This window comes from Nilaparvata lugens, chromosome 4 (assembly GCF_014356525.2).
Source record: "Nilaparvata lugens isolate BPH chromosome 4, ASM1435652v1, whole genome shotgun sequence".
Classification (NCBI taxonomy): domain Eukaryota; kingdom Metazoa; phylum Arthropoda; class Insecta; order Hemiptera; family Delphacidae; genus Nilaparvata; species Nilaparvata lugens.
Genome location: NC_052507.1, coordinates 58,961,483 through 59,082,556, shown reverse-complemented (window position 1 = coordinate 59,082,556; position 121,074 = coordinate 58,961,483). Strand labels below are relative to the sequence as shown.

Below are 121,074 nucleotides of genomic sequence, written 5' to 3'. Positions count from 1 at the left end.
TGTGTCAGCATGAGGTGAATACGAAACATTTACTTAATATTTATTTAATTGTTAATACAATGTGGTGAGATTCACTTTATACTATCAACATTTTCTGAATGAGAAGCATTGATACTATTCACAAGGAATGCCGATAGTTTGAAGTAGTGATTTGCACTAACTAAACTTAACTTATAGTTGTAACTTATCCTGGTAAGGTAACTTATTCTAGTGTACTTGTACGGACGTACTCAAACACGCTTCAGTTACCTCTCAAACAAGCGTAGACCACGTGTTACCATGCTTCCTTCTCCTCCCCCTCCCATTACATATAATTCACTCATCCCCCCTCCTACTTCATCGGACAGTCTACCGTCATTGCTGGAATATCCGGTATGCTGAGCCTATATAGAACTACTGTGTGTCTGTACTTCTATACAATGTAAAATACAAGGTGATTACAATGTGGAGCGCAATGCAACATGTATATAAACATAATATAGTTTGATGACTTTACCTGCAGTGCGACTCACTGTCAGCATTCCTTACAAATATCTTATTGTGCTTCACATTTAGTCAATGCTGACAACTCAAAGTGACTCTTACTATGTAAGTTTGAAATTTCAAACGTTGGTCTGATCTCAGAATCTTCTTCCTATTGAATCAATGGTGACAGTGTGAAGTGAATCTCAATAGGACAGTTGTAATGATGGGAAGTATCTCACTGTTGTTAACTAACCGCTCTAACTAGACCATTGTTCTGTGCTTTCCATAGACAGAGCTTGGTCCGCGTAAAAACCCACACTCGTTGTATATGGGTGTGATGGTACCTGTTTTATGGAAATGGGAAAGAAAACTAATATGATGTTGTGTGTTTGTGGAAAAATGGGAGAGCGTGGAAAAACATTGAAGAGCATAAGAATTAACATGGGAGAGGAAAACATACTGAAAGAATGATTGATTGATTGATTAGCTGCCTTTATTAAAAACCTAGGAGGGCGGACTCGAATGAGTGCTATTATATCAAGAAATAAAAAAATATATGATTTGAAGATGAAAGAAGGAATTGATAATTGGATGGTATACTAAAATGATGTATTGGAATGGGGTTGTAACTTCAAGTTATAAGGTTGGTTGAAGTAAGTGAAATGATAGACAAACAAGGGGTATTTGAGTAGAGTCTGCGAGAGGGGAAGAAGAGAGGGGTTGAACGATCACAGAGGAATAATAAAAAAAACAGAGAATGAGATATAAGAGGAGAGTAAGTGAGTATCAAGAGGAAAAAGTGAGATAAAATGAAAGCAACTTATAAACATCAGTTGAAACAGAGTGGAAAGATGAACGAGGAGAGAAATTAAAAAAATCTGATGTGGCGCACTCACACAACTTTCCTTGCCGTTATGAAAATTTATCACCTGACGCTAGTGTACACGCGCATCTCATGTCTTCTATTCAAAGATCTGCCAGCTGGTGACAGGACAATAACGCTGGAGACACACAAAGTCTGCTATCTCTTCATAGTGAATGATTTAATAGAATCAACAGTTGCCAACCGTTTTGCATTATTGAATAAACACATTTTCTCGAATTTCGAGATTATTTCCAATTTTAGGTGAAAATGTCACTGAACATTAATTGTAAATATTTTTATGCTCAATCTTTTCCACTTGAATTTTTTTGTTCAAATTGTATCTGAAGCCTGATAATTGAGAATCTAAAATCACACTTTGCATTGATGGGGCGGAGCTCTTGAAATTTTTACAGATATGGGACATGTGGCAGTTGATAGAGCTTATCAATGACTATTTTAGGTGAAGATTCAATCAAAATTGTTGGAGCCGTTTTCGAGAAAATCGCGAAAAAACCTGTTTTTGACAACATTTTCGCTATTTCAGCCACCATCTTGAATTGGATTTGATCGAAATTGTTCGTGTCGGATCCTTATACGGGAAGGACCTTAAGTTCCAAATTGCAAGTCATAACGTTGATTGGGAGATGAGATATCGTGTACACAGACGCACATACACTCATATATAACACACACACAACACACACACCCACAACACACACACACACACACCACACACACACACACCACACACCACACACACACACACACACCACACACACACACAACACACACACACACCACACACACCACACACACACACACACACAACAACACACACCACCACACACACACACACACACACACCACACACACACAACACACACACACACCACACACCACACACACACACCACACACACACACACACACACACACACACACAACACACACACACACACACACATACAGACCAATACCCAAAAACCACTTTTTTGGACTCAGGGGACCTTGAAACGTATAAAAATTTAGAAATTGGGGTAACTTAATTTTCTTCGGAAAGCAATACTTTCCTTAATAGGGCAAGGAAAGTAAAAATTGAATAGAAGAACGGAGTAATGAGAATAATAGAAGAATAGAGTAATAAGAGAAATGCCAATGTGTATCAAGATAAGGGAAAAATATCAAGAAGGAATAGATGATTAAGAGTAGAGAAGGAGAATTATAGAGAAAGTTAATGAAGAGAATAATGTACAATAAAAAGGAGGATAGCACGTGGAATAAGATGTGGAAAAATGGATAATCGTGAAGAAGTGAGTGGAGGAACGAACAGAAGGAATAAGATAAAACAAACTGAAAAAGGAATACTGAATCCTGGAAAAACACTGAAATTATAATAACAGCTGCCGATTTTTTAGAGAGATAAGTCGTCGTTTTGTTTTTATATTTAAATAATAACCCAATTTTAATGTTATTCGTTGTGTAAGTGGTCTATGATATGAACAAGTTCCGTAATATCCAGTATTGAATGTAAATAGAAATTACAGGAAACTTCTTATTAGAGGAAGGTATGGGAGAGTTCCAGATTGAACTATGCGTTGCTCAGATCTTATCTTGCATCAGGTATTTCCACTCGTGATAGTTATTATTCGAAGAGTACCAGGATATGGAATAACAATGTGTAAGTCTAATAATATTAATTTAAACAGCTTTGATCCATAATTGAGTATGTTTTATATAGAAATTGTTTGGAAAAACACAAGCATTTGAAAACATGCAACATTAAGGTTTGCTTGAGTGAGCTATATAATTGTTCCTTCTCAATTCACTCGTAGAAATTTCTTCTTCAATCAATATACCTTCAATCACGGAAGCATATTTTTCCTCTCCCTATCATTTCAATAGTGTACTTATGTAAGTATAAATGAATAGAGAATATCATCTCTAAAACGTATCATATAGATTTACTATTCTAATCTATTCTCTATCATGAATTCTGTATATCACGAGTAGCCTATATTCTTTATCCTCTTCAAAACTTGCAGAACAATTTAATCCCAATAGATAAATGAGCTCTATTGACATTCTTTACAGAACAAAAGCCTCTCATACGAGGTGAATAATAATTGGCAAAATTATAGAATACAAAATTTTATCTACATACAGCGTCTTATAGCTTGTCGATTATCTTCTTCCATCTTTCTCTCTATTCCAATAACTATCCTATATCTACTTTTTTACTATTATGATTCATTATTATAATAAATTCTTTATTGTTCATCCTATACCATGCCATTTTATCTCATCGAACACAGATTCAACTATTATATCCAAGTCTCCCTGTAACTCTCGCCATATTAGGCATTATGAACCGGGCCTCTAAATGCAACATTGTGAAGCTCTACGACTATAATGTACATGAATGTTTACATTTAAATGCATTTCAGACATAAATGATAATGATAAAATCAATTCTAATGTATGCCTATTAAATCACTTATCTCATTAACTAATCGTAATTGATAATAATTCAACAACAATGTTTAATGTACCAATAGGCTTCAATATACAGCAGTTGATTATTGATTGTGTCAATTAGATTCAATTAATGAGGAATCAGGTTCATGAGACTCAATTTATATTGTCAGTATTGTTTGAATGAGAAGCATCGATGTTATTGCCAAGGATTAGTGACAGATTGAAATGAATTTCACCAAAGTATCGGCATGTTAAATTAGAGACTGCCGTCAGTGCTGAATGCTATCAACATCAGCCTGAAGCTATCGCACATCCATGATAATCTATTCAATCTATTCATTGATTCTATGCTAAATTAACTGCTAATGAACTGTTCATCTCTATTTCAGTCACTGGAAGATTACTACGTTATCAAAATGATAAGTTACCGTACTTCAAAAATGAAAAATAAACATAATTCATAATAATTATAATCTAGTCATATTATTAATACTTTGATGAATGATGATTTATTTGGTATGATTGGTCATGATGATTACAAATGACGTGCTAGTCAACTTGAAACTAGAAGGTTCTAGTTTGAGGCAAGATTCGGATGCATACCTTGAACCGTGTAGACCTATTTGATCAATATGACATAGAAAGATGTGTACTATTTCTTTAACAAATTCAAGAATATAATATTATTTCTTTTTTACGTTCTTCTCATCGCTTATCCTACTTGCTTCAACAGAAAAAACTATTGAATATGAAATAAAAATATTAGTCCATTTTATAGTTGAAGATGGAATTATTATAGCACAATAATTTTACTGTATATCATTTATGATATACAGAACACATAAGTCGTTAAAATTGCTAGGTTTTAAAATTTGAATACGAGATGTTACACGAGAATGATTAATAATACAGTCATATGGTAGAAGTACTTATTCTTTCCATAATTGTTGAAAAAAACTTGAATACATAGCTCACCTTATACGTCAGGTGATTCTCCAATGGACTTCAAACTTCCTGAAAAATAATCACGTTCAATTGAGTATTGGGCTACTTTAAGCGATGAAGCGATTTATTATCTGTAAATTATACCTAATCATGTAAAATGTCCTGAAAAAATATTATTTAATTCATTATATTTTGACAGGTGCGATTAAACAAGTAATTTGTATTTGAAAAAATCAGGTGACAAATCCAAGATTGTCAGTTTTCTCAACAGTAAAAAGTACAGGTAACAAATTACACAGTCATTATTCTAATTCATTGGAATCTGATGAAGTTATCACAAACCGGTCACGTTATCAATCATCACCAACTTTAGTCATCACATCGATTGCTCTGATTGTGAAAAAATATAATTATTCAAAACCAGGTTGACAACCTTCATAACTTATTTGTCACAATTATCTTAAATTTTTTCATGTAGAGTAATTGAAACAAATCAACTCAATTACACTATTTTCCATCAAGGCGGATATATCAACTATCACAGCCAAGCGCTCTTTGTATGACGAGGAATATCAGTTGAAAAGTTTAATTGACAATTTCAACTATAGTTAATTCAACATTTTTCTACAATGATTTGGATTGAATCATACAGTCAGATTCTGTAGTGACAGAGAGTTGTAGAGTAATTCAGTTGATTCAGTCAGATTCTGTAGTGACAGAGAGTTGTAGAGTAATTCCAACTGATTCCTACTTCCTCAGAGTTGAACCACTTGCAATTATCTTAATTCAATTGGTCATTGGACTGCACTCAATTTGTACCGATCTGAATTAAAATGAATTGAACTAAGTAGAGGGAAGGCCATAGCGATACTTAAATTCGGCCTTGAGCGTACTTCAAGTGGAGAAAGAACAGAAGGTCTGCTTCAAACCCATATTATGCCTTCCAATTTTACGCATTCATCTTTCATGATTGATCTGCTCTGAGGTCCAATTCACACAGAAATGGCATATGGTACGGACAACTTCAGTTTTTTATCCATCTAGTTCCAACATATTCAGTTCATAATAATATTTTTGTACTAAAACTTGGACTAACATTACAATGACCCTATTTCTGAAACAAATTACTTAATTTGTGAGAATTCAAGAGAAAACCTGTTCATTCCAGAACTTTGTTCACATTACTGGTATATGAATGAATTAAATGCTTCTTATAGCCCACTTCATCAAATGAAAAAGTCATTCCATTCTAGTATATTTTACGCTATGTACAATACAAACTATTTCAAGTCCCACTTTCAAATAGAGAATCAATAATAACCATCATTATCGACTAGGAAACAATAAAGTAGACTTAACTATTGGTGATTAGTCAGACTCGATTGGTGTGTAATTATGATACAGTTACCAGTTGGAATCGTCAGTAACATTTGAAAGGAAACAGTTACCGCTATATAGTTAGATTCATTCCAAACTGCCAGCATGAGTTCAATGGGAAGCTCCAAGCTATTTAGAAGGAATGATGATGTTTTGAAGTGGATCTCACTGTACCTGAAGTCACAAAATCTAGGTCTGACTCAGTCTCTCAGTTGTAGCTTCCTGTGATTATTTCAATTGCAGCCGATTTTACATTGAATAACGTCTATCAGATTGTCACAGTTATTAGATCAGAAGTCACAGTTATCAGATCTCAGAAGCTACATATTTATGAATGGAGAGTTCTATGATTTCGTGGTGAAATGAGAGGTTTTCATGGAATTGGGTCTTATGATGTGAATTTGAGATCTTTGAGACCGAACAGTCAGAATTTTTAGTTGTTGTAAACTGATACAGTGGAAAGTCAGCTTCTTGTTTTCTTGTTGTTGTATTAACCCCTCATCTTAACACGGAGGAGTTCTATAATAGAGGAGTAATTTTCAGGGGGATGTATGGTAAAATGTACACTTTATGAAAATAAAATGAATTCGTATAGAATTTAATTGAAAAATTGGGCGAAGAGAGGTGGCATTACATTTTTAGATGTTAAAATTTTTATATTCATCAGAATTATACGAGTACATGACCATTCATCATAATAGTCAAATGATAATGCAATTGGCATAAACATGATTAGAAACTGTTGATAAAAATATGGAGAATACCACTAAATTTATATTTCAACCTTCAAAATAATAAGTGAACAGAAAAAGTAAGTAGTTCGACGATAAGCAGATAACAACCTATCTCTAACCACCTTCTTGAAGAGATGAATGTTTAGATATTTGCAAGAAATAACCTGATTGAAGAATGTTGATCGTGGATTACATGTTACAGACGTGAAACACAACATATGTTCATGACATAATTTGAGGATTCTCATCCTCAATTATTTCAACATATTGTCGGGAGTTTAACAATGTAGGAAGACGTATCTCAATCATATCGCGTGTTTCACTTTTTTACTCTTCATTGTACGCGTCATTCTATATGTCTTTCTTCTATCCTTCTGATTTGAAATTTCCATTGTTTTGAATAAATTGATGTTTCTTATTTCTTCCTCCCAGCTACCAACTTACAACTGTTGGGTTGAGTTTTAGGTCCTCTGGTCTCCATTTATTCATTTATATTCCTTCTTCTTCATCAATTCGGTCATCATTGAGAAAATTATACCTATCCTTCTTTTGCATTCTTTTTCAATCTTCCTCCTCCTTCTCCATCATTAACCTTCTTCTTTCTCCTTCTTTCATATTCTTCCTCCTCCACCCTCCTCCTTGTTCCTCCTCCTTCGTCCTTCTTCCTCTTTCAGACCTCGAAATCCCACTTCCATCCTTCGTTCCATGAAGTTTCACTCAATCTTTCTTTTTTAACGCTCTTCTTCATTTTTATACAACTTTATCCTCTCTACTCCTTTCTTCTGCTTCTCTTCCTCATCTTTCTCCTTTTTCTCCCACTCCATCCCTTTGTCCTACACCTCTTCCTTCTTCTCCTTCTCGTCCTCCTCCTCACTCCTCCCCACTCCTCCCCACTCCTCCTCTTCCTAATTACTCTCAACACACTTCCTCCATATCATCCTTCTTCTCATTCTTCACCCTTCAATCCCTCTCCTCCTACTACCACTCCTCCCCTCATTCTCATCACTCACATCCTTCTCCTTCTTCTCTTTCTTCTGCTTCTTATTCTCCTTCTCCTCTCTCACTTTCTTCTCCTTTCCTGCTCCCACTACTACTCCTTCTCCACCCCCTGCTCTTACACGTTCTTCTCCTCCACTTCTCCAACCATTCTCCTCCTATTCCAGCCCTCCATTGTTCACTTTTGACGTTCATTTGCACACGATAATCATGAAGGCAGAGTATAGTGAATCCGTTCAACTGCACGCATGCAAGCAGCATTGTCTCGCCGTCACTCACTGCCACACTGCCACCGCTCCGCCGCTGCTGCTCAACCCGACAATAAAACCGATCTGCACTGAAAGTTGCTACACAGAACACAGAGAACACGACGACATAATGCAAAAAGAGCCTCCTATACTCCCGCCAAAACCCCCATCAAGCATCAAGTCACCGTCAAACTCCCCCCTCTCGCTCTCACCTAACTTTATTACTCATACTCTGTAACTCTCTTATCCCTTTACTCCTTATTTTCTCACTTTACTACTCTTTAATTTATCCATTATAACAAATATATTGAAGCAGATAGGTGAAAACGCAAAAATCCTCCTTAACGCAAGTTACAAAATGAAGAATATGATTACTCTTAACTTCTTACTCCCTTAATTGCACCTTACTCCCTTACTCCTCACTGCACTACCGTTATATACCCTTACATCTTCACCTCAATTATCTTCAACTGGAATCTGCTCCTGAGATAATATCTTATGTCAAACTTAGCACACTCTAGCCAAAACCTTCAACCTCTCAATTCCGTGCCCTTTCTTCAACCTCCTTCTTCATCCTTTCAGAATCTCTACTTCCATTATTGCATACCTTGCTTTGAGAAATCCTTTCTCAACTCGTCCTTTCCTACATCAATGTAGAGTATGTGATAAAGTTGAATGTGATTAAACACAATTATAACTACAATAATACCTACATAATGTTGAACGTGATTATACGATGATCAATGATTCACGTCGAATTTATTTAATTATACAGTAATAATGACTTTCAACGTATCTTACACACGTGCCTATCATTGTTCTAAATACATCAAGATTTTTGATTGAGTGAAGAGGAAAGCTTATCCATCCTTTCCTCTTATTCTTGAATAATCTATTAATTAAAAAATCATATCAAATATGAGAAGTAATAATAAGAATTAATTTATGGGAATGGTATCTACTTTTCCTCCCTTGAACCATTCTAGTTGGATATGGAACACTGGATGATTCGATAATGTACATTTTTAAACATTCACGTTTATTATAGGTCATCTGTTTTTTAGAGATTAGTGTGGATCTCCTTCATTAGCAATGAATCATGTCATAGATAAGATGAAAACGTGGCAGATGGTACTCAACTTTTCCAAATACGAGGCAATGACTAACAAGAGAAGAATAACCTTATTATTGAAGACATGTTAAGCATTTCGAATTTTAAATTTAAAGGAATATAGTCACGTTTTCAAACGTTGTGAATAGACAATATTAGACAAGCATGTTGATAATGATGAAGATAGAATTTGATGATATCAAGTTCATTGATTTCCAAGAAATCAAAAAATGATGAGGCACTCCAAGACTTTCTATGATATTATCTTTCTTTTCAAATTAAGGAGATGACATTCTATCGTCTGCAAAGCATAACTTTGGAGCATGGCTCTCTCCCACATCAGACATCGTACGTCATCGCAGAATGTGACATCAATTACTGACTGATGACAAATGATAGCCAACCATACACTTGGCACCGTTCGAGACTGAAATGAGGGAAAAACCTGAAAGATTCAGACATCATTTTGTGCTAGTTGAACGAACTCTACATTCCACAGTTCATACAGAACTATAATAATTGTAGAACGGTAGTTCGGAACTAGATTTGTGAGTCTATTATGATTATGACATCAATATGATTGTAACTTAATCAATCTATTGCTTGAATTTCACCCTCTTTCTTGTACTTATAGTTCCTTCAGGTAATCATACTTCCATCTTTCCTGTTGTTATCCGATTCTAAATCTTAAAAAATTGCTCTTTCTTTCTCTTTTCACATTCTCTGCACCCTTTATCAACATCATCTCCTTTTCATAACTTACTCATCTTCATTATCCTCATGAAAATAATAAAAACCAAGATCATCATCCAAGTAAGAGTCTCAGATTCATTCAGGAATCCAAAAAAATGTTTCGATATTTTGATAACCGCATGAAAAACGGATCTACAGTATAACTTTCTTGAAAACCTTAAGTTTAAATCTGTGATCTATCAATAATACACCCGTTCTCGCTATGATTGCTTGAAATAGGTGTGAAATAATAAGTTGTTCTTGTAGTATCAGATGGCCGATAATAAGTATATTAGAGGGAATATTAATTGAGTTTTCAAGTGTCCATGTAATTAGTAATCATTGCTGATAGCAGAGATTAGTATTATTTTCTCTACGCCGATAGTGATACGATAATTAAAGTTGAAAATAGATTCCTCAAAACTCATTGTAGAATGTCAATCATTTACATAATTCATTGTAACTCAATTTATACATTTATTTCAATTGATTATCAATAAACTTCAATCACACTTATCCATCATTATAGTCGTTTGCTCTCAACATTGACATATTGCACACTATCAAGGTAAGTTATTGATGACAGTTAGCTTAACAATCACTGATGAGAAGTAGCTTCAATAGTCAGCATGATTTCAATCTCATTGAATGTTTAATAAATCTCAATCATGATCTTTGTTCGAGATCAATGGTTTGGCACCAACTACTTAAAAATGATATTTTGTTCTGAATTACAAATTTAAACTCTTAGTGAAGTCTTGAATGAATTCTTCTTCTACTATGGCACGTGATTCTAAAATATGCAGTAAGGTAATTGAAAATTTAGTACAGTTTAAATCACAACTTCATTAATGCACATAACGTTCTAGTGAAGTTTACTTCCAAACGTTGGCATCCCTCAAGAATTACATCAATGCTCTGCACTCAAACAATGCTGACAGTATTAATCGAATCTGATTATAGAAGATTGTGTTTCTCAATACAACTTGCTCATTAAAGGTTTCGTCTCTATATAGGCCCATAATATGAACTGTATGGATTAGATTTGTGCTGAGATTCTAAACTTTCTATAGCATTGCATCTGTACATACCTAAATGCTCTATATCTATAACATATTCCGTGATCGATAGTAATCATTGATTAGATGATTTGCGATAGAATACAGTTTACTTCTTTGAAGAACAAGAGAAAATGAAGTGAGTAATAAAATTACAGTTTCAAAGTGGAGGAACTGCAAATCGATTGTGTTCAAACAAATATGAAGACATTCCATTCCATCATTATTACTGTTTCAATGACAATAGGTAAGTCCTTCTGGAACTATAATTCAATGCAGCGAAATTTTCAATAAAAAATGAAAGATGAAAGAAATGATAAAAAGGAACAATATGATGATTGGGATGAATAAAACTTTTGTCTGTTGTTGAAAAAAAATTTATAGATTAAAATAGTTCGACTCAACAATGTGGAACATTACATTCAAACAGTAACAGCTGAGCAGCTTGCTGTTCAACAAGATGAAATGAAATTTCACCTAATTGACGAGCTCTAAAATTTCATTTTTAAATAGGTTGAAGTTTTCATCCACGTGTAGAATTCTCTCTAGTTTTACTGTTAAAGAATGTCAATAAATTAATATTGCAATTAAGTTCAGTCTCTCATTCCGACAGACAAATGAGTGGATAAGGAAACTCATTACTTTTAGGAATAGGAGCGTAAAAATTACATCATTCACGTAAATAGTAGCTGTCTGACATGATAATAATATTTTAGGTGTACTTTTGAAACGCTCCTGACAGAACTTTGACATTACTGTCATTGCAGTCTTTGTTGCAATCGTAATGATTTCTGAAATTGATGTGACTTTTGGACTGGATTTCTGTTTTTCATGCAAAATTCGTTTGTTTTTCAACTGAAATCTTTTCTAACCATAGTTAAAACAGGCTTATTATCATAGAGGAAGAATTTTTAGCAGAATGTTTTGGAGTAGGAAAATAAAAATTGGCTACTATACACATACACATAGAAAAATACCAGGTAGGCTTTTGTTTTCGGGAAAATAGAATTTGGAAAAGTTAGTACAGTTCTACAAATAATAATGATCTTTGTATGAGTTGGAGAATCAAACTGACGTTCCCGTGTAGGCTACTGAAGCATCTTATTTATGAGAATCCAACTATATCTATATCTATCTCGATATTATTTCATTTTCATGGTTTTAGTTCTACGTATGGTTGATGAACCAAATTATGTGTTTCAAGCTACCAATTCAATGTATTGTATGAGTGCTGTTGAAGGAACAAGTAATGTATTATTGTATCCAGAGGGTGCGGTATCTTACATTCTATGTATACTCTGTAGTTCTTTCCCGTTCTAAAACTTAGTTTCAGTATTGTTTCAATAAATCAGTAGTTTTGACAATATAAAGTTGTTTTCATTGAAAATCAACTTTTTTATTGAGAGCCTCGACATTTTTTTCATGGAGAACAGGTAGTGAAATAGATATTGGACGATTCCAACTCTCTCCCTCCATGAAAGACGGCAGAATGCTTCTATGAGGATTTCAAATCAACGTATTCACTTCTGCTGGAGGATATTTTTGTAATTTTAATCATTATTGTATTGTATTATCATGTATCATATTATTCCATGAAGCCTTCGACATTATATTTGATTAATTGGTTGTGATAAGCTAATTAGTCGGATCCAGAGCCCAATCAAAGTACCCTAGTTGGGCCATGCATAGTGAGCCTCACGTTGATATGTCAGCATTCCTCTTAGTAAGGAAGTAGTCGCTGCTGCATCATTGATTGACACGTGTACTGAAATAAATTTAATGCGGAGATTCACTACAAACTGACAGCGTTGTTCGAATGGGAAGTGTTTAATTTAGTGCTATAAGGAATGCTGACAGTCTAATGGAATGTGATGGTTGGCTCGGCTGCCAGAGATAGTGTGTTGATTTCAGAGTGGCTTGAATCACTCACGAAGGAAAATAAAGAGAGATATAGAATGAAAGGGTACGAGTTAAGGTATAGGAAGGAAGGAGTGAGAGAAAGAGAATTTGAGAGAGTGAGAGACAGTGGGAGAGAGAGAGAGTGTGTGTGAGAAGGGCAGAGTGAGAGGGAATGAGTGAGGGACAAAGTTCTGTAGTTGGGAGAGAAGCTGGCCAATCACCCAATCACTCTACCACGTGGAGCAATCTATCGCTATTTGATGATAAAGTGATTGAAATCACTGGAATCTCGGATATGATGGATTACATCCAATACAGTACTAGCAAAATGAGCTGGACAGTTCGTGGAATCTCCTCTATATTATAGTATTTGTTGGACTCCACTATATATCGAGTGGAGCGTGCATTTTCATAGAGATGGAAGTGCCAAACTTATAAGAGTTCCAAACTGGGAAAATTTAAATCCAACGAATTGATAATAATGTATCATGTCCAACCATATTCAATTTTGCTTTTTGTGTTATATTCACACTTTAGCTATTTTCTTCATGTTTATTCATAATCAGTAACCATTTCTCATTCTCATTATTTTTTACACTACGAGTATTATAATAAAGTTCGTTTTCTCAGCTCACTGGAATGAATATAAATGTTTATCAGTAGTGTGTTCCAAACCCCGTACTATAATAATATCATTCTCACTAGAAAAATGATAATCAACCAATCATTCCATTCTAAAAAAGGTTATCCAGTGTTCTTACATCATTTTCAACAATATTATTATATTGTAGATTTATGATTCCGATTTAGAGTGAGATCTGAAAATGAATAATGTGAGCCTACAACCTTCAATAACTTTTTCAAATTTTTTTGAGTTCTTAGAACAGTACTAGATTCACTTCAAAGTGACAGCATTCCTTATAAATAACAACAGCATTTCTCATTCAACCAATTTTGACAGTTTAAATTTTATTTTAGTAGCACCAATCGAGGGAGATTGGAACTACCTACGATCACAATATGGAAGATAGCAATGTGAGAATCAAGAAAAAGGTCTAAATCCTACTTTTTGTCTTGAGTATAATTTTCTATCTCTATTAAAAAACTATAAATTAAAACTGTCCGCTCTTGTATCACAGTAGAATTTTGGAAATAAGCCTCTCCCAGTCAACAAAAATCACAAATGAAAGAGGGCTTTTCGATTTGAATTAGTTGTGGACTAAGTAGCCTTCAAATGTGGTATACAATTTATTGCTATCACGATTTTATATCACGAACTCTTCGTACAACTTGAAAATAAATATGAAATGTTAATGCACAGTTTCCTTCAAGCTTAAGCACATAACCAGTAATCATCTCACTCCATGAAAACAAGATCAATCCAAAGATGAGATTCACTTCAAACTGTCATTATTCCTCATAAGTCGCACCAACGTTACTCATTCAATTATTACTGACACTGACAGTTTAAAGTAAATCTGTGTGTACTATACAATGAATAATAACTAGAACGAAGAGCATTGATTTTGTAATAAGGCGTCAACTACCCAGCGTGAATTCACTTCTAACTCGATAACAACATTGAAAATCGATATCAATTTTATTATCATTATGCAAATCACCCAGCTTGACTCAGTGATGAGTAGATGCTGAAAACTGCTAAGCCGCTTATAGGGGATTCTGTGTGCTTTGTATATAGAACAATCACTACACAGAGTGTCTCATTAATCAACTTCAACAGAGTGATTATTTTTATATCGAACGCTGTGTTTTGATGCAGGCAGCCTGCTCAAGAGAGAGACTTGGAGAGAATTCTAGCACAAATTTTGTGAGGGGAGCGCCCAAATTTTCTCGTTTCAAGATTTTCGATGACTGTGTAAATATTAATTAATCAATCTGATTCTTTTGGTGAGAAGTATTCATGAGTGTAATCATTTCTCAGTTATCGTGAATTTCAAGTATGGCATCAGAGAAGAGTGTTTCGATTCTGCTTATAGATTCTGAGAGTCGTTTCAGGTCGAGGAATATTGTAGAAACGTATTGTTAGTTATTTGACATTGAAAGTGGTAAGGGAGTATCGTAATATAATAATGAATGAGATAACAGTTTTGAGACTGAAAAATATCGACATTTTACATTAATTCAATATATATTACCGTACATAGATGAATCTATATGAAAATTCATGAATCTGGAATAAATAAACACGTACACTGAAATAACAATTAGAACACGTAACTGAAGAAACCACGAGCAGAATGTATTGCGAGTGAATTATAACTATAATTTTTAGCATATACAATTTAGCATATATTTTCAATTTTCAGCCTCCCTGGGTGAGGCTAACGACTTTACTGTAGCCAGTCCCCAGGCAATACAGTGCATTTCAAGTTTTCAACACTTGACGTGCGCTTATAACAGTGTGAAATTTTCTTAATTTTGACAAAAATGCCATACGCTAAATAATAAAATAATAAGCATATACAGCTGGAAAAATATGTAGACAACTGGAAACCTAACGGGAAGGAGTGTTATCTCCGAATAAATTGTCGATGTGAACGATGTTTTTTGAGCATTGTATGCGATTGAATTGAAGACGGAAATTGCTTACCTAGTTATTTGTATCAATTTTTTCACATCATACATTATTTGATCAACATTTTATAATCATCCATAAATTAGTCAATGAGTCAAAACTATATTTACGTAGGTAATCCAGGTAACAGAATTTCAAAATTATACTCAAATTTAAGGAAAATTATCCTACCTATGGGAAAGAAAGATAAGAGCATCAGCAATTAGGATTTTCAGTACAAAAAGCAATTAGTTAAATTGGTATCTGTCTCAATTAGAACCTCAATTCTAGAAGCTTCTTAGTGATAAATAAACAACCAATGGTAGCCAAGCTTCGATAATGAAACGCTCAAATAATATAATATCACTGCAAAAGCGAGAAAATTCAAATGACAGTGTATAATTTATATATAGTGAGATTCACGTTGAATTGTCAGCATGGATGGAATACTTCCCATTCAATAATTGCTATTAGTTCAAAGTGAATAAACTTCTCAAACGACAGCAATTAGTACCTGTCATACAGTTTTGTTTTGTTTGCCTGCCATTCAATTCATATTCAAATTCACAAACACATCATTAATTGAGGTGCGCCTGTTCAGATTTGCCTCAAACGTAGGAAGCGATATGTTGTTCGACTTGGAAGCCATAAATCATATTTGAAATTTAGACAACTCAATGCTCAAATATATTGAGGGAAATCAAGATAACAAAGTCGGGCTATAATAGCGATTTTTAAATGATTATGGATGATTTGTAATGATTATTATTATGAATTACTGTTAGAGAGTGAATTTGCTTGAGAGTCCATACATTTTGATAGAAATGTACAAAATATGAAGAAGTCAACTTCAATTCAGAATATGGTATTTCCTATTTTCTTCAACGAAACTCTAGCGCTAGCCTCTATATACTCGAAACTCCTGTTCATTTTCTTTGTCAATTCAAAATGTAAGTGAACGAATACTGTTACTTACCAAAGAATACGTTATTCAAGACAAAAACAGAAAGCCTACTCTGTGTCCACTAGGCTATATCGGTGCTAAGTCAATTAAATTGCAACGAGAAGCAAAAGAATGAATCAGGGAACACCCTCCACAATGCTATTGGTGGAAACGTTGGCTGAGACATCGTCCATGTCAAACAACGTCGACCAATCACGTTCGAGTACACTTTGAGGTGTCTAGTACAAGTCAACACCCACAAGCACTCTGATTGGTTGTTATAACATCATTAGGGAATCCAGTTCGTTAAACAGTATAATTTTGCGAAAAATTTGAAAACATGGGTGTGATAGTGACCAGCATTTTCATAATAACTGTATCGATGAATAATGTTTTTTGAATGAACAAATGAATAAGAGAATCTTCTCAACATTATACATTCATTCATTATCGTGGATTTCACGTAAAATCTGCAGACCTTATTATGTACTACAGATTCTGAGCTTATCTATTGTTATTGTGATCAAGAATTTCTCAGTTATATTCGTTGTTGGTTATCCATCTTGTTTTCACTATTATTATTACTAATGTATTTTATATAACTTTAAAGTGGAAAAAAGACTCACATTCTTTGGTGTGGCGACGACCGTTTCTGTTTGGCTTGAAAATGTGCAACACCAGCACGAAACGGTCGCCACACCAAAGAATGTGAGTGTTTTTCAGTTATATTGATTCAACTTTATTTCTAAAAATTAACCTTCAATATTTCTTACATATTCCAAATACTACTGTTAGTTTATTTGAATTTCAACTTCAAAGTAGAAATAATATTGTTCATAATATATTATCGTGTGTAGATGATTTTGATCTTATTTTTTTAAACTTGTTTCCTCCAATTTCCATTTTTCTTCCACGTATACACATCGAGGTTTGAAAGTTGGCGTGTTTACCTACAATTATTAGTCAATTCTTATAAATCACCCTTGATTCCAAATTTGAAACTAACATTGAACTTCATTTCTCTCTATGACATCAAGAGTAAAGCCACACTTATCTATTCCAATAATCGATTTGTGAGATCATACTGTATTGGAAAGGATTATTAAGATCGCGAAATCCCAAATGAAATACTTCATCACTGATCACATTGGATTACATGGCATTTTCTGGGATCAAACTCAATGCCATTTTTTCCAAACATTGTATGATGGTTTCAGTATAGCTGTACAAGAGTATGTTACATATATGTAGATAATACTGTGCCATTTATGGAATCGGCACAAGCAAAAAATCCACATCGGATTTGGCAGATCACTGTTGATTTAAGAGATTAACAACAGAACAGCAGCTTGCTGTAAAAATTAAGTCGTTGACTTTCGCCCTTGGTAGCATAGAAACATGAGTGAAAGTAATTTTTCGAATTGAAATTGAGTTCGAGTTTTGAATCGGGGTCCTTAATTGAATAAGATTTATTGAAAGTGTTAGTTTTTGCAAGCTTAGTAGGATTTCTGAAACCTGCATTGAACAATACAATTCAATACAATACATTCTATTCCTTTCTATATAATAAGTATGTAGATATGAATAATTATTGTTGGTAAAACATAATCTTCTTTCAAGTAGTCAATACGTTCAAAATGCACAATTTCTTGGACGTTTTTGGCATCTTGAATGATTGAATTTTGTCGTATTGAGAATTTGATCGAAGAGAATTTTCAAACCATCATACTATACGTGCAAATCCAATTAAGCTATCAGCAGTCACGTGCGATAACTAATCCAAATTTCTGCGCATGAAATTTATATGCAAATTGAAAATTGCTATTCAACTACCAAATGAGTGCCTATGAAGAGATGCGTCCTATTTATGAGGGAATGTAGGATTTGCCAGTCAATCAAAACCCAATGATTCAACATGCTACATGGAACTGAAACCCAATGATTCAACATGCTACATGGAACTGATTCCGATACGAGCTGATTAATATAGAATAGAATAGAATATCAAGTTGATATTCGTGAATTCGATGAATATTATTTTTAAAACTCAGAAATCAACCCTGTATACATTCATTTTATTCATTCACACATACACATTATTCCAATAACATAATATTTGAACAAATCTATAGGATAACCTCGATTGAAATCGGAGTGTCGAGGAACCATTACATGATGGGCCTCTGGGATTTTAAAGGACTAATTTACACTTTTAAATCCTTATAATTTTTTCGACTGTTATTCTAGAGTCAACACAGGAGATTTAGATGTACCTTTCTAATTAATTTAATCAATTCCATCACGTTTCCAACCATGTCTTCAAATAGATGAATACAAACTGATCTGTGATTAAGCGTTTGATTTTGTGTGCGTATTCATCATTATTCATATTAGTCCACTCATCATCATTAGTTCAGATTCATATAAATGATTCACTTGAATCATTAATAACTATTTCACTTGAATAACTAATTTACTCTTCCATGCTTTATCAATTGATTCTCATGAATAGATCCGTTGTTGATTAATAACTTTTTGTGCCAACTCGCCTTTCTAAATCAATATTTATATTGTAATATATAATATATAAATCATCATATTTTTTCATAGAGGAACACATTTGAATGATATTATTTACGTTATTTGCAAATCTGATAGCTCCTTGTGTTGTTTCTGCCTATAATGATATTCAAGCTATAAAGTAAGCATCTGATAAACAGTAGTTCGCTATCTGTCATTCGACAAATCAGATAGCACAATCCTTTTGTAGCTCCTTACCGAAGTCAAATTGCTTGTAGACTATGTAGAAATGTGATGTACTACCAAAATACTTATCTCAATTATAAACATAATCAATTAAATGATGAAAAGATTATATTTTCTTAGTGTATACGAGTGAATTCATTCCACAAATAATAATGGCTATATCTAAGATATAATTGATTATTATTAAAAATAATCAACAATTAATATCAGATCAGATTCACCGTTCTAACTTGGTTAACAACTATCTACTTATATGGTATGGTGGACGTGATTTTTTCGAGCTCAAAATTTATGTGTTTATTATTCTATATTGGTGAATTTAAAGTTTGTTTCATGTTTTTACGAAAGTGTTATCATCAATTTTAGTAAATTTGAAATTGTTTGTTCTATTCTGATTCATAGTTTCAGATTTGGAGTAGAAATTGAAATGGACATAACCTACATAATATTTGGACGATTTGAGACAGAATTAGGAAATAGAAGAAGTTTTGGGCAATAGCCTGTTTTTTCTCCTCCGACTATTGTATTGTTTGCTCTATTCAATAAATAAATGAATAAATATATGAGGCGATGGGGAAGTAAAAGAGCAGCAGCAATGCCTTTCTATCATTCCAAATGACTTGATAACGTGAATATCTATATTCACAAAACCCTTACCTAACAATTATTTTAATTTTCAGGATAAAACTACTACCAGCGTATTAATTCACAGCGAAAAATGAACAGAATGAATGAATGAAATTTGTTTGAGTGATCAACAACAAATAACACTGGAGAACAAACTTACCGGCAAAACTGAAGCACAGATCAGACTGACACAAAGAGAGAGAAAGAGAAGAGACGCACTGAGTTACTTTCCAGAGCAGAGTTCGCACACCGACTGAACACTGAATCTGTCTGACTGACAGACGCAAAACGGAGACTTGCGCTCTTCCCCCCTCCTTCGCACAACCACATGGGGGCAATTCCCCCTGAACCCCTTCACAGGGAATCCCCACCAGCCACCAATTTACTTCTCAATCATCGTCTACTCACTCATTCAGAAACTTCTCTTCTTCCGTACATCTTATCAACAAACACTCTTTGATAACATCTTCTTTCTCTCGTGAGTTTGGTTGAGAAAAATATCTTCCAACTCATTCATGATGAAGCCGGGAAGATAGTAGTTACTTGACTCTCTTCTTTATGGTGTTGTTTTCTTACGGTAGCTGAAAACATCATAATAAAGTATATGGGTTGGTTTTCTGCAGTTGAATGTGAGGGCTATTTAGTGAATTCGTAGACAAATAGAATCATTTGTGTAATTTCTTCAAATTGATATTGTATGAGATCTAAAGGTGCGTACAGATTCACGCGCCGCGAACATGAGTAATTCACTTTTAATCAGCTGATGCCAAGCTTTTTATATCTGTATCTTACCGTTTCTGTAAAAATACAGATATAGTCAGCTAATTAAATTGCTCATGTTCGCGGCGCGTATATCTGTACGCACCTTAATGGATCGATATTCATTTATTTATTCCATTGACAATCACAAACTGAATGAAAAAGACTAAGAAAGTATGAATAATTACCACAATATCAACTTCTCAACTACACAAAAAGACAATCACAAACCATTATCACAATATAATATGGTAGGGAGAAGACAACAGGCATAGCCCAAAACTGTCTTTTCCCAAATTTTTATCAATAAAAGTTTCGAATAAAATTAGGTTATGATTGTTCTGTTGATATCTATTGATATTGTTCTGTTTATTGATTTTTTATAGAATAGGAAGATTGATTTTATTGGAGCAGCTTTCACATTGAGAATGGAATAAGATTACTGGAAATAATTTAATAATTTGCTTGTTATATAATCAAGATATAGAGTTTGCAAAAATGGGAAGCATATTATAAGTTTCCATCCATAGATTCAAATGAACGATTATAATAGATTGGATATTCATGTGAAGGAAAAGGAAATCAAAAGTGTGAGTTCTAGTTTTACAGTATTGATGTGGAAACACTCAGTTGAAGAAGTTAAGATTCAATAATCAATGCTCGTCGAAGTCACACCTTATCAACCTTAGTACAATGTAAGCAAAATTTACTTGTAAGGTACCAATCATAAAAGAAAAGTGTACCATCATGTGGTCTAATTCTCCTTCTAATCTCTTCTTCTCACCTCACACTCACTGATAGAATGTTAAACCGATATTGTTGAAGCAGATTGATATTCACTTTATACTTTCAGCATTCCTAGAAGATAACTTCAATGACTTTCATTCAACAAATCATGACAGTTCAAGTTTAAAGAGAATCTTAGTGTAGAACAATGCGACCTAGATAGGGGTACTGGTCCAGGAAATTGGATTCAATAGACATTAATTTATCAGTTCGCTTCCATCGATTGAAGCTCTTGGGTTTGGGTACCATGATACAGGTATACTAGATAGATATTGAGGGCCGTTATAGGGACGTATTATTGGTAAGTTTGGTATAGGATGAGGTGGGATAAGACTGTAGGGGTTAGCTCGGTTATTGTATAATATATGGATAACGTAATACCGTATATATTTGAACTGGACCGTTTGAGTCGAGTAATAAATAGGATATAGGTATTACAAGTAAATCAGAATATTGATAATCAATTATTGAGGTGTATTATATATCTACTGCAGCCTAGAGGAGTAGAGAGTACTCTATTCTCTACACCCCTACCATAGAGAAATAGAGTAACTATTGTACTTCTCTATACCAAATCTCATCAACCAATAGCATCATAGAGTATTTGACATTGACAATATTGAGCTCACATTCCCATATTACTCTAAGCACTTCCTGAGAGCAACGAGAGTACTATTAAAATAAAGTGTATTTTTTATAATAATCTAATTTCTCTTCAATTAGAGTACTATTAATTTTCTGACTAGCATACCCCCAGTTGTTGGCTCTCCGTTCAACCAACAGTATTGGTGTACTTACAACTGAGCTAAAAATAACATATGATTATCTCTCAATGGAATTCAAATCCCAATAACTCATTGATTGAGCGTGATACGAACGCATGCATCAATGGAGCCCATCAAAGTGATATAATCAATGTGATTGACTGATTGCAGAAACGTGTAAAGGCTTTCAATATTATCAATAGCAGATATCTCACGCGAGTTTTGTTGATTGGTACAAATGTTTTCGAAAGTTATTTTAGGAAGGTGGAATTCTATAACATAGAGATTGGTAGTACATATAGTATATATAGTATATATAGTATGTATATAGAGAGATTCAATTCTGTCATTATAGGTGTATGTGGGTTTATTTTTCCAATTTCACTCCCAAACCATTGATAGCTTCTCCTGACGTAATTTGAAACTTACAGAAAAATCAGCACTGGAAATGAAAAAATATCTCCTATATACGAAAAAAGTAACAGAATATGACTATGGGAGTTCAGGCCTCTATTTCTGGAGAACTCTATAGAAAATACATCAATAAATAGCTAAATAATTATGAGCAGATTTCATTTCATAAAAGACTCAAGAATAATACTCTTTGATTCAATTTTCGTCTCCATTTTAATGACCATACTGCCATTCTGAAATATACATTCTAGTTCAATCTATTTTATTCAGTAATTCCTCTTAACTATACAAAATAAATCAATAATAGATATTTTATTGCAACAGTAATATATCAGTAATACAAATCGCAATAATGAGACCAATCAAGGAATAAAACATCAGGTACCTACTTCCTAAACTTCCTCAAATGCTAGCTTGAGCTTGGGAAGGAAGATGGGAAAATATATAGTTTAGAAATACAACCAATCTTTCCATGATAATGAAAAGAGTAGGCTTTATGGTTGGATGGTTATTGGTTATTGGCTATAACTTATTCATGGCTTTGAAAAGTGTATGGTTTTTATTCCATTGCAACCAGCTCTACTTAAGACAACCAGCCGCCTTCCTCAACTATTCCATATACCATAATATATAATAGATTATATACCATATACTTCCTTACCACTCTACATTTACATCTCACAACACTGATGGAATTCCATTCATGAGATAACGTTCATTGATTGGATATTGGTTGGATGTATTGGAGCCGCTCGGGACGCCGTTCAGAATTGATTAGCCTCAACTCATCAGTGGTTTACAAGTGGTGGAGGGGTAGAGAACGGGGTGGTTTATCACCTAAGCCCTTAATGAATCACTGGTATCAGACGGGTGGAATTTGAGTGTCACAACACTTCCATGGTCTCATCTTTCAGAGAAATATAATATAAGAACATATCCCTTGGTATATATAGGACATTTGTGTTCCAAATTCTACTGTTTGTTCAAGTTGATTACTGTGGATTATTACTGACTTGGACGGATGAGAGTGTAGCCTACTTGAACGGCAAAGTATCGGAGACTACCAGCATCATATTTATATTAGCTTCAAGAAAAAGAACTACATGGACTATCGGCTTGAGCAGACAATGAAATTTGGAACATAAACGGCCTATACAATAGGATATCTTCTTATGTTATCTCTTCTCTATAATACAATCGAGCTAAAAAACTAAATGAATCAGAGCTGAGATCCAGCTAACAATCAACATGAAAAAATCTGGTGTGGCTCACTCACACAACTTTCCTTGCCGTTATGAAAATTGATCACCTGACGCTAGTGTTCCCGCGCATCTAAAGTCTACTATTAAAAGATCTGAGCCAGCTGGTGACAGGACAATAACGCTGGATACACACGAGATCTGCTATCTCTCCATAGTGAATGATTTAATAGAATCAACAGTTACCAACAGTTTGCAATTGAATAATCACATTTTCTCAAATTTCAAGCTTATTTTCAATTTTAGGTGAAAATGTTACTAAACATTAATTGTAGAGATTTTCATGTTCAATTTTTTCCACTCGATTTTTTTTCGTTTAAATTATATCTGAGACCTGATAAATGGAAATCTGTAATCAAACTTTGCATAGATGGGGTGAAGATCCTGAAATTTTTACAGATATGGGACTTGTGTCAGTTGATATAGCTTATCAATGACTATTCTAGGTATGAATTTGATCAAAATCGTTGGAGCCATTTTCGTGAAAATCGCGAAAAACCCTGTTTTTGACAACATTTTCGCCATTTTAGCCGCCATCTTGAATTGAATTTGATCGAAATCGTGTCGGATCTCTATAGTGTAAGGACCTTAAGTTCCAAATTTCAAGTCATTCCGTCAATTGGGAGATGAGATATCGTGTACACAGACGCACATACACTCATACACACACACACACACACACACACACACACACACACACACACACACACACACACACACACACACACACACACACACACACACACACACACACACACACACACACACACACACACACACACACACACACACACACACAAACCACTCTTTTGGACTCAGGGGACTTTGAAACGTATAGAAATTTAGAAATTGGGGTACCTTAATTTTTTTCGGAAAGCAATACTAATAGTAATAGTATTGGTAATAGGGCAAGGAAAGTAAAAATAAGAGCTGAATTGAGCTAACAAGAGAGCATGATATTGGTTATATTTTACTTTTTTTCTCTCTATGATTAGAGAAACAGTATCTCACATTATCTTGAAGGGCCCGTCAATATTTGGAAAAATCAACTAGTACTTTTTTATAATGTCTTTCATAAAATCTTTATTTATTTTTTGTAATCAATGTGGTTATATTTAATTTACGAGAAGATTGACTCGTTTCTTGTTCTTTATGGTAATTTTTATTCATTTATTTATTTAGCGTATTGCAGATAAAAAACGAATATAAAGTTCATGAGTCTCAAATGACTGTATATTTCTAATTTATTTGATATGTTGTGTAGTTTTCGGTCAGGAGAACATAAGTTTGTCTGACCGCCATAATTTGCTAGTCCATTGAGCGTTAAAAATCAATTAAGTTAAAAATCTGATTGCTGTATATTAGATAAGAGTACCGTTCTGTACTGAATATTTTCTAGAAAATTATTCAATAAAATTATAATTATTCTGCAAATAAAGCACGAATTACTTATGAATTGCTCATTGAATTTGAGGTTACACTTTGTTTACTACTCGATCAGATGTTTTGAAACAGCTCGAACACAGCTGACTGATTCAACGTATTGTAAAATATCATGTCAGATTCATGCAAGCTATAATACTATTTCTAAAAAGTAAAAAACTATCAATAAAGGACCAAGAATTTCGAATAAAAAATAAAAATGTATGTATTATTGTTGAAATTATTTATTACTTGAGAAATTATATTATAATGTCAGGTCTTATTGTAACTAACTAGGTCATAGCATGAACAGTATATTATTGATAAAGACAGCAAAAATTAATTATAACAATCTCAGACATAATAAAAATTGTATAAGAATATTAAATTATTAATTATTATTTCAACTGAACCACATGGTGATCGAATCTCTTTGGCAAGCCTAAGCCAATCATAGTGCATAGAAATAGCACCAAAAAGGTGATCGTTTGAAAACAACATATGTTAATCTACTATCAGACAACAAACCTGCCTTATCATATACGCTAGCACATGTACATTGTATAAGAGGAACTATGTCTAGAAGATTAAGCAGTTTTAAGAATTATATAAACTGAGTTATTATTGTAATAAAGGAATTATATTCTACTGCCTGCCACTGACGTCACATCTACGTCACAATCGTTCTACCAATGGCAAATTTTTATGCAAATTTACTACACCGAGATTCTCAGAAGAAAGGTCTAGCCAAGAAGCTTAGAGAAAAAGACTTCACTTCCCTTTTGAAATCCTCACCGTTCAGATCTCTTTATAGTTACCTATTTGTAAAAAATTCTTGTTCGATTTTATATGTTTTATTTGTGAGCCAATATTTTAGGCTAATCTATTGGTTATTTGTAAATTTATTTTCATCAATCGATAAATTAAAAGTTTAAAGTTGAATCATCCCTTAATTAATTTGGTGAAGGAAATATTAAATTAAAATTCCCCACGTGCTGAAATCGAAGCCTGGACCTGCTGCCGATCAAACGATTTTCATCTAAAGAAGAAAACCACGACCGTCAAGGAATTTCACGTGAGTTATAAGTTTAAAGGGGCCCCAATCTGCGCTTCGAAAATATTACAGTGCAGAAAACATAAATTTTTTCTTCGTTAAATTATTGGCCACGCCGACAAGCGCTTATTAGTTATTAAGAGCCTAGAATTTATTCAATATTGAATTTATAAGAACTTGTAGTTGATATACTATCCTCCGCTGCCAGAACCACGATCCCCGAGCATTTTAAAAATATTTTATAATTCATTTTTCACTATTTTTTCAAAACTGTTAAATTTTGTCAATTGTAAAATTCTGTCGAATCATGCATGGTGTCATGCAAGCACAAGAACATTTTTAACTCTTTTGTCAATGCTAAATTATTATCAATCTGTTATCAAATTCTGAATCTGCACTGTGTGATCACATATTTTATTATAATATATTTCAATTTTGTTAATTCATTTTCTGAGTTCGATTATTTCTTAAGCCTGTCAATTATTGTGTCTGATACGCTCTATATCATCAAGAACCGATCGAATATGATCATCGAAATAATTGAATTAAGCTGGATATTGGAACAGGTCTAAGTGGATGTAGCGAGTGGGGTCAGATCGAGATATTTATTCTTTGTCCTTACCTGCTCATATATCAGCTTTTATCTGTTACCAACCTCGACTTAGGAGCGAACAGATCAACTGTACAGCAGATGCAGCCAGAGATCATATAATTTCCTACAATAGAGCTTAAAACCCGACAAGACTCTGTTCTCGAAATATATTCCGAACGATATCTGGTCCCTGTACCCTATCCTTATCTTCGGAACTTATTAGAGACGCAGTCCCGTAAATTATCTACATCGGGATTTTTGCTCGACCTGTATGATTTTGTATGCTCATTCTTCACAGGTAATAATTTTAAGATATCCTTTTTCAGTGTTTAGCGATCGCTACACTGCTTATAAAAATTTCATCACCATACAATCTGTCATAAGAGGAATCAAGGGTGAGCGAGCGTTTAGGCCTCCTGCGATTCCGACAATTGTATTGAATCTTGTAGTGAACCAATCAGTCTGGTGTACACTTAGCGTCCACACACGCTGTTTCAAAATTTATAAAATCAACACCGTTGATTTAGTACAAGATTCACTCTATATGTGTGAAGCCTTCAAAAAAAAAAACGCTCCACACGATTTGGCGCCCAACAGTGATAGGCATTGAAGAGGTGGATAATCGACTACGAGGATTATTTAGTTGCTCAGTATACTATAGCGCTGACAACGGGAAAATTTTTGAAAAATTCATGGTTGTGAATTTCTTCAAATTTAATAACTGTTCACTGTTATATAAAATAGCAAGACGTGCCATACTCAATTTTTGAATGGAAAAGAAGTTTATCGATTGATGAATTTTTTTTTTAGAGAAAAAATTGAACTCAGAATTTTATTATTATGTTATTTGAAAATTGGTCATATTATAAGTCACAGGTATAAGAAATACCATAAGAGAAGTCATACTATTTAAGAGTATTAGGTTTACACCAAAATAATTTATAGAAAATTTATGGAAAAGAGGATTGAAGTTATTTTACATTTTTAAAATTTTTAAAGCATAAAGAGGGAAGTAAAATTAAATCACGGATATATTGCGGAATAATTCAAGCAGAGCATCACTGCTTTTATATAAAATTTTGCGAAGAATACTAGCCCTATATAGAATTGCGGCGAGAACTTATAAGAGTAAAATATTTATAATAGTAATAGTAATAAATTATAAGTGACGTACCTTCGTTATCACATAATTATCCATTGTGTATCCTTTATGTTATTTTTGTTTTATGTTAACGATATTGCTAATTTGATTCACTTCATCACTGAGCACATTGTTAAATCACTTTTTCTGCATTTCATTCACTACGAAGCTATAACAATTTCTATTGGATTTCTTATTAATTATTTTATATATCACATCCACATTTCCACGTTTATTCACCGCACACATTCGTCGCATTATTTTTTCGCAAACCATGGCAGGAAACGACCAGGTCAATCCAAGTCTGTCGGACACCGAAGACATCTCACCCGATTGTTCACCGCCACCCACATCTGGCACCGCATCTGCCGATTTCCATCCCAATGTACTGGATGATTTATCTTCGACGCAGGTGGAGGAGAGCTGCATTCTAGTGGAAGATCCGTTGGCAGCCCAAGAGCCGGAGGACGAAACATCGGGAGAGCATACGGACGACGACGCCCCAGAAACAGGAACTCCCATTTCTCGCACCATTGCCCGGATGAAGAACCAGCAGATGACCATTAGCTATGCACCCACTCCCGCAATGGATTGGAACACCCTCCTGGAAGCAGTGAACAGTATGATTAAAGGACAAGAACAAATGAAGGAAGACAACAAACAAATAAAAGAAGCATCAAAGAAAACAAGTGAAGCAATAAATGATTTGAAGAAAGACAATAAACAAACAAAGGAAGAATTAAAAGAAGACAATAAACAAGCAAAGGAAGAATTAAAGAAGGAAATTCAAGAGGTAAAGAAAGACAACAAGCAAACCAATGAAGCAATAAACAAGCTGAATAAGGAAGTTCAAGAAGCAAAGAAGACAAATGAACAGGGTTTGGAGAAGTTGAGTCAGCGAATGGACAAAGCATTCCATGACACAGATAATACCATCAAAAAATTAACTGAGCGTCTGGATAAATCAATTTTGGAAACCAATAATCGATTAGATAGGATATCCCAAGATATGCACAAAAAACAATTAACATCAAAGTCAGCCTAAAGGAACATGTACATGTGGAGAAGGATACAATGAAGGAGGTGAAAGTCAAACAAGCAAGCGAACATGACACATGTATGGGAGACCAACCTACCGAGAATGTCAGGACTGAAGTCGCGCCGCACCCCGCAGAACGCCGAGAGGGACCAGCCGACATCACCCGCCAGGCCGAGGACGACATCCATCAAGTAGAGGGACAGCCCGTACCGCCGCGCGCCGACTACCAGGAGTCCAAGGATGCTGCCCACCGAGTGGAAGAGCAGCCCGGACCGCCGACCGCCCACATCATCGTCCATCCACCACGAACAGCACCTGAAACATGTGAAACCAATACTCGTGAAGATCGCCCACTAAACAATAGAAATGAAACGGATACCCACAACAAATCGAAATCACAATTGAAAGTGAAAACCTACAAAACAAAACAACATACAAGCAAAATAGTAGTTCAACAGAAAAGAAGAAGCATTAATAGAGTTCATTTACACCGCCGTCATATAAGGCTGAAATCCCACATCAAACATTGTACCAACATGCAAGAAAAAAGGAAAATAGTCTCAAGAAGGACCTACAATCACCGCAGTCATGTCCGGTTAAAATCAAGCAGACTGTACACCAACATGCAGGAAAGAAAAATATCATTTGGAAAAACCTACAGACACCACCGGCATGTCAGGTTTAAAAAGATCAAACTGCATGTTACCGGCAGACAAAGAGGAAACACGTTTGTAAGAAATGAATTACACCACCGGCACATTCGTTTTAAGCCAAGTTGATAAAACGGATAGTTGCAAATTGGAATTGGACCTTGGATGACACCAAACCAAATTTAGATGGGGGCTTGAGGAAAAACCATTGTTTTAATTAACTGGAAACTACATTCGTGAATTACATCAATTATCAAACACTTCATAATCACAGCCTACCCATTGAATCACATCTTTGCAGACTGACATCTTTTACTGCAGCCTAATCAATCAACATAACCTAAACTTCGCCGCATCTCAGCTAATAAGGAAATATCAACAATCTACTTCAAATGAAGAAATTATTATCAACTCTAGATCAAGAAAATTAAAACTGAAAACAACTTTAAAAAATTACCAACCTGATCAAGACATCTGCCTCATGTCACAGTTATCACAGAAACAATCGCCTAGTACCATCCGCACAACTGAAAAACAGAAACAAGAGTTATATTATCAACAGAAAATATTTGTAAATTAGAAATCAGATGAAGTTAGTAGTGAATAGGAGGAAAGAAAATGAACAAAGTTTATTTGAAAAAATGTGTAAATCTAACCTCGAAATACAGAATCGATAGAAAAATCTATTCAGAGCCAAAGCCTGTTCGATAATTTTCTTCGTCACACCAACCAATGTGTGCGAGATCATAGAGTCAATTTTAATGGAATCAAAGCAATATCGTTATTAATTATTGTAACCTATTATTTAATGTGAAATTATAAGTAAAAAACGCAACCAAAAATATATATTTATGTTGAATTGCACGAAATGCGCATGTTCTATGTCATATAAATGTATCTCTAAAAAGCTCAAAAGAAAATGAAATTCTTACCTTCAAATGTGAAATTTATTATTGTTGCATCAAAAGATCATGAATTGTAATTCAAATTGATAAATATAATCTTGAAAGCATAATATTTGTAACCAGCATTGATAAAAATCAAAAATCACTTCAAGTGTAACCCTGTTTGTACACAACGTACTAAGCGTAAAAAAGGAATTGCTCGAATCAAACGGTAGACAATTGTCAAGTCACCGAAGTTAAATCACACTCTCACCCAATTTATGTAAAAGCCAGAACAAAGAGTCGAAACTTGTAATAACCATGAAAAATGATGGAAATCTATATTTGTTGCAAATACTGTTTGAATCCTAAGAGGATAATATGTTGAATTTTGTATATTTGTTATAGTTATGGCTCATAAGCCACCCGTGAATGGAAGTTGTGGAGTTGTTTTAATGAAGGATCCAAAGAGACCTCATTAATTATTGTATTTCGATTGCATCCAATGGAAGGAACAATCAATTATTTATTTTCTCGTAGCCAAAAGTGCACAATATATCGTTTTTAGTGTTAAGTGTGGAGTTTTCGTAGAAGTAAGGAGATGAAATGGTGTATTCATCACAATATCGGATTTTTCAAATAGTCATTGTTTTGACTCGTCTCCCAATTACCTATTTAAAATATCCTGGGGGCTTTTGTGTGATGAATTTTCTAAATAGACCTCATGAGGAGAGAGAAAAATTGTGATTACCTTTTAAAATGAAAGAATTTGCTAAAGGAATGGTTAGCGACCGAGCGATAACGCTTACTTATCAGTAACTGTATATTAGATAAGAGTACCGTTCTGTACTGAATATTTTCTAGAAAATTATTCAATAAAATTATAATTATTCTGCAAATAAAGCACGAATTACTTATGAATTGCTCATTGAATTTGAGGTTACACTTTGTTTACTACTCGATCAGATGTTTTGAAACAGCTCGAACACAGCTGACTGATTCAACGTATTGTAAAATATCATGTCAGATTCATGCAAGCTATAATACTATTTCTAAAAAGTAAAAAACTATCAATAAAGGACCAAGAATTTCGAATAAAAAATAAAAATGTATGTATTATTGTTGAAATTATTTATTACTTAAGAAATTATATTATAATGTCAGGTCTTATTGTAACTAACTAGGTCATAGCATGAACAGTATATTATTGATAAAGACAGCAAAAATTAATTATAACAATCTCAGACATAATAAAAATTGTATAAGAATATTAATTATTAATTATTATTTCAACTGAACCACATGGTGATCGAATCTCTTTGGCAAGCCTAAGCCAATCATAGTGCATAGAAATAGCACCAAAAAGGTGATCGTTTGAAAACAACATATGTTAATCTACTATCAGACAACAAACCTGCCTTATCATATACGCTAGCACATGTACATTGTATAAGAGGAACTATGTCTAGAAGATTAAGCAGTTTTAAGAATTATATAAACTGAGTTATTATTGTAATTAAAGGAATTATATTCTACTGCCTGCCACTGACGTCACATCTACGTCACAATCGTTCTACCAATGGCAAATTTTTATGCAAATTTACTACACCGAGATTCTCAGAAGAAAGGTCTAGCCAAGAAGCTTAGAGAAAAAGACTTCACTTCCCTTTTGAAATCCTCACCGTTCAGATCTCTTTATAGTTACCTATTTGTAAAAAATTCTTGTTCGATTTTATATGTTTTATTTGTGAGCCAATATTTTAGGCTAATCTATTGGTTATTTGTAAATTTATTTTCATCAATCGATAAATTAAAAGTTTAAAGTTGAATCATCCCTTAATTAATTTGGTGAAGGAAATATTAAATTAAAATTCCCCACATGCTGAAATCGAAGCCTGGACCTGCTGCCGATCAAACGATTTTGATCTAAAGAAGAAAACCACGACCGTCAAGGAATTTCACGTGAGTTATAAGTTTAAAGGGGCCCCAATCTGCGCTTCGAAAATATTACAGTGCAGAAAACATAAATTTTTTCTTCGTTAAATTATTGGCCATGCCGACAAGCGCTTATTAGTTATTAAGAGCCTAGAATTTATTCAATATTGAATTTATAAGAACTTGTAGTTGATTAACTATCCTCCGCTGCCAGAATCACGATCCCCGAGCATTTTAAAAATATTTTATAATTCATTTTTCACTATTTTTTCAAAACTGTTAAATTTTATCAATTGTAAAATTCTGTCGAATCATGCATGGTGTCATGCAAGCACAAGAACATTTTTAACTCTTTTGTCAATGCTAAATTATTATCAATCTGTAAATCAAATTCTGAATCTGCACTGTGTGATCACATATTTTATTATAATATATTTCAATTTTGTTAATTCGTTTTCTGAGTTCGATTATTTCTTAAGCCTGTCAATTATTGTGTCTGATACGTTCTATATCATCAAGAACCGATCGAATACGATCATCGAAATAATTGAATTAAGCTGGATATTGGAACAGGTCTAAGTGGATGTAGCGAGTGGGGTCAGATCGAGATATTTATTCTTTGTCCTTACCTGCTCATATATCAGCTTTTATCTGTTACCAACCTCGACTTAGGAGCGAACAGATCAACTGTACAGCAGATGCAGCCAGAGATCATATAATTTCCTACAATAGAGCTTAAAACCCGACAAGACTCTGTTCTCGAAATATATTCCGAACGATATCTGGTCCCTGTACCCTATCTTAATCTTCGGAACTTATTAGAGACGCAGTCCCGTAAATTATCTACATCGGGATTTTTGCTCGACCTGTATGATTTTGTATGCTCATTCTTCACAGGTAATAATTTTAAGATATCCGTCTTCAGTGTTTAGCGATCGCTACACTGCTTATAAAAATTTCATCACCATACAATCTGTCATAAGAAGAATCAAGGGTGAGCGAGCGTTTAGGCCTCCTGCGATTCCGACAATTGTATTGAATCTTGTAGTGAACCAATCAGTCTGGTGTACACTTAGCGTCCACACACGCTGTTTCAAAATTTATAACATCAACACCGTTGATTCAGTGCAAGATTCACCCTACGTGTATTGTCCTATCCTTGGAGGTGAGAGTGACTCCCCCAGGAAAAGCATTACATCACTCTACATGTGTGAAGCCTTCAAATCACGCTTCACAGTATGTAACGCATTTACAGACAAACGCATTGATAGAATTCGATAGGATTTGGCAGGAATATTCCTTTTTCAACTGCGCGTCGATGTATACACAAGGTTCTTTTGAAATTTGCATTTTAAGGATAATATGAAAAGAAAAGGAATTCCTCCATACTCCGATATCACTATAAATATCATCTGAAGATATCATAAAATTTTTTATTGGAAAAATTAATTTTCAAATTTTTGAGAAATATTTCTATCAGATGGAAAGATTATCACGGAACCGGATGAATTATCTTATGGAATAAAGATTCAAACGTGAACTGCGTTTGTTAGCATTTCAAATAGGTGAAATCAGGTAATTTTGGATGAGTATACTGTGTGAGGTCTACTTTTCACAGAACTACTAGTATATTTTGTCGTTCTGAATATAGTCAATAATCAGCAGAAGATCCATAGAACATTTCTTTTGGTTACTAAATGAAATAGATGATTTTTGCATACAGAATTTCTAAAGAATAAATTGTTATTAAAATAGAAAAAAACATAAGCTTGAGTAGCACTAATAATATTTTATCAGAATCATGGAACGTCAATGTTGAAGTCTTCCAGCACTGTGGTGAAACATTTTATTGTCATTCTGTCCACAAGCGAAAGATGTACCAGAAAACAGGAGTCGATGAGAAACTATTTTTCAGGCCTAGAATAACGTCAAACAGCGGCAACAGCCTCAGTCGAAAATAAATTTGGAGACATTCAAATTTCCTGAAACAATAAATTATGATTACTATATACCTCTGCTAATAAACATCCCAGCCACAAAAAAAATCTATTATTAATCTCTTCGCTAGCAATAATATCAGTCTGTAGTTGAGCTGAAAAAACCAAGCTCAATTTTTTAAATTACTAATCCAGAATATTATTATAGTTAGTTTTATTCCAGTTCTCTTACAGTTTCATAAGTTTCACTAACACAAATGTATACATACACTTCAAGTTTTATATTTAGATTCCCGTTCACTATCACACTATGGCTTTTGACTTGATTGACTCTTTTCTATTAGATTTTTACCATTTTTACTTAGCTATCAGAGTCCGCAAAAGTTCATGAGCGGACTAACTGATCGATTAGAGTGCGCCAAAGAATCATAAATATTATTTTGCTGAGATTCATCAAACAGCTATCAGTAACCAAACACCTCGCCAAATACTTATATCAATACTGTATTAAATGGATGAAATATGATGGATATCGATGTAGATAAGTACAGAATGAAATTCGATAGATATTCCAGGCAAATAAAACGTGCTGAATATCAAATGGAATGCAATTTTCTTTGTTATTTAATCAATTGAGCTCCAGAAATTAATATATTATCTTTCAGGCTAAAGTCTCTTAACTGTAAATAAGTCCTTAAAAATGCTGAATGTTTTCATTTTCCATATCTTTTGTTATTGATTTGATACTTTTGTATTATTTACATTCGATATTTTAATATTCTTATATTTTATTTTTATTTTTGCATGTCTTCTCATTTTTTTCTTTGTATCGTTAGAATTTGATAAATGAATAAATATGTTCGTGTATATGAGCAATCAATTTCGTTGTAATCTCCTTCCTGATGAATTTGAAACTGTGACAGAAACGTTTCTAGTCAGAAAGTTTCAAAAGTTCTATTTTCAACAAAAGAAACTTTTCGTGAAATCGAGTTTTCTTCAACAGAGTATTTTGGATTGTTATTTATTCTTCTGTATAGTGAGTGATAGAAGCTCTACATGAGTCATAAGAAAATATCACGCTCATGGCACCTCCAGAATGTCATTAATTAATTCATGACAAGATCGTGCAACGCGTTTCACGCTCGAGGAAGCCACTAAACTTTTCATAAATTAAAACTTCAGGTTTCCTAGTAATAAGACAATTACTATCACGCTACCTCGTACACAATCTTCCATTACTCATTTCTGAAGCAATAATAATTTTGAGACAAGGATGTCATCACAACCACAACACACAACTACAAGAAATGTTTGTAGAAAATGAGATATTACACCATGCACTGAACTTTTGGAGAAACTGAAAGTTGTGTGTTAATATTTTTCAAGTTGCGTACTCTTAGTTTTGGTTAAGTGATAGAGTGGATAGGTATTGCAGTCCGAAATTCGCAACATCAAATAAATAAAAAAGTCGAAAAGGATGACTCGAGTGGATCCTTATATTGATTGCAAGCAATTATGATACTTTGTGTGTTTTAATAATGTTGGATTATATGGTGTAAACACATGATTAGTTTCTTGATTCAATAAAGTAGTACTAACAAGAGTTTTAAATTTAAAACTATGGAAAAACTGAAGAATAAGAAATACAATAATGGAAGACTCAAGGTAACTCACACAGCCACAGACAAACATAAGCAGACTGACGGAGATAGAACCAAACGTCTGCATGCAGTCATTACCAGGCAAATAATTTAGGTATCTTCACTCTATGGTATTGTATATTATAGTAGCAACTATATTTTATATAATAACGTCTATAATGTATGTAATATAGGTATCTTTACTTCATGTTATAACCCAGACAGTCTGTGTGCGTTGCAACATTCGAACAACTGGGGAACAGCCTATTTTTATCCTCCGTCTGTCAGCATACGCCGTCTGTTGCTGTATGCATTTAAAGTACATAGCCTACTCCATCATCTATGTTCACCGTGAGATTTTTACCTGTATTGCAGGACCTTTCAATTTGTACACCATTGAAAAAGTATTCAGTGAAGGCCTTATATGACAAGTTTTGAATGAAAGTGGAAGGATACTTATCAGCCTATTGATAGCTCATCCATTGGCTGAGACTTCAATTGTTGGAAATAAAAATAGGTTTTAGCCTTAAAATTCGTCATTCCATGGTTGAGTGATAGGGTGCATACTACTGCTCAAAATTACCCACATCATCAAATAAAAAAGTGATTCATATCTATTCTATATTTGGAATCATTTAAAATAAAATCCGACAAGTCAAATCAATCAGCAACAAGTTAAATTGTCAGATCAGTTCAAAATCGACCAGACAGTCTAAATCGACAAGAGTTCAGTGTAATGGCTTGTTACGTGAGCCCTATTTTCTAAAGCAAGACCGATGATAAAGCAAGCCCAAAACAGTCGTTTCGAATGCCTCCTTGATTTATGAATTCAGGCAGTCAACCAATCATGCATTGAACTATCGGAAACCATCCTTGAAACGAGAAGGCTATTCCATACTTGAAAATACTTCTTGCCATGGCTATTCAATTATCCTAAAGGAGGCTATTCCATCCTCCATCCTTCTCAAGAAGGCTATTCAATTCTTCTAGAGGGGACTATTTCATCTTTGTTTCTTTGTAAATACAGTGCCAATAGATTAGCAAACTCTTGTAGTCTTGGATTCTCTGTTCCTTGATGAGATACAGGCGAACAAAGAAATCCAGAACTCAACTGAATTGTTTAAATAATTGACTGACATGAAGCCTCAAGCTGTCACTCGAGGTGAGGTTACTTAATGGTGTTAAAGCTGTAAAATGTAAGCTCGAAGACAATTTGACAAGTGGAATCGATGTAATTTGTTACATGCAATGGCTGAGTAATCGCGCAAAGTGAATTTGGTTGCAATTGAATGCATCTGAAAGTCTTATTTTCTAATAGATTAACTTATTTATACGTGGATTCAGGCTATTTTCAGAGTTTCATTTTTTAAGTGAGGTAGTAGACCTACTAGATCAGGAGAACATATTAATTATTATTACTATCAGGTGAACTCTTTCGTAGCATACTTGAAATAAGTTTTCGAAGTATAAAATCGTAAAAATGTTTTGCTGGGAATAAAACATTCATTATTCTCGGCTTTAGCATATTCTAGAAAGTGTATTCTCTTAAAAAATTGAATAGTTGATTTGACTCAATATTTTTTTGAAAAATAGAGTAATAAAGCAAACTATATTGATATATAGTAACAAAGCTGAGATCAAAATTGTATTGAGTATTGCTAAGCATGTATGATAAATGACGGTCCAACAATGTTTATGAAAATTGCTCCGATATTCCATTAAAATTTATTGTATTGTTTCAGTGTGTATGTATAATGAGATTTTTGTATTTCTCAATAATCTCGTAAAAGTATTGAATTGCCAAGTACGAGTATGCTCTGCTGTTGGGCTACTATTTATACATTGTATAAGATATATTGAACTATTAACAGGTTAGTTTACAGGACTATGCTAATACAAACCTACTAAACAGGGAGTTTAGCAGGATAAGTCCTGCTATTAGATAGGCTACAAAGGGTACTAGCAGATGGAAAATACGCTGTGTTAAAATCTGTGTATTCAATTTACATCAGTGTTGATGAGATGCATTGCGAGTAAACAATGTAACTTAATAAGCTGTTGTAGTTTCATTGGCACATGTTCACAATGAAATGTATTGACTAGAGTTTCTATAATTTGGACTCAATTTGAATACTGACGGTCGTTTGTAAATGTGAGTTCAAAAATATAAATCTGTAACTCACAATCGGTTCAGCTCTATAACTACATATCAGCCTCAACTCGTAAAGTCCACCACAAGCCTTGCGAAATGATCACTTATTCATGTACTCAGTGAATCACCATCACTTGTTTCAAAGTCAAGTGCAATTGTGGCACAATTTGTTGATTCAGCACTCATTTCTGGTTGAATGGGATGTGTTGCTGTTATGCACAAGGCCTCCTGACAGTATAAAGTGAATTCGCTATAGCTTTGCGACCAGGAGCCAGGAATAAACCAATCTTTGATATTGTCTAATCTATGTAGAGTGGTCCGCTCTGACGTCAGAGAAGGTATTTCTCACCCCTCTCAACCACTGTTTTTAGGTGGTTGGGTGGAGTGGGAAGCTGTGGGGTTGATGTCAGGTTGGCTAAAAAGTCGACAAGAGAAAGATGACCGAGGTATCAATCCACTTCAACTTTACAAACTTTGCTTCTCACTCCTACACACGCACACTCACACACAACAATGGTATCGATCACCGCTGAGCGCTCAGATTAATGCTGATATATTATTTAGAAATGACGTAATCGTTTCAGGGGGGTTGTCCCACGGTAGACCCTGTCAAACCCCCTCTTGCTCCACTTACACCTGCCCTGACCACAGCAATGACCCATCATATTGACCTTTTTCTGTGGCACAACATGCGATAGTGGTAAAGGTAGGACATGATGACGTCACTTGATGGGAAATTAATAGAATTTGTTGTCTGCTGGTAATGTGACTCTCACTTTAAACTGCCATAATTCCCTATTAATAACATTAATGCTCTCCATTAATCCAATATTGAGGGAATCTCAATATAGGTAGATATGCCGATAACTGAGACACGAGACAATAAAGTAATAGCGGTGGTCTTTATAATTCTGCAGAAAATTGATAATGATGCAAGCTAATCTCTTTTCCTGATTTTTCTGCTGATGATCCAAAACTGCAACTTAGTTATGCGATATAAGGAAAGGTACGAATCTAATAAAATTAATGCCACAAGGAATTGCAGTGATTACAGACTTACTGAAACTACAAGAATTCTTCCAAAAATAATCGTGAAATGATCATAGGTTATAACAGTTTACCAATATAGATACAGAATACTGACACGTCAGGAATACTTTCACATAGAGTATGATCTTGGAAAATAGTCATGAGCAAACCATTTTTATTCCAAATGCCATATATACAGTTATTAATCGAATCACTCATCCGATTATTATGTACTCAATGATAATTGGGTCGGAATGTCTCCCTCTCAATTAGAACAATCTAGACTAATCGATTTTGACGAGTCAAGAACCAAAACGGGTCTGGAGTTTGGTCTAGACTTTGGAGACTCTATATCTCCATCTCTGTACAAATCTCAGTCTCTATATCCTGAGTTTTAAAGAGAATTAAACTGATGCTTCGTTGATAGCTTGAAGCCAACAAATATATTTATTTCAAAGTCCAACATGTCAAATATCGAGTCTCTTCTTCTATGGAGAGATTCACTCTCAACTGTCAGCATTAATTGATTGGGAGGAATCGAGGAAATAAGTAATTCATAAGAATGTATTCAATGAGAAATACTGACAGTTGAAAACGTATCAGAAGTGAATCAATAAAGAGACTCTTCATCTGTGGAGACAGTCGAATTATGTCTAAAGTCTGACAAGCTGCAATATCGAATCACTAGATATAGAGTCCAACGAGTCATGGTACAGAACGGATCTTTCACCAAACCGATACGTGCATTAATTAAATTACCCTTTTCATCGATGATTTCCACTTCTATATCTGTGGAGTGTTTCGAGTCCATACGGTACCGTACGGTTTAGTCCGTGTTCTAATACGCACACCGTAAGGTTTTGGGTTGGAGGCTTAGAACCTATAGGTGGACGATGATGAAACTCAATTACTGTCTTCAATTAAAAGCTTCAGGACAGTTATCGATAGCCAACCACTGACTTCAGTCTCCAATTTTCAGCATTTCATTTCAGCGGTGGATGGTTGATGGTGAGCATCGAGGAGTTGACAGGTATGATCAGAGAGGAACTTTTGAGAGAGTGAGAGAATGATTGAATGAATGATCGCTTCATTTTTCATATACAGTAGCATTCATTAGAAAGAGAGAGAATGAGAGATAAAATGAGGTGAGAGAGACAGTGAGAGAGAGATAGGGAGTGAGAGAGTGAGAGAGAGTGAGAGAGTGAGGTGGGTGGAAAGAGTGTGAGAGAGTAAGGAAGCAGAGTGATCGACTTAAATTTTCTCCAAATTTCAAGTTCAAGTTGTTAAAACTCTTGAAAGCTTTTGAGTTTTATAAACTTCTCTACTTGGAACTCATGTCATATTATGAAGAGTAAATGAAGCTGAATTCCCTTCTCATAGGTTTATTAGGAGTTGTCGAAAACCTTCTACATAGCTGGGCTCGCAACTCAAGAATATAAATAAAGTGTCACACAAGGTGGGCTTAGTTCGCTATAGGCTTACTGTGCGTAAATGCATTTTGACCTCCTTCATTTGCCTACTAGCAAAATTCTAGGAGAGAATATATTGGATTGTATAGTGGTTACAAATAGGATTGTTCACCTCAATTATTTATACTTCCCGGAAAGTTTCTCAACAATATTATACATTTTATAATTCCTTCCAATTTTACCAATTATACTAAATACTATATTTGAATCAAACTTGCCTGAATAGTAATATGCCGGTACATATTACAATAGATGGGAGTGACTCAGATCAGCGAGATCTCAGATCTGCCAGTACCTATTGCAGTCAAAACTGGAACAAGTGGGACGTTGTGCCGTTTACTTGGTACATTATCACATCATCGTGTTGCGGGCTGATATACAGAGAGTCAGCTAAACCGTTTTAAATTGGAATGTTCAGTTGGGCTCTGTTTAATAAGGTTTTTATGGTGGGAGAAGGTTGAGGAGGTTAGGTTTTAGCTTTTAAATTGAAATTAATATGTTCATATTATTTGAAATGTTTTGTTAAAGATACAGTATCAATCCAGAATATGATACGGTATCTTTCAATATAATATACTAGGAGTGCCTCAATACTGTGGGATTTTAATTCGTCTAGTGTATTAACATAATCTAGGAGGTTGGGTTTTGTCTTTTAAATGGCAATATGTTAATATTATTTGAAATGTGTTGATAATTGTAGATAATAAACACAAATATTCGCACATTTAAGATATCGAACTTACGAATGATACTGATGTTCTGCATCCACAATGCAACGGGAACAAGTAGACAAATTGAAATTTCGTACACTTAAGATCCTTCCTATTACTAGATTCTCGTGAATTTGAGTTATCGCGCATATGAATGACTTCCTAATAAATACTGTTCCATCTCAATTCTGACTTTCCTGGAAGTTTAAACAATAATTCATCTAGAATCTTACTTGAGCTAAATACTGCACCTCTAATGATTATTAAGCTGCCCTAATTTCAAATACCATTTCAACTTTTACACATTCATGGAAGTTGAAACAGTTCACGCTCTACAAACAAAATTCGTTTCGATAGAGCAATTCCTAAACTCTAGGAAACTCAAACTCAGGATTCTAAATTTATTTAACTCGGGAGCATGAATTTCCAAGAACCGTGAGAATTTCAAACTCGACTGCTCGAGAAATATGTGTGAGTTTCTGAGAATTCGGTGAAACACGTGTTGTTTCTTCCTGTTCACTAAATTTAATTAATCTACTTGGAGACAAGTTGAATATTATAGTCTAATAATTGAGTTCCATCTTCATACAATCATCCCCTTCAAACACGGTAGTGAACTATATGAATTCAATTGAAGAAGTCCTCATACCGATTATCATCTATAGCTGAAGTAGTTCTTGTTAACATAGTTGATATATTGCATCTTCTCATACCTCTCTCTGTAACTATATTCGTCTTCTGTCGGTGTTTCTCCATACCTTGCGTGTTTATTATTGCATTGCTTGCATAACGCATCACTTGAATTTAATTAGTTGAGAAATGAAATTTGGTACAAACTCATGAATGAATTTCAGTTGACTGTTTACTGTTCAGTTTATTATCAATATGAGTGAACAAGATGTTCTCAAACTTAATAATTAATTCGTCCACTGCAACGAGAAATTCAACTTACCTATACTCGGAGCTGATCAACACATGAAACCACTGATGTTCTAGTTTTATATTTTTCACTCCTATAATATCGAAACAGTACAGCCTAACTTCAAGGTACCGCGAACCCTTATCTGGACATTAAGGCTCAACTCACACTACCTCGACTCGAATCGTACGACTCCAGTCGAGGATACTCCAGTCTCTCGACCTTACTACTTCAGTTCCATGTTAATCTATTTTCTAAACATAAAATCTATAGAAATATAAGATCTACTTCATCACTAATTTGCATGTAACAATTTTTTATAATAATGATTACGACTATTATTGTCTTATCTAATTCGTATTATTGTCTTATCTAATTCGTATTATTGTCTTATCTAATTCGTATTATTGTCTTATCTAATTCGTATTATTGTCTTATCTAATTCGTATTATTGTCTTATCTAATTCGTATTATTGTCTTATCTAATTCGTATTATTGTCTTATCTAATTCGTATTATTGTCTTATCTAATTCGTATTATTGTCTTATCTAATTCGTATTATTGTCTTATCTAATTCGTATTATTGTCTTATCTAATTCGTATTATTGTCTTATCTAATTCGTATTATTGTCTTATCTAATTCGTATTATTGTCTTATCTAATTCGTATTATTGTCTTATCTAATTCGTATTATTGTCTTATCTAATTCGTATTATTGTCTTATCTAATTCGTATTATTGTCTTATCTAATTCGTATTATTGTCTTATCTAATTCGTATTATTGTCTTATCTAATTCGTATTATTGTCTTATCTAATTCGTATTATTGTCTTATCTAATTCGTATTATTGTCTTATCTAATTCGTATTATTGTCTTATCTAATTCGTATTATTGTCTTATCTAATTCGTATTATTGTCTTATCTAATTCGTATTATTGTCTTATCTAATTCGTATTATTGTCTTATCTAATTCGTATTATTGTCTTATCTAATTCGTATTATTGTCTTATCTAATTCGTATTATTGTCTTATCTAATTCGTATTATTGTCTTATCTAATTCGTATTATTGTCTTATCTAATTCGTATTATTGTCTTATCTAATTCGTATTATTGTCTTATCTAATTCGTATTATTGTCTTATCTAATTCGTATTATTGTCTTATCTAATTCGTATTATTGTCTTATCTAATTCGTATTATTGTCTTATCTAATTCGTATTATTGTCTTATCTAATTCGTATTATTGTCTTATCTAATTCGTATTATTGTCTTATCTAATTCGTATTATTGTCTTATCTAATTCGTATTATTGTCTTATCTAATTCGTATTATTGTCTTATCTAATTCGTATTATTGTCTTATCTAATTCGTATTATTGTCTTATCTAATTCGTATTATTGTCTTATCTAATTCGTATTATTGTCTTATCTAATTCGTATTATTGTCTTATCTAATTCGTATTATTGTCTTATCTAATTCGTATTATTGTCTTATCTAATTCGTATTATTGTCTTATCTAATTCGTATTATTGTCTTATCTAATTCGTATTATTGTCTTATCTAATTCGTATTATTGTCTTATCTAATTCGTATTATTGTCTTATCTAATTCGTATTATTGTCTTATCTAATTCGTATTATTGTCTTATCTAATTCGTATTATTGTCTTATCTAATTCGTATTATTGTCTTATCTAATTCGTATTATTGTCTTATCTAATTCGTATTATTGTCTTATCTAATTCGTATTATTGTCTTATCTAATTCGTATTATTGTCTTATCTAATTCGTATTATTGTCTTATCTAATTCGTATTATTGTCTTATCTAATTCGTATTATTGTCTTATCTAATTCGTATTATTGTCTTATCTAATTCGTATTATTGTCTTATCTAATTCGTATTATTGTCTTATCTAATTCGTATTATTGTCTTATCTAATTCGTATTATTGTCTTATCTAATTCGTATTATTGTCTTATCTAATTCGTATTATTGTCTTATCTAATTCGTATTATTGTCTTATCTAATTCGTATTATTGTCTTATCTAATTCGTATTATTGTCTTATCTAATTCGTATTATTGTCTTATCTAATTCGTATTATTGTCTTATCTAATTCGTATTATTGTCTTATCTAATTCGTATTATTGTCTTATCTAATTTATATTGATGCAACATGAATAAGAACATTACATTGAAGCGGTTGCATGAAAGCCTGTTGAATTTCAATCACGCCACAAGAACCAATCAGAGAAGACTTTTTGAAGAGAGCGCTCCTCTAATTGGTTCCTGTGGCATCTTATCACGGTTGAAATGTAACAGGCTTTTGTGCTACTAGGCAATTGTTTTATATTGTCTTGATACAAAGAAGTGATAATATTATGTGAAAATTTCATGAAGATTCTGTCATAGGAAAAGCATTCTCAAGCATTCTTTGTCATGTTCCATATTGCGTATCCTCACGTTCTCTATGACAAATATGACACTATTCAACCCGAATTTTCAACTCATGAAAATGTTTATCACTACTATTATCATAGCCACCTGTAATACAAAGCCGCGGCCTACGATGTTGCAACGTCGCAGTGTAGGCCTACAGCAGTGTAGGTGAAAAAGATCAGCTGTAATTTTTTAAAATCTTCATCACCAATCATGTACATACATATTAGATTCTAGGCCTACACTGCGACGTTGCAATATCGTAGGCCTCGGCCTTTCATTAGAGGTGGCTATGCTATTATCCACTGATCGTCTTAAGAATTATAGAGCACAGTATCATGCTTCACGCTCCTAAACCTTATTGCAGAGTTTTATTCTGAGAATTGAAACTCAGAAGGCCTGCCAATATAGATTTATCCTGGATTCACTGTACCGTAAACAGGAAAAATCCCTCATGTTTGCAGTAATAAATGAAATTCTCACTTGTTGTCGCTTCTTACAAATCTCGTACATTGAAATTGATAACCTATTGATACACTTGTTGTTAATTACTCTGTGGATGTAGGAATTGGATAAACTTGACAGGAATCAAAAGTAATACAACATTATTTTACCACCTATGGTATCTCTAGATTTATTCTTGGTTACATTTTACGAGAAAAAAACATTTAATAAGAATATAGTTCATTGTTGATAAGGATATCTGAGACAATGTCTTCCTTTTCTAGTCGATATGTTATTAATTTATTCGATAAATAAATAAAATAATATCTTCATGCTCTTTGGACCTCATTGAAGTTTACATCAAGAATTTCTTAAATGGTTGGGTGAACTACACATTTCTTCATCATATTTTGATGAGTTACAATGAAATGAAGGCCTACTGTATTGTCGACCTTTGTTAAGTTATATTATTCACATTTACATTGCTCTGTGTTATCTAGGAACGCCTACGATATAGTATTATTATAGGCTACATCTTTATATATTCAAGTTGACACCACTGTTTCAAAATTACAATCAGAATTTTTACAATCACAATATTTTTTTTGTTTTTGTTCATACATTCATGAACTCCCGATTCTCTCAGTGAGGGATTCGATGACCTTCAGAGTCAAAGACTCATATGATTAGTTATCCAATTTTGTTTCGATACTGTACATCTTCCTCTATTCCTCTTCTTCCTCCTCCTCCTCCTCCTCTTCTTCCTCCTCCTCTTCCTCTTCGGATGTAGCGTTAGCACCCTGGACATCTTCGGCGATCGCTGTAGTTGTTTCGTCGTCATCCTCTGTGTCAGGTTGTTCAACGGATGGTTCCTTACCTCCATCCTCATCAATTCCTTCCTCTCCACCGTTGTGATGGTAGCTTCCATCCACTGTGCTGTCAGTGAGAGGAGAAACGTAATCCTCAGCCAGAGCCAACGCCTCCGCCTCCAACCTAGCCAGCTCCTCCTCTGCTTGTTGTCTGGCCAACTCCTCCAATTCCTTCAACATCTTCTCTTTACGGATTCTCTCCTCTTCGGCCCGTTTCGCTTCTTCCACTATCCTCCGCTCCTCTGCAATTCTAGCTTCCTCAGCTAATCTTGCCTCCTCTGCGATTCTCGTTTCCTCTGCTAGTCGTTCTTCCTCTGCTTTCCTCGCCTCCTCAGCTAGCCTATCCTCCTCAGAAATCTTCTCCTCTTGTTCCGGTTCTTCCTCCTCCACTGCATTCTCTCCTTCTGCTGAAATTATATCGATCACCTTCTCATCAACATCGGGCAACAGTTTTGCTTCTTGAGCTGCTAGTTTCTCTTCTTCTGCTTTCTTTGCTTCTTCTGCTAGTCTCACCAGTTCTGCTTTCTTCGCTTCTTCGGCTAACCGTGCCTCTTCAGCCTTTTTCGCCTCTTCAGCTAGCTTTTCTTCCTCTGCTTTCTTCAATTCTTCTGCTATTCTAGCTTCTTCTGCTATCCTAGCTTCTTCTGCTAATTTTTCCTCCTCTGCTTTCCTAGCCGCCTCCTCTTCTATTCTTTTCTCCTCAGCTATTCTGGCTTCTTCTGCTTTTTTAGCTTCTTCTGCTTTCTTGGCTTCTTCTGCTAACCGAACCTCCTCAGCGATTCTTGCTTCTTCAGCTTGCCTCGCTCTCTCCTCTTCCGCTGCTTTCTTAGCTTCTTCCGCTTGTTTCGCCTTCTCTTCAGCTCTCCTCTTCTCTTCTGCCTCCTCCTCCGCTTGTCTCTCCAACTCCGCCTTCATCCTAGCTTCCACCTGTCTCTCCATCTCCAACATCCTCTCCATCTCTCTCTTATCCTCCTCCGTTTCCTCCTCCTCCTGATCCTTCTCAGCTTCTCTTGCCAACAACGCTTTTCTGTCTTCTTCTGCTTTCTTCTTTCGATCATCCTCCGCTTGTCGTTCCTCTTCGGCTAGCTTTTCCGCTCTTAGTTTCGCCTCTTCCAGTTTTCGCGCCAGTTCCTCTTGACGTGCTAATTCTTCTCGTCTTTCTCTTTCCTCTTCTTCTCGTTGTCGTTTCTTTTTTAATTTGGCTACCATTTCTTTTGGGCTCTCTTCGACTGCTTCCTCCTGTATTCCGTTCACTGGTTTCGGATCGAAGATGTCCCTTGTGTGAGTCAGAGTCCTGGGGATACCAATCTGAAAACACATACATTGAATATTCATAATTGATTTAATAAATATATCATATTTTGAAAAATACACTCATACTATTTGTATATCATTTTCATAATTTGTTTATTATCATTCGAATGAGCTAATTGATAAATGGACTTCAAAATACTATGCCATTCAAATATATATTCAAAGATTTAAATATTGTTGATCAAGGAGCATCAAACACTGATCACCAATGTCCTTATCACAATCAAATCGATACAACATTCATGATAGTTGATAAGATATTATTCGATAATAGATAGATATTCAAGGAAACGATTATGAGTAGTGTTTCAATTTTGAAATAATCTTAAATCAGAGAGAAACAATGATCATAAGATTCAAGGATTCATTCATATGATTGAGCTAATTCAACCTTGCTCAGATCTATTAATAAGTTGGTTCAACTATAGTTTGTTATAATATTATAAATCCATATTCATTGTTCGAATTCTATAAATTGAAGAATGATTTGAGAAATAACAGACTTTTCAGGAGTCTGCTATCGATTCTTGATTTTAATGGAATTACTCAAAGTCTAAACTGAGTTACAGGAACAGTCAACAACATAATTAAAATTTGAATGAGCATCCTCTCATGTACATAAATAGAATAACTACATTGGATGTTATTGATTTGTCAATGTTGATGGAACATGCGTCAGTTTTTAATGAACGCATAACTTCTCTGTGTCATCGATTCATCAACTTGTGGAGCAGAGCACATTGAACGTTCGTAAACATTTAATTGAAAACCAGTTGAAACTGCAGTTGATTAAAATCTAGTTGAATCTGATCTGTGTCCGTTTCACGACATATCTGTGCCATCGATCAATGAACAGATAAATAAACGATAAACGTAAAAAGAGAGTGATCAACGTTCCCCAACAGTAGTTAATTCAATTGAAAACCAGTTGAAACTGCAGTTAGTTGGAATCCAGTTAAAACTGACCCGTGTTGGTAGAGACCATGTCTGGTCGTAGCGTTTGATTGGTCTCCTTGACGCGAGGTGCCGCCAGCCTGAATGAATGAAAGAAAACATGTTTTGTAATCATAATGTTTGGGTCAATCAATCGATTTATTAGAAGAATTCATCAAGAGAATAATCTTTCAAAATGCTATTGTTCAATTGTTCATCAATAGGAACAGAATATGATTCAGAAAGTAAACTTTTATAGCTGGATTCACATCCTTATTTCAGTATCTGATTGATATTGTTTAACTATCTTTGTCTGTCATTGGACAAAGAAAATAGTTTCATCCTTTCCCAACTTAGCATCGTTGCTAGATTTTCATGAAAGTAGGTTATGGAAAATATGATAAATTATCTTAAAAACGAAAATTGTTTATTGAATCATGAAAATATACAATCAATTGGTGGATATAGTATATCTTTAATATATTTGATCATTAAACAAGAATCAACAATTGATTTTACATCAGATATTCCTGGATGATTGAATGACAGTCATCTACTATAGATCGCGGTTGAAAAAGAAAACTGAGCTTGTAACTATGCCATCCTATCACTTATCTTTACAAACTTTATAAAGTAAATCTGAGTATAGGTAATTCTTGATTGAACAGCTGATCCTTGATTGTTGATATCTCTCGAATCATACGAGTAGTAAATATGATCGTACTTTAGATCATTCCCAGCATATTCTAGATCATGCTGAGTTGATATATTCCACTATAACGCTGAATGTACAAAAATTGTAGGTCTACTTTGAAGTCTATTCCTGTACTATAAAACTGGAGAAGAACGTACAGAACTTTGGAAAGAATCATATAAATTGGAAAAAAATGAAACAACGTTTCAAATAGCCTACTCTCGTTGCAACAACATCATCAATCTCTGGTGAACTGAAAACATGAAACAGCAAAATAAATACTATACCACAGGTCAATGTAGCCCTGTGATTGGCTCTTGGTATCCTATCAGAATGATGAAAGGCTCTCATTAGTTGAGACAAGGCACGATCATCGTAGGCGAAACATTCATAAACAGCTGTGGGTGTAGACTCTGTAGTCACGGCCAATGACAGTCTTCCACCTTTATACACCAATTATATGGCTCCATTGTTTAAGATTCTAGTTTACTAGAGTAGGTAGTTACTCCTATTTTAATAATAGGTCTGATGATGAATAATAAAATTGATAGTCGACTAATATTTTCTGTACAATAATATGATAGTCGTTTTCTCTAATAGAATTCATGAAAGTATACAAAGTATTGAATGAGAAGTATCAAATATGTCCACCGTAGAGGGTAGTATTACAAAGTAATGCAAAATTTCTATAAAGTCTTTGAAAGAGTTAAAATATGTATTCATTCCATGAAAAGGTATCATGCTTTTGAAAAAAGCAAGACAGACGAAATGCAGAAAAAATAGAAATTATTGTCCAATCACTAATATTTTCTTTTTGTTTTTGAGAGCTTCTTGTTGAACCCTGGTTGTTATAGGTGGAGTAGGGAACGACTTCATGGTCTCCCCACTAATACAATGATGATGATACAAATGTTGATTTCAAGTGAAAAGTGTTGTTTACATTATCAAATAATGTTTTTTTTTAATAATCACTCTCATAGATGATATAAACAATGGATTCTCAAAAATATTTCAATTCTTATTGGATATGTACAAGAATCAACTCAAATTACTTTAAACATATTATTATAACGATAATGAAACTCACAATATCAGCTAATCTATTTACAGCTTCATTGTCAACTGAGATTACCAAAGGCTGATGCGTTCTCCCATTCTATTATTCTATTTACAATGTTTCAAAATTCCAATTATCAAGCAGTGGTATGATCCAGAACTTTGTTTGAATGTGTTTAAGAATATTATTTTATGATACCTTAATTGAATAATTAATCTATGAGTATTATTATCAATCACAATATATAAAATGTACAATATTTTGAATAATTTGATAGGCCTAGCTACTACATCTATTTATTGTGGAACTATTTGTGATTTTTCCTAAGTGAGTATTATGTTAAATACTTGTTAATCATCATAATATTTGTACATATTTTGAAATGACTAGCCTACTTGTAAAATCATACATGACATCTCAAATGCAATTTTTATATTCATTCTAATGAGATAATGCATAAGTAACTTTGGTGCAAGGATATCTAAAAATGTGATTCATGATTGTTACAAAATTATTACGGTACAAAACGTAGTTAATTTCTATTCAGGCTACTCTCAAAACCATGCTTGAGGGGTTACAACTTTAAAACTACTCAGAAGTGATCAATCAACAATCATTCATGGAAAAAACCAACTAACAATCAATGATGAAGAAAATCGATGTTTACCATTGCCATTCAATGAAAATATTAAAAAATACTCACAATAATTGATTTCAAGATCGGTCTTCAATATTTCCCTCTCCTCTTGCCTTCAGTTTCGTCCTTTCCATATCCTTGTGAGAGTTCTTTGTTTCACTAGGACTCTTACGCCCTAATAACTCGTGTTCAATAGTGCATTCGAATAGTATTTTAGAACTATTGGAATTTTTCAATTATTGAATTGTAGATAGAATAGCTCGTCTATTGGATTCTCTTCTAAATTCTATTTTTTTTAGAATGAATAGAGAGGTTTTTGAAGGGGGTTTGTTCTCCATGAACTAAGGGAAAATAATTCAGCTGTTTCATCTCTCACATTATAAAAATTGATTGAAAAATAAAAAAATATTGATGCAACAATGAGGACAAGTGGGCAAAAACTAAAACTTATATATGATGAGAGAGAATTATGAATCAATGAAGATCAGGATTTAATTCATTTTATTGATTGTCATTCATTTGTGAAATCTGTAATGAGTATTAAAAATAGTACAGAATCACTTTCATTACTGAAAAAATGGAATATAAAAAATGATCATCTATTGAGTTTATCAAAAATCATTATAAATAAATGTATTCTAAATAAAATGACCTCACATATCAAACATAACAAACATGCTGATCAACAGGTTGTTCTGTGTTCATAAAACTGCAAACTATCATGCCTTTTCCCTCAAACACTGATTTTCATGAACAATAAATGAATTCAACACTGTGAGACAAAACACAGGATTTGAACGAAAACAAAAGAAAAAATAATTAAAGATAGAGGCGGATTCCCACGAATATCAGTATCAGTGAACGTGTCCGGTACAGTGAGACTAGATTAATATGATTCTCATGAGTTCTTATGGGACTATTCATACTAGCTCGGTCGTGCTGATGGGGAATAGTCCCGACAGAAATCCTGGGAATCATATTTCCATTGTAACGGTCACTGAATCTCATACTGATATGTGTGAATCCGCCTTAAAACAGAGTTGTGAGGCTCATGCAGATCGTGATACAAATCAGACTAGAAAACTCAAACATTCTACTACAAAAATCTGTCGTGGAAGAATATTTTTATCTAAAATTTCTTAGTTTAATTTGAAGTAGGAACCATGTTTAATTCGAACAAGGAGCTTGACAAGGGAAATACAATGACAAGACAAGGATTGAGTCATTAGTATTGAACAGTTTTATTCAAGTTGGATAATAGTAATTAGCGATAGTATACATTCAAAGAAATAATCATATATATCTTGCAAGAGAGATCCCCCAAAAAGTATAGGAGCATACAAAGAAGTAAGCTATCAGCACTCTTTAATAATAATCCGTGGAGTCAAACTCTAATCAATGGAGGATTGAATTTTTAATTGACCATTAAATAATCATAATAGACGATTAAAAGTTGATTGGAGAAGTACGGTAGGTGAGTAGTAGATAAAGCGATTCAGCCTCTATTGCGCATGCGCTCCACGTCCTGTCAGACAAATAGATTAGACTCTTTAGACCCGTTTCGCACTGAAAATCAGCGACTCCCGAAATAAAATCAAAATCATTTGCCAGAACAGTTTCTATAACTTAGATAATCTATGAAATTCTATAGAGAAGAATCAGTAGAGTTCTGAATGATTTATCTTATCAAGAGGAATGTGTTCGAAATTTTGAAATGATTAATAATTTTCTTTGGAAAATAATCAGTAGAAGACTACTCTGATTCTCATTCTTCCAGTAATGTGGAAATTCTATACTGCTTGGGCCTATAATATTGTTATGAAAAAAGTCAATTTTTTTCCTATAAACTAAGATATTCTGGTATTCACAATTTGTTGTCTCTGGATAGTTTTGGAGGGTCCAGAAATCTTTCAAGAGTTCAATTTTGTACAAAAACTATGCAATTATCAAATGATTATTGTTGAAGCTCTGGGCTATTTCTACGGTGTGAGCATACAGTATTGTGGATTAAAAAATTCTAATTACACTCTTATTTTTCTTGTGAATATTTTCATAAAATCGATGTCATGTGTAGCTTGATTATGTACATTTTCGGTGCAAATTGAAGTTCCGGTAACGGATTACATCAGATGGTAGCTACAATCTATCGCCATTTACGTACGTTGAATGAGTTTTTGTGGGTTGAATGGAAGAGTGGGCTCTTATTGCCTCACTTTTATTGTAAAGTGTAAATAAGTCATTCATCTATCTATCTGAGGGTTAAGTGTAAGAGAGGGCCGACTGCACCCTAACTTCGCCCTCCTGGGTCAAGAATAAAGGCAGTCATTCTACTCTAATCTATCTATCTACGTTCCAAAGTCTCGTGAAAAATAAGAATCAAGTAGGCTACAGTAGGTAGTGAGAATTAGGGATAGAAAAAATACTATACCCACTTGAAAAAAGTATTGTTTTCAAAAATGTATATTTTATTCTCACATAGATTTTGATTTTCTTGAGGAAATCGCTGAAAATTTGTTATAACTAAACAGCAACACAACAGCTTAAAATACAATTGCAGATGCGTATAAATGATGAAGCGGATCAAGAGACCTCAAAACCTATGATATAGAAAACTGTAGCAGTATAATATAATAACTTGACATGTAGATGTGTTAATTGAACTCTATTCAACTTCAATACAATGGAAATTATCTACCACTGTGTTTAGAAAATATCTATGAATTTCCAACATGAAAAATGAACAAAATCAGTAAAAACCCAATTGGATTTCATTTTTATCAAAAGATTTTGAGAACTCTTGATATGAACGCCAAATTTCATTTTATTTATTGCACTCGTAATGTTGAGTTAGTTGAGTCAATCGACGACTAATCACATCAAATTCACTCAGACATTTAGATTATTTCTCAAAACTACAGTGATCACGATTTTTAGGATTCTATATTCACTTCTAGCTTCTAGGCCTAGAAATCTCTAACAGGCTACCTTGATTTTCTCTATTGGATAAATTGTTTTCCTTGTAATATTTGAACATTTAATATATATGCTCCAATTGGGAATTGTAATAGTTTTCAAATACATGCAATGTATTCTTACTTCTAGTTTCTTCATGAGAAATTTCATTAACTTATTTCTATTAAATGGGTTAACAGCAAAATCACATTTGAGATGCGTTTCTAGTTGAATATTTTCAAAATTAAAATATAGAAATAAATATATTATTTGATTATTACTTGAAGGCAACACTATAAGTTTACGTTTGTCTTTTAATTTATCTATTCTGGAATATATAAACAAATTAAACGACTTCTTTTGATAATGATAGGCTATAGTCCAATATTAGCTGACTGGATTGTACAACCACAATTTCATCTTAGATTGCAAAAAATGTGATTTGAAATCTTGTGGCGCATCAATGTGAGCTGTTTGTGCTTAGAAGATTCACTGATCTCTCTTTTAAACCATAAGTTGAAATATCATGATAATATTGTATTCTCTCTCAAAACTTTTTGCAAATCATTAATGGAAAGAGACTGTAACACATAGTTCTCATAGCATGATAGACAATACGATATTCAATAGATCCATATCATGTTAATCATGATAATAGAATAATCAAACAACCTAATATTTGTAACAATATTTCATCATTGACTTCTTATCATATTCATTTTTTTTAAATTGGCAAATCTTACATTTTGAAAAATTTCCTTAAGAAAGTTTCATATATCATGAATTTCATAGTTCGTGATGAGTTGAAACTGAGCCAATTATAGAGTTCTTTACATAAAATCTATCTTCTTTCTCTCTTAGAATACATTTTTTCAATCAAGTGATTTATAACCAATGAATACATATGAAGTTCACTAACTCCCATATTGACGAAATTTTCTCGGCTCTATAGCAACAATTGAGTTTCCATTCTGGTATCTATATCTCTCCCTGTTTTACATTGGAAAAGACATGTTCTTTTCCCATTGTTGTACGACAATAAGACTATTAGGCTTAGGCTAGCTACTAGGCTAAAATACCATCTCATCAAACTCTGAGCCCATCAGATTCACATTATAAATTAGATAATAATCTAAATTGATGCCTTTTTCACCATACCATAGTATAGGCTTTATCCTATTGAATGTGGTATTTTGTTGATAACCAGTGTCTAATTCGATTTTTGTGTACTAACTATAAACGTAGATAAACCATAGCACAAGAAGATGGTATAGGCGTTTATGTTCCAATTTTCACAGCCGACTCAAGCCGACAGTCCTAAAGTCCAAGAGATATCACGGCTTTTTCTCGAAGACAGAGAGACCCAATGCTCTTTCCTCCTCTAATAACTCTCACTACCCAACAGCATTCTCCCTTCTTTTGTCTCAGCATCCAATTGTGCGCAGCATGCTTACTCCTCTCCACTAAACTGTCCATGCTACAAACTGTGGAAGGAGAATTCGGCTTCTCCACTTCATGTTGAAAGTAGTATCTCTCGGACTATAATAGTATTTTTTCGTGAAACTATGTGACGCTGGTAATCTCTCATAGGCCTACTGTGCCGTTCTTACACTCTAACCCGACCAAAACAGTAATAATACACAGTTTTAGTCGACATTTTTTTTCGGGAAATTAATGCCCTCATGAGCTCTAAGCTTGTTCGTGAGTAATGAAACGGATGATAATGAGAGATGAATGGTCCCACAGTTTCAGGTGGGTTCCGAGCCACCGGGAAGCGATTTTACAACTCATGAATGATTTTCAGAGGAGTTGGCTCACGTGGGCACCCTTCCAACAGGAGTACTTGGTGCGCAATTCTTAACTTATACGATAGCTTATCAGCGCGGCCTCTGAGTAATCGGCTTCAGTTGAGAAAAGTCGGCTTGAAATTTGGAACATGAACTACCTATAATAAAGCTGCGTTTACACCAAAGTTATTAACAAAATGTTAATAACTTGTTCCTTATAGATTCTATTAGTTTCAACATAACTTATCATACACATGAATATATGTGTTTGTCAAGTTCCGTTCAATCTAATAGAATCTATATGGATTAACATTTCGTTAATAACTTTGGTTTAAACCCAGCTTAAGAGACATCTTCTTTTGGTATCTTTTCTCATACATGCTATAATCCGTTTTCTAGTTTGTACAGTAACTGACCTTTTTCCTCAGGCGTGGAAGAGTCGTCGGTAATAGTCCGGAATTTGTCGTAGTATGACCTGTAGAGTATCTCGTCCTTGATGTGGCGCTGCTCCTCGCGCTCTTCCGGAGAAATAAGGTACTTTCGCCGTGGGAACCCACGCCCGCCGGCGTAGCTCATGCACGCTAGATGTCCTTTGCCTACCCACAATCGCCCAATGCAAATCGCAAAACACCGTTAGAAAATTTCACTGAATTTACGAGGATCATATAAAATTAAGGTTCTCACATATTTCAGGAGTAATTTTTATTGCAATGAATACCTATCTATAGAAGTACTACCTATATAGAAGTACCTATCTAATCTGGAAGGTTGTACTTTCTACTATTCCTCTACTCAATTGTAAAATTTTTACATAATTTTGTATTTTTGCTAACGACGTGGTTAAAAGGTAGAGTGGACATTACTGTCCAAACTTCCTAACATCATCAAATGGAAAAGTCATTCTATTCTAATTGCCGCCAGATTTTCCTAAGCATTTTTCCTGACGCGTTATCCACTTATAAATAAGTAATAAGACACCATTCCAAGCTCTTTACTCAAATGACACTATTATTATGATTTGAGAAGCTGAATGGTACGAATTATTATAATGATAAAGGGCAAAGAGAGTGAGTTTTGAAACTCAAGTATGAACATCACTGTGATTTATATTTGAAAGTCTATTGAATATCATTTTCTTCTGCTGCAAAGGACTTACCATCATGCCTCCAATACACTTTTTACGAGACCTACCGCGCTCACGCCATGGAATATAACACAGTTTTTTGGTCAACATGTTGTTGCGGTGGTTCTTTGGAAGTTCTTATAACATATAAACCTAAAGATGGGTTTTCGTTTGTGCGTAAATGTCGTCGTTGACCACGACAGGGAGAGAATCTCAGATTGGGTAGATTTCAATATTATTTGTCTACATAACCTAAAATATTATCTGACCATCTGAACATCTAAAAACATCTAAAAATCTAAACATCTAAACATCCAAACATCTAAACATATAAACAGAAGTTGCTCGTTTAATAGTATAGGATATGTTGATATTATTAGAAATGTTTTATTCTTCAATAATGAAGACAAATAATGAAAAGTTATTTGTTCAGCTGCTTTAGCACACTTGAAATTTGGACAATATGAATGTCAACAATGCTTGTCGTCGACTGCGGAAATTTACGCACAAACGAAAATACACCTATAGGCTACTTTCACAGGATAGGAGACGTGCAACTTGAACACTGAACAGTGTTCACGTTTTTTTGTCGAAGTACATTGAGTCAAATCGTGTCTTTCACATGGTGAATCCTATCCAGGAACCTCGTTTTGTCACGTCTTTTCCCCTCGAGGCAAGCAGAGGCAAGATCTAACAACTACGCCGCCGTTTGCTCAAAGTACGACTCATCACTTTTTTCTCAAAGTCTAACTTCCTTAAAAATATAGATAGAAGATTTCTGATTTCGGATTTGGATTCACCCCAAATTCTTTAAGGCGTAAGTCCTGTTTTCGAAAATATCCGAAAACAAGGAAGTTATGGCTGTTTTTAATAAAGCTTTCTATTATCATATAATTATACGGTAAAAACGAACAGGTACTGTACTATACAGTACGTAAGTACTGTAGCTATTATAATACAACTTACACTGTATTCGTGTAGGAAATTTGGTAGGTTATTTATCTTGATTTCTGAAAATACCCCAAAATAAGGGAGTAAGATAACTTTGAAAAACCAAAGTTTTCTTGCCGATTGAAGAAACATTAAAAATTAGTCTAAGACATATTATGTCTTACAATAAAAACGTGTAACAAATATCAGATCACTATTCAAGCTATCAAGCTTTTCATAAATTTATTTGTCTCCTCATGGCAGAAGGTTTGCGCCCAACGTTTTCACTTTAACATTTCTATGATTAAATTGTGATAGAGAACATTATCGTATTGATCTTCTAAATCCAGTTACATGTACATCGATTTTCGTAAAATTGATTTTTTTACCGTTCCTATGAATTCTAAGAATTCTATGAATTGTTTATACAGGTTCATCACAGGCCAGTCTGGTCTGAGCTATTCATGACTTTTTTTCAGTATGCATTATCAACTCAGCAGTTCTAATACACAGACATCACTACTTGGAATACCATGACATTTTCTATTCTTTCAATTCCTATTATTACCATAGATCGATTCAGATCAGCACAATGTTTATACTGTATGTTCATAATAGATTTTTCTGATTGTGAAAAGAAATAGTCAATAATTGCTGGGAATTTAAAGTGATATGCAACGATTTGAACCTGATAAATTGGATTGTTAAATGACAATTGAAATTCAGTGAATTTTACTGTACAGCATTCCTTTTCCTCCTATTTTATTGGGTGATGAGTGGAGATGATTTATGATTTCATATTTGGATTCATCTTTTCATAGTTCAATATTTTTTTGGAAAACTAGAACTTTTGAAAATTAAAAATGTTTATGTATAAACTTCTCAGGTGTTCAAAAACTTCTTAAAACCTTTGCCTGTCCCTTTGTGAGGCAGGAGTATTATTATCTTAGTATGTACTATATAATCATATGATAATGGAAAGCTATATTAAAAACAGCTATAACTCCCTTGTTTTCGGGTATTTTTGAAAATGGGACTTACGCTTTAAAGAATTTGAGGTCGCTGAATCCAAATCCTAAATCAGAAATCTTCTATCTATATTTTTAAGGAAGTTAGACTTTGAGAAAAAGTGATGAGTCATACTTTGAGCAAACGTCGGCATAGTTGTTAGATCTGTCGGCTTATTCGTAAGATCCCCATGTGAAAGTACAGGAGAGCTGCAAAATATGAATATGATCTTCCGTAATATGATATTCCAGGAGCGAGGTCTCTGCCGTGTGAAACTGGCCTTAGGAGCCTGGTCAGTTAGCTCTCAAAGCCTAAGGCCTCTTTCACACGATAGGAGACGTGCAACTTGAACACTGAACAGTGTTCTCGTTTTTTTGTCGAAGTACATTGAGTCAAATCGTGTCTTTCACATGGTGACTCCTATCCAGGAACCTCGTTTTGTCACGTCTTTTCCCCTCGAGGCAAGCAGAGGCAAGATCTAACAACTACGCCGCCGTTTCCACAAAGTATGACTCATCACTTTTTTCTCAAAGTCTAACTTCCTTAAAAATATAGATAGAAGATTTCTGATTTCGGATTTGGATTCAGCGACCCCAAATTCTTTAAAGCGTAAGTCCCGTTTTCGAAAATATCCGAAAACAAGGAAGTTATGGCTGTTTTTAATAAAGCTTTCTATTATCATATAATTATACGGTAAAAACGAACAGGTACTGTACTATACAGTACGTAAGTACTCTAGCTATTATAATACAACTTACACTGTATTCGTGTAGGAAATTTGGTAGGTTATTTATCTTGATTTCTGAAAATACCCCAAAATAAGGGAGTAAGATAACTTTGAAAAACCAAAGTTTTCCTGCCGATTGAAGAAACATTAAAAATTAGTCTACAAGACATATTATGTCTTAGAATAAAAACGTGTAACAAATATCAGATCACTATTCAAGCTATCAAGCTTTTCATAAATTTCATAAGTTTGTGTCGACGGTATATGACATAAAAGGCAAATGCTCGCGCTTGGTCCATAGTTCTACGACTGAGGAATGAGGATTTAGGTCAGCAACTAAAATCGACAAGCCATGATTGTCAATCTTACTCATGATACAAAGCTTTGTACTATGATACATGGTTTTCATTCCGTATCATTCTTTAATAAAAATAAAACAAGATTCCGGTTTCAAAAGCATCAAAGTCGCCAGGCTGGTCTGAGCTATTCATGACTTTTTTTCAGTATGCATTATCAACTCAGCAGTTCTAATACACAGACATCACTACTTGGAATGCCATGACATTTTCTATTCTTTCAATTCCTATTATTACCATAGATCGATTCAGATCAGCACAATGTTTATACTGTATGTTCATAATAGATTTTTCTGATTGTAAAAAGAAATAGTCAATAATTGCTGGGAATTTAAAGTGATATTCAACGATTTGAACCTGATAAATTGGATTGTTGAATGACAATTGAAATTCAGTGAATTTTACTGTACAACATTCCTTTTCCTCCTATTTTATTGGGTGATGAGTGGAGATGATTTATGATTTCATATTTGGATTCATCTTTTCATAGTTCAATATTTTTTTGGAAAACTAGAATTTTTAAAAATTAAAAATGTTTATGTATAAACTTCTCAGGTGTTCAAAAACTTCTTAAAACCTTTGCCTGTCCCTTTGTGAGGCAGGAGTATTATTATCTTAGTATGTACTATATAATCATATGATAATGGAAAGCTATATTAAAAACAGCTATAACTCCCTTGTTTTCGGGTATTTTTGAAAATGGGACTTACGCTTTAAAGAATTTGAGGTCGCTGAATCCAAATCCGAAATCAGAAATCTTCTATCTATATTTTTAAGGAAGTTAGACTTTGAGAAAAAGTGATGAGTCATAGGTTTGAGCAAACGTCGGCATAGTTGTTGGATCTGTCGGCTTATTCGTAAGATCCCCATGTGAAAGTACAGGAGAGCTGCAAAATATGAAATATGATCTTCCATAATATGATATTCCAGGAGCGAGGTCTCTGCCGTGTGAAACTGGCCTTACTCTCCGATCCTTGAAGGGAAGGCATTCAATCTACAAGATCGTTGAGCACCCATATAACTCAAGTTGTGGATTGAGCGCCATCTTGTCAAGAATAACGCTTCAAGAGCTGGCTGACCAAGTACCTGAGGTTTGTGAGAAACCATCAGCAGCATTTCGACCAAAAAACTTTGTTATCACATGATGTGTGCGCGGTGGGTCCCGTAAGAAGTTGATTGGCGGCTGAGTTCTTTGCAGCAGGTTTGAAGAAGCGGATTACTAGATAAGAAGAATGCTTAGAAAAATCTTACAACTATGTAAAAAATAGACGAAGGAACAGATATCAGATAGTATGAGGTACTTATTCATTGAAACAGGAAAGATCTAAAACCTGAAAAAATGTGGTCACCTTAATTTTTACATGCTTTTTGTACTGTACTATGATTCGTTGAAACATGTGATATTCATATCATTCCAAACACTACAATGTACCTCATCAAGACACCAATCCTAGTTATTTACTCAAATGACACTATTATCATGATTTAAGAAGCTAGTTGATACGAATTATTATAATGATAGAGGGCAAAAAGAGTGAGTTTGAAGCCTAAGTATGAACATTGTGATTTATATTTAAAAGTCTATTGAATATAATTTCCTACTGTGAACACCTCATTCTAATGCAATTTTAGATGTTGTAGTGATGTGTAATCTACATCAGATTATAAATGGATGATTATACTGTATCAGATTATGAATGAATGGTAGATTTATATTGATTATTTTATTTTTACATAAAGTGGTGAAATTTTATTGTTAAAATTGGATGCAATAAGTATCATTAGACAATAATTATGCTTGAATGTATTCATGCATAGAGTTTCAGACCAATTTCACCCAGAGGTGACTTGGAGTTTGATGAACATGATATTATTTGAGATATTACTTGGAGTCTGAGATTGAGATATTATTTAATGAGAAATTACATGATAACAGTTAAAAATCAATAGCAGTAGTTTTTTTTCAAAATCAATGACATTATTATTTCATTTCTATTTTTTGTTTCCTCAACACTTGATTTTTCTCCCTCCAAATAATTTAAGTTATCAACATGAACGTGGTTTGCACTGGTTTTGAATGCAATTAGATTTAAACAACGAATTCTGTTTCTTTCGATTACGGAACTCTATAGGTTCAGTCCTACAAAAATGGAAGTTATTTACCTTAGTTGAAAACATGAAAGATACTATTATACCTCAGAACAAAAATGTATTATATCTGATCTAACTCTTTCAAGCAAACTCTTGAGAGGATTCCCTTATAAATAATCATCCTCTATTCTACAGAATAGCACAACATTTTTTCTGTTTGAATAGAGAACGTTAATAGCAATTTTCTTCCCTTCAATCTTAGTTTTCCAAAGATCACGTGGAAATCAAGATCTTCAAATTTCAAATACAAGACGAGATCAAAAATACATGAGTCAAAAACACAAAAATTTGGATTGAGAATAGAAGAGGAGGAAAAATCGGCACACAGAGTCAAAAATTGTTTTTCAAAATTTCATCAATTTTGTAAAAAGATATTGATGAGATCAATTTTGAAATCTTACGTCAATTCTAAGAATGAAAAAAAGTCTGGAAATAGGGCCACATCAAAAAAACAAATTCCAAAAATACAAAAACGACATCCAGGTATAGAATGCAAATTCGTAATAAGAAGGAATCTACTTTTCAATTTCACCCATGCAAAGACAGTTTTTGAGCAAATATAGCTTTCAACCATGTCACAGACGGCTGCAAGTTCATGCCATAACATGTATTATGCTTCCACATGTATGCAAATTATTGCATAACATACAGTACTCACTCTTCCACGACCGTGATGCCAATATTTCATGGTAACTTGACCGAAAAATAAATAATGTCAATTAGATTTTGAGGTGATGTTATGAATGAGACATAGAAATTTGTTATGACAATGACACTAGGGAACATTGATCATATAATATTTCATAGGATGTTGCGGGTTTGACTGTACTAGGGTGGCGGAAGTTGGGTGATAGTATTGGAATTAGATAAGCATTGTTTTATCATGTGCCAAACCCTAATGAGAGGTAGAATCTTGAAAGGTTTTTGCTAATCATACCTATGAATCATTCTGATTGTTGGTTTAGTGGGTTTACTGAATATAATATCTCTGCTACGTATTTCTCATTAACCTATATGTCTAGCATTGTTGTGAGTTTGTCTATGATGTTTCATATAATTTTCCTTTAATACTCTATTTTTATTTGTCTTAGTCTAGTCTAAGATTGCCTTGAGCTACGTTCACTTCTGCGTTGAATAGATACCGTTGCGTGGATTTTGGAGCTTGCTTTTATTTACGTGTTTTTTGAAACTGGAAACTCGAATTTCTACCGCGTTGATGTATTTCCAAACGCTGTTAAGAAACTACTCAATCTACAACTGATAAAAGCTACATGTATTGGCTGTGTTCACATCTGCGAAAAATGCCAAAAGATATATATATACTGTAGGTACTGTATGGGGGATTCTAGCTCTATATGAAGCTATATGTGTTCATGGAGTAGATATAATCTTACGTTCGACGGAGAATCAACAATAAAATATGAGCCTACAATTTAGTAATACAGTATATGAAATTGGCTTTAGGAAAAAAATATGAATAAAAAGTGCTGAGGGTGAGTCGCTGATGTGAACACCTCCTATCATGGACTATGAGTGAATGAATATCCTTCAAACTGAACTACCGGTAGCCTACTGTTTATAGTTTAGAGGGCACATTTTTAGAGAAGCCGAAAAATAAATCAAGTTTTATTCTCACAATAATTTTCACCTTTATTACTTGGGAACAAGAATAATAATCTTGTACTGAATTGTTATACCTCGACTTTTATCATTACGGTAATATATTAGTATAGCCTATGTTCTATATACTATTTTCTATAGTATATCAAGGCAGAATCGCAGATGTGAACATAGCACAAGACCTGATCGCTTCTAAAGCAGCAACAATAAATTACTGATTGAGACTGGAAACATGAGCTTCTGTATAAATGAGAGTGGAGTAACATATATCGTATACCATAATATACAAGAGCAGCAATAATATTCTAATAGGATAAAGATAATAATGAGAGAGCTTTGCTAATTGCTGCTGTGCAGCAAGCCAATCTCTAACATTTTATGTAAGCTTTACGCCCTCGAGGCTTTTTTCAAAGCTATAATAATGCACCACTAATATAGATAGATAATAATATAGATAGATAGATAGATAAATGCATTTTTTATTTACCCTTTACGATATTAAAAATGATGTGGGCGAAGTGAGGCAATAGGAGCACCATCTTCTACTTGACCCACAATATACAGAGTGTTTCTAAAGTAAAACCTCAGTACATCACTATTTTAGTATGAATAGTATCCTACAAGCCAAGACAAATGAAGATTGGAAAAAATAGTGCTAAAAGCATTGAATCGACTAATTTGGATTTATCAATCCATTAAATTTATTCAAAGTTATTTTTGAAAGCAAATTATGATTGAGTTTTCAGAGGTCTCACATTTCCAGTCCCAACCAATAATCTATCTACTGGCTTTTCACTACTGGTGTGTACTTTTGAAAACCTACCAATGGACACTTTCTTTTGGTTTTCCTCCTGGGCTAGGGTCGGATACTTGGCGGGATCTATCATTCGGCTGATGTAGTCATCTGATGTGATGCGCTCGGGGATCGCTGTCTCGACGTGGCTGAAAACATGCAACATGCTGTCACATAACCTCATCTTGTGCTGACACATAACCCCGCAACATGTGCCATAACTTGTCACATAATCCCACTTGGTGCTGGGTGGGCTGAATCCGACATGCGTATAAAGTTTGTCTCATAACCCTATGTGTAATGTTGTCACAAGACCTTGCATGGTCCATAACATGCGTCATGTTGTCACATAATCCAACTTATAGTTCGAATAGAGCAAGATGTGACTCAAGCAGTCACCCGCATGAATACAGCGTCATTGTCAAATTGTGTCCAATTGTAAATTCTTCAAATTTCCAATCAAACCACAGAATATTGAAACTAAGACATCATCTTTGATTCCTTGAGAAGTTTCAGGGTTGATGAGTTGGAAGGGAAAATTGAACTTTATTAGTAAAATTCAAATTGTGAAAAAATGTTTTTTGTTTGAATGTGGTACTGTATTACTTTTCTTTGAGTTATCAGATGTAGGAATGAATGAGTTGAAGGCCTACTGTTAATATTTAAGTTGAGTATTATTTTATACTCTGTATTTCAATTATTAGAAGAATAAATTTTTCAATGGCGCTTCACTAGACTCATATTTTTCATTCATTTCATAGAGCATTTTTCAATTAATGAATATAATGTCTGTCAATGTTGAGAAATTTGACCAGACAACGAATTTTTTACTCGTTAGAAAATTATATGTTTAAAAATATAAAGTGGATGGATGGTGGAGGCAAGTAAGTTATTAAAAAATAATTGAAATTATTTCCACACAAGTCAAAAGTAGTTAGGTAAATAAGTGCTCCAGTTTTATTGCCTATAACTATAACTAAGCCTATAATGTTTTAGTGAATCATTATAATATTATATTATCCATATTCATATGATCTGTAGCCAAAAATAAATAATAATTATGGACTTGCATTCTACTGCAGGCCTACCAGCATTAGAAATTTGAAAGAAACACAATTTGACACAATCTGGCAACGCCAATATGTGGACGACTGATGATTGTTTAAGTTTCAACTTGTTCTATTCAGTGATGTTCCCAGAGGCCTAACCAACATGCGTCATGTCATCACCGACCCTCACTAGATGGAACCGCCCCATCCAAACTAAAGAAGAACAGATCCAGAGGTAACGTCAAGTCAACCTACCGACATAGAGACTTCGCACATAGATGTCGTTGGCGACACTACGCGGCGGTTCCAGCATTTGTCTGACGTAATCGTCAGCTTTGGCGCTGTGTCTGATGATGTCGTCATCATCGTCATCGACGTCATCGACCACATCCAGATCAGCGAACCGGCTGCTGAGTCAGATCACGCTCGTTTTAGTTGGGGTTGTTCAGTCCCTTTTTTCAAGGATCGTGCAAGTCTTAGGGTGGTTTTCCCCGTTCAAATTTTCATTTTTGGTCAGGGATGTGGAGAAAGGACGTGCAGTTTGTTTTCATTTCGCTTCAATTGTGTTTCTATTGGTTTTGAAAATATTATTCAGGGTATATAGATTCAAAAACAGGGTTTCTATTGAAAATGATTTAGTATTGAGTTTTTGCAGACTTATAAAGGAATACTCGAGGGTGGATTTTGATCGTGTTGTTCTCCATTGTAGTAGAGTGATGGGATGAGCAGAATATTGTCGAATTCAAAAACTCATCCATTATGTGGAGAAATTATGCAGTTCTTAGTGTTGAAGAGTTTATCTGTAGTTGGTTGATTTCTAGTTTGGCTCTCTCTGTTTTGTATGGAGGCTGCAACAGGTTGCACAGTTTGACTCAAGTTATTCTTGAAACTTCTGCTGAGTTCATTCTGCTGTTGAATTGTAGAGTTTTAGGCTTAGCGGTTTGTTTAGAGGTTCATTGCTTGGTTTTTCAAATTTAAGCTATGAAATATATTATTTTAGACCTAATTCAGGCCGCCCATAATTTGCATTGTAATCCGGAAGGCTGGATCAATCAAGGATATTACAACGCGGGTATCCTAGCTGCAAATCAAGATAGATTTTTCGGTTTTTCATGTCAAGAAAAGTTGTTCTGTGTAGTACCGTGTGGTTGCTTAGAGTCCAGTTGTCCATCCACCATCATTTTACTCTTATATTGATTTCTCTTACCTCCATTCATTTATTCTTCATGTTTCATCATTTAGCAGCCATGAGTTATTTGCAACGATATCGTACCTAATTTAGTATTCTATAGTATACCATGTAACTCCTTATTCATCATTGATTCCACGCTGTCTCATTATTACTTCAACTTATCTCACTCCCTCTTTTGTAAATCATAGAATTTTATCAGTGTTACAGTCACCTATATCAGTTGTCTCAACTCCATGACTTCCCCTTTTAATGCTTATAGCAATCTGAAACGATCTCTCCTACATTCAAAATTTTGTTGAATTCCAATTTAAATGTATTCTGTTAATTAATCTAAATAATAATAGAATTGAGAATGATGGAGAATATGATGTTTAAGCAGATGCAATGATAGTTTCGTGAAAATTTGTTGTGAAGAATATCGAATTTCTAAGGCCTGTCTGGGAAATTGGACCGAATCATTAAAATAATTGATCTAAATGTAGGTAGATGTATTGTTAATGAAATTCGATTGGATTTCTTCTACGTTAATTTATGTAATATGCATCGATGTTTTTTTTTGTTTGCATTTGGAGATAGGAGTATTCTGTACATGCTATTATGTGGATATAAAAAGAATAATTTTAGTTTTGAATGTGGGTCTTATGTTTGTAATGGATGGAATGGTGTAAGACATGTAGGAAGTATTATGCAATGATGAGTGAAGGGTTGAGGAAAAATATGGAGCAAACAATAATGAATGATAGGGAACAAACAATAAAACAATGGGTGAAGCAAGCAACAATGAATTATGTAAAATATACAGTGTTTTGGTGTTTGATTCTCAACACTGAAAAAATTTTCGACCTTAAGATTTCTATGAAATCATGTAAAGTAGATAGCCTATAGATAGGCCTATTTCAAATAAGCTGAGAAGAAATACATCAATAGATTATGATAAATTAGGCCTATCTATAGATTGAGCTCAATATTGATATGAAACATTTTTCTGGAAAATTATATTTGATAATCTTATGAAGAAAATGTGCTTTTATTCTATTCAGTTGCTTGTTGAATTATTAGCCTCTAATAAATCGGCCTAATGGGAGAATACAATAAGCGGTACCGCCGGTACAAAATATAGGCTATATATTTTGATTCTATATCATATAAAATTCTTTGATTGAATGCTTCCTGATTAATAATTAATAAATTTTGAAAATCTATCATCGAGAATCAAACACTACGTTTCAAAATAATTTCTCAATTATTCGATCAGCAATATCTACACATGACGAATAATATATACATACTTACAGATAAATTAATGATGATTTTGAACAAATAAAACTTAAAAATTGATTTTAGAAATATGCTGTAGGGTAATAAAATGAATGATTTGTGCCAAAGTTTGATGAAATTCATCCACCTTTGAATGAATGTATTAGAAGTCTATAGCCTACCAATAATTCAATGAAATATGATAAATTTATAATACAGTACTAAAATTCTACAGAGAGTTCGAAAAGTTACTGCTCACTTGAGTAATAGAAGTGACTTGGTGCACAGTGACTTTCCGAACTCTCAGAAGGCATAATTATAGTTAATACATTCAAAAAATCAAATTAAAATAAATAAGATATAAAATAAAATTAAATTAAAATAAATAAAATATAAAATAAAATCAAATTCAATAAAATCAATTTTATCGAAAATTATTACAGAAATTGTTTCTTAATATTGCCAAAATAAAATTCATGATTGAGTTGTAATTAAAATAAAATTTGAATAAGACTTTAATCACATACGGCTGTAATCGAAGGTGATTGAATCTCCAATTGGATATTATTTGTCAATGAATTGACAATTTTTTCTCAACTGTGCTCTCATGATTTGAATGCGCAATAAGAAATGCTAAGATTCTCTCATTTTATATTATTTAAAACCCATCCTATTCTATTTCTCGATAGCAGTTTAGATTTTATGAAATTGGAAAATGTTGATATCTTTGAAATTGTTGGGGTTTTATCATTTTATCTACTAATAAAAGTATAAATAGTACATACTCGAATGTGCCGCTGATGGGAAGGGGCCGGACGGCACGGGGCAGGGGGGTGTGCACTCTCTTCAGCAGAGCAGCTGTCTGCGCTCTGATTGATCTCGTCTCATCGCTGAAATTCTGCAATTTAATCAGCAATAACCATTATCAATCACAAATTATATCAGGAATCAGAATTGAAAAACCAATCATTCTCCAAAGCATTGTTTCAATTATTCTTATCCCAGCACTGCTGGTTATTTTAGGGATTTGAAATTAATCTGCAATTGTTTATTTTTTCAATATTACTGGCATCGTTCTACCATAATATTCCTTGTTTAGCAAATAATAGCTATTCAAAACATACTTAAATTAATTAATATTATCTAATAAATTACAAGGACCTAGCATTATCTACATTTCTAATTTCAGCTCGAAAACTATCAACTACACTTACTAATATAGGTATCAAATCAATATAATTCAACGGTATTTCTCTGAATTTTATTTTTTGGAATTCATCAGTTCGGAATGTATTTTATGATGCTAGAGTACGGTAGTTCTTTATCTCAGTTATACGAATTCATAATATTATAAAGCGAGGTAATTTTGATAATTCAAATTAATCTCACTTCTAGTGCTGATGTCAAATACATGGAGCTTGTATGGTAGTGCATAAGATTGCATAAATCATTTATATATATATATATAATATATATATATATATATATTATATATATATATATATATATTATATATATATATATATATTATATATATATATATAATATATATATATATAGAGAGAGAGAGAGAGAGAGAGAGAGAGAGATCAAATACAGGCAAGCAAAATTTATAGTTACAGAATTTATTGTATACATGCAGGAGGAAGGATTTCTAATTTTGATTTTCAAAATACATACCAGTAGGAAATAATCAGCCTGAAAACATGAAACCAAATAATAATCAAATACCAATCTACGTAAATTTGTTGGCGTTAGTTTGCAAGGGTATTTTTAAAATGAAGGAATTCATTATTTGAAAATGACGAAAATTCTGGAGTCTACCATTTTTAGTCTATTCTCACCAAAATTTTCAACCACATACTCATTATTTAAGAGAACGCTACAATCACTCAAGAGTCAAAAACCAAGATGATTCTAAATAAGACGTTGATATCAAACTTAGAATAATTGGAATCGTTTGATATCGGAGAATCTTGGTACTCCAGTGTTAAGTTGTCAAATCATTTAACTGGTTAACTGAAAATTTTTGATAATTCATTGAGGATATGAATTATTAGAAGAAATAATATAGTTTGCAAATTATCTCCATCTTTTTCAGAATTTTTTCAATATTTTCACTTTTTGATACTATAAATTATTATTATTTCACATATCCAACTAGATATGAAAATGAAAATGCATGCAATTTCTAGAAAAAGTCCCAACAGTCTATTAAAAGTTTACAATCTGAAGCTGGGGTGTGCAAAATCAGGATTAAATATAATTATAATGGATGACACTAGTGTTGTATCTATCCAAGGTAGGGAAATAATAAAATTGGGTTCACAATTGACACCACAGGTAAACAGACACAAAATGTACCTATGTTGTCTGAAAACTAAACTATTTCTTCATCATCAAAACCACACAAAATAAAAACATTTGTTTGTGAAAAAATCCTTGAACTTCAATCATCAAAGTATAAACTCAATAAAACTTCCACTCCAGAAAAAAGGTAAACTGTAGTATTTGTGAATGAGATAATGTGATGAAATTTGATTTATTGGAATGATTGACAACTTATAACTATTTGTTCCATTATTAGTGATGTGAAAACACAAATAAATGTAGCCCATAGGTCATCAAGGGGATCTATATTGGTGAATTAAATTTTCATTCATGATGGTGAAATTCTTATTTAAAGAACATAGGCTATATATAAAATTAAAATTTCCCTCAAAATTATTATTATTCTTGTTAATAATATCATATTTCTTATTTGGATTTTCTGGTGATAGCTTATTATGACTTATCTCTGGTTTTGTGACTGATTCCCTATATTATTCGGGATTCATCCCAATATAAATTACTTCATTATAGTTCATTTATACAACAAGTGTGGAGTTATTAATATTCATATGCAGTAACTTCCAACTATTCATAGAATGAACAGGGAACTTCTATTAATTCTCAAGAAAAGCTATATTAACTGCAAGCATAGAAATTGTACACAGCAACTTTTGAAAGTTTAGTTTATTATATGAAGCTTGAGATATTATACAAGATATAGAAGACAGTGCTACATAATATATTACAGGATGTTGAAAATCTGTACAAAAATTAACAAAATCATTTCAAATACATTTGCAAAAATTGCTAGTTAATTTTACATTAATCAAGAAGCATTTTTACATTTCGATTATTGATTATTCTTATTATAGCGTAAGTTAATCAACAATAATTCAATAACACATTTATTATAATATTGAGAGAGATGGAATAGGACTTTCATCATATATGTCCTACTCAATTCATCATTTATTTGACTCAAAAAACGGTTATTGGAAATCTGTACAGTAGGTCTATTATTGTAAGCCTATGCCCTATCTTAGTATCTGGTGAGATTAATTTCAAATAAATAATATATACATTAATTTAGTCATGAGTAGTGATTATGATACACGAAAAAATGACGATGTGATTATGAATCAGAGCTGTAGAGTGTAATATCAATGCATAATTTTAAAGAAAAGCTATCTTTTATTTCATCATGCGTGTGCGATATACAGCACGTATGAAAAATATCTCATTTGTTTCAAGCTTGAATTGAAACATAAATTTAATACAGTAGGTGAACTTGAATTATAGGGACATTTTTCAATCACTCTTTGTTCAATTTGAGACTAACTTGTGATTAGTTTTAAATTGTTGATAGTGTGTAATATGAATGAAAAACTGTACATTTTCTGTCAAACCCTCACAGCAAACCCTCATGCGTTACCGTTATGCATTTCAGTTGCGACAAGATTTAGAGGTTTAGATAGTTGTGTTGTGGTTTATTCACAATAAGAGGACCCTCCTAGTCCTTCCATCATCTCCCAGTTGCACCACAGTTTGTGGTGTTTTTGAGCCATAAAATGGCGTCCGCATGCTTACCACAATCGATCGGGAGTTGAGGAAGTCCTCGGAGGGGACGTAAGCTAGATGGGGCCGTACCCGGTGGTTGATGCGGTCCAGTTCGGCGTAGAGTTGTGCGCGTTTGGTGCGCGGTGGCGGGGTGGACGCCGACAGGTAGTTGAGACGTTTGTGCGCGATGTGAGGGATGCCTGGCTGGTAGGTGTGCGCCTGAAAACAAAATTTGAAAATTAGGAAATTGTGTAAAATTAAATAAATTGTGTAGTTGAAACAAATTTTATTGAAGTGGAATTATTGGAAAAGTTATTAAGGGTTGAACTAGAATTCACATTTGAGTGGAATTATTAAAATAGTTTTCAAAAACGGGTAAAAAGTTATGAGAAATGCTTATTATTAATCAATATTCCATACAACGGTGAAATTAGAAGAGCTATGGAGGATGAAGATACCGATGAAAGATGAGTTCTTGTACAAAAAGAACAAGATACCAAGTAGTATATAGAAGTATAATCTATAAGAAATGGAATTTAGAAAGCGTTGTCAAGAGAAAAAAAATATGGTAATAAATTATGAGAACTGTATTTATAGTGGAATTAGATTAAAAGAGTTATCAGAAGGAAGAGGGAGAATGATGTGGATGATGAAAAAGAATGGGAATATACCTGGGAATCAAATTAACATCCAGGAAAACAGAATTGGAAAAATCAATCAGATGATAGAAATTCATGAATTGGACAATTTATGGAGGAATGTGCTCATGTAATGGATCTCCTCGCATTGTGGAGGAGGTGACGACGGAGGATGTATTTGGAAAGAAAAAATCATTCAGAATGGATGGGATAAAACTTGGAAAGGTGCGTAGGGTGTAGAGCATTAGCTTGTATAAACCAAATTTCCGTCAAAATCTAACTACCATGGAAGTGATAAAGATTTTTATGAGTTGAAATGCATCAGTTGATGTTACAATATGGTCTACATTTTTAATGTTATCGGGAGTAAACAATCATAGAAATATTCACTAGGAGGAAGTAATGAAGTTTGAATAAAACAAAATATTATCCACAAATACTACTAGCAAAATACGCAATCCTATACATCGCAATTTATATAATAAAACTATATAATTAACAAAAATATAATTTACTGTCTTATTAGAGATTTGATATAACTTTGGATAATAAACAGGAATTTATTTTTATATAATATTTCTATAATTTTTTATAGGTGGGTACTATTTATTATTTGTATATACAGGAGGTACTATGTGTTAGTCAGTATTTTCTAACTAAAATTATGAAAAGGGATTCCTTCAAAAACTACTGGATGAAATTCTCCTGGGAATGTCATATCGCACTTCAATTTTGCATGCTGGAGAGGTTGAAATCTGATGCATTTTCAAAAAAAAAAAAAATGATAACCTCTTCTTGAGAAACAGAAGTCCAAATTGAATCATCAATTTCTGATTCAGAATCCAAATCATAGTCATCAGCAACAGGAGTCATTGCTGTGGTTTTCTCTGCACAAAATAATAGAATGGCAGGAGATTGATGAAGAATAAAAAATGAGAATAATAAAGAGTGTATGAAAAAATCAAATAAGAGAGACAGTATTAATATAAATAAAAAATCATGCAAGCAAGTGATAATGAAGTTTTGAATAAGTAGATGAGTCAGAAAAAACTTATACAACAAAGATGCTTTTATTCTATGGTAGAATGTATTGATAAAATCGTCATTAAATAAAGGAGCAGAATAAAATTGAAATGAATTTTATTGATATGAAATGAAAAAGATGTTGTCATTGCTACATAAATCAACATCTCTCTCATTCCATCTTAATATGGAGAAATTCCTCATCTCCGTTCTTAGCGTAAATTGTAATTCTATTGATTGAAGAACATTAATGTGGACCACAGATCAAATAATTTATTCAGGCTCAGCAAATTTATTCGATTAGAAAAATTATTTGGGAGTAGCATTAATAAATAGATTCATATTGTTGGAGAAATAATTTTTAAATGAGAATAATATTATCATTAGACCTATTGATCATTCCATCCCATATTGATAATATAAGTTCCTAAATTCTCAGTGCAGTTACTTACTGCGCTGCTGCAATGTCAAAATTCAAGTAGGCCTAACCAAAATTTATTGAGAAAATGGGATGAGTATAGTCTGTGTAAAATAAGTTGAGACTTGGCCCTCCATCTCAAGAAATTACAGGGTTGCCAAATCGTGTAAAATTGCAACTATCTCAAATTTCCAATTCAACGTCAGAATTGGATGTAGAATATCATCCCCGATATCCTAGTAGTGCTAGAAAATATCCAGGGTTGAAGGATTAAAAGGAAATTTAACTTTTATGATAAAATTGGAAATATCGCGAAAATTTGTTATTCTTTTGAATATCACTTCTCTCAGAATCATGGGGCGTCTTAATGCGTAATAATTTTATATCAAATTAACGGGGAGAATGTCTTCTTTCTATTGGTGTCTGGATAATTTTTATCCGACCTATAGTTATTTTTTAATTAATGTTTATGTTCGTCAATGTAGAGACATTTCGAGCAGAAAACATGAAATTTTCGACATGCTGGAAACTTTTTGTTTCAAAAGATAAGTAGGTTGTGAAAGCGAGAAAGTTTCTCAGAAATCATTGAAATTATTTTTCCAATTGTCAAACGTACTCGGAAGAAAGTATTTTAGTTGCAATTTTACACGATTTGGCGACCCTGTAATTTCTTGGGATGGAGGGCCAAGTCTCAACTTATTTTACACAAACTATATAGGTACCATGTCTTGTACTCCATTCTATAACATCTGATTCATTTAATTCAAGGACAAACATCTCAAACCGATTTTTAACAATCCTTCACTTATTCAACAATATGAGTTATATCTCCATCATATTTCATTTATATAAAATGAAACATTTACTAGGCTAATCATTGAATAGGACACCTGAAAATTTGAAGCTTGCTATTACCATCAAATTCTATTGTTTCTCAATCCTGTTGTTCAATATATATAAATTATTGTTTCAAATAATTTTGGAAGCAAACAACAGTTTCCTACTTACTAATAAGTCCCCTTGAACCAGATTCCATACTGTAGCTGTTGATATCACTTCACAAGAAAACAACAAACAAGAAATAGGCGTTGAGAAAACAAAATATGCCCACCAGAAGTCACCACTAAACAAGGACCAGCTAACAGATTTTCATTCGGTGTTCGCCAATGAAATTATGGCTAAAAGCCAGGCTTTGTGATGCTAGATGTCAGTAGATTTGGCAACAGGCTTCTCAAATTTATTTTGTCATTAAGAAAATTCAACATCAGCTTAACACACACAGGAACTCTAGTGTGTGAGAGCTAAACTGAATTCTTATCTAAAAGAAGTTTATAGAATCGCAGATTCAATAAGAAATATATTTCCTTTATGATAGAATTCATCATTTTCCTCCTCAATATTTCAGGTCTTTCCTTACCTACATATAGAATAGTCATCAATTATCTTAATAGGTATTTCATAAAATCAGTTATCAGTTGAAATCAGGCAGTTACAATACAATTTCAATTATTAAAAATTGTTTCATAATCACCATATTGGAAAACGTTCAATAGAATGAATTTTATTAAAAACTAATCAGGATATTCAATAACTATGTTGTATTCTAACTGAATAATCGCATTACCTTTGTATTATTCTTTGATGATATCATTACTGGAGATCAGTAGACCTAGAGATCATCACAGAACACTGGATGAAGCACTTTTAGACATTATATCACTAAACAACAAGGATCTAATTCATTGTATCTTATTGCCAGATTGAGTCTGACAATATATGTATAAATACGCATATATTTAGATTTTTTATTTATTACCGGTACCGTACCTATTCATTTATTGCTGTCTTACATTAGATGAAAATGAAAGAGAATTTGACCATAAATACATCCACGTTTTTGACCTGATAATTCATTTCATTTTAATACTCGATATTCAATGAATATTGAATTACCCATGAATCAATTGTAACAAAAAACTGCAAAGCTCCAGACCTTTCATGACAAGCCGTCACGCAAGGTATTTACCGTAGCTTTTAACTGCAAGTCTGGGTCTATTAATAAGCTCAAATGTGCAAAGTAAATCATCCACTCCTCAATAAATACGTTCACTCCACATATTCTATAAATAAATACATCCGTTTACCACATGGACGATTCATTTGCTATTGATTCATCGCTTAAAATCTATTTTGGATTTGAGGGAATGCAACGCAGACATTTTCAGATGAAATTTGTGCTAACTTCATAATTTTTCTTTCTTTTGCTGAATATCCTACACCCCACTTTGCTATCTGATACACTGATGGCAATCTGGCATTAATTAACAGTATTTTTTTGATGTGATTTAATTTGCATTTTGGAATATTTTGTTTTTAAGTAGCCTATTTTTCTATCCTCCTATTTGAACCTCAAAAATTCAAAGAAAACCCCTTCTCAAACCAATAACACTTAAAATGATAAAACGTCTTTCAAGTACGGTACGCTAGGTAAAAATTTTTTTATGAGAAACGTTATTTCTTCTGTTTTTTAAAATGTGAGAGAGACGCATTATTATTCTATATAAAAGAAAAAGATAGAATATCGTCTCCTATTTCATAACACAGAACAATATAAATGAAAATATAAATCTCAGTACACTTTTAAATTATTTTGTCACAACATTTTTCGGACACTTATGCTATTTTATATTTTTATTTATATTAAAAGTATCCCTAAACAAAAAAGACACAGAACAATAATATATTATCCATATAGCGTTGTTGGTAGAACTGTACCAAAAAAGTAAGTTTTAATTCAAGACAAGGTTGAATGGTAGAGCTGTAAAAAGTCCTGAATCCGCCTAATAAAAAGTATATTTCTATTTCATTTATTTGGATTTGGATTCTAAATTATTCTTCTAGCATTTTGCATTTGTAATACAGTAGACAACTTGTTGCATTTAGCCAATAGTGTTGAATTTTTCAGATCCTTATTTTGAGTACTCACCCTTCCAACAGCTGGAGTGAGATGTTTGAGATCCATTCTCTTCTTCTGTGGTCAGTCACCGAGCGGACATCCGGACCGGACACGGACGGGACAACGGGCAAAGGACAGACAGAGAGGAACAGACAAGGACAGCATTAGCAACACTTCACAGCAAAACCATCTCTAGTACTTTTTCCTTTGTGTAAATTGTGAAACTCGATATTTTTTAAAAGTCGTCAAAACAGCTGTTCTACTGATGAAATATCTCGACTATTTGTTCTTTTTATGAACTGCTCTACCTACCTACCTACCTCATGCACGAGAAGGAGGCTACAAAGTCCATTTCTCAAAGATGGGGTGGACTCCTCATCAGTTTCTCAGAAAGGAGACTCATTCCAGTTGATAGAGCCGATAAATAACTATACAGGGTATGAATTTGAAAAAAATCGGTCAAGTCATTTTTGAGAAAATCGTGAAACACATGTTTTTTTAGTGATTATCCACCATTTTTCTCAATAATATTACGGAGCTCCTGAAATTTTCCTAGAAATGAGACTCATGTCGGTTGATAGGCCTAATAAATAGCTATCCATGGTATAAATTTGAAGAAAATGGTTAGATCCGTTTCCGAGAAAACCGTAAAAAACATGGTTTTTTAGTAATTATCCGCCATATTTCTCAATAATATTACGGAGCTCCTGAAATTTTCCCAGAAATGAGACTCATGACAGTTGATAGGGCTTATGAATAGCTATCCATGGTATGAATTTTAAGAAAATCGTTTGAGCCGTTTTCGAGAAAACCGTGAAAAACATGGTTTTTTAGTGATTATCCGCCATTTTTCTCAATAATATTACGGAGCTCCTGGAATTTTTCCAGAAATGAGACTCATGTCAGTTGATAGGGCTTATAAATAGCTATTCATGGTATAAATTTGAAGAAAATCGTTAGAGCCATTTTCGAGAAAAACGTGAAAAACATGGTTTTTTAGTAATTATCCGCCATTTTTTCCGCCATCTTGAATTGAATTTTATTGAATTTCTTATTGTCGGGTCCTCATGGTATAAGGACCTTAAGTTTGAAATTTCAAGTCAATCGGTTGATTAGGAATGGAGTTATCGTGTTCACAGACATACACACACACACACATACACACACACATACACACACACAGACCAATACCCAAAAATCATGTTTTTGGACTCAGGGGATCTTGAAACGTATAGAAAACTTGAAATTGGGGTACCTTAATTTTTTTTGGAAAGCAATACTTTCCTTACCTATGGTAATAGGGCAAGGAAAGTAAAAAGACACAGAACAATAATATATTATTCATATAGCGTTGTTGGTAGAACTGTACCAAAAAAGTAAGTTTTAATTCAAGACAAGGTTGAATGGTAGAGCTGTAAAAAGTCCTGAATCCGCCTAATAAAAAGTATATTTCTATTTCATTTATTTTGATTTGGATTCTAAATTATTCTTCTAGCATTTTGCATTTGTAATACAGTAGACAACTTGTTGCATTTAGCCAATAGTGTTGAATTTTTCAGATCCTTATTTTGAGTACTCACCCTTCCAACAGCTGGAGTGAGATGTTTGAGATCCATTCTCTTCTTCTGTGGTCAGTCACCGAGCGGACATCCGGACCGGACACGGACGGGACAACGGGCAAAGGACAGACAGAGAGGAACAGACAAGGACAGCATTAGCAACACTTCACAGCAAAACCATCTCTAGTATGTTGGTTTGAGATCAGTCATGTTGATGAATGATGTAATGTGCATCTAATTCCAATTAGATTTATCCACTTTCCAATCAACTCATCATTTGGTTTAAAAGATTAAATCAAATATGAATTAAATAATTTTCAAACAAACATTGTGGGTCACTGTCTTATTGGACCTTTTCAATAAAGTGGTACAAGAATAAAAGAATAGTTGATTTTGTAAAGTGAAATTCATTATGGACAATAATGGTACACGACAAATCATAAAATTATTCAACCCTTGCTTTCATGGATTGTTGTTGTGATAGGAGATATATGAGGGTAGTAAGGTGGAGAGTTTTTCCAATGAGTCTCAGTTTTGATTTTGGTTGGAGGAAGAGGAACACACTTTAGGATAATCTGATACACTATCAAAAATTAAGTTATTATTATCAAGTAGCCTACATTAAGTTGATGTTGTTGTAGGCCTATCAGAGTTTTGAACTCTCTAGTAACCTCTACATTATACTTGTCTCTTGAAGGAAACTCTTTTGTAATTCTGCAGTGGGCCTACTTTAAATTTTTTACACATTAATTCAAATTCTTTTTCAATCAATGATAATTATGAGTGGAGTTATGCTTTGATAGAGGAAATAGCATTTGCAATAGATTATTGATTATGAATATTCAATATTCTTTTCTCAATATTTTCTTTGTTCAATTATCTATGAATAAAAATGTTTCAACACTAATGACTATTTTTCAAATATTTTTTCAATAATATTGCAGCAAAAATAGCCAACAAGATCGTTCAGCTATAGCAAGCTGATTCTCAATGAATAACTCAAGATATAAATAGTAATAATATTCAATTTAAAAGCAAAATTTTTGTTATATTTTCAAATTATTATTTGTAAAGCAATAAATAGCTTGATAGATAAATTATTATCTTCATAATTCAATATAAAAACAAAAATTCTATTTTGTGATTTCCATTTAAAACCCAATAACTATCTGTGGTTTTATTTCAAACCCAATAACTAACTCGAGGATGAAATTTTATTATGAATACCAAGCTATATATTTTTCAATTATTTATAAAACCAATAAATAACATATAGTGATAATTAAATATAAAACAGGCATAATAAATATTTAGTTAGGTGAAGCTTTAATTTTAATATCATTGTCTAGGTAACTTTAGGGGTAGGGGTGGGTGAACATTTTAGGGGAGGGGGACAAAACATCACTTGCTTTGTATGGGTTGGGGGGAGGTAAAAAGTTTAGGGGATGGGACAAAACATCACTTGTTTTGTATGGACAAGCCAAATAAATAATGATATTTGGAAGAGTAAAAAGTTTAGGGGAGGGGACAAATCATCACTTGAATGAACGGTCAAGCTACATACATGAGGGCATTGGGAAAAAGGGAAAAGTGACGGTAGGAGGTACCGCCAGGCAATCGTCCCGATGTGGTGGAGGAGTAGGAGTGATTGTAGGATCCGGGATAGTCAGAGGAGCGAGAAGTGCGCTCCGAGGTGGAGTGATAGGTGGATCCCGGTCCGGAGCCAGTGGAGCGTTGCACCCGCTCCGTGCTGGAGCTGTAGCTACGGGTAGGCGGGGCGGAGCCTCCGGACTTGGACTCCGAGGTGGACGTGTAGGAGTAGGAGTACTGCTCCTCGGCGCGACGTGGCCGCTCCGGCCTGTCGGTCACCACGTAGTGACGTGGCGTCTAGAACACCAACGTGACGTCATCACAGGGCAGCTCTTTTATTTCAAGGGTGACTCAAGTGCATTCAGGAAGCGCGCTTTTTTGTTTGAAAGTGTGTTTATTGACACGGGTTTTGGAGTTTTTATTTTTATTTTTTTTTTTTAATGGGTGGAAAAGTATTTTCATATTGATAAGTCATCAATAATTATAAATATTGTCGATCAATAAATTGAGTTGCCAGAACATTAGGCTACATTAATGTACTGTATGCCAGCAACATATTGAGCTGATTACGTTTAATGAAAGTGAAGGGGTTTTTAACGAAAAGTATTAGTTTCAATACTTAGGTATTGTCCTATCAGAACAATGGACTTATTTAATCTAACAGAGGTGGTGGATTGATGACTCTACTTTTTAAATTTATGAACTGCATCACAAAATCTTCAACAACACATAACTAATATAGCCTACAGCAAAAACTTCTAAAGATGCATCAGCTACTTCATACTATCTAAAGAAGCCTATCAGTATACCTACAATTTTCAAGTAGGCCCACATTATTGAAACCCTACACATTACAGTAATTTTTTAACCGATTTAGAAATAAATTTCGATATGGAATAGATGATAAAGTAGCCCAAAGAAAGAATGAAGGAAATATATTTTGACATGGTATCAAAATTTAACTGATCCATCACCCAATACAAACAATAGAAACCTAACGTGCCGAATTAACCGATCGATGATTGAAGGGCCGTGTTTCTTTTCAAATGGAAAGGGTTGGGAATGGTGGGATATGGGAGCATACAAGAATTAAAGGAAAAAATTTGCATCTCTAAATTTATAATTTCAAAGTCTTTTTCCTTCTAACAAGAATGAACAGTCCTACCTTTATAGGTTCTCTAGTATGACTTTAACTTTGAGAGACCGAATTTGAATAGCCTTGAAAATTGGATTCGTTAATATTCATCACATTTTAATTTCTTGTATCAGGATTTGGAAAGATCTACTTAGGCTATGTTTCTGTTGAGAAAGGAGGGATGAGGGTATCAAGCAAGGGTTGAACGTAACATGGTATGAGATAAGTGTTGAAGAATGTGTGATTCATCAAAAATACCATGCAAATCTCACAGAGATAAGAAGAAAAAGTTGAATCTGATAGAAACTAATTCTCAATCAAGTACCATATTACCCTCAATATGCAACTCGATCAATTTTACTTGAAAAAACTATGAATAAAGGTAGAATCAAGCTTCATTCAACATTTACAATATGGTACAAGGTATGAGTGAAATATTGTATATAAAAACCAAAAAATTTTCAACCATGAACTTATAGGAAAAAAATATAATGTCACATTCACTGCCTTTCAAATAGATTTTTCATGTTGATCATGATTAATTGAGGAAAGGGAAGATAAAAAAGTCCCAAATTTGTATTCTGTTGTCGAATTGTAAAGTATTTTTAAATTATATGTTATATCCGTTAAATGTGTTTAAAAAAATCATCTTTATATTCTGTATTAACTGTAGCCCAACTTCAATTCTGTATGCTTTTGGAATAAAAACGTTCAAATCATAGATAAATAGGTATTGATTTTCAAAATGTTACCGTATGAATTTCTTCATCATCTCTGGATCTTAATAAATTGCAATAATATCTCAAAAATATTTCATCTTTAATTCCATTGATCGAATGCACTTGAGTCACAAACTTCATAAAAACAAATATAATCACTGATATTAGTAAACAATCTTGAAAGATAGCAAACATGAAATAGATGAATGTATGATATGGATGAAAAAGATAGATCAAAAACAGAAGAATTAAAATATTCATAGACAGAAAAAATTGATTGAATATTACCTTTTCAACCGCAGACTCAGCAAACAGCAATTATATATAGACCTATCCATTCTTCAATGATATTATTGATAAATAATATTCATATTGATTGATATGATATTTTATCCAATAAATCTTCGGGAACTGTTTCCTTGGTCATGTAAATAACAGTTATAGATTAAAAAAATCTACTTTCTTCTAACTGATTGAATTTTATCTGAATTATTATTAAGAATTTCAATATCTTGATAAGAAAAAAAATAAGTTTCTCCATAAAACTATTATAAAATTGAAACAGTTAACTCATATGCAGTAGGCCTATAGGTATGACTTTTTATTATTTTACTCTAAAAAAATATCGTGCCTTCAAAAATCTCTTCAAAAGTTCCTATTTCAATTATGATATGAATGTTGATTTTAAATATATGGCAATAAGAGTCTTTTGCACTATCAATAAATAAGATTATTATGTTTCCAGTACAATTTGAAAATAGAATATTTTTTGCATTCTTTCAATAATTTTAATTTGTTACAGTAATAATAGCCTACTCATTTAGCCTTCAAACAAGATTGAATAATTTTCAAGTTTGTTCAAGAACGTGAATAGATCCATGGTTGTACTAAATTACTTCATCTTGAATGTAAGAAACTTTTGAAAGTTACACTTTCTTAATAGTTACCGGTATATCTTGAATTAAAATTTAAAACGATAATTTTTTTCATTTCTCATCCATTCCTCATGAACAAATTTAATGAGAAGTCCAATAGAGATGCATTCTGCATGCTGTTTACATAAAACCGGACATTTGCATGATAAATTTGAAGGAATCTGCTAATTTATACAGTTCAAGCTGAAATGTTCAAGACAGAGTTCCTCACATTTAATACTATTGAACCAATTTCGCAATATAACTGCTCATTCAGTCTATTTTTATACGTTTGGACCATACCCAACTTTCTAACAACCCGCATCAATACTTGAAGATAACTTATTGCAGTCATAACTCTCATTCTTGAATTAAAAACAAATTATTTTACACAATGTTCTTACATAAAATATACTGAATCAAGTAACGTTTGTACAAATGCAATAGGGTAACTAGCACATGCTAAGAGTGTAAAAATCTTCATTCTCTCGGATAAGGGAATGAATGTGTTGAAGTTTTAGGAATTTATTACATGGGGTTCCAACTTTCTACCGATTCCTACATATAGGTTTTCATACAGCATAATATCACAGTAGTATATTATTATTATAACACACACACAGAGTTGAAAAACCGAATTAATCAAGTAATATCTAATGGAAGGAGCAATAATACTATAGGCCTACTGGCGGGTCTACTAGTTCCTGCATAAAGTGTATAGTTTATACAATATCTTCTAGGATAGGTACAACATTTCTAGAAAATTTTCTAGTCTGGTGGGGGGGGGGCGAGGAATAATTTTTTTACTGGATGTGTATGTATGCAGTGGATTCTACAAGATTAAAATACCAAGTGGAAGGTGAATATTATCTACAAATTATACTTTTATTTTGTAGGAGAGGTCTTCCATAACTACAGAATATATTTTCTACAAGAATCAAATTATAAGTGGGAGGTGAATATTCTTTACAAATACCAAAATTTCAGTAGAAAAATCTCTCATAATTACAGTTGCAAGATGCAGGTAATTTATTGCATGGAATTAATGTTTTGATGGCATACATACGTAGGGATTCATTTCAACTGGCACGTTGGGGAATGCGTAGATTGAGCTTGGCCAGTTATAAGCGATCATTCTTCGTTTTTTTGGTTCCGTCTGTTCACAAACATTTGGTTAGCATAGTAATTTGCAAATTCTATGTAGATTATCTACGGTCATCATTGAATATAATTCGGAATTGGAATTTGAAGGAGCTCGGCTGAACATATAGCTATCAGAAGCATTCGGTATTGTAAATCAGAATCATAAATATATTGAAAAATAATTGTTTTATCACCTCCTTAATTAAATCAATTTTGTGCTCAACAAATATAGCTGTACCATATTTATCACATGGTCTTCGATTATTCGTGGTTAGTGAAATTATTAAATACTGCTAAATTTAAAATAACAATCTCTTCACAAAACAAAGCATATTTCTCTTATTCCTGATGAACACTTTCATTTGACCATAGTTGATATTTATTTTATTGATTTATTATTGATCTATCGCTTTCTAATTTCATATCTTCACTCGAAGAGTCTTTTCACACTTAGCTACCGTACGCTACGCTGAAATACGTCATTTCTCCAAATGTTAAATCCTAGACGAATGTGAACGGGACTACAAATATTCGTAGCTTGGATTTAATTTAAATTTTGAAAACACTTATACAGTGAGAATGCACTTACTATTATAGTAGTGACGATCGTTTTACCACGTAATGTTGGATTTAGCATTGGGAGATAGCACGTATTTCAGCGTAGTGTAGCCAAGTGTGAAGAGACCCTCTCAGCTCGATTTAATCTTTTATCTATGATTGAAGAAAATATGGTAAGTTTTATGGAGTCCAACATCATACTGCTCTAACGTGATGAGAGATATTTTATCACTTACCAACTTATTTTTTATTTACCTACTGACCGAATTCAACTCTTATCAACTTATAGGCCCAGAGCCCAGAGGCTTGCTCTTCCCAGCGCTGAAAATTGAAATCTCAAACATGAAGTTAATGAAAGAGAGAAATTTAGTTGAGTTGAGAATTGAACCATTTCCTATTTATTTATAATATCAATGAAACAGTATATGTCTTTTTCCTACCAGCAGGGAAAAAGATAGTTCAAATAAATCTTGGCATTTAACTCTCCTAATGTCAAATTCATCTCATCCACATCTTTCTTCATTTTTACAAGCTTTAGCATAGGAAACCTATACATTTATTGTTTCTTCTATGGCTCTATATCCCAATTTTCAAATCTATATAGTTCTATGTAGAAGAAAGTTGAAAGGTGAATCAAAATGAACATTAAGTAGAAGTCAGATTATAATCATTAAACCTTTATTGAGTAATCAATCTCCCATAACATAATATAAGAAGCCAGATATCTTTAGAATAATTAATTGATCACATACAAAAGCAAAATATATATCTATTACACTCCATATACACTTGAAAATGACTCTTAGAGAGTTGAAACTAAAACTTATTACAACGAAATTTAGGGTCCTTGATGGTTTTTTATTGTGTGTTTTATTGCACTCCATAATTTTATACGGTTTACTTCACAAGATTCTTAAAACATTGATAGATAATTATCAGGAAACATACGGTACTATTTTTTTTTTCATTTTAGGTGTCTTCATTATCTAATATTTTATTACAGTTTATTATTCATTTGAATTATAATTGCAATTTATTTAAAAATACATTTTCAATAAAAACAGTATACATATATTTGAATCCCTCTAGCTATTTTCTATTTGAGGGATATTATGAAAAATACATTATAATTTACTAGGTTGCAATATTAACAAATATAATTATATATTAATGAAATAATTATGGCAATTTTTAGTGTTATGAAGAAATTGGTGGAACATTCTGTGTCTTAAGTAGTGTGTACTCAATCGCGGTCCCGATATCCCTCCCAGCTGTACGCCCTGTAGGGTGTGGTGAAGAGCAGCCGCCTATGTGTCCTCCGGCACACCTCACGGTGTTGGCCGGGTGCCTGGCCACTGGTGCCGAACACAGTGAAGGCAGGCTCTACTTGGCTGGGACGCGGCACACAGGGCACCTTCTCCCAAGGCACTTCGCGTCTCTGCGGGGTCAGAACAGACGTGGCTCAGTCCAGTGAGTTGGAGTGGCAAGGAGTAACGAGGATTGGTGGTTTGGCGCGGAGTGTGACCAATACGAGCGAAATCCAAAAAATCAAGTGCTCAAAAAGAGTATTCCAAAAAATGTTCCAGAGGTCTTCATTGAAAATAAAAACGTTTAAACCTTGACATCAGTCTTTCTAAAATAAAATCTCTCTGAAATGCCGAGCATTCTTGATTCTATAAGAGTACTACTTCATAAAAAATTTGAAACCTTAACATTTTTCATTGAGACATTATAAGACAACTAACTCATAACGGTACTATTGGACAAATATATAACTTGGAAAAAATCTTGAATAACTCTCAGATGGCATGAATTTTCCATAAACAGTTTGATAAATAGGTGACAACTAACACAAACCAGTACCAGGCCTATTGGACAAATATATAACTTGGGAAAAATCTTAAATAACTCTCAGATGGCAAGAGCTTTATGGACAGTTTGATAAATATATTCTATTCCCATTCATCTTTCCAACCTCTGTATGATTGTCCTGATCAAGTATCACAGTATGCAGCAAAGTATGACTAGCCAAAAACACAGCCATCACCTCAGCACAACGAAGTATCTCAGTTACCAACTTGATGATGAAAATTCTCATTAGAAAATAACTTGAGCTTGCTGGGAAATTCAAGAGAAATAAAGAACTGTACTGCTTTAAGATTATAGCTGCCGGTACTTGAAAACATCATTGAGTCGATTGGCCCAAAAAGTTTATTCCAATCATGTTTCTTAAGTTTGCTGTTACATGAAGTACTGAACTACTGGTTGCATCACTTGACTGTATTATTAATTTAAATTTTAAAAGCGTGCATTGAAAAAATATTTTTAATTTATATTCCGCCCCAAACGTACCGGTATAGGTAGAATGTTTTAAAGATGTATCGTTCTTCCAATGATTCTTCAGTTTACTGCTTTTATTATTTTCAATTATTATAGTGAGCAAAAAATAGAATCAACTATATGAAAAGAATAAATAAATGTGCCGATAAACAAAAAGTTACAAGCATTTTATGCCTCACTATTCAAATAATTATTATTGATACTTTTTGGGGGAGATGTTTGACACTGTGTTGATTATTGAAGTTTACAATCGGAAACGGAGCTATAAGTTACTGTTTGGTAGGTATAATTAAAAAAAATTAGAACTTTTTGTGTGAGTGGTACTCAATTATTAAATTACCAGCTTTATTTTTGTAAGCTATTCTCCTAATTAAAATTGTCAATTAATGAAAATTAGACCTACCAATCCTCGTTACTCAAAAGTAAATAAAATGAACATTTTGAAGCAGATATATCCACAGCATCAATTTAAGCCAGTTCTATGCTAAAAATTCAGCTCAGCTTTGCAAGCGTCAAAGTTCGAGATATTTACAATGAACAACAGTGTTTTAATGGGACAGTACTTTGAGTTAATTGCAAGCTGTATGAAATAATAGTGATTACACTTTGTGAATGTAAGTTAATTTGAAATGTCCTGGCAGTGAATGTAGATGAATGAATATTTACATTTTTAAGCGTTATTTATAATACAGTGAGCTGGTAATTTTATGTTAATTTTGCCTAGGCTTACATTTTCCAATAGAATCATCACTGCAATAATTATTATTCTAAAGCTATTGCTTTGTAAACTTATTCTGTTTTTCTTCTATATTTAGTTTCTTTTTTTTGAGCAACGAGTTTAAATTTCAGGAGAGCTTATATCTATAAAATTGGTCATTATTTTTTCAAACTACAATTTTACTTTTCCTTCAAGCATTGTATGTAACTTGAGAATTCCCAAGAGAGGAAATAATGTTTTGAATCAACAGAAGCAGCATTCATGTACTTTAATGTTACTATTAACGGGCTACTGTTTATTTATGAAATGTATTTCTATTCCATTTTTATATAATTGTTGTTGTGCTAATTAGTTCTGAGCATTGAAGAGTCAAAACAACCATGATATAACGATTGGTTCAAATTCATTAATAAATTATGCTACTGGATGGTTCTTTCATCAAAATCCAACAGGAATAATGAGAGTAGAGACTTCATAGAATAAAAAATTACACAGGTTTTGATGGGATCCTTTTTTTGGAATAGGGTTACCATATTTTCTTCCTATAAACATGCGTCAAGTTCTATTCATAGCTGACGATGAGGTAATGCAAATCTAATCTGTTTATTAGTCATGTTTTCTTCTAATAGCCAAATTTTTCCCTTGTAAGCTGTTTATTCATACTCTGCAATCGCATCCAATGCCCTTCAAAAATGTGTGAATCAGTATTTCAAAAACAGTCGCAATTACGAAACTCTTCAGCTGCGACGCACATCAGACATCACAGAGGCGTAACTCGAACTTTACTTCCAATTCCACACTTCAGCAAATGTTTACTCGCCACCGACTATCAACTTCCAAAAATCTAAAAATAGATCAAGTTACTTTTCAAAATGTTGGTAGACTGCCCACTCACGGTTCCTGTAGGCTGGCTGCACTCAATGAACGTATGAGTCATGTCCAAGGTATACGAAAAGGGTTGTGGGTGTATTTTTAAATTGAATTCGGAAATTTTGCTAGTGTGATCCACTTCATACTGTCACCATCCCCTATGAATAACACCAACGTTTCCCGTTCGAATAATGCTGACAGTTTAAAGTGAATCTCAGTCACTAATAGTTCAGTCCTTAGTGTCAGCATTTCCTGTAAATAACATAGGAGCTTCTCATTGCACTAATGCTGACAGTTCAAAGTGAATCTCACTCACTCACAGTTTAGTCATGCTGTCAGCATTCCCTAAAAATAACGTCAACAACTTCCCGTTTAACTAATGCTGTCGGTTTCAAGTGAATTCAACTGTTGAACGTCACAGCCGGTCGTCATTTGTGGACCAATGAATCAAGTCTATTTTGATATATGGCAGGATGTTGGCAATTAATGATATTGTTGCTAATAGAAGTATTTATATGTAACTGATACTGTATTTTCCAGGTGATGCTCTCTATCGAATAACTCCCAAAGTTATTATTCTTATACTAGAAAATCAATATTTTTAATACTAGAATAGGTTGATATCCAAAGATAAAATATATGAAGATTTGATGAGTTAGATGGGCTCACTTTATTAGATCTTCTCATAACATAGCCGGATCATCAGTTACATTTTCATAGAAGTCTCAGATATGCATTCTTGTTTTTACAGGCTAAAATAAATTTGTATAATAATATAATAGAATAATGATCAGTTTCTGTACACAACAGTATCGTACACAATGAAATTAAAATGAAATGATTATAGGCCTAGACATACACGATAATAAGAGTAGAATATACCTTAACATAATTTTATAAATCTTTTAAAGAGTTTCATAAGCTGTCAATTTTTACTACGACGTTGACTCTTTGATGGGAAACAGGGGAAAAATGGAAGAGAACCTATCGCCTTCAATAAATATTGAAAAGAAGCTGCGTGGAACAAATTAGGCTGTTAGGACCTCCTTGACACGTTCCAAGACTCAAGTATAGAAGTTTTGAGAACTATTTCCAGTACAAAGTAAAAAAGTGAATATAAGAAGATGTTTCATCTCTACAACTGAGTGACAATATAGCATGTTACTGTTCACAAAATACAACAAATTTTTATGTCATCAATGCTAATCAAAAAAACTATTTGAACTTGAGCTTCAGGTGGATAAAACAATCTGAATAAAACATATTTTTGGTCCACTACAAACAAAACAAACCATATATCTATTAGTAGCGAATTTTAGTACCATATTGCTTATTTGTTCAGCTAGCTTTAGAATAAAACAATTGTCTATAAAAATGTACGAACTTAGCTTTAGGACAAACAATCAAACCAGCATAAACGAATGATCTATATTAAAGCAACTGAACAATAATATTCATTAATAAAAGTGTATATATTGCTGAATCATTTTCTGTGCTTGGAATTTCTCAAAAACATTGAAGAATATTCAAAAATAAGATTATTCTAGGCTATCGTTTTTCCAAGAATATTGGTCTATCTATGCATGCTACTATGCTGGACTACTTTTTTCTTATGGAGTTTCTAAAAAACATTTTAAGGTCTTACATACACTTTTTCTGAACCACTATATTTGATAATGTTTCATATAGAAAAACTAGATATGACCATATTGTATCGTACAAAGTTTGCAAATGTGTTTTCTCAAATATGTTTCATCAAATATCTGTGCCTGTTGATCCTCCCCAAATTATTTTACATAATAATTTTGTATCATTGAATTAAATAATAATAAATCTACAAACAGATACAGATTGTTTTATTGTTAGTTTCATTGTTTTTCTTCAATGATTGAGTATTCTGGGCATTAACTTTGACTAATAATAGTTCATCCCACATACCACTACGTACTCTCTCTTCGGGATATTATTTTTTTATTTTGTAATGGTGATAGTTCGTCACACCCCTACTAAAATATTTTCAACTTCTGTTCCATACTTGTTATGAATTTTATACCATTAAAAAATCCAAGAATAGCCACAGTTTGTTCGGAAATTCATTATACTTTTGCTACGCATTTTATTGTTTATGTTATGAATTCCACACCATCTCGCAAAACTCTACAAATAACCACAGAGCTTCTGGAACTGTGCACTCGCATTTTCTCGCAAAATCTAGCCGTTTGCAGAGCCTCGGAAAGCACGCGTGTGTAAAGTTTGTGACGTCAGCAAAACAGCTCCCAGATCTGTTGGCTAAATTTGGCTGCTCTGGCTTGCGTCGCATCTACATCACATTGAACTGTCAGCAGTCCCTGTGGAAATGAAACCAGCGCTTCCTATTTAACCAATGCTGACAGTTTAAAGTGAATCTCATTCCCTCTCAGTTCACTTTAAATTTTCAGTATTTCTTATAGATAAAACCAGCGCTTCCCCGTCTAACCAATGGTGACAGAATCAAGTGAGCCTCATGCACTTACAGTTCACACTAACCTGTCAGCATCCATTATAAATAGAGTTAATGCTTTCCGTTCATCTGATGCTGACAGTTTGAATTGGATCGTGACGCTGAGGAAACGAAACGAAACACAAGACGACCGCTGCTAATGTTTTATGATGTGTGTTGTTTCGCCTCATCGCGTCTTTTCTTTCTGCTTTCTGCTTCATTTCCACTCTCCAAACTCTTCTTTGCAACGATACAATAGCACCACCACTTGAATACTTTGGTGGCTATTCTTTGCAACAATACACTATAGATTTAGATTTTGAATATCTATTGGAAGATTTTCTTTTTGCAACAGTTCACTGTTGGGGTTAAGTACATTTGGGGTTCATTTTTAGTTTGATGTTTTAATGTCAATAAGAATTTGTGGACTTTTTCGATATTTTAAATATAAATACTAGAATATCCTGATAATAAGAAAATGAGATCTTGAGATAATTTACCAAGGGGAATCTTCATCATCTCTGAATAAGTTATTGATCAATCCATATAATGTAACTTAAATCGCTCAACCACATCATTTCACAAGACTCTGAAGATATGTCTGGAGATAAGGTTGAAAAATGACCAAAAATACAACACAGAAATCATCCTACTATCGTCATATACAGTTATCTAGACTAAAAATTTCAATTCCTTTGTCACCTACAAATTTGTAGGTGTAATTAAAATTACAATATTCGATGTTCTCAGCAGTTTTCAACTCCCATTGCTATTGTAAGAATATACAGTCAGTGTAGTCATTTCAATTAATATACTTCCAACAACCTACAAAAGTAGGTAATCTGCACATGGCATGCATATTGTCATCCATCATTTGCCTTGTTGCACCTCTTGCTACTAGTTAGGTACTCGATGAAGTACTATACATTCATATCAGTTCTATGATTACTTCTATCAAAATATTGAACAGATTCACAAACAGAAGATAAATCCTATTACCTCTCTATCTCTCCTTAAACACAATAATTTTTCAAGCTCCTATTTATAATGAGTAGTATAGTATTAATGAACGTACTGCAATAAAACTTTGTTTAGCTTTGTTAAAACTATTTCTCATGTAGTACCTACCCACTGTAGGCTGTCGTAACCTACCTATATTTTCCTATCCATTCCATTCATTTCAATTTCATCTATTTCTAGTAACTAGCTCTTTATCTCTCCATCCATTACTTATGTTCTTTCAAGTGTAGTCTCTCTACTTATAATTTTTTCAATCCATCTTATTTCAAGTTCCATCATATTCTCTCGCTTTGCAAGTTCTTTCTCTTTTCACCTCTCTATTTCGTGCAGCTTGTCCCCCGAACTGCTTGGTCAAACACTTGAATTTAGTGGCTCATTGGTGGCAAAGAGAGGAGGGGGGAATGACGTAGTGCTGGACGCAATCACCTCACAAAGTTCAAGCGTGATTGTTTATTCTTGTGTCGAATGTTTTACTCTGACAACAGATTGAATACACGTGCCACTTGCAACGGAAATAGGTCTGAAGAAATAAGGGAATACTGCAGATGAAGCATCTCAAAATGTTTGAAAATGTTGATGAATGGAGCTGAGTTATATTTTAGTGTGGGCACACCGTAGCTGCACTACCTACCTACACATTCGTAGGCCTATGTGTGTTGAAATATTGAATAAATACTTGTGATGTGTTTTAAGGCAAATTTTATTTTTACTCTGGAAAAATTTCATTTTCACCACATAGCCTATGTAGGTAACTCAATTGAAGGATAAAAATCATTACCTATGGTTGATGATAAGGATGAAATCTCATAGATAACAATTTTATGAAAGCCTTCAATTACTGTTTTCCTATGAAGTCAACTTTTTGAAGACACCTGATGAACATTCACTTTTTAATTTTGAAATAGGCCTACTCAACATTTTTCTTCACTACCGGTTCCTGTAGCGATTGATTGAAACAATAAGGATACATTATAAAGCTTGAAATTGATTAATAGAATACTTATATGAATGATAACAAAGAATAGAATCTCCATTCAAATAAAGTTTAAGATTTTTTATGTTCTGGAGAAAAGTGAATTATCGTGATAAAGATTTTTAAGTTCTGGAGAAATTTGAATTATCGTGACAATACGTTTTTTACTTTCCTTGTCCTATTACCATAGGTAAGGAAAGTATTGCTTTCCAAAAAAATTAAGGTATCCCAATTTCAAGTTTTTATTCGTTTCAAGGTCCCCTGAGTCCAAAAACATGATTTTTGGGTGTTGGTCTGTGTGTGTGTATGTGTGTATGTCTGTGAACACGATAACTCTATTCCTAATTAACCGATCAACTTGAAATTTTATACTAGAGGTCCTTATATCATGAGGACCCGACAATAAGAAATTCAATAAAATTCCATTCAATATGGCGAAAAAAATGACGGATAATTACTAAAAAACCATATTTTCACGTTTTTCTCGAAAACGGCTCTAACGATTTTCTTCAAATTTATACCATGGATAGCTATTTATAAGCCCTATCAACCGACATAAGTCTTATTTCTGGAGAAATTCCAGGAGCTCCGTAATATTTTTGAGAAAAATGGCGGATAATCACTAAAATACCACGTTATTCACGGTTTTCTCGAAAACGGCTCTAACGATTTTCTTCAAATTTATACCATGGATAGCTATTTATAAGCCATATCAACTGACATGAGTCTCATTTCTGAGAAAATTGCAGGAGCTCCATAATATTCTTGAGAAAAATGGCGGATAATTACTAAAAAACCATGTTTTTCACGTTTTTCTCAAAAATTACTTAACCGATTTTTTTCAAATTCATACCCTGTATAGTTATTTATCAGCTCTATCAACTGATATGAGTCTCCTTTCTGGGAAACTAATGGGGGGTCCACCCCATCCTTGATAAATGTACTTTGTAAACTCCTTCTCGTGCATGAGATAGGTAGGTAGAGCAGTTTATAAAAATCACACATAGTCGAGATTTTCATCTATAGAACAGCGGTTTTGACGACTTTTGAAAAAAAACATCGAATTTCACAATTTACTCAAAGGAAAATGTACTCTGAAAACAAAAAGTAGTCTGATCGTAGTTTCAAATATGTTGCCGCCAATCTTCATTATGTTATTCCTCTAAATTATTATCGTTTAGGAATGAGACTCACAGTTCAATGAGCAAGGAAAGTTGTGTGAGTGTACCACACCAGACAGTACTGTAAGGTCCACGCTATAATGGCAGTATTTGATAACATTGATGCTGCTATCCTTGTCTATTCGACAAAGCAATATTACCGTAGTGCTATCCTTCTCTAGCTTTGCACACCGTTGCAAGATCGTTTTTGAACAATACAAAAATATTTAATCTCAATTATTAAAATGTGTTATTTAATAATTGAAAAATATATGTTTAGCCTTTGCATAGCCTTGGTTATTGGTTATTGCACAGCCTTATTGGCATAACCTTTGGTTATTGAATGACAGGCTACCAAATTGATGATTAATAGGTCTCTAGGTAGTAAGTTTCAGGTAGGTACCATAATATCAGTTTTTATTTTTTCTGATTACTAAGACTAACATCAGATAATTCAAATTTGAATAGCGCGCATTTGAATTTGATTGATGTGTATTGATCATTATCGACTGCGGTGATAATCGATAAATCGAACAATGAAAAATTCAAAAGTTGCAATTCGCTTTTCGCAAAGCATCATGGGATTTTTCCTCTTTGAACATGAGTTTTTGTAAGTGGTCAGTGATGTTGAATTAATTAGCCGGTTTTATGAATTGTTTTACAAATTTTGAGACTTTTTAGTTAGTAAATGGTAAGTTGAATAAATTATTATAAGCCAAAGTCTTAATTTGTTTGATTATCAATTTTATTATTGAATTGAAGTAAGTTTTACTCGTTGAATCTCTGGAAGCTTGTGCCACTTTGTGAATCCAAAACGTTTTTTCGTGCTATTCGCTATTGTAGCTACTTGATAAAATACAAACTTCCAATAATTACAAATTGAAGTATCACACAGTTTTACATCCTTTCTTGCATTGATCCATCATTGATTATGGTGCGCTTGGTATAGGCTACCGTAATAAGTTTTCAATTTACCGTAGGCCTACCGACAATGAATTGGCCTCCGGTAAGTTAATCTGAAGCTGATAACAAGCAAGTTGCACTAAAACCAATCAAATTTAACAGCCATAAAATTATTTCATCTAGCCGATACAATAAATGAATATGAAGCCAATGTAATTACATCATAGGCAGGCAAAGTTTACAACTGACTGACCCATTATAGGCCTAGTAGCCTATAGTAGGAGGTGTTTTATATTATAGTTCATACAATTTACTAGGATACCTCTACTTGAATATTTCTAGGATTTCCGTAATTTCGGTTTCTACTGTACGTTTTAAACGGTTCAAAATAAAACTTCTGTAGCTGCTCATCTATTCATGGCACATCGGCCCTTGTTGATCAGTAAATTTAGTGTACGAGAGTCAGTATAAAGGCAGGGACACATATAACCGCGACACGGTGAATGTGGTACCGGTAGGAGAACACACGACATATCCGAGCGGCAGCAGTGTCTCAGTTCTGTAGTGCTACTGTGGTCTGATTTCCGAATGTGTTAATATTAACTATTGTTAATAATATAACACTATTAAAGCTTGTTACATCCTATTTAAATTTTTAATTTTAAACTAATTACCTGTAGACACAGAAGATGAGAATCATAGTGCTGGTATATATTTCGGTGCATACATAACAATACCACAATCAGTCATTTATTTATCTATTGAATCATTGAGAATTATTATACAACTTACAGAAAAGTACCACAGGCTAACTTGCGCCCAAAACGGTTCCAATTCTAATTTATACAACAGTCCAAATGTAGCTAGAGGTTATAAGAGTCACTTAAAAATTCTTCAATTACACACTCAATTTACAATCCATACAAACAAAAATCATTTTTAAATGAAAAAAAAAACTTCTAAATTGAATTAAATTAATTACAAATAATTGGAAAACTCAAAACTTTGAAAAAACTAAAATTTTGGGACCGAAAAGACAGACACACTATTTAGAACTTATCACAGCTACTACCTAGTCATGTACCTATCGGAATTATATTTCAGCAATGAAATTGTTATCTTCTGCCTTATGTATCTAAACGTAATATGTTTTAAATTTAAAATTTGAGACTCAGTCACGGGTTGCTTCTTTCATACTTTTTGTTGTTTATTTTCTTATTTATTATATTATATCTATTATACCTTTGGCTCAACTTATTTGGTTCCACTTTTATTTTTGGTTTAACTTATTCTTCCGTTCAACCATATTTCTCATTACTTTCATCGTACAAAACTGAAAAATTCCGTATCTCTTCAAAAAGTTTTTCACTTTCTATGTTAAACGAGCCCGCTCCGTAACAATCTAAAAGTAAACTGAACTAGTCGGTGACGGTGCGGGCACGGCTCGGGCAACAAACACGGTGACGGTGCTGACGCGGTGCGGTAGTATGTGTCTCTACACGTTTGAAAGCATTTGTTTTCTCACTCGCCGTAGTACGTCCGACACTCGGCCGTACCGTGGCGCGGGCTTGGTGCGGTTATGTGTGTCCCGGCCATTAATCAACCTCCGATCACATATCATAAGACACAAGCTGAACAGCTTGTCATTCCCACCCAACGCCTTGGTGATCGGTGGGGTTAGATTGTCAATGGTTGTAGAGTTACCCAGATACCTGGCTGCTTCATTTGAGCCTCCCGTGAAGTGCTATAGTGAGGTCCACGTTATAATGACAGTATTTGATCAACTTTGGTATTGCTATCCTTGTCTATCAACGACAAAGCCAGTGGTACTATCCTTTTCGAGGTCCACAACGATGACAATAATGTTTTTGACAGTGTAGAAATATAATTAATTAATGCAGAGAATCGGCATCGCTATTCTTCTATCTTTATCCACTGCCATTATAACGTGGACCATACTATAGTCTGCTTTTGCAAGCAGAAGGCAATACTTTAGTATAAATCTAACGTAGAATAATTATTCACGCAGAAAACTTAAAACTGATAATTGTATGTGAAGGTGTCGGAAAATTGAAGAAGTCAGTGGAATTACTTCCGGATTCGTTGTTATCCATGACAACTCGGCCTAACAGTGCTGGTGCAACCAATGCTTCTCCAACGAATCAAATGGGACAATTTTGATCGCTCACCATACAAACCTCACTTGGTCACTAGTAACTTATACCTCTACCCCAAACTCAAGACCTGACTGAGGGCAGAGCTTGTCTACTAACAAGGAGCCCCAAAATAATGTCATAGCCCACTTGAATCCATTTTGCGGGATTGGCTCATTTTATGAAGAAGATTGTGGTAAGCCGGTCCACTAGAATTCTACATTATGCCTCTCAACCTTCAGGGAAATCATGTTGAAGAATAATCATATAAGTGTGAGTAACTTTTAGTGAGAGTTACTCTTCTATATACATTCACATTCTATGTAAGGCCAATCGAAGGTTGAAGAAGAAGACCCTTGTAGATATGAAATATTATCTGAGCATTTCTCAAGTTGGTTTTTATCAAGAAAAAAAATTAATGTATGGTGTCCAATATCTATTAGGCCTACTTACTTTTTAGCATGGTAGATGAACGTTGGCTCAGTGGTTCATACATTACAAGAATTTTATTCTTTTCAGATTTAAAATAATCAATAAAACCTTCAAATTATTCTACCCTTCATAATTTTATGGTGAGGGGTGAGAGTATTATACTGTACTCTGAAATCATTGAAAAAATAGTAGTATGAAAAAGTTAGTTGTAAACACACATTATGATTTAAATTTGTTAACCTATATAAAAGGTGGAATAGTTTATAAAAAATTATTTAATAATATCAACATAGCTCTCTTGACTTTGTCATAAGAAATAATTCTCCATTTGTCATCAAAAAGCAAAAGTCACACAGCATGAATCTATAAACTCAGAATAATATCATGAAATGGGTGGTCTCTTGTTCGCCTTTACAAAATCTAATCACTGAAAAGTCCCTGTATACACACCAAGAAATGTCATCTCTGATTTTGAGCACTAGCCAAATTCATTCCAATTTATAATCGTTCGAAAGAAACCGCTGGTTGGTCATTGCTCTTGTTCAAGATCCTAGAACTGAGCTGAACTGACAAGCCTTGAACCAAACCGATGGTGTGTGCAAAAAAATATAAAAAAACTTTTGGCAATGTTTGTTGTTACAATTTCAAAGGATTAATAAGATTTGTACTGTATCTTGGATTGCAAAAATTATTAGCTATGCCAACAAAGGGTGTATCAATTGATCTTATTTTGTTATAATTTATTGCTGGCCCACTAATGGTAGGCTAACCAACTCAACGTGTTTCATGATGTAATTATAATATTTTAGAATTGAAACAATTTGAGCTTGAACGTGTGGTACATTATTTGTTGAAAGTTGAATAATCTTGGATTATTATATTAATAACTCATTTATCATTATTGCAGACTCAGATAATAGGTTTCAAAACAGAGCTTCATTCAAGTTATGAAACTAATTTCTGTACTAATATGCAATTTGTGTTGAAGAACACCAACCAAAATTTGTTGATAAATTTATGAATAATTTTGAGAAATCACGTACTACCAATGATATTATGATTTGGTTGTTACAGATTAGAATTCTTATTTGCAAAATATTTTGACAGCTAATTGACAGAACAATTAATATTTATTAGAAAATTAAGGAAAATGTGCACTCTTGGATGGAAAATTTAGACGTTTTAAAATCTCATTATTAGATATCATGTATAATATAATTGATAACTTTTTGTGTAATTTATTCTCTAAAAGTACTTAATAATATGTAGATTTGGTATCTATCAATTGAATGCCAACAATACATTTTGAAATGATTATTACTTTTTAATGCAATTGTTTCAATCTTTGAATTTTATCTATTTTTTCGTGTGATGATAGACTGACTATCTATATTCCAGGAGCTTTTGGTAAGGAATTAATGATATTACAGTACAACGAAAACATCCTTCCATTCTTATATTTTTATTACCGATGTTATTTCTTTGTATTATAGCTTTTGCGTTTAATATGGTGCTATTTTACTTACACAATTTCATAACAAAGCTCGTGTTTTGTTTTGTAGCTTTCTCTTAATTCAGTGCTGATACTGTACTCTAATTGAGTGTCTAATGTATTTTTGCAATGCTTGAATGTCTGAACAGTTCTAAAGTGTTTGGCAGAGTCTCATGGAAAACTATTAGTACGACTTTTCTAATTTTCTTATACTTTTCTTAATCTTGTCATCGCATGCTAGAATTTAACAGGTTTTTTAAAATTTCATGTAATAATTTATCGACTATACTAGTACATATTATTTCAGAATGGAATCTCCTGTGTCGATATATAATATATTCTTCGTCTATATTCTTCTGTGTCCAGTCGTCGAGTGTCATGTGGTGTTCCATAAATATTTGTGAATATAGACTAATTGGGGTCAGAAGCTTTTGGTAAGACATGGAAGTATTGTAAAGGAACTATTTTCTTTCCCACATGAGATTTCATGTAATTTTATATTTCGTGATTCAAGTTGCATATTCTGCATTAATTTGCAATTTTATTCAATTGCCTCATTAATTTTGAGTGATAGAGCTGATAATGAGTTCGTATTCATGTATGATTGAAGTTGAAACCAAGTGGAAATCCAACCTCAAACTAAAACTATTTTTCATTACAATTGAAACTTCATAGATCACTACTAGGCTACATATTTCAGTAACATATAGTTTTCGTAATATTTAATCCCAATCACAATTAATTTTCTGTATAATCTCTTATTTTCCATATCCATTCTCTCTAATTTATTTCACTATAATTTATTAACTTATGCTGCATCGTTTTTTCTCTCTAATAGAAGAAGGCTCTCATTTAATAATCATTATTACAATCTTGAAATTTTCAACCTCATTAGTTGTCTGTTCACATTAGGCGAAAATCTCTAAATTAACTAAAAATATTTTATATCTTATCTCACTCTAGTTGCCTATTTGTCAACATATTCCATACTATCTTCACTCAACTTCAATCCAATTAATATTCTTCCAGAAACGATGATAATGCGATGGTTGCTAGAGATTTTGAAAACATAATGAATTCTTATTGATCTAGGCTATGTACTGGAACAACTCCACACAGTGATATCAATCACCTCCCGTAAAAAAAACAGCATGAGAGTTCTATCTCAGCCTTTGGTAAATGAATCTCTTCTATTTTTAGGTAGTTAGACAATTATTTTATTATGAACTCTTCAAACTATCTAGAATTTCCAAACAAGATTAGGCTCACATCGCCTATTATTCTTCTGTCTAATCCCGAAAGCTTTACTAAATGAAATGAAATGAAAAAATTCTTTATTAGGCGGAGTTAGAATCCAAAACTAAAACTAAAACTATCTCAATAATTATTACTTATCAAATATACCTTATCATTGGAGAGTAATCAGTAAATGTTTTAAAAATACTCAAACTGGTGATTTCTTAGAATAGCTACTAGTTTTTTCCCAACTTTTCAACGTTGCTCAAGTCAAAATCTTCTGACAAGGCATTATTTTATCCCAAAACAGTTATTTTTTAAGATTGACTAAAGATTCAATTCCAACTCAACAATTTCTCTCTTATAGCAATATAAAAAAGTTTAGTATGAAACGATAACTGACAAACATGCATGTCTTATTATTATGATTTAAATGTTAATTTTTAGAGATATCTAACATACAATCAATGATACTCTTATTATGATGATAATCACTTTAATACAGAAAAAACTCGTTATAAAACACTTTTTTGATATGTTGCCATTCTAAAATATTCTAGTATAATTCTGTTTTATAAAACTCCATTTTTTCTATAAAAGAGATTCATACTGATGATTTTGTAGATGAATTGAATATGGTATTGATTGTTGGCATTGCGGTGTACTGTCAAACCTTTTTTCCATTTTTCAAAAGTTTCATATTTTTCCATAATTGAATGTTGATTTATGAAATAAAATTGAAATAGACAAACATAATCATTCAATTGTTATGATAAAACAATCAAATTTCATAAATAGTTCATGATTAATAGTTCTTGATTATGCGTTTTATCATGAGGTTCTACTGTATTTCACTGATGAAAATATTGATGAATTTTCCCATTAAGATTCAAATATGAAAAATAGGCTACTTCTAGCTTTTATTATCATAATTATTATGAAAATTCTCACAGCTAATGAAAGCTTCACTAATGTAACTTGTTACTTAATGAAAAAATATAGCTTATGAATGATATTTCCACTTACTTCACTCTTGTTAATAGTTATATGAAAATTTCTATAGCCCATGATAGATTCACGAATTTAGCTTGTTAATGAAAATATATCCTACTGCTTATAAAAGCTTTGCTAGTTAATAGCATGGTGAAGCTGTGTGAAAATTTCTACAGATTATTTTGCAAATATTTTGGATAATTAAGCTTACCGTGACAGTGTATGAAGTGATGGATGGGGTGGGTCTTGAGTAGGGGCGACGGGTGGTGTAGAAATCTGATTCGTAAACCATGTTGCTGATGTGATGTGTTTCTCTGCTTTTTCGAATTGATGCTTGTTGGGTCCCCTCGCGAATCGACTACACTGGTGCGGCGTTTCTCTGGAGATCCGAGGCTATCCTTAGACTTTCTCCCCTCCCGACAACAATTCGTGGATCGCCGCCAAAGTTTATCATCGCGGTTATTTTTTACTTTCATCTTGGACTCTCCTCCTCTCTGTCCCCCCATAACTTCTCTCCTATTTGTTGTTGAGTCTCTCTTACTGATTCTTTTATCCTTGTTTTTTCTCCCTATCATCTTTGTTGCTCTCTGTTTTGCTAAGATAAAGTGATACTTTAGGTTGAATGGGTTTCTAATCTTGTTTACTGAAGAGAAGTTTTTTCATTGTTTTGGATGTGTTGGAATTTTCCCATTATTTCAGTCTACACTATTATTATATGAATGTGATATTTCACGTAAATCATTAATTAATTAAATTATTATGAATATTCATTATTAATCAACTTTAGATTGATACTTGAAACATGTTCTTCTTTCAAAATTATCCATTTATATTTTATGATTTCTCAATATTCTCCCACAACTACATATTTACTTTTTCACACTTCTGTGTATTACATATTAATTTGTAGTCAATTTTATGTTTTCTATAGATGTATGCTTTCATGGACATGAGACTGCTCTCCATATTACAATGTGAGGCTATACTACCTGAAAATTTCAGGAATAGAACCTCGGACAATTATTGGAGAAAGAGTTTACACTTGAGTGATTCCGCTTCCTATCACAGGTAACAAACTTTTCCAACATTATCTTCTTATCTACCTATAGGTTTCTCTGAACCAAGAATAGAACCTAGAAAGAATAGCCCAGGCTCATTTCTATAGAATTCAGTATACGATGTAGGGTTATGATGTAATTAGTGTAGTCTTATGTTGTGATAATTAGTAGATGTAGGCTAGTTAGTTGTGTGTGTAATTATAGGGTTGTGTGGCAAAGAGGACCAGGAGTCCTAACTCCGCCCTAATAAAGGCAAATAATCAATCAATCAATGTAGGTACTGTTATAAAACTCACTCCTTGAACCAAATATATTTTGAGGAAAGAGCTTTATGTTAATGTTTTGAAGGGACGGATTCCAGCAGCCTTTTGCCAAGTGCTTGACCAGGGTGACCCTGCCATTGCTGGTGGTGTGAGTCCCTGGACCATTTGAGGAAAGACGCTGGTCATCTGTGTCGTTGATCTATAGGCTACATTATATTAATTCAATTTGATGATGGATATAGCCTATATATTGTTTTGTAGAGTTATTTGAAAAGTTATTCAATCTCGAACACATCAGAATCAATTATTGCAAAATTATAATTAAGTATGGCCTCATCAAAACTTCCCATCAACTCTTAACAGTTGAGTTGGATGAAGTGGTGAATATAGAAAACTATACAAACCAAACTAATATTGAGTGATGATTAATTGACAAATGGATAGAATGAATAAAACTAGAAATAAAATAAGAATGATGTATCGAGTGATTGGCATGGTTTAGCTGTGGGCAGATTGATGAGAAACACTAAGAGGAACAATAAACCTACTGCTCAAGTCGATTAATCATACTTAATTAGCAAGGATTTAGGTGTATTCAGAAATCCATCAATTATGTAATTTTTTATTGCGGATAATGCCCACATCAGCTTTGCGCTTGTCCGTGGATAATGGAAAGTGCGAAGGTGATTTGATGAGATGATCAAACGTCCATACCTACCCGCTGGATTCGAACCCACGACCAGGTAGCATCAGTAGACGGAAGGGTGCAACGCCTTAGTCGCCTTGGCTATCCTGGTCAGTATTTTACAAATAACTATACAATTACATTTTAAAAGATATCAGCATCTTATAAAATTTGCGTCATTCATGTTTCTGTATTACAATTTGAGTCTCATTTCCGATGTTCCATCTGCGTAGTACGGTACTGGTAACATCTCACATTCATTAATGAAAACCAAGCAATCTAGTCGCATTCTATATTTGCTGCAAGTGACTCAACTAGCAACTCCGTGTGTATTGCACAATCGGTTTATTATGACCTATTATTAGATTATCGGTTGGCTATTCAGTGTGGATCATTGGTAGAGTCAAGTTCAAACTTGTTATTACTCACTTGAATTCCTCCCTGATGGATCAGGATCTTTTCTTATTCTATTCAAAGTTCTTTGTACCTGATAAATCAACTTCCATTTCTGATTGAGTTGGATGCTTGTAATAGAATATTTAGTTTTGTCCCTCTGATTACGTTAGGAAAACATGTTTGCTGATTATGTGGGCCAGTTTGTTTTTCAATTCATCATGATAATGGGTGGATCCTACACTTATTATGGTTTTAGAATATTATTTTAAAAAGCCATCTCATACAAAATTAGGCCTACTCTATTCTATCTGATATATTATTAGTAGATCGAGTCCACATTACAGTTTGCTTTCAGTTAGATTATAAAATCTATTTTGATGCAGCATATTTACTAGAGAGTAGAATATATGACATGATGAATATCAAATGAAGTTAATAGGTCAAGGTCTATTTTCAACTAGAAATAAACTTGGAGAGAGGGGAAATCCGATGGTAAAATGAATATGAGACTGTTTATAAAACCGTCAAATTTCTATTTTGGAAGTAGAGGAATTTAGAAATATAAAATGTCTTGATGACAAATTGTAATTTTAACATATCCAATGATGAAAGAGAATGTCAAATATCTGCTGTCGGTTTGAAAGGATTCCGAATGAATATTTGTAATCGACCGAGCGAAGTGAGGTCTAAGATTCAAGTCGACGGTTTGACATTTCTCTTAAATGCTTAAATGTTTATATGTCGCGCATTTACGGCGAAACGCGGTAATAGATTTTCATGAAATTTGACAGGTATGTTCCTTTTAAAATTGCGCGTCGACGAATATGCAAGGTTTTTGGAAATTTCGCATTTCAAGGATAATATAAAAGGAAAAAGGAGCCTCTTTGATACGCCAATATTAAGGTGCGTTCAGAGATATACGCGCCGCGTACATGAGCAATTCACTTTCAATCAGCTGATGCCAAGCTTTTTATATCTGTATTTTACCATTTCTGTAAAAATACAGATATAGTCAGCTGATTAAAAGTGAATTGCTCATGCTCGCGGCGCTGATGCCAAGCTTTTCATATCTGTATTTTACCATTTCTGTAAAAATACAGATATAGTCAGCTGGTTAAAAGTGAATTGCTCATGTTCGCGGCGCGTATATCTGTACGCACCTTTAGAGTAAAAATCAGACTATAGAATTATTCATCATAAATCAGCTGTTTAGTGGACTATAATACTACCAGGACCTCGTAAATACGGTATTTAGGTCCTGTTACTACCCGTTCAAAAACATCTAACATCTTGAAAATGTATCTTTCCATCAACGTTGTAGACAGTTGCAGCCAGACCTGATAACAGCGCTCACACTCACATTCCGGGACGACAGGTCACGGTACGATAGGACAGGAAGCTCTATGTTTATGTAGTATTTTTTCTAGAAATTTTAAATTTATAAATTATTTATTATTTTTTGAGAAAACATAACAACAGGTCAATGTAAATTACTAAGCGTGAGGTCTCTGTTCACATAACTACTATTGATTAATTATTTATTATTTTTTGAGAAAACATAACAACAGGTCAATGTAACTTACTAAGCGTGAGGTCTCTGTTCACATAACTACTAGTAGTAAAATATGATTATGCATTTTATTTGAGTGGTATTAAAAACGAAAAAATCTGGTGTGGTAAACTCACACAACTTTCCTTGCCGTTATGAAAATTGATCACCTGACACTAGTGTTCCTGCGCATCTCAAGTCTACTATTCAAAGATTTGAGCCAGCTGGTGACAGGGCAATAACGCTGGAGACAAACGATGTCTGCTATCTCTCTTCATAGTGAATGATTTCATAGAATCAACAATAATTTGCAATTGAATAATCACATTTACTCGAATTTAAAGCTTATTTTCAATTTTAGGTGAAAATTTTACTGAACATTAATTGTAGAGATTTTCATGCTCAATCTACTCCACTTGATTTTTTTTTTGTTTAAATTGTATCTGAAGCCTGATAATTGGGAATCTAAAATCGAACTTTGCATTGATGGGGCGGAGCTCCCGAAATTTTTACAGATATGGGACTTGTGGCAGTTGATAGAGCTTATCGATGACTATTTTGGGTATGAATATGATCAAAATCGTTGGAGCCATTTTAGAGAAAATCGCAAAAAACCCTGTTTTTGACAACGTTTTCGCCATTTTAGCCGCCATCTTGAATCGCATTCGATCGAAATTGTTCGTGTCGGATCCTTATAGTGTAAGGACCTTAAGCTCCGAATTTCAAGTCATTCCTTTAATTGGGAGATGAGATATCATATACACACACACACACACACACACACATACAGACCAATACCCAAAAATCATGTTTTTGGACTCAGGGGACCTTGAAACATATAGAAAACAGTGAATTAGGTACCTTAAATTTTTTTGGGAAGCAATACTTTCCTTACCTATGGTAATAGGGCAAGGAAAGTAATGAAACGTATAGAAAACATGAAATTAGGGTACCTTAAATTTTTTTGGAAAGCAATACTTTCCTTACCTATGGTAATAGGGCAAGGAAAGTAAAAGTAGAGTAGGCTATGCAATAAGCTGAAAAAAAACATAATACGCCTCTAACAAATGTAGGCTATATTATGATGAACTGGGCAAGTTCTATTTCATTCATTAACAGTCAACTGGAAAATTAATAATACCTAATATAATAATATGTAAATTTATTTCCTTAAAAAAATACAATCAAGCAATTAAAACATAAAAAGTACAAAATATCTACAATACAATAGGCTTATGAAAAAATATGTAATTTAATTCTATTGGAAATTAACCTACTCAACTATGGGAAACCCATGTACTAGACTAGGTGTTAGTGGGTGCAAACTGCAAATACGTTGGGTAAGTGAGCTTACATATTATTTGAGATTATGTTTTCTATTAGCCCAGTCAACGAAGTGTTATAGAGGGAAAAGTTTGGAAGACAATTTTTGACCCCGCAGTTCTGTTTAGGGTAGTGAGGAGGTAAACATACAAAAAGTCCCCACCCCTACCCACTGTGCTAAGAGGGTGGGGGTGGTTCAAAGGTACCATTTTTTGGTTTCTCACATATAACTGGAAAATTATGCATTTTACAGACATGACTATCTTATAAGAAATTAAAGCTTATATAATTTCCAACAATATTGATCTTACAACTTTTTCTTTATCTGTTTCACTTTTCGAGATATCCGCTCTAAAAGATGTGACATTTTTGAAAAAACACATTTTCCTTAAATTTTTTGCTATTTTTGCTCTTATAACTTTTTGAATATCGTTGGGCAAAATCCATGCTGATCATGAGCTTATAGAGCATCAAATTCTCTTCAATTCGATGTATAATTTCACAAGTTTACACACATCCCCTCGACTGTTGCAGCAGCTTCAGTGTTGAGTGTGAGATCTTCAGTTATGCAAAAATAGACCAATTGACAAAGGAATTTGGAGAGAATGTTTTGAACGCAACTTTTGACTTTGCAGCTTTGTTGGAACCAGTTAAGGGGTGAACATATCAAAAGTCCCCATCCCTACCCCTTGTGCTGAAGGGATGAGGGTGGTTTAAAAGTTGCATTTTCCAATGTTTTGCTTACACGCTCATATCTTGAGAAAAATGCGTTCAACCGACAAGACTAACTATTCAGAAATGAAGCTTGATAAATTATCTACAATATTTGTTTTGTGGTGATTTGTGATATCTCCAACAGTTTTCGAGATATACGCTCTTAAAAGTGAAAAATTGTTAAAATAACAGCTTTCAATCCTATTTTTTTATATTTCAGGGCCTAAAACTCTCCAACAATGCATCGTAAAAATGAATGCTCAGCGTAGATTTGTAGAGCTTTGTTTTCTTTTCAATTTGATGCATTATTTCACTACCTACTTAATGTATTTCAATTGTTGTAGCAGATTCAATGTGGGGGTGAAATTTTAATTTTGTAACAATTGATCACTTGACAATGAAATTTGAGTCTGAAGCATCTAGTACACAACTTTTGACTTTGTAGCCTTATAAAGACTAGTTGGAAGATGAAAATAGCAAAAAACGCATCTCTAGCCCGTCTATTGAAGGTGTGGAACTGCTAAGTTGACACTTGTTACATAGTTGAAAATTTCACCCCCCACATTGAATCTGCTATAACAACTACTACAGCTATAACTTTTCCCTCTATACCCTTTTTTGAGCATCCATTGCCTGGACTATATATGATGTCTTCCAGTTGAAATAATCCAGTTCTTAGCAGCAGTTTTGAATCTTCTTGGGTTTTCTATTGATTTGATTTGTGCAGGAAGTAGATTGTGGAGTTTTGGTGCTAGGTGGTTGAAGTGTCGTTGATATATTGCCTTCCTAGCCACGTTCGTAATAAGAAGGTTTCTGTTTCTTGTGTTATGACTGTGGTTCCTTTGTTGAAAGCTTTCCGGGTTTTTGTGTAGTCTGCAAATTATATCCAATGAGTAGAACTGTCTTATGTACATCACACCAAACTCATTGTAGAGCTGGTCTGACGGATAACGAGGTGGCCTCTGCTTGAGGCCAAATTGAATAGTTGATCTCGTAAAGAGTATGAAAATACATTTTGAAGATAGTATTATTACTGTAGGATATTATTCTTTAAATCAATATCCTGATACAAATCAATAAAACTTTTATATTAATTCCATACATTCACATTTTACATTTTCTTAAGCTGCGTTTACACCAAAGTTATTAACAAAAAGTTAATAACTTAATACTTATAGATTCTATTAGATTGAATACAACTTATCATACTCATGATGATCATATGTGTTTGTCAAGTTCCGTTCAATCTAATAGAATCTATAAGGATTAAGTTATTAACATTTTGTTAATAACTTTGGTGTAAACGCGGCTTTAATCTATTCTTTGAGCTTTTCTCGTAAAAACTAACTTGTTTATTTATTTTATTAACGATGTTGCTTTTTGAATCTATCACAATCATGTCTACTCTCATATGATGATGATAATTATTATATCATACGTCAAAAAAGAATTACCATTGCTAAAATCTCATATCCTACACTCGGCCATTCTGACAAATTGGCTTGTACTCAAGCCTTCACTAAATAAAACAAACAAAACTAACACATAATAAAATAAACACATTACGCAATCCTCCAACATTTCAAATCGTCTCTCGAGTACTGAGGATTATCCCCAACCATTCAAAGCACCTATGTCCTCAACATATCTGATTTGAATGGTTTCATTTGAGTTTGATTTCTTAATCAGCAGCTCGTTATTCCTGAACCACACATACTTGAGCACACCTCTTGATTGAAGATCCTTTGCTCGTTTGAATAGCGAATAAAAGTAGGGCGACATCAATTCTTGAACAAAAATTGGTTTGTTAGGTTCTATACCCAACAGCCCAGTCTTCAGAATCTCAGATGACTTCCGCGACGACGATAGGAATCCTCTCTTGTCCGATTCGTTGTTGAATTTCAATATGAAAGGAGAAATAACCTTCAATTTCCGAGATGGCACTCGGTAGCATCGATTGATTGTATTTTCATTGAGAGGAAAATCAATATTCTTCGAAATTATCTTAATTATGTTGATTACGCTCTCGCTCTCTGCACTAGGAATGTTCATAATTTTTATTCCATTATACAGAAGTATTTGGGTATTGTTGATTGCTTGCATATTTATTTTCGATTTATTTCTTTTGATTGTGTTGCTCTCCTTAGTTAATCCATCTATTTTCACATCTTTCCTCATTCTTTTTACACTTTCATTCCGTTCTCCAAGTGTTTCCTTAATTTTATAATTTGATTCAATTCCATTTTCCTCTTCACTATTCCATCTAAGTTCCCTTTCCACCTCATCATCATCCTCTTACTTCCTCTTTTCACCATTTCCAATGTGCAGATGATTGTGGGCTACAGATTTTAAACTGACATAGCTATTAATACTTTAAAGTTTTTGTTCATCAATTATTAATAATTCTCCACTGCAAGAATTCAACAAATTATCATTACAAGGAATTAGATCAAATGCTTGTAAATTTGTAGATTTATCTTGGTATTCAAATCTAGTTTTTGAAAGATGTTCCAACTTACCATGGTTAGAATCCAACTATTAAGACCAACTTCTTGATTGTGATAATAGTTAACACAAACTCTATTTCGAAGTTCAAATTTTCTCAATCCAAATTGCTGCTTAAGTTGCAAAGTAAATTTTCCTCGTCTCTCTTCACGTTCATTTTTCTCACGTTCTCGTCTCTCTTTACGTTCTTGTTTCTCACGTTCTCGTCTCTCTTCACGTTCCTTTTTCTCACGTTCTTGTTTCTTTTCACGTTCCTTTTCCTCACGTTCTCGTCTCTCTTTACGTTTCTTTTTCTCATGTTCTCGTCTCTCTTCATGTTGCTTTTCCTTACGTTTTCGTCTCTCTTCACATTCCTTTTCTTCACGTTCCTCTATCTCATCATTTTCTCTATTTGTCTTTACTCTCTCCAACAGATTCTTGGTAAACTCTTCGTCGTAGCCTTCTGATTCCGTAATCAATTTACTTATTTGTACTATTCTCAGATTAATAGGCAGATCAATATTCAACTCTTCTGCTGTTTTCAGCAAGTCACACTTCTTTGACCTCACTAAATATGACATTTTTCACACCAAACTTCAGGTATCCCGTTCAATTCAATCCAATCCCGGACGAGCCCCTAAAATGTAGGATATTATTCTTCAAATCAATATCCTGATACAAATCAATAAAACTTTTATTAATTCCACACATTCACATTTTACATTCAGCTGCGTTTACACCGGAGTTGATAACATGAGTTATTAATAAAAAGTTGTCAACTTGACTGAATCGACAAAACATTCTCTTGAAAAAAGTTAATAACTCGTGTTTTCAACATAAAATTCCTTGTTATTAACAAGATTTATATTATCCATCGAGAGTCGGTAAAGATCAAAGGAAATGTGTTATGTTAATAACAAAAGCCTCTTTTATTAATTAACTTTTGTTAATAACAGGTTACTATCTACCCAGCAACCCCCTCGCCCAGCATCCCCACCCTACAACTACAGCTGTTCCCTAATAACTACAGCTGTAGACAAAACACGTGAAAAAGTTATTAACTTTTGTTGATAACAAAACTAGCAGCCAAAAGAAAATATTGACCGAGCGAAGTGAGGTCTAAGATTCAATTCGACGGTTTGGCATTTCTTTTAATGTTTAAATGTTTATATGTTGCGCATTTACGGCGAAACGCGGTGATAGATTTTCATGAAATTTGACTGGTATGTTCCTTTTTAAATTGCGCGTCGACGTATATACAAGGTTTATGGAAATTTTGCATTTCAAGGATAATATAAAAAGAAAAAGGAGCCTCCTTCATACGTCAATATTAGAGTAAAAATCAGACTATAGAATTATTCATCATAAATCAGCTGTCGAGTTGATTATAAATTGCATGTCATGACGCATGCAATTCAATATCTCAATGTAACTTGGTAAAAAATCAACAGCTGTGTAAACTATAAATTACATGCCTCATTGAATGCAATTTTCATGCACTATTAAATAGGATGCAAAGAACTCATAACAGCTTGTCTTAGCGCGTAGATGTCTTCTGGTTTTCTGGATAATTAAATATTGTGTAAGCATGATCTGATCAAATAAATAGTTAGTGTATCAGTGTGGATGTGCTTATGGTTTGGGACATCGTTATAACTGCGCGAGGTCTACTGTTCACAGAACTACTAGTTAACTTATGTTGAAAACTTTTGTTTTAAACTCTGGTGTAAACGCATTGTAATTTATTTACATTAGATCAGATGAAGATCATTATGTTAATGATCACACACATGTTTCAATTCAAATCTGAAGACAATTTTTTTCCTTTTTATTCCGGCTGTAATATTATATGAATACCCTCGTTGAATGAAATCATATTGAAGTCAATTATATTGATAACAAGATCTTGTTAATAACAAGTAACTTTCTGTTAGAAACATGAGTTATTAACTTTTGTCTAGAGACATTTTTGACGATTCAGTCAAGTTAATAACTTTTTGTTAATAACTCGTGTTATTAACTCCGGTGTAAACTTATTAGCTTTAATCTATTCTTTGAGCTTTTCTCGTAAAAACTAACTTGTTTATTTATTTTATTAACGATGTTGCTTTTTGAATTTATCACATGTCTACTCTCATATGATGATATTATATTATCATACATCAAAAAAGAATTACCATCGCTTAAATCTCATATCCTACATTACCATGAATTATGCAGTTACCTTCAGCCTATTTGACTGTGTATGAAATACAGAGATAAAAGATATTTCAAAACTATTGTTTTGGTAGAGGAAGAGCGTTAGAAGAAAGATTATAACTACTATGTAGTAATAAAAGAAGAGGTTGCACCTACTAACAAATGTTATTCTAAACTTAAATGAGTGAATGCGAAGAGTAATAAGAGAATAAGAAATGTGGTTAAGATTACAATTCAAGCAAGAATCCTGTGTAAACTATCTTATTCATTTGTATGTTTTACTCATCAAATATGAGAGAGATTTAAAGCAAAACCAATATTTCCAAATTATGTATCTTGAAAGGGTTACTTGAGAGTATAATTACAGAATTATCAGTTCCCTTATCGTATTTTATATTGGTCAAATATAAAATCGATTATAATTCTATACAAATACTATTTACCAATATTATTAATTGTTTCACGGAAGAAGAAAGCAACTACTAATAGAAATGATTGGAAATTCGAAAAAGAATGAATAATAAAAATAGAGTGATGAGTGGAAATTTAAACGTAACCTACTTTTAGTTCAAAAATGAACTCTATAAACAAATCGAATGGTGGATTCGGGATACCACATTCATTGAATAAATTACATATTAAAAAATATACACATTAAAAAACTGCATACTATTAACAACATATTAACAAATATAATGGGCGAATACCAACAATAAACAAATTTAGTGAGTCGGAAAAATATTCGATGATTGATCATAAATGAACACTATATTATGAAATTTAGCAAAAAATACTGTGAATTGAATAATTCAGTTTCTATTTTTGAGTGTGTATATGTATCAAATACAACGATGAAAAAGTATAGAAAACCCTTGTTTGTTGTGAAATAAACTAGAACACACTTTTCTAACAAATCTAATGCTTCAAGGGTTCAAATCAATCTAATGATTTAGGGTCGCAGCAGACTTAATTAAAAAATATTATTACAAAAAATTCAACAGTAAAATGATTAAACGGGTTTAATAGTTGAATCAACTTTGGAGAAAGTGTGACCCTAAAGGGAATACAGTAGAAAACTATTTGTAAAAGACTTAACGATTGTTGAAATGATACGATGATGAAAGACAATTCAAACAAGAAACTTTAGTAAATTATTTTGTTGTGAGTTTGTGGAAGTCCTAGAGTGACGGTTGAGCGGGGGTGTATAGGAACTGAGAGGCATTTTTATCACCAACTCCTCTCTTTCCACACATTCCGTGCTCCAAAATAGCTCAAATCGTCCCAGATTTTTCTTCTCCGTCGTCTGTCTTCTCCAACTCCATGACCCACTTCTGCGCGTTCGAAACTCGGGAAAAACTTGTTAACTAGTCTCAAATTGAGGCTGTTTTGAAAGCATGATGATTTGAAAAACTGTCTTTGTTAAATTTCTACTGATTATTTCATTCCAAGCTTGTTTGTGTAAAGTCATGTATGCTTAGGAGCATGTTGATTAGGAATTTGATGCATATTTTATGTTGCCATAGATGGTACGTGTTTAATAAACTATCGCTACTAATCCTTTTTGAAACACCCCTGAAACAATTCAAAACAAAATTTCATGATTGGTTGGTAAAAAACCCTTTTCTGAAAAAAATTGGAGAAACCTTTACTGCGACTGATTTTAAAAGGTCATGTAATGTTAGATTCAGGTAATTTATTAGGGAACTGTTGTTTTACAACTTAATGATATGATTGGTTCTTTGAAATGTTGAAGCCACACATTGTCTTAAGTAACTTACTTGAATAGTGCTTCTAGAAACTGAATTCTACTTTTTCAAAATTCCCATCTTCGAACTGTTATTCAGTAATCTAATCGACTAACGGTATGTGGTATATAGAATTTTCATCCATACAAACTTTTCGTGAAAGTTTGCTATTTGCGCATGAACGCTCATGGTAGATATATTTATCAATCTACATTAAATTAATGTATAATTATTATATTAAATTCTATTATTTTTCTACTAGTAATCCTACTATCTATTCCCACTAGTCTAAAATTTAGTAACTGGTCGTATCTTGAAAAAATAAAAGGGTATTAGTGATACTATTAAAAAATCGTAATTGGTAATTATTAGTATATTGGTATTACAAAAGGGATATTCCCTTTCAAGATTTATTCTGAATAATTATTATTCGATCATTGATTATAGTTATTATCAAGAGGACATTCTATATCGTTAATATCTGGGCTTTCTGGCTTCCAGCTAGGGATGCTTGCTGGCTATCCATTCCAAATTCCCAATTTACAGTATTGTTTTCTATAAGTTGAATGACAAGTTTTAGGTTTTACTTATTTATTCATTTACGAATAAGGTCAGACCTTGTTTAGTAAATGCGAAATTTGAGCAGAAATAAAGCATAAATGTTTTATTTTCATGAATAGAATTAATGAATAGTCGAAATGAAGTTGAAATATCTTGTGAATGATAGTAATTTAATGAGTGTCACAATATATTATATAGAAAATTGAAAAAATAAGTAGCCTAAAAATTAATTTATTAGTTTGAGGTCATCATACCAGAAGAAAGACTAGTTGAGATGGGAGACAGTGTTAACTCTTAATATCGGGGCACCGAGCTTCGTTCTGGAAATCTAAAATCAAACTTTGCATATATGGTGCGGAGCTCCAGAATTTTTTACAGATATGGGACTTGTGGCAGTTGATAGAGCTTATCAATGACTATTTCAGGTATAAATTTGATCAAAATCGTTGCAGTCGTTTTTGAGAAAATCGCGAAAACCCCTGTTTTTGACATCATTTTCGCCATTTCAGCCGCTATCTTGAATTGCATTTGATCGAAATTGGTCTTGTCGGATCCTTATAGTGTGAGAACTTTAAGTTCCAAATTTCAAGTCATTCTGTTATTGGGAGATGAGATATCGTGTACACTGACAATACACTGCTACACACATACAGACTAATACCCGAAATATCATTTTTGGACTCAGGGGACTTTGAAACGTATAGAAATTTAGAAATTAGTGTACCCACCTTAATTTTTTGGAAAGCAATACTTTCCTTACCTATGGTAATAGGGCAAGGAAAGTAAAAATTACAGTAGCTTATACCAGAATAGTATTAAGCCTAGTCCACACTTGGCCCAATAAGGTGGCCTAGCCTGGTCCAGTCTGCGATTCATCCAGTGCCCAATGAAGGCCAGCGGTAGCCAGCGTTGGCGAACCACTCATCCATACATTGGCGCTGGCCGACGTTGGCCTTCGTTGGGCCAATTTGTTGATGCGGCATTAGACCTGTATCTTTGAAATGATTCAAGGAAGACCGCATTATATGATTTTCAGTGCTATATTTGCAACATGGACCCCTATTTCCTCTGTGTAAAAAATAGGATATGATTCAGTACAATTACTAAATTAAGATAGTATTTGATTCATGTCAAAAAGATAGGATTTGATTTATGTGAAATAGAATCATTTTTGACTTCACTTTTTATCATTTTTTGACTTTACAGTATTGTTTTCTATAAGTTGAAAGACAAGTTTTAGGTTTTACTTATTTATTCATTTACGAATAAGGTCAGACCTTGTTTAGTAAATGCGAAATTTGAGCAGAATAGAATTAATGAATAGTCGAAATGAAGTTGAAATATCTTGTGAATGATAGTAATTTAATGAGTGTCACAATATATTATATAGAAAATTGAAAAAATAAGTAGCCTAAAAATTAATTTATTAGTTTGAGGTCATCATACCAGAAGAAAGACTAGTTGAGATGGGAGACAGTGTTAACTCTTAATATCGGGGCACCGAGCTTCGTTCTGGAAATCTAAAATCAAACTTTGCATATATGGTGCGGAGCTCCAGAATTTTTTACAGATATGGGACTTGTGGCAGTTGATAGAGCTTATCAATGACTATTTCAGGTATAAATTTGATCAAAATCGTTGCAGTCGTTTTTGAGAAAATCGCGAAAACCCCTGTTTTTGACATCATTTTCGCCATTTCAGCCGCTATCTTGAATTGCTTTTGATCGAAATTGGTCTTGTCGGATCCTTATAGTGTGAGAACTTTAAGTTCCAAATTTCAAGTCATTCTGTTATTGGGAGATGAGATATCGTGTACACTGACAATACACTGCTACACACATACAGACTAATACCCGAAATATCATTTTTGGACTCAGGGGACTTTGAAACGTATAGAAATTTAGAAATTAGTGTACCCACCTTAATTTTTTGGAAAGCAATACTTTCCTTACCTATGGTAATAGGGCAAGGAAAGTAAAAATGACAGTAGCTTATACCAGAATAGTATTAAGCCTAGTCCACACTTGGCCCAATAAGGTGGCCTAGCCTGGTCCAGTCTGCGATTCATCCAGTGCCCAATGAAGGCCAGCGGTAGCCAGCGTTGGCGAACCACTCATCCATACATTGGCGCTGGCCGACGTTGGCCTTCGTTGGGCCAATTTGTTGATGCGGCATTAGACCTGTATCTTTGAAATGATTCAAGGAAGACCGCATTATATGATTTTCAATGCTATATTTGCAACATGGACCCCTATTTCCTCTGTGTAAAAAATAGGATATGATTCAGTACAATTACTAAATTAAGATAGTATTTGATTCATGTCAAAAAGATAGGATTTGATTTATGTGAAATAGAATCATTTTTGACTTCACTTTTTATCATTTTTTGACTTTGAAATGAATCTGTATAAAATCTATTTTTCATATTTTTGCCTGTAAGCTCTGTCAGGAATATAATCTAACTGCTCTCAATCTCACAAGAGAAGAGGAGAAATAGAACAGACTATTAAATCATGAAAACATATATTTCACTGGTGAATATTATGAAATTATTGATCATTTAATCATAAACAACCATCAATATTAAACAAATATACCGGGATGAATTGAATCTTGAATCTCAGCTCTCTACTATAGAATGTGATGGAAAAATAAATTTGGCAACTTTGCCATCGGATCATTCCCACTGACTCCCAACTTGAATCCCATTATAATACTAAAGTCGATTTTCATTTGTCGCCTGCGTTAAGTAACCTTGTATTATCGAAAACTCTGGAGACCTTTGCTAAAAATAAAGTTATTTCCAATTAAGTTCTGTCTTCCGAAGCAAGATGAAATCCTCAGAAATTGTTTGGATCTCTTAATAACAGCTACTTTTGTTCGCAGCTATAAGAGACAATGCAAGCTGATTCCGTAATAATGCTCAATGGACCTATTTTCGAGAATTGTGGAGGTTGTTCTTGATCATTAGAAGAAGGAAAAACACTTTTCCAGGAAACTTTCTGAGTAAATGAAGGAAAAACACTTTCTCAGGAAACGTTTTTAGTGAGTGGTGTGAGAAAAAGAAGACGTACAAATTTTGAGATGGGATGGAAGAGTAGGAGTATTGGTGGGAAGGAATGAGAAGAAGAGGGAATGATAGGGAAGAATAGGAGAAATACTGTACCCCTTATTAGAGAATAATATTGACTGAGCGAAGTGGGGTATAAGATTCAAGTCGACAGTTTTGCATTACTCTTGTTATGATCATATTTATTTTATGTTCCGCATTCATGGCGAAACGCGGCTATAGATTTTCAAGAAATTTCACAGGTACGGTATGCTCCTTTTTGAATTTCGCGCCGAAGTATATATAAGTTTTTTTTTAAATTATGCATTTCATGGATAATACAAAAGGAAAAGGAGTCTTCTTCAAACACCAATATTACCGTAAAAATCAGACTTTAGAATTACTAGTAGTTCTGTGAACAGTAGACCTCACGCAGTTTTCTCATCCACAAGTATCTGGTGTCACCAGTTCTGTTCGCCGGCTTCTCCAGACATTTGTTTAATGCATGCAATGAATAATCCATTTATCAGCTGATTGATTATGAATTACTGTATAGTCTGATCAATCCTTCAGAGTAGATGATTATAGTGATATCGGAGTATGGAGGAAATTACTTATCCTTTCATATTATCCTTAAAATGCAAACTTTCAAAGAAATTTAGAAATTGGGGTACCTCAATTTTTTTTGAAAGCAATACTCTCCTTACCTCATTGTGCGGTACATCATTTTGAAAGCCTTTTTCGCCACACTGCACAGAAAGCAGCTGTTTTCCAGTCCCTACGTAGATCTGAAAGACCTTGTTTGCAGACGACTCTCGTCTGACATAAGAAACAGGTTTCTTTTCCGGTCTAGGCCGGAAAGTGTACTCTTTCCAGCCGCTTGGAAGTCCGTAGTTAATAAGTCATCTGTTAGATCGGGCGAGTGTCCACTTTCTTCATCTGAAGTCGCCATGATTTCAGTTCGAATTTTGAATCAAACTAATTCAGCATTCACTTTGCAACCATTTTTATTCAATTATTTATTGTTGATTAGCGCATTTCGAATTTTCAAAAATGCTTGAAGATGACAACGCCTGTGATATTCCAAGTGAAATTTTAAAAGAATCTGAAATCCTGACTGCAAATCTTCTACCACTAAAATCAAGAGATAGGTACAATAACGAGTATTCTTTATTTATTTTGTCAGCAATACCTGTAGTGTGGCGAAAAATATCGTTCACACCACGGGCAAAAATGTTTTTCCGGTTCTCAATCTTTTCTAGTCCTCGGCCTATGGCCTCGGACTTGAAAACCGATTTCGAGCCGGAAAAATCTCATTTTCTGATCTAGGTGCGAAATATACTATTTAAAACAAGAAAGATGGCATCAATAAAAATGTTCTATGATATCTGTATCCAAAATGGCAGCTGATTGAAGTTTTAGTTTTCAATGAAATGAGAGGTTGTTATTCAAATATTTCAAATGTAAACACCCATTGTGTGGTACATCATTTTAAAGGCTTTTCCAAAACAAGAAAGATGACATCAATAAAAATGTTCTATGATACTTGTATCGAAAATGGCGGCTGATTGAAATTTAAGTAAAGTTAGTTTTTTCTTAAAATAGTATTTTTTTTTTGTTTTGAAAAGACCTTCAAAATGATGTACCACACAATGGGTGTTCACACTTATAATATTTGAGTTACAACCGTTCATTTTTTAAAAACTAAATCTTCAATCAGCCGCCATTTTGGATTCAAACATTTTTTATTGATGCTATCTTTCTTGTTTCAAAAAGGCATTTAAAATGATGTTCCACACAATGGGTGTTCCACAAAATATTCGAGTTACTATATCTAAGTCACCCCCTTATGAGGGGTTGAAATTCAGTTGTACGTCAAAAGGTAGAGTATTCGACCAATAACTCATCCTGTAAGTTACAGTACTAATATGTACAACAGTCTTCAACTTATTGAAGGGTTGCCATGACTCACTCTGTATATCCTACCAAATTTTAGCTAGATTGGAAAGTAGTTGAAGGGTGAACAAGTAAGAAAGATACAATAAATTATGAAACTAACTTTTTTTAATATACACAACAATAAAACCCTACTCACAAACTATTATTATTGTTGCCTTCCATCAAAATCTGCTTCCTCCCGGCCGTGTTTCCTGTCAAATAATGAAGAAATATTAATGTTATTATAAGTGCATTAGAGCCATATTTATGAACATTACTTTATTGAATTAGAGCCATATTTATGAACATTACTTTATTGCATTTAGAGCCATATTCATGAACATTAATTTATTGCATTTAGAGCCATATTCATGAACATTAATTTATTGCATTTAGAGCCATATTTATGAACATTAATTTATTGCATTTAGAGCCATATTTATGAACATCATTTTTTATTATAAGGGTCACTTAACCAGTTAGTACAGAAACTCTATTGAATTATTCAAGTGATATCCTACAGTATTGAAAAAGCAGAAAACTCAGATTTTGGCGTCATTTCAAAGCCCTTCCAATAGAACATTGAGCATTTCAGAAGAACCTGTTCACCAAATTTAAAAATTTTTGTGAATTCGTTTTTGAAAGAGATGAGAAAAAGCAGAAAATACTGGAAAACGCTGAAAACCCGCTAATTTTTATATTATTATTATTATTCAATCATTTCATCACTTATAAAGTGAGCATTTCTATTGCAACCAAAGTGGGCCATTGGCAAGACTTTGATACATCTCTATTCTTTCATATTTAAAAAGGATCTAATCATTGATACCGTGCTAAGTACAACCGCCTTTTGAATTCCATATTTTGCACTTTCTTACCCCCTCAAAATTATTGAGTCGATGCAGTTATTCGGGAGTACCATAAAACGCACATACACACACTCACATTCTCACTCTCACTCTCATTCACACTCTCACTCACACTCTCTCACACACACACATACTCACACTCTCACTCTCATTCACACTCTCACTCACACTCACACTCCCTTAAATCCTTATCCTGTTAATTCAAAATTGTTGTTTGCCATCTTGGATCTGCCTTTTGGAATCCAATTTCATTTCTCTAAATGGGAAGATGGTCATATGATTTCAAGAGGGAATGATTGACAAAACCACACATCGATATCTGAAACAGTTTCAAAGCTATTCACATTCATAAATACAGATAAATAATCAAATTTCACTTTCAGCTCACCTAGTTACTGTAAACTGAGCCAAATTCCCATGCACTATACAGTTTGCACTCCATACCAACCGTAGACAAACATAATAAATATATTTACGTGAATCTAACTCTTGAAGTGCTGTACTTGTGAATATTCAGGCAATATTCCCTGGACAATAAAACAGACAATAGATCCTGCTGAGTTTCTTCTGAGATTCTTTCTAACTATATGCTACACAAATCATAGCCTACTGTAATAACCTTCAATAACCATTTAAAATAATAGCATTTTACATGGAATTTAATTGAAAAATTGCTTTCAGCTCCTGCAAAACTTTAAAACACATACTTTTCTTCAAGCTCTATACTTTTTAGAAAATTCTACATTTTAATTTTACATTTTAATCTTGAATTCTACATTCATTTTAGTATTATTGATTGATAATGACCTGTATACCTGAATCGGGTGAATTGAAATCAAATTTTTCTCTAACTTGGTATTTCTGTTGAATTTTTGTTTACATAATATATTCCGTTTATTACAATCCAGGCAGAAAAAAGGCTGCTTCCACACAAAAGAAGTGAGGAAAAGTATAAGAGAGCAGTCATAAAACAAATGAGAAATCAGGCTATATTATACTTCTTATAATAAAAATACAGTAATCAAGTTCCAGTTGTAAAAAAAAACACCAGTAACCTACTACTAGAGTAGAGAGTACCGGTACCAATCATGAGGACACTTTGTAAGTTTGCAGGTTATCACAGTTGCACATTATTCAGACTAACTCCTGACTCTTGTCAGTTTTACCATTCTCCAAATCACCAGACTCTGCTTACAATTTCTGCCAGTCATTGTGGTTCTGCTTATTAACA

At 33.4% G+C, this 121,074-nt stretch overlaps 1 protein-coding gene and 1 long non-coding RNA gene across 48 annotated transcripts; one reads left to right on the top strand and one right to left on the bottom strand.

Annotated features, from left to right (window-relative positions):
- Positions 1–45,415: 45,415 nt before the first annotated feature.
- On the bottom strand, positions 45,416–101,457 carry LOC111055036 (uncharacterized protein CG45076). Of its 47 annotated transcripts, none has more exons than XM_039425995.1 (8): positions 101,222–101,436; positions 78,204–80,069; positions 71,619–71,807; positions 68,486–68,598; positions 64,233–64,351; positions 55,911–56,090; positions 48,401–48,468; positions 45,416–47,428 (listed from the first exon to the last, which is right to left on the bottom strand). In XM_039425995.1, exons 2-8 carry the CDS (start codon positions 78,237–78,239, stop codon positions 45,977–45,979), a joined length of 2,157 nt encoding a protein of 718 aa, XP_039281929.1. In that variant the 5' UTR covers positions 78,240–80,069; positions 101,222–101,436; the 3' UTR covers positions 45,416–45,976. The 47 variants fall into 47 exon arrangements, with proteins under 47 accessions (XP_039281929.1, XP_022197876.2, XP_022197878.2 ...); XM_022342184.2 differs by lacking the exon at positions 64,233–64,351 and adding an exon at positions 65,507–65,661 and having other exon boundaries at positions 78,204–78,248; positions 101,222–101,422; XM_022342186.2 differs by lacking the exon at positions 64,233–64,351 and adding an exon at positions 65,507–65,658 and having other exon boundaries at positions 78,204–78,248; positions 101,222–101,422.
- On the top strand, positions 99,088–120,809 carry LOC120350883. Its single transcript, XR_005571082.1, has 3 exons — positions 99,088–99,215; positions 101,942–102,078; positions 120,752–120,809. It is a non-coding gene; the product is annotated as an uncharacterized LOC120350883 (long non-coding RNA).
- The last annotated feature ends 265 nt before the right edge of the window (positions 120,810–121,074 follow it).

Coding starts and splice junctions, on each gene's coding strand:
- LOC111055036 (XM_022342184.2), bottom strand. CDS start 101,302: ATGGTTTACGAATCAGATTTCTACACCACCCGTCGCCCCTACTCAAGA. Junction 56,091..65,506: donor TGTGCGAAGTCTCTATGTCG/GTAGGTTGACTT, acceptor GATTGTGGGTAG/GCAAAGGACATCTAGCGTGC. Junction 47,429..48,400: donor CATGGTCTCTACCAACACGG/GTCAGTTTTAAC, acceptor ATGTGTTTTCAG/ATTGGTATCCCCAGGACTCT.